A 106153-nucleotide genomic window follows, 5' to 3' on the forward strand; every position below is an offset into this window, starting at 1 on the left:
GTTCAGAGTTTGTGGTGTGAGTTCCTCAAAAGAACTCCAAACATTACCCAATAATTCATATATATTGGTGGCTAGTTTATCATCTTGTAGTGATTGTATGGCCCTGAAAAAGCCAAGGTCCAATACATTGGTGTCTGGGGAGTTGGCTGGTTGGCTAATTAGATGGAATTTAAATCCATCTGAACTTGCAAGATCATCAAATTGTGAGTCAAAGGATTTTAGGTGAGGTTTGGCATTGTCTTGTTGGATATATATCTCCTTGCTTGCATTGGCTGGCCACTTAGCCTTGATTGCTGGAATAATCTGTGCATTATTTATGAATAAATGAAAATATGGCTATGTGATGACATTACCAATGTCTTATAGGAATGTGAGGGGAAAATATCCATACCTGATTCAAGAGACATTCTCTCATTGCTTCCTTGTTAACTGATGGGATAGGCTTTGTCTCTAGTATCCCTCTTGGCCTATTCTTTGACATCCTTTTGGCTGGAACTTATTCTGTGAATGGGAATATGCCTATTTTACCATCAAAGATGGTCTGCCCATCTGTGCCAAACTGTGGCCTACTTACAGCACACATGAACATCACTTTTGTGATGAATCTTTTTGATCTGCACGACCTGTAAGGCTCATCCTCATCCGGCAACAGGTAGTATCTGTCTGAAGCCTTTGTCATGTAAAACCATTTCTCATCAATATGAACTGTGTTGTGCATAGCATGATAACGAAGCTTCCCTTCATCCATAGCTGGCTGAATATGAGTAAGACACCATCTCATTCTACTGATTTTGTTTGCTTCAGTGAGTGCTGGTTTTATGGCATTTGTATGTGGCCTTATCAGGTTATTCTTTGCCCATCTACCAACTGTTGTCTTGCTAACGCCCATTTTACAAGCAAGTTTTCTATAGCAAGATCTCTCAAGAAAAGACAATTGTCTGAACTTATCACCATCAAAATGTACTTTACCTATTTTCTTAGTATATCCTGATGCTCTGCCCCTCATGATAACAGGTTTCCCATCTTCAATTTGCTGCTTGGCTATCCCCCATACGCGGCTCACTGTCCTTCTATGCACTTTGAATCTCTTGGCTGCATCTTGAAATGAACCATGTGGCAGTGCTCCAGCTTGACATTGCTGTTGAAGGAACTACACAATATGGTTCTTCATTTGGCTGCTCAAACTCAGGGTTGCTCTCGGCCCTTGCTCCAATTCTGCCTCTTCAATATGCTCCTGCTCCATCTCTTGCTCCAGTTCTGCCTCTTGAATATGCTTCTGCTCCATCTCTTGCTCCATATCTTGATCCGTTTCCATTCCCCTATGATGAAATTGCTCTGAGGGTAATTTAGATATAAATACCTTTGGTTGGTTTGTAGGTAGGTGGAGTTCAAGTTTTGGGAGTAATTGTGGAGTAAATGTATTTATAGATGTAGTTTAGCTTTAATTTGATTTTGGATTTTTCCCTCCTTGGGATTGTAATGAATTTTTCCCTCCATATTTGGAGATTGAGTTAATGAAAATGGAATGAGGCTCCCTCTTTAAATTTGTGTTGATGTGATGGCCGAAAATCATGGGATTGCAAAGTGTGAAACATTTGTTTTAATTTTATTTTTGGCATAGCTTAAATCATGGAATAAACAAGTTGGAAAATTAAAAACCATAAGTTTAAATAATTTAAACAACCAAAGTTATTGTAAGTCAAAAATAAACAATTTTAAAATTTTAAAAGTCAACCTATCTCATTTCCAACAACTCACTTCATTTATTACACACTCCACCAATTTCTTAAAATCCGTGCCATAACTAAATGGCACCCCAAATGTGGGACGGAGGGAGTAGTTTTTTATAATATCTTTGAAATCGCATTCCCTATAATAATTTATAGATTAGATCAGAATTTTCTAGTAAATTTATGTAAGTTGATATGGTAGCGTCATATTCATAGAACAATTAAGCAGATCGAAAAGTACTTTTTTTTATTTCATTACACTAATTTTTAGTTCATTTAATGGTTTCATCCCGTGAAAGTTTCTCGCATAAAACAATTTAGTTGTATAAGTTCTTGTAACTGGATGTCAATTCTCTAGTAATTTATATAAGTTGATTTGGTAGTGTCTAGATGATAGAAAATGTAATTTGATCAAAATTTAAAGAATACAATTTTTTTTAATAATATTACACTATTTTTTTTATTTCATTACATGGTTTACTTCAAAAAAGTAAAAGTTGGTAGCACACAACAATTTAAATGTATAATATCTTTCAATTGAATGTGAATTTCTAGTAATTTCTATATAAGTTGGATTGGTAGTGTCAGATTAATAGAAAATGTAATTAGATTTAGCTAATACTATTCCCTCTCCCTATATCTATACACCCACTACATATGTAGAGTGCTGCACTACATTTCACATGGTAAATTTTGCTAAGGAATACACTAAAAAAGAGTTTGGAGGAATAGAGTCACTTTCCCAACTTATTTTTAACTTGCTTTCCAACGTACTAGATGGTGACAAAACTCCATCTTTATTGTACTTTCTTCAATTTTTACTGTCTATTTGGTTTTACTTGAGTCCTACTTTATGCATTGAAGTACATTTTTACAGTTGTAGTTGGAGTACTATTTTTCTTGAATTTATTGGTGAAATTTTCATACTGTAGGAGTAAGGATAATGCTTATGTCTATAAACATGTGGGTGTATGCTTTAGCTGCAAATTAAGATAAGTAATATGGTTCAATTGAGATTTTATAAGTTATTTTTTTATCTGAAAAAATAGTCTGATTTTGTAATGATCTTTGTTGGTGGTGTCTTTGGTGCTTGAATGTGGGGCCATGCTAACAGACCATCTTAGGTTTTATTTTTTCTATATTTTTCTAAATGGACTAATTTTTAATAACATTTGCTTGTCCTTCACATGCTACACAGTACACAGCACACACACACACATAGTTGATGGCATCTCAGGCTTCAAATCCTAATGTCGTTGCATCTGAATTCAACTATTCAACAATGGCTAAAACTCCTTTTAGGCGTCGTTTGTTTACGATGACTAATTATCATATGATTATCTATATAGGATTAAGTTATGAGATTATTTTAGTCGGAAAAGGGTGGCTATGACTAATTATCATATGATTATCCATCTAAGATTAAGTTGTGAGATTTAATCTCATGAACCAAAACACATTTAATCATAAGATATAATCTTGCAAACCGAACATGTCTTACTGAATTATAATAATCACATCAAGATTGCATAAATGTTTAAATGCCCTTGTTTGATGGCATAGACATTTCATATTCTCTTTTTTTATTACAGTTAACTATCTACATATGTAGGAGAATCTAAAGTTGATTATATTAATGGCTTTGATTTTCACATGTGTTTTCTAATGGCTAAAACAATGATGAAACTCCATTTTCTCTAGATGATTAAAAACATGTTTTGATAGAATGCTGAAGAAAGACTTATTTATAACTTATAAGGCATATAATGTGTGTGTTCCGAATTTCAGGGGCCTTGCGATATCTGTGGTGATATTGGTGTTGCCTGAGGCATTAAGAACTTGCACTTTATGTAAGAGATATACCGAGCAGATGTACGACCCCTCTCTCTCTCGGTGGCTCACTAAATTTGTGACTCCTCTTGTCTATAAACATTTGCGTTTTGTGTCATATTTTTCTGGAAGTGAAATGGAAGTAGAGGTTTAAGGGAAAAACTTAAATCTAACAAGTTCTCGGTTTTTAAATTTTTGTTTTGTGAGAATTCGAATTCTATAAATAGTTTTCCCTTAAGTGGACTGTTTTATCCCGATATCAGGTATTGCATGAAAGTTGTTCCTACGAAGGACATCGACAACTAGATATGTGAAGAATGCTCGGAGGCATCGCGCACAGAGTAGAAAGTCATCAAATAAATCAAGGAGGACTAAATACATCAGTCCCGAAGAAGTTATCGCGCTCTCAAAAACCTATGGCCGTAAAAGTGGGAAGGGTAAATAAGCAATCAACCATTAAATAATTATGCTAGATTTCTCATATCATATCCAAATACCATATATCTGATCCGAATCAAACCGAAATTTAAAAATTGGTTTAGTTTTTTCGATTTCGGTTCGGTTATATTTTTGTGGAAAATTTTGATTTTTCGGTACGGTTTAGTGTGGATGTATGAAAACCAAAAAGCCATATTTATTTTTAATATTTTATCTACTATACCTAAAAAATACTATTTGTGTTTATTTATATTAATAAATGTACTAATGTTTGGATTTTATGTAATTATTTGAATATGTTACTTATTAATTATAGAAAATAATTATTGGATGTTTTGTTTTTTTGATAGAGTAAAGGTCAAAATTGGTCCTAAACATATAGTTAGAATACGAATTTGGTCCAAAACATTCACTTTTTGAAAATCGGGTCCTAAACATTTGAAATTGTTATCGAAGTGGTCTTTTTTTAACAGAACCGTTGAAAACTAACGGCCAACACTCAATTAATGATATTTTAATTTAATTAATGAACTAATGCATATTTAATTAAACAAAATTAAAAATTTATTTTTAAAAATGCTAAGAAATTCCAAAATCGATTCTTTTGCTCTTTTCTTCCTTCTCTTCCATCTCTCATTCTTTCTTCCCAAATCGGACTCTCTCTCTTCTTCTCTCCGGCGCTCAACGTCCTCGTGTCTTTTTTTCTCTTTGCTCGCTCCTCCAGGACTCGTCGTCATCGCGTGTTTCTTCGCATTGCTGTCTCCATCAACCCCATTCCTTTTGGTCCTCCTTCTCATCTCTCTCCCAATTTTATATTCTCGGCGGTCCGGCGTTGTTATCTCTCCACCGACACTGTCGCTGTTGCCTGAAGATGGTTTGGCTTCCATCACCTCTGCCTGCTCATTGTCAGTCGAGCAGTATTGCTGCTCCACGACCTCATCGCCGCTGCTCTTGCCTCGGTCTAGCCCATTGTCATCCTCTCTCCGTCTCTCAGCTCCACCATCAATGCCCTCTCTTTTCTCTCTCCTTCTCAGTCAATCAAACTCAAATCCATATCTTACTATAATCAATTTCTGGAACCTTAACTGTCCGCTGCTGCTTAACAATTCAATCTCTCTCTCTCCCCTTTAAAATTCCGATGCGGTGTTGCCTTACCCTAAACCCATTCGAATTTCTGGCCTTGGAAGTAATCGGTGATCTCCTCGCCAAGTTACATAGTTATATTCATGTGTTTCTCCTTTTCGGGGCTTGCTCATCTTGAGGTGGTGGGTGTTGGGGCTGATTTGGGGGTCGAGATAGGTGACGACGACGTAGATTTCTGGAGCAGAGGCCACTATTTTGAATTATTTTAATTTTATTTTATTTTAGTAAATTATTATACATCATTATACTAATTAAGTCAAAAAAATTGTTAAGTGGGTGCTGACCGTCATAAATTAACGGTTCTATCAAATTAGGACCACTTCGTTAACGATTTCAAATGTTAAGGACCCGTTTTTCAAAAAGTGAATGTTTTGGACCATATATGTATTCTGACTATATGTTTATGACCAATTTTGACCTTTACTCTTTTTGATATACCGCAATTTCAGTTTTCGAGTTTGATTTTTTAGATTTTTTGGATATGTTTATCACTATAATTATTTTTTAAGGATGCAAAATTCGAGACGCAATCACTTGCGTTGGAAAATTTTAAAAATTAACAACTCATGACACAAAAGAAAGCATACCATAATTAAGGACAAATTAACTTACTCTTTTATATTTAGGACGCTTTCATTTACGTCCTCTAATTTTAGTTGTGACACCAACAATAAGGATGCTTTTTGATGCATTGGTTGTATATTTAGAAATATGAATTAGCGTTCTTAATTGCATTAAAAAATGTACTGAACGATTTGTGGTAGTGAATGCAATTTCTTCTGTTCAGATTTCATTTGATAGTTCGGTTTTCGAATAATTCGGTTTGATTTTCATTTCATTGAATTCTGGTTTTTCGACTCAGTTCAATTTGAGCAGTACAAATACTTCGGGTACCTTTCGGCCAGCCAGACCCTGACCTACCTTGTAAAGATCCTTAAAATACAATTACAACAATCAAACCTAGGGCTTAGTAGTCTATTCATAGAGTAACTAATTTTACATTGTTCTGAATTAAGATGTTCCTTAAAAAAAACAAGTTCTTATTTTTTTCCTGCTATTAAATTTCTAAATTTAGTCTTATTATGTGAAATAAAGAATACTACTATAATTTTACTTTCATGTATAAAATTCGTGGTTCTTGCTACAAGTTCTAATCTAGGATTGACGCCCCTAGTATCCGTAATCCACTTTGTACCTCATGGACAATAAATGTGTAACTCATTCTAGTGAAGTATGAATTGTGCTAAGGTGTTGTAGTTGAAATTTATATAAACCATAATTGTGAAAGCACATCCCTGGAATTCTCTTATCTCATTTGTTTATCTTTGTGTTTTTATCTGCAATCTTTAATTGTCTTTATTGCTTTTACAATTTTACTTTCAAAAATAAAAAACCCTTTGTTTTCTCTAAATAGTAGAAGAAGCTTAGCAGAAGGTAGACCATCTGTGATAGTTTTCCATGTGTTCGATATCTGGTACTGACCTTTAGATATACTATTTTTGTCTTGTAAACTTGCAAGTAGTTGTAGTGCTAATAAAAAGTGCATCAATTTCTTCGTTGGCTCTTCCGACAACATTGCGCAACATTCTCTCAGTGCGCTCCACCGTTCCCTCTGGTCGGGTGACATTGTACATGCGAGCGATGCGGCCCAAAAACCTGTCCCCAGTTTGGTTCGTGCCTACCTCCGAAACTTCGGAGATCACTGATGCACCTTTTATTAGCACTAAAAATACCTGCAAGTATACATGGTAGATCTAGTATAGCTAAAGGTCAGTACCGGGATATCGAACACGAGGAATATAATTGCAACTGGCTATCGTGTGCACTAAGTGTCATATACTATCTAGAGAAACAATAGATTTGGTTTTAAATAAATAAAACAAATAAAATAAAGCAAGTAAATTAGGCAAATAGGAGAATTCCAAGAATAGTGGTTTCACAATTATGGTTATACAAATTCCAACTACAGCACCCTAGCACAGTTCATACTTCGATAGAACGAATCACATAAGTTTTGCCCATGCGGCACAAGCGTAGATTACTAACACTTGGGGTGTCAATCCTAGATCCGTAACTACCAAAAGCTCCTAAGACCCTTATAAAGTCCTCACTCCTAATTAACAGTGCCGTTTTAAGGGAAGCTAATTGTAGTATCTACTAAGTGGATCTGACTCGCCAACCTCCTCTCACGATTATGTAGCAAGTTATATTAAATCATCACCGAATGTGTCACTCAAACGTGAAGTATTATAGAACAACTTAGGGAAGAAACGGAGTAATAACAAAACGGATATTAAATAGAAAAATGGAATTGTATAAACCAATAAAAGTTACTAACACATCCAAAGAAATCTTATAGTTTAGCTACTTATAGACAAATAGCAAAAACTAAAAATTAAAGTACAAAACATAAAGAAAAAGCAAACAAAACCCAAGGATGAATTGTTGTGCAATCTTTAGTCTTCTATTTCCTTGCTCCAATCTCCAAGAATGGTGATGGAATGATGGATGGAGGAATTAGGGTTGGAGAATGTAGGGGGGAGCGATGAAGGCTCCCTTTTGGGCTATGAACTGGTGAATATTATGAATTAGGTTATAGAGTATATATAGGCTTGAAAATGATTTAAATTTGGTAAAAAGTTTCCTCCAAGCAATAGTAAATATGGAATTTTCGTGCCCCATAGCTTAAGGAAAAGATTTGGCTTCACAAGGTAATGTCTTCTTTCTTTCTTTGAATTTCCGCCTAATATTCTGCACTTGATAGCTTTGCGCGACTTTGGTAGAACAACCATAACTTTCTCCACAGAACTCCGATTGAGATAATCAAGGTACCAACTCGAAACTCTTTCGAATACAAAGAGAATGACATGTAAAACACTCTGATCAGACTTCAGGATTGCCAGAAAATTAAGTTTGAACACAGGTTGTCGTGCACGATCGGGCCCAGCGGGCCGTTGGACAGCTCCAGAACCCTCTGGAATCGTTGCAGCGACCGCTGGCATGGGTCCAGCGGGCCACTGGGTTGCACTTCAGTTCCAGCTTCCAGATTTGACGTGTTTATGCCATTTTCAGTTCTATTTTGCACATTTCTCACAAAACACGTCAAAATATCAAAATGGATAAAATATGCAAATAATGGACATGTAATGCAACTTTGACACTCAAAACGGACCAAAAAAATGGCCTTAAAATAGTGAAAAATCCGAGCTATCATACCCCAAACTTGAATATTTGTTTGTCCTCAAACAAAATAAGAAAGAAAAATAAAATAGACTCACGGAATGCACAAGTACTAGACGTCATAATTGCCTCAAAGTATGGAATAGATAGATCAAGCATGTATTAACGCAGTCAAATCAAGAAAGGCTTATTAGTGCACTTTAATTATTAACTCGTGGAACACCTTGAATTCATGCACTCACATGTGGCAAACGTCCAAAGATAGGAAGTGATTTATTTCTCACTCTCAAAGTGTATAAAGGTAATGTGTATAATCACTCAAATCATGCATCATGCAAAGTTTACCATATGCTTGCTCAAAGTATAATCCATCATCTGCTTGATGTGATTAATAATCAAAAGTCCGAAAGGTCTTTATTTTTTGTTGTGATGTAGGCTCTTTGGTAGGTGAGGAATATTTAGCTAAAAAGTGACTCAAAATAAAAATATCCTAAGTAGAGTTAAAATGACTCCACTTTTCTAAACACCCAAAACACTTTTAACACTTACTTTTCTCCTTCAACTCACTTTCCAACCCTTCATTTTTTCTATTTTCTTTTCACAACCTTTCACAACTTTTCTTTTTCTTTCTTCTCTTTTTTTATAAGCATCCTTTCTAAGATCAAGCACACATTTTGAATTTTTTTCTATTTCACCTTCCACTACTTTTTATACTTTCATCCTTATCTCTACAATTCCTTTACAAAAGATATCAACAGTAGCCACCCGGAATTCGCGAGCCTTGGGTAAGAGTGGGGGCGAGAAATTCGTATTCGGCGAGGTGGATGACGAACCACCGAACCAATCGCGGTTCCATCCGCGGGAGCCTGAGGTGTGTTCACATGAGCCGGGGGTTATTCGCCGGACATGTTTGAGAGAGAGAGTGTGAGAATTGAGAGAAAATAAGATTGAGAGAGTTGTTTGGTGTAGTGTGATTTTTATCGTTGAAATGAGGTTATTTATAGATGAAAATGTGAATTTTGGGATAAAAATAATGAAAAATAAATAAAAAGTGGGGAAAATGGATATATTTTATTGGGAAGTGGTAAATATTTTTTTATTTAAATCTGAATTTTAAAATTTTTCTTTTTTTAAAAAAAATTTGCAACGGCATTACCGTTGGCCAATCAGGTCACGCCTCGTCGCCTGCTTGTTGGCACGGACAATGCTCTTCGTCAAGAGCACGTCCGTGCCGTCGGCAAGAGCATAGTTGTGAGCAGCGTGCTCCCCGCGCCGTCGGCACGGCGCCTGCTCTTCCCAACGAGCACCGATACGGATGCTCTAAGTTTAATTCTAAAGTTTTCTTTGTCTGTTATGTTTTGAAATACAAGAGTGTCAAATCATATAAAATTAGTAAAGTCATGAACTTTCAAAATTATAAGGGCAAATTGTCGGTAAAGTCATGAACTTTCAAAATAGTTTGGTTTTTCCCTTGCATGAAAAGTCATGAACTTTATCGAACTGTGTACATTTCCCATCCGACTTGACCCAACAAATTTCCGACACAAACTTATCCTTCGTTGCGCGCCGGAGGCGTGACTTGGAAAAACTCCACTAGTTCTAATTGTTTGTCTTCTATCTTTGCAATTTCTGACCATGGAAGGCTGGACTTATCACAAACATACAAGTAGCACAAATAAAAACATACAAATGGAATTCATCATACAAATCGATATAAACATACAAATCGAAATCCACAAATCAAATTCAACATTAGCATTAATTCCACAATTCGAATTGAACCCTAAATTTGTCTTTTGCCAAGTCACGCCTCCGGCGTGCCACATAAGATAAGTTTGTGTCGGAAATCTATCGAGTCGGGTCGGGTGGAAAATTTACACAATCTAATAAAGTGCATAACTTTTCATACAATATTTAAAGTTTAAGGAAAAAATTAAACTATTTTAATAGTTTATAATTTTACAAATAATTTACTCTAATTATAAATAGGACTATTGTATTTACCACTTAACAAATCACACTTCTGTTGGGCTTAGATTATGTGATTAAATGTGTAGAGTTTGTTCAGGTGCTAGAAATTTATTAACTTTTAAAATTGTATAAATATTTAATAAGGATTATAAGAGAAGTCAACGACGCCTTCACCAATTTTCAGCCACGAAATATGGCTTTCTATTTTTAAATGATGATGTTTCCCTATTATTTTTATTGGAATATTAATGTGGGAGCCACGTTTGGTTTTCTCACAGTTCGTTAGTTGGAAATAACTAAATATAGTATTTTTTTTGGTACTAGACTAAAGTCCCGAAATGGTCTTTAACATATTGCGTTTTTTTTTTATTTTTGTCTAAAACATTATCTTTTGAATTATTCGGTCCCTCACATTTGAAATCGGATCACATTTGGTCCATTTTGGACGGTTCCGTCAAATTTTTGACAGTTTTAATTACCGGGTCACTAATCCGTCACTAATACGTCACTAACTGGGAGAAACTGATCCGTCACTAATCCGTCGGTCGTTGCGAAGCTCTACGCCATTATGGACACAGTTGCAGATAGAATTGAAATGCACAAAAACATTGGAGATCAGAGAAACGAATGGAACTCTCTCCTTCTCAATTCGATCAACGCTCTCAGTCTCGCCGCCGCCACCATGGCCGGCATCGCCTCCATGAGCGAGGGAGACGCCACCGCAGTGGCGTTGTCATCGACAGCGATGTACGTGGCAGCGACCGGGATGCTTTCCATCGTCAACAAAATCCTACCGTCTCAGCTAGCCGAAGAGCAGCGCAACGCAACGAGACTGTTCAAATAGCTTCACAATCAAATCCAAACCATTCTCTCAATTGGAAATCCAAATCTAATTCATGTGAAGGAATTCATGGACAAAGTGTTGGCGCTCGACAGGGCCTTTCCGCTGCTTCTCCTCGGCGCCATGCTCGATAAATTCCTGCCAACCGTGGAGCCCGCGGTGTGGTGGCCTCACAACGGAAGAAAGCAGCCTAAAACAAGCAAAGGCTACAACGGTTGGAATGGGAAATTGGAAGAGGAAATGAGAGAAATAGTAAATGTGATAAAGAGAAAAGACGAAGAAGAGTACTTGAATTTGGGTGAAAAGGCACTCAAATTCAATAAGGTATTGGCGATGAGCGGTCCTGTTTTGACGGGTGTGGTTCGCCGTTGGTTAGCCACGAAACCTTACTGTGGAATTCCCTCAACCACAACGGCCGCACCGTGTTCTCGCGCGTATTAGTGATGGATTAGTGACGGATTTTGTGACGGATTAGTGACAGATCAGTTTCTCCCAGTTAGTGATGGATTAGTGATCCGGTAATTAAACCGTCAAAAATTTGACGGAACCGTCCAAAATGGACCAAATATGATCCAATTTCAAATGTGAGAGACCGAATAATTCAAAAGATAATGTTTTGGACCAAAAACAAAAAAACGCAATATGTTAAGGACCATTTTGAGACTTTAGTCTTTGTCCTACTATAATATTTGTGTTTTCTTCACTAATAGTTCAGCTCAACTTCTTGTACAACGAGGACGATATGTCACAGCTTAAAAATTATCTAGCAAATAGTGACGAAATATATTTTGTTTAACAAATTATGCAAGTCCGGTTGAGTTTATTCATTAAGCATAATTTATAGAATTCGAATTCAAGCTCATTTAATGCGTATAAGTCAAGGATATTATTGACTGTACGTATGTAAAAAAATGAAATACAGATACAACTCTTTAAAATCAATCTATAATAATTGAAATAAAAATTAAATAATTAAGATGTAACCAATTATGAATAAAATATGAAATGATACTATATAACTAAGGATAAGATGAACGTTGCTTGAGTTGTTGGTCGACATGTAGTTGATTGTGGTTTGTGGCTATTTATTTGGTGTTGGTATGTGATCTACTCTTTGGATTGAGTTGTCGAGGGAGATATGTTGTGTTTTATTGCTTTATTGGAATGTGGAATTTGTAACTTTGGGGTACTTTAATAATTTGTTTTTTTAAAATTTTTTGACGGACTTATCATGCTTGTCACTTTTATTGGCTTGAACATTTCTCTCGATTAATAAAAATCCATCACATTCATTATAAAAAGCGGGCTTTAGCAAACATGTTTCACCTAGTATATCCTGTTAATGCTTGCTAATTATCGAGCATTTTCCGAGCACCTATGTATTTAGCGAGCATTCCGATACTCGCTAAATTAACACCATAATTTTTTATGTTTTTGGATAAGTTTGTATTGATTTCGAATAAGTATAACTCGTTCGTTTTTTAGTGATTTGATTAATACAACTTTAGGAGTAATGATTACTACAGACGAATTTATTTTTACCAAATCTTTAACCGCCCATTTGAATGTTGGTCCATCTGTTTACTGTTGAATAAAAACGCCACCACATAATTATTCGAGAATTAACCCCAGTTTTGTGTGAATTTGATTGATGCTACCATCATAGTTTATACATATTCAATAATTAAATGATGCTGTCTAAGTTTAACCTATGTCTAAATTAATTTGATAAATTGACTTTGAATTGGTCGCTAGATCTGTTTCGAGTCTTTTGACTTTCAATTGGATGTAGTAAAATATTTCTTAGTTTCAGCAAATAAAAATGGAGTCCCACTTTAATTTGTTTCTTTCTAATTGGATTGCCATTAAATATGAAAGCTCAATTGAATCTTGAGAAATTTAATTCAACAAGAACTATCTAATATAATTTCACTATCATGATCATGATATTAAATTTCCACAAAACACACTAACATACTAAACGCACAAATCATAATTTTCGATCATACATGCATTATCCCTTAAATCTTACATGCATGTACATATCAATGTCGAGGAAATATTTTTTTATTTAGCAGTTGAACATTTTTTGAAATTATATTGCAAATTGTAAGAAAACTCGAGACGCTTACGAAATTATAGGCTTCATTTTTCCATATAGGGTCCTGTTAGGTTGAGAGATTTTTTAGCTTAATTAAAAATTGAGATGCCTTTTCAGCCATTCATTCACAACATTTTCGAAATGTTAACTGCAAGTAGATTATGTCAACTCGGGGGTATTATCGTCAATAGCCTGCACATCAAATGTCAACAACTTATAGTTGACATTATATGTGTATAGTTGACATGAATTGTATATGTAGTTGACATTATATGTGTAGTTGACATGAATTTTATATGTAGTTGACATTATATATATGTAGTTGACATGAATTGTATATATAGTTGACCAAAAAAAATAAAAAAAAATAAAAATATAAAAAAAATTAAAAAATTAAAATTAAAAAAAAAGTATTTATTGAATAAAATGTACCATGAAATTACCATTCTTCCCTTTCATAATTAATTAATCTAAAAATATTTTTCATGTGGCAAATTCTAGACCACCTATTTAATAAAAATGAGTGACTGATAATGTATCTCAATTCTCAATTAGACTAAAGAATCTCAATTGATCACAACCCTATGCATGTATGTACTACAAAATTCAACCAAATTTCTAAACGGCATGTGTTTTTTGAGCTGCCAATGTTAATTAGAATAAGGAAAAATTAATTTCGAAGAAATATCACGTGAGTGGTATACATTAAAATTGTGACCAAAGCTCGATTAATTTCCTAAGGATCATTCAAAATATTGCTGAAACATTTTGTCTGAAGAATACGTTTTCGACTTGGCATCATTGGTCGTAATTTATCACGTGCTTTTGCTTGATAATTAATAATTGATGTAAATTAATAGGCACTAACCTATTAGATTTTCTAATTATGTGGAGTAATAAATTACTACAATCGACAAGCAAGAAGGATAAATAAATAGAATACTATAATGACACTTCTCGGAAACGAGAATTGTCATAGGCAACTTTGGACGGCTGCATACCATATCACAAATCACAATTATTTTTTAATAATTTTATATTTTACTATATTTTTTATTTTATACTTGTGCGGTTGTGCCATACACTTGTTCATTTTATCGACAATATGTATGCTGCTCAATCTCTTTGTAATGCTATGATATGTTATCTATTATCACTTCATCAAATATTGCACATCATTACAATGTACATTTAAGTTTATAGATATAGATATAGATATAGATATAGATATAGATATAGATATACATCATACATGTCATTTTAATTAAAAAGTGTGTACATATATACGAAAACATAGTGGCTTTAATTACTCCCTCTATTCAAAGCAGTACATGATACATAAACTATTATTCTACCAATTCCACGCAAATAATTTTTTTTAAAATAGACTGCCACTAATTTGAACAGCTACAAGCACTTTACAAAAATCTGTGTGGAAATTTTGACGTCCTACCCCATTTGATAAACAAAATGCTAATTCCGACTCATTAAATTCGGATCATTTCTTTTTCGACACAGGGACTTACATCTAGGGGTGGGTCGATACGAGATATCATATCGAAAACGTTGTATCGTATATCGTATCGAAAATATCGATATGAAAAAATTTCATATCGTTATCGTGTCGAAACTTTCGATATGGATAATATCAATATCGATATCGTATCGAATACTTGTATATCGAAAATTATAATTTCAAATATGTTTCAATATATACGATATATTAGTATATTCGATATAAAACGATATATCGCGATATAAGGAAATTCATATCGTTATCGTATCGAAAACTTACGATACGGTATCGTTTCGTATCGAAAATTACGATATATCGAAAATCCGATAATTTTTCGATATTTTTCAATACGATACGAGCGATATATCATTTTTTTCGATATTTTCCCCCAGCCCTACTTACATCACATGCAATGTTGTTTTTGAGTGAGCCATCTCGAAAAAAATACTACTATGTAACTTTAAGTGCTATTGAGATAGTATTTGTATCATGATAAATTAATGCTTCATTAATATTATGTCTGCACAGGCGGTCACACACAGAAGCAACGAGAGAGTTAAGCTTACTACAAAAAACTTTCTATTTTAGGAATACAAAAGTTGAGCCGCAATCTCTTGCGTTGAAAAGTTTCAAAAAGTAACAATTTTTTACGACGCTTCCATCCGCATCTCTAATTTTAGTTGGGACATCAATAATAATGACCTTTTTTGAAGCATTGGTGGGATATTTAGAAATACAAATCAACGTCCTTAATTGTACTCCATCCGTTTTTTAAAAATAGCAATTATTTCCATATTTGGTTGTTTCTTAAAAATAGAAACTTTAAAATATTTCTATTTTAGGAGATGAACCACACAATCCACTAACTCTATTTTTACTATTTTTTCTCTTCTTCTCTCTTATTTTACTCATTTTTCTTTTCTTCTCTCTTACTTTACCAATTCTATTTTACTCATTTTTCTTTTCTGCTCTCTTACTTTACCAATTCTTTTCACTTAATTTATCAATTGTGCATTAAAACTCGTACCGTTTCAAATGTTTATATTTTTAATATGGAAGGGAGTATTAAAAAACATCCGTAACAGTTTTTTGTTGTAGTGACTCTTAATAAGATAATTTTTTATATTCAAACAATATTATCAAAATTTTAATATTTTATGTGAATTGTTGTCTAAAAGCTCCCATGATCACAATAAAATGATTATAAAATTATTATTGTTTCAGATTTACGAACTAGAAGTATAATTTATAAATTTGTCAAAACTAATTTATGTAGGTGCACTACTCTTTGATGCGTTGAAAATTTTGCACCAATCGAAACATTCAGATTGATACATACATATAGATTTAGGAATTAATGAGGAAGGATATCAAGAGATCTGTGATGAAGAAGTTAGATCTGTGGATGCGCAGAGGCGGAGGATCGAAGGCGGCGTCGGTGGCTCCGGCGGGGTGCTTTACGGTGTATGTGGGCCCGGAGAAGCAACGGTTTGTGATAAAGACGGAATATGCTAACCATCCGCTTTTCAAGATGCTGTTGGACGATGCTGAGCTGGAATACGGTTACAACTGCGACGGGCCTTTGCTGCTTCCCTGCGACGTCGATCTCTTCTCCGGAATAATAGCCGAGATCGACGGCGATGAGCGCGCTTCCGGCCTCCTCCACGCCTGCAGCTGCAGCCCCTTCGTCAATCCGGCGCAGCGCCTCGGAAAAGCTAGTGATATGGCCAAGAGCTGCGGCGCGTATGGACTCCTCACGCCGCCGCGATTGGTCGGGATTGATCGAGTTTGACGGAGAAGGGAATATTCCGGTGATGGTGGCGTTTTGTGTATATGTAGTAGAAGTGTAGCTAGGGTTTCGGCAAGGAATAATTAGTGTAGCAAATTAGCATTTTCTGAAATAATATTTGTGTTGTTGTTTGCACAAATTTTGAAGGTCATTCATTATTTGGTTGAATTCATCTCCACCAGATTTTAGTTGAAATTTTTGTTTCTATCAATAAATAGTAGTACTCCACAGCTAATAAAAAATGTACAAAGTGGAAAAAACATGCTCTGAGTGAAGTCAACTGAAAGAGCATATAGTTGGAAACAAAAAAAAGTATAAATAGGAAACCATCACAACATACATATTAATGGCACATATATAAAGTTATTGAATTTATAATGAAAATTTCATTATAAAAATTAAATTAAATGGAAATTTTGTTTTTTAATGGTATTTGAAATTTTGATTACTACTATTGCACTTATCCATTAAGTAAATCGATGAAATTGTTGTACTATTAAAACAATAAAACTTTCATCTCGTGCTTCATTTATATACAAATATATACATGCACAATATATATTTGTGACGAAAAACTGAAAATAATTCCTCATTCTCACAATTAATAATAAAGAGTTTTAATTTGAACTATTCACCGTATACTTGGGTGCACATGGATCCAATCCGATGTGCATCTAGTCCTTACCCACCTGACTTGATTTTTATAGAAAAATAATAACTTTAATTAATTAATTAATACAAGTATTTTTATTAAAACAATAGTCTCTTATGCAACTGTCATTTTGTATTATAAGAAGTGTTAGTATTTTATAATTAGAACACTTTTATTCTTGAAGCTCGTAGGGAGAGATTAAATTATGCAGTAATAGTGCACCTTGGAATGGACACATCAACCTACCATTATTAATTAATTAAGTGAGTATTATTCACTATAGACATGATTGGAAGAATTTATTTTATATATATTAATAGTATATCAAAAGGTGGCAATTTATATTTGACACTTGGCAGATATAAAGTCAAACTCAGCTCCTACATGCAGTGGCGGACCTATTAAGGATCTTGGGGGACCCATGGAACCTCCAACAATTTCAAATACGATTACATATATTCATCTCAATAAAGTATGTGCTCAGTTGGACAAGTGGGCAGTTGTTGCGTCGGTGAATTTTACAGCCTGTGTTCGATTGCTGTCAAGCTCATTTTTGTTATTTTACAATTTTTTGTCTTTATTTTTCTTTTTCTTCCAGCTATTATTCATAAAAGTATTTTAATTAATTTATTTTTAAATTTATTCATAATTGATAATTTCATTTTCTTTGCAATTTTTTGTGATGTCTTTCATTTTTCTACAACTATTATACACCAAAAATTTGATGTTATCACTTAACTTATTTCAAATTTTATTCAGAATTAATAATATTAAATTATAAATATCTCGAATTTTCATATCATTTAATTATTTCTATCTCATTACTCATCTTATGCGCATCTCTGTCGCAACTTTCGGCTACAACGACATAAAATATACTACAAGACTACAATTGTTACGAATATATTGGACCTCTAACCGCAAAATCATGCGTGTGCCACTGCCTACATATAATATGTGCAGTAACATAAATGTATTGGAGGAAGTGGTTCCAACTCAGACGTTTCATTATAATGTCAACATCCCATTAAATATTGTACATTTCAAGAACTTTTAAAATTTAATTCAATCAGTAGAACCTGCTCGGAGGATCTGGTTCTTAAAGGTATGTTATGTTTATTCGGGGGAAAATTTCCCAAAAACTATTAATTTTGACAAATTTTTGTTTGACTTATAACTTTAGAAATTGTTAGTAAATATTGAATTTTAACATTTTCTATGAGATTTGATTTAAGTGAAATTATATCTAAATTAATATCCAAAACATTTCTTATAAAAGAGATCCGTTAATAAATTTTACTATATCACTTCTTTATTACTCCCTCCGTCCCCGAATAAGAGTCGCTAATTTCCTTTTTGGGCCGTCCCCCATTAAGAGTCACTCTTCATTTTTACCATAAATGGTAGTAGGTCTCACATTCCACTAACTCACTCCACTCACATTTTATTATAAAATCAATATAAAAAAGTGGGTCCCATATTCCACTAACTTTTTCAACCAACTTTTCTTTACATTTCTTAAAACTCGTGCCCAGTCAAACAACGACTCCTATTAGGGGACGAAGGGAGTACTATATACTTACAGTCTGTTTGATAAGTGATGTGGGATATACCTAGGTTAGTTAGTGACCAAGATTTAGGACCAAGTTAGGGAAAGATATGATTTTAATAACACACGTTTGATATCCTAGTTAATCTTTTTTCTAATAAGCCCACTTTGTTTGATAGGAAAGTTATGAAATCAGAAATAAATATGCAATGACAAATTTGTCCTAATTAAATTCAATTATTTCCTAAATTGTCCTTATTGCGTTGACATGATTAAATCTTATTTCCAATATAATCTAGGTGGGAACAAAAAAAATATCATATTTAGCTCTCTCTTTTCCCTCCTTATTTCCCAAGGCGGCTCGCTCTATAACATTGTCACGTAAAACATCAATAATTCGCCTATATATTGGACAGTAATTCACTTACAAATGATTTAACTTCTCAAACATATAAGGCAGACAGACCTATACAAAATTACAAAAATTTACTATGATAAGTTTTTAAATGCCAATAATCATCATATTCATGAATTCCGCACAATAGATTGTAGGGTATATGAATACAAAAACAAAGATAAATCAAATTATTGAATAAGTAATGCTTTAATATTTGCACAAAGAAATAGAACGGTGCACAACTGTGGGAGGAAGATAATGAGTTCACCTCAATTGTGAGAAAGCCTCAAACAAATCCTAGAGAAGAAGTGTACGTAATCACACATGTAGGGTTTATAAGCCACAAACAGAACTCTTCAAAAACCTATGAGAAAAAAATTGTTCCAAAAATCAAACAAATTCGTCGGTTATATTGAATTGAAGGAAACAAATAAAAATAATATCATCACAAGAAGGCAACAAATTGAATAGCTCACAAAGAATTTCATTATTATAAAAAAAGAGATAAAATTTGGTGATGAATGAGCACTGAATGGAATTTTTAGCGATGGACTTTGGATTTGCTTGTTCATTTTAACACAGATTTACTTGGAGGAAGAATTGACGCAAAATTTCTTGGAGTATATGGTTGAAGATTGACGCAAGGGTACGAAGGAGAAATTTTTACTTTCTAGGTAAACAAATTGAGGGAGATATGCTATCCGATCAGATTTGTGAGATACATGTTATTGTATTTTGGGGGCAAATCTGCGGGCTCGGATGCGCTATGGAGATAAACAAGGGCCGAGATGGTAACTTAAATATGATATCAAACACTTGGAAATGACCATATAATTATCTATATGCTATCCAGTCAGCCCCAACGATATCCATCCTTTACTCCTTCAGGACTTCAACAACCGACTTGATCATTGATTCATATTGTTCTCTCTAGCGTTCCACCAATTTGTATTCCTACGAATTCAGAGTTCTTTTCAGTTTTCTTACTCTAGAATTTGAAAGTTAAGAAATAGATCAAAATTACTAAAATTCATGTTTTTCTAGCAACTTGGCCTTTATTATTAATGATACATATTTTCCAACAAAAAATTAAAATTATTGTTGAATTCGTACTGTATATATGTAGAAAGAATTTCAAACGAAAAAAATATTACGTAGATATATGTATCAAGCAATCTCGTAACAAAATAATCTCTTACTCTTACCGTCGATCCAAGTATTTAATTTCCCACTGTCACAAGTAAAAAAGCAATAACATAAAACAACTAAGGCTAGCAGTAAAAAACTGCACATTTATTACAGTCGTATGCTCCTATTACTAGAAAATTTATAAATTAATTTTACAAAATCAGGTATAAACATAAAAAAACAACCCTACAAATAGAACCCTAATGCCGCATTCAAAACAGAGCAAATTGCTAATGTTGTAACCCCATTTTGAACAGTCCTCCAAAAGATCAAACTATCAACTCAGATGTATATATATACTACACACCATTTGATCAAGCCTAGGCTTCATCATCTCCTCCATCTTTTCCCGATTCGTCGCCGGATTCAGAGGCTTCGTCATCCTCGTCCTCTTCATCATCAGACATATTCTTTATCACTTCCGTGATTATAGCTTTTACTTCGGACTTCCTATGCAAAAGATCTATGCTAAAATGATTTCCTGATTGTCAACCGGGCACAAAACAGTTAGTAAACCAGAAACTAAGCTTATCTAGCAGTGGGCGTGTTATAGAGGTCGTACCAAGTTGTCTGAGGATATCAGACAGTGTCGCCTGCATTTCACAAGCAAAAACGAAACGACTCATAAATAGCGAATGATGAATCCAAGATTAATCATAACAAGTAGTGTGTATGGCAAGTGGATAGCTTACAGTGTTAAAATCAACTTCCTTGAGTATGTTCACTACAACTTCATGCATTTCTTCCCGGGTAGGCTCTTCTTTAGCCTTTTTGATACTTTTGGCTTCACCTGCTCCAAAAAAAATGCTCAATATAGATGAGATTATACTCGAAGAAATCTGACAAAGGCTAATGGGAAGGGTGAAAAACATGGGAGCGTGTAGGACCAAAAAATGGATTTTGACTCAAGGTGGAGTAGTTAAAGTTCAGTCAATGAGGGACGCTTCATGAACTGTTGGCATGACAACTTTCATGCCAAAGATAACTCATTGCAGTTTTAACAAAGGATAGAAATAGACACCGTTTAACTATTGATACACAAGATGGGCATGAATTGCTTCCTCTCTATGCATTTTACATCATCCAGATGAGCGGCAAAGACTATTCAGCATAAGAGTTGAAGACCATACCTTGATTCTTCTTCACAACTTTGGTTGAAGACTTGCTTGCTGCTTTAGCCTTTGCAGGTGGACTTGTATCAACCTCAGTTTTCTTTTCAGCTTTTTGTTTCTTAGCTGAAGTCACTTTCTGTTTACTCTTTGACTCACTGTTAGCAGCACCTTTCTTTGATACAGAACTGGACGATTTTTTAGTCGATTTAGCAGGAGCATTTGAAGCATTTGTAGGGCTTTTCTTACCAGCAGACTTCTCAGCTGTCCTACCAGTATCTTTTTTAGTCCTCTTCTTTAAAGAACTCGACTGAGTATTGGGTGAACCATGCTCTTCACCTGTCTCTTCCCCTGAGTTGGTCTCTTTATCATCGCTGTCGACCCGAGCAACTTTGTCATCCTCATCCTGATCTTCTTTACTTTCTGAAGATTTGCTTTTGTCATCAATTTCTTCGTTTGTTGAAAGTTTTTTCTTTTTTCCAGAATCAGAATCCGTTTTTTGCTTCTACAGGAAATGAAATATGCAACTGTAAGGAAGCAGAGGATTTTGCACCTAGAGAATACCATCAGGGCAAGTCTACAATTCTCACTACTTTATAGACCTACAAATATCTTAACATGAATATTATATTAACGATGCGATATTGTAACTATTGAAGATATTAAGCAAAACTTATGTATTTAAATAGGGCTTCATTCTGACAGTTAGCAATTTCAATCTGCCCAGAGAGTTAGTAGGTTCCAACTTCTAAAATCTGCAACTGGAGACGACTATTACCAGCCTAACATTGAGATTTGGGTAGGAAAATAATACAGAACTAGCACCAATGTGCAACATGCAAACAAGCATACATGCATCACAGTAAGCCATAGTCAACAGTCAACACAGTATAACAGTAATGACACAGAAGAAAGGAGAAAGATAACCAACCAACTGTCCATTCAATTGACTTTCACCACTAACTTTATTTACACAACCCTTTCAACTGAATGAGAAAGAGTCTAACCTTGGTAGATTTCCCTCCAGCCAGGTTGGAAGAACCAGGGCTTTTGATTACTGGGTCATTACTCTTTCGCTTCTTACCCTTCAGATGTTATAATGGAAGGGAAATATTAAAGAAATAGAAAAAAATATTGTTATCACTTATCAGGTAAAACATAACATGCAGCAACAAAGGTAAATGAAAACATTGACTAACCTTTTCCTTGTCAGCAAGCAACATCTCTGATGTGACATGAGGAGATTCCAGGAATTCCAATAACTTCACTGAGAGTTCTTCCTGGATGATACAAAATAATATTAACAAGTGGAAGAGATTTCAAGAATTATAACATAGAACAAAATACAAAAGCTTACCTTCTTTACAGAAGCCTTATTGTCAATATTAAGAACATCACAAAAATCTATCAATTTTTCTTTGACACATTTATCAAGCTTCTCCTTAACTTTGGTCCTCTGTTTTCCCTGTTAATACATAGAGCATATGCTAGGCTCAGTGCAAAACTAGCTGTAGATATAAGAATTTAAAAATTCAAATATAAAAAAGAAAACAATAAAATAATACACATGCTCGTGCTGTAAAGAAGTTTCTCAAGCACATGAGAAACAACATAAATATCTCATCTTAGTAGGTGATCATATTTGAGAATCAAATCTTGTATATCCAAACACTATCACATAGGAAAGACTTGAAGAGCACACTATAAACAAATAAGGATCTGCTTAAACTGCAAATGACTCCTTTTTTTGTCTCAAGACACTGATATGGATATGCAGAAAAGATATTTTTTAGTTTGTTAGTTACTAGTACTATTATTAGTTGTTTATTGTTATCAAGAGTCTTGTTATTAGTGGAGTCTTAGAGATAGGTTTATCTGTAAGAGTTTTATTTAGGTTGGAGTCTTTTATAGAGGAGTCATTTATCTTTTATCTTTTTTTACTATCTAACCTTCCAATTCTATGTTGATATCATGCTGCATCTAATGTTTTGTATGATGCATAGCAATAGAAGGTTTAAAATGAAAGTCTTATTTGAAAGTAGAAAGTAAGAAACCTAGGGTTTCTTAGTAGAAATGTAAACTTAAAATAAAAACATACTCCGTCCCCCATTAATTGGAACAATTTCCTTTTTTGTCCGTCCCCAATTAATTGGCACCCTTACTTTTTACTACCTTTGGTAATGGACCCCACATTCCACTAACTCATTCCACTTACATTTTATTATAAAATTAATATACTATAAAAATAGAACCCGCATTGCACTAACTTTTTCACCCACTTTCCACTACATTTCTTAGTGTCAAGTCAAACGGTGCCAATTATTGGGGGACGGAGGGAGTTTAAAGCATCGGCCTACGTGCACAGAACCAGTCACACAGTTTAACACTGACAGGATTGGTTTTAAAGATGAATATTTTGAACTAGGCAATTCTCAGTAGAAAAGACTACACATTGATGCTAGTCACATCATCTGCTACCAAATCATAAAGTTCAAAAGTGAAGTGCAATCAATCAGAGTATATTAGCAACCCCTAATGGTGAGTGTATGATGGCACATAAGATCAGAATTCACTTGACTACCATATAGAATTATTCAAGCCTTTCTGATCAGAAAGCTAGAAGAACCATGCAAACTAACTATTTATTTAGAAATCAATCAAAGGAGTACAAAATTATTTTACCATATGAAGGTTTCCTGAAGATATAAAATCTCTCAACCAATCAAAGGATGTGAGCAATAAAACAATTACTACTATTTATCTAGTTGATACAGTAAGATTTAGCCATAAGACTCGAACAATGTAAACCTCAACAAGAAGAGAATAAAAAGAGAGAAACACCCCACCTCATTCTCAGTCCATACAAAACCTGAAAAGAGGCCGATATTTTTCTTAAGATTATGCACCTGAACAGAAGGGGTAATCATGAGACTCCAGATGATGACAGAAAATCAACAGGGCAATTCAAAATCACCATTGCAGCAAAGTTGCAGAATAAGCACAACAAGATATATTACAATATGAAACCTTTGCTTTTTTCCCATAAAGAATGATGTGGAGAAGGTGCAGGTTCTCGTCAGCTTTTCTCTTGGACAACTTGAAGGCCACTGAAACATGCATAAGATCATAGAAACAGCATGACTCATTTTAGCATAACAAATTAATCCGCTAAAAACATCAGTAGATAAAGCCAGATACCAGAAACACATCATGTGTAACTACAGCATTATGCCACCATATATGCTCATAAGGCATAAGCTATCGGCTAGGACTGTCCTGCCCTATCGTAGAAAACACATGTGATGCGCTCACTTCATCCTCAGGCTCCGGATGCGGCCATGTATAAACACAAACAAAGCTCATCACATGATAGTCATGTTTTGGCAACCTACTAATGACAGGACGACAAGACTTGTTCGTTGATGCAAACCATTTGGATCTTTATATGTAATACAAGTAGCAAAATAAATAAAATTTTCATAAAGAAACTTTTTAGTAGTAGCAAGCCAGTTTTATATGTACATGAATGGACAATTTACTAGTGCATGTTCCGCAACAGGTGTAATGCACATAAACTCATCTAGATGAGGGAATCAGTCATCTCACTCTAAGTCATATAAGAAAATCACATAAGGAAAGTTCTGCTTGCAGAACACACATCACATCATATATTTAAAGTTTCTTAAGAAATCAACAAAATTGCAGCAGCAATCATCACACAAAAATGAATTTTGAAATCACAACCCAGCTTATTGATTTCCATTATCTAATCTCTCCCTACTTCATTGACCAAAAAAGGTAAATCCAAGATGACTGAAATATACCATTGGGGATGTCTTTGAGCTGTGTGCCTTGACCCTGTCAGAATAGAGCGAAAGTAGCAATTAGAAATTCTAAAGACAACCCTTATAAAAAACAAAAACTAATGATATAACAGGGAAGAACATGGAACAAGATACATGAAAAATAGCAAAATTTCCTTCTATTGTAGTACCATTCATTCCGCATAAAACATACCAAGTGCATGCTATCAAGGTAAGAGCATTCTTTTCAGTAGAAATACATGTCCAATTTCAGGAAAGTAGTAACTTTCCGAAGGCAGGATATATAAAAACTATATTTCTAATGAGATTGCTGCTAGTTAAATAAAATACTTATTCTATCTCAGAAATTATTAGCTTGGAACGACAACAAGTATGTTATGAGATCATTCTCTCTCATTCATGTCCACTATTAATTCTGAAACTTTACAGTTACAGCAAAATGATACTACATCTATTCTTATGAACCTAATTGAATCAAAACTATGAAACAATTTCTGTATCAGTTTATCATCTTCCCTTTAAAAAAAAAAAGACATGATCGCAAAAGATAACAATTTATGTTAAACGGATCATGGTACCTTCTCAATTGCCAAAGGCTTGCGAGCAGAACTCTTTGCCGACTCATTCACCGTGAATCTCTCAACTGTCTTCCTCTCCCTGGTCGGCCTGTCACTCACAGGCGTCCTAGGTGACGACAGTTCGTCCGTCTCGGTCGCTCTCTTTTTTCTTGAATTCGTTGCTGCACTCTTCTTCTCTTCTCTATCTTCGCCATCTTCTTCTCCGCCACTTTTGGCCTCTTCTACTTCTTGGTTTTTCGCTCCCTCGTCTTCCCCCGCATTTCCACCTACTTCTGCCATCTCATCATCCTCCACCTCCTTCTCATTCTCCTGTTGCGTTTCCTCAATTACCTCCTTTTCCTCCAGTTTCGCGGCTTCCACGCAGCCGGCATCGTCCTTGAGTACCCCTTTTTCTTCAGCTTCTGTCGAGCCCTTCTCCTCCTCTTGCTTATTGCATGCTTCCGACGTTTCCTTCTCCGATTCCATCAAAATTATTCGGTAGCGATCAACCAAAACCCTAAATTCCTGCTCACGGTTGGTTGTATGTATGTGTATATAGAGTGTTTTGAGGATTTTCAAGTAGATTCTGTGCAGGAAGCAATAGATCAGGGAAGCTAAGCTCTTCGTTGTGAGTGATTTTGTGATCTTAAAATCTTAATCAGAAATACTATAATTAAAAATTAGGGCAAAAAGTTGGGGTCACAATTTGGGGATTTCGGGATTTTGTAAATACATCGTGATTAGATTATGATTTATTTATGACATTTACTAAAAATAAATTGTTATGGAGGAATGCAATTTATTGGGTGATTAACACTTACTAAAATAAATGTTATGGAGGACCGCAATTTATCGGGTAATTAACACTTACTGAAAATAATTGTTATGGATAATTGCAATTTATTGGGTATTTGGGTAGGTATATCATGAAAAGTCTATCCAAAGGGCATATATATTTAGTAGGACTATTCAAAAATTAAATAAGAAAAATAATCAGAATCTTATAACTAAAGACGGTGTAGTTTTTCATTATTTTTTTTCTAACTCTTCTTAATTAAATTTTAAAATACTTACAAATTTAAACATTTAAGGCTCCATAGCAATTATTTTTAAAAAATTAATAGTGGTAACTAGTACTCCTAATTTTTTTGAATCATTCTTAATATAACAATAAGATAAATAATAATCATTAAAATAGCTATTATTTTTATTATTATTACAATCAATTAATAATTTATGAAAAATAAATTAATGTAATTAAAATTTATGAATCATAATCATATAAATAATAATACCACAACTTATTATTTTTATTATTTCGCTCAAAAAATTTTAATATAATTTTAAAATTCTGCATTATCTTATTATTATTATTATTATTATTATTTAGTAATAATAAGCTTAATTAAAACCCTAATATTTAGCTAGAAAAAGCTTACTTTGGTTTTTATATTAGTTAATTAATTTAAATTAAATTATTTAATACTAAGTATAAATTTATAATTCTAACAAGGTTTTTTTTATGTTTCCAAACACATGATATAGCTTATCAGGAATCATATTTTGTATACTTATATTCTTATAATAGGACATCTATACAATATATAAAATGGGAGTTTTGGAGAAATTTACAAGACTGTCATTTAATTTAAAAAATTAAATTAAATTAAATTAAATATATATATAATTTAAAGGACATTAAATGTATGATTAAGTGGAGTGAGTGGGAGGTTTTACTTATGTGTGATTAAGTGGAGTGAGTGAGGTTTTACTCACCCAAATAGATCAGACAACGATGACATGACATCCAGCATTTTTTCCCCTCTGAAGATTTATTTCCATCTTTTGACATTGGAATCTGATTTTCTGGATCATCATAAGAATATCCCAATTGGAGGCCATACTTAGATCTTATCTTCAACATCAAATCATGATAAAATCCAGTAGCCTCAAAGAGGAAGGTCTTAAACTAAGTTCAGATCTTTGTAAGTCGATCAGGTACAGCACGGAGTGTGCCTTTACCATTTTAGGGTGTAGGTGATCCTGCTGAAGCCGCTGCATCAAAGAGGGCCCTTAGCCCCTCTATCCTTCTATAATGCAATTGCCATAGAGTATATTCTATATCATGTTGTTTAAAAAAAGCATGGTCTTCAAGGATAATTGCTTCATAATTTTCACGCATATTCTGCCATGTGTTAGATATTTTTTATCCTTTCATCGAATGCATGTGGTGTGAATTGTTCGATTGTGTACTTTCACGGGTCTCATCTTATGCTTTGCTCTACGGATGATCGTTTTAATACATATTGATTATTGATTATGTGCGTTGCAAATTGATTTTGTTCCTTATTTTATTGTAGTTTTAGGTGAGGCGGACGGCTTTAAAGATGACAAACGAGTTATTTTACCTATAGGTTCTGTTGAAGAGTGACGATTGTAAAGAATTGAAGGTTTTAGTTTATAATGATGATATTGATTTTAATTTTAAAGTTAATGTAGTGTATAGAAAAGTTTTAAAAATGATGAGTAATTATCCAAATTCTTTATTGTGATAGATTTTTATCTTCCTACTCCATGATTTAATGTTTAAACATTATATTATGTGATTTGTTTCAAATTTATTATGCTTCAATGTTGACTAGTATAGATTTTTGATTCTCATATAACTAAAATTGTTACTCATATTGTTCATTTTAAATATTGATTCTAATTTTATTTAATTAATTTAAAATTGAAAATTAATGTTTTAAAAATATATTAATATGTGCATAGCACATATGTGATACTAGTTATTTTTAAAAATAAACAATTTTTTAGAAGAATCTAATTGTGTTGTTGTATTAACTAAATTATGCTCGGATAAGTATCAAATTAAACTGTGCATAGAAAAAAAGTTAGAGATTGGATTTGCTTTCGAATACGGTTTAACTCTCAATCAATTCTGGCGAATTTGGCATACGGTTTAAAAAACAAAAATTTAATAATTTCTAACGTTAAAATAAAAGAAAATTAGCATAATTTATTCATTTTAAATACTTTAAATAAGCCATTATGATCTTTAATGAAGTATATACTGTTTTAAGGGCAAAATCGATATTTACTTCTGAACACATTTTAAACCCCCTAAAACGTGACCTATAACCCAAAATTCAATCTTGCTTCGCCATGGAAAGAATCATTCCAGAGTTGGAGCTCTACACCATTCCCAGCTACTCCAGTAAGTATCCATGAATCCACCATCCCCCATATCTCCATAATTATATCTCACACGACTGCAATTTCGCACTTCATTATGCCCTAATCTTGAAATCTGTGTTTTTTTTTTATTTCTTGATTTATCGGTAAAAACAGGTTGGTTCTCTTGGATTAACATTCACGAAGTCGAGAAGTTTTCTCTGCGAGAATTCTTCGACGGCAGCTCAATCACCAGAACGCCCAGAATCTACAAAGAGTACAGGGACTTCATCATCACCAAATACAGAGAGGACCCTTCCAGAAAGCTCACTTTCACCGAGGTCCGGAAGTCGCTAGTGGGCGACATCAGCGTCCTCCACAAAGTTTTTACGTTTTTGGAGAAATGGGGTCTCATTAATTTCAACGTTTCTGGTAGTGATGTGGGGGGAAATAGTCGTGAGGGGGGCTCTGGAACGGCGTCGTTCGGGGATGAGGAGGAGGAGAGGGAGGGGGATTGGAAGGGGCGGATGAAGGTTGAAGAAGGTGCCCCTCATGGGGTGAGAGTGGTGGCAGCGCCCAATTCCATGAAACCGCTAGTGGCGCCACCCCAACCGCCTCCTTCTGTGGGAGGGGATGGTGGCGGGGTCGTTGGGGAGGTGGGAGAAAGTGGGTTTAAGTGGCCGCCATTGGCCTCTTATTCGGATGTTTACGGGGAGTTGATGTTGCAGGAGGAGAGGAACAAGGGTGGTGTGGTGTGCGGGAATTGTAAAGAAAATTGTGATTCTAAACAGTATGAATATACGAAGGTACCGTAGTTATGCCTCCACCTTTCAAGTTGTGTTATCTTGTTACAAAATATCGAACTTACTATCTGAACTTGTCGATTCAGGATTGACTGTTTCCGTTTTCTCGTGTATGTACGTTATAATATCATTTTAAGAGAAACTTTGTATGCCTTACTGTTAATATGCCATCCATCACAAATGATTGTTGACTTGAACTCTTGCTCAAGTTGAATTACATACCTTTATTTGATGCCTAAGAAACAGATAAGCATCCTCTATGTAACTAATTGGTTTGTGATGATTGTGAGTACTTGCAAAATGAGTTATTCTAACTCCTTAACACTAAAGCCAAAGCATATACCTTGTCTCTTCAGCTGGCTGAATGAATTTATCATGTATCCCTCTTATCAATCACCAGTCTTTCTCCTATTTATTTGTTCTTTCCAATTTATAATAAGAAAAGGTATGATTATAGTAAAGCTTGGAACCCTCTAAATTTTATGGTGTGATTTGGAAATTCTGAGATTCAATCTGTTTGTTTTTAACAAAATTTATGGGTGTTAAGTAAAAAAAGATAGCTATGGCCTGAACTGCTCGGGTAGCTATGTCTGTCTCCTCTTTACTCCAATTGTTACTTCAAATGCTCCATAGGGTCATTTTCAAGAGGTTGACAATTCTTCTTGTTTTGTTAAATGAGATGTTTCTTCTTGCTTGCTTTCCTTTGCGGGCTGAATAGCATCTTTTTTTCTACAGCATCTTGCTTTGTCCGCGCGTACACAGATTTACATATTTCTTATGCATAGGTTTTAGAAAATATACCTGGAAAAAAGGGCATATTATGCAATGATTCTAGAAAATAACAATTGCTTAGTGTTAATATGTAGCTATCTGTTGAAGATAGGTTGTAGTGTTAGTTTGCATTTTAGATGCTGAAGTAAACCCAAAAAGACATACTGGTAATATGTGGTGACTTGCACTTCTTCAAAATCACCATTTCTTGACTTTTGTTTTGCCTGTACCAGGAGGCAAGTTTTATTCTTTGTGAAAAATGCTTCGAAAGTGGAAAATATGAGAAGGAAAAATCGGCAGATGACTTCAAGTTAAAAGATACTGTTAATCAGGCAGTTGGCTGGACAGAGGAGGAAACTCTACTTCTTTTAGAATCTATCTTAAAGCACGGAGATGACTGGGATCTTGTTTCTAAGAATGTTCAGACAAAAAGTAAACTGGAATGCATCTCAAAGCCTATGCAGCTGCCATTTGGCGATCTTATGTTGGGGGCTGGCCTTAGAAAGGGTGGATTATTGGATATAATTGGTGATGGCAAGCAAGCACCGGTACCTTCTAGTGAATCACTAGAATCTGTGAAGGCTGAGGAACCAAGCTCCGAGGTTCAGAATAAGGATCAGCAGAACGGAGATGCCAAGTGCGAAGGTCCTCTAAGGAAACGAGTGTGCACTGGACCAACTTCTGATGCTGGAAATTATATGATGAAACAGGTACTTAATCAACTTCTACAAAAAGCTGTATATCTTGTTTGGTGTTGCTCTATTGACTTCGAGTTTTTCATATCAACCATTCTGAAAATCATAACTTGTACTGCTCGACAATGATGATATTGCATTTAATCTTTTTGAAGAATTAAATAGCTGTGTAATGTTCTGGGGTAACTCGCATTTAGTTATACTGCTTGTTATGATCTGATTCGCTCTTCAGTAAGCTGTTGTCAAGTTTGTTGTTATTTTTGTCTGTGTTGGCTTTTGACATCTAGTCCACCAGGTAACTCGCATTTCTACGATGTTGGATCCACATATCACAGCTTCGGCAGCTGATGCTGCTATTACTTCTCTTTGCTACGAGAACCAGTGTTCAAGAGAGCTATTTGACGACAATGATGGCAAATTTTTCGACTCAATAGGCTCCCCTGAAGCCAGTAATCCTGAGAGGTACCTGTCTAATTTTCTGTTGGATCTTACATCTTCAGATAAAGTATTGAATATTAAAGTCAGCTGAAACTTGTTTCTACTCATCAGAGACGCTGATTGCGATGCTGATAATGCAGAAGAAGATAAAAACCCCAATCAATCAGGTATAAAGAGTTGTGCTTTATTTGATTCCAATCACGCTCTTCTTAATGTGTATTACCTCCATTCATATGAACTTCTGGGGCTGTTGTTGATACACCAAATATATGACAATTTTTTGCAGAAATTGGGGGGATATCATTTGCGAAGAATATAATACCGCTAAATTTGAAAACGCGGGCTGCAACTGCAACAGCACTTGGTGTAGCTGCTGCAAATGCAAAGATGTTGGCTGATAAGGAGGAGAAAGAGATTGGAAACTTGGTTGCTATTATGATTGAGAAACAGGTTTTATTCTTGAGATAAAATCACAAAGCATCCAACTTCAAAACTTGGATTCTGAAAAATGAAAGGAATTTATTCTGTTTGACATTTTTGTTTTATAAATTGTTGCAGCTCAAGAAACTGCAGGGCAAGGTGAAGCATTTTGAAGATCTTGAGCTAATTATGGAAAACGAAAACACCCAACTTGAAGAAGCCGAGCAATCTCTCATCATGGAGAGACTGGACGTGTTGCAAAGGGCGTTCGATGCTGGTATACCCAGATCAAAAGGAGCATAACTTGACCAAGTTTCAAACAGATTCTCTTTCACATTTACCTGTATTTGTTGTTATACGTTAGTTCTACTAATTGATTGATAAAAAGCTAAGTAAATGCACGATTTGTAAACCCTAGTGAGAAGTGGCATTCTAATATTTAACTCTAAATTGAATGAATATATTCACATTTACCCATTTTCCAGATTCTATATATAAGCTCTTTAATAACCCTCATTCTTTTTTTAATCACTATTAATTGCCCTTAAAATTTTAAAAAAATATGTCATTGTTGGTTTATCATGCATCGTTAAAAGTGTCAAAACAAATCACAAATTTCTGTCCAAATTTATTCTCTTCTATTTTATTTTTAGTTTCTTTAAGATAATAAATTAATTTATAAAAAAATGGTTGTCGGGCGTGGCCGGAATTTGCGGATGAAACCTATAATTTGTATCTCAAAATTTGGGGGGAAAGTGGAAAATGAATAGAAGGCGCCTCCTTGTAGTCTCCTCCGACGACGAAGACGACGATGATAACCCCTGCCCTCCGCTGCCTACTCCTCCTCCGCCTCAACAGCACTGGTTAGACGAAGACGACCTCATCGCCGAAGACATCGAGTCCGATTTCCAAACAGTTACACTGAACTCCGCAAATCCTACTCCCGGCAGCAACAATTCCTTCACCGCACCCCCCACCGCCACTCACACACAAGGAAACCACCGATTCGAGCCGATTCCACTTGATATCTCCGACGAAGACCGGGAAGATGTTTCTACCGGTGACAATGCCTTCCCTGAAGCCACGAACGGTAATCACGGTCATTTTCAAGTGTCGGAGTCGCCGGCGGTGGATGGGGTTTTGAAGAGGCTAGGGCTCAGTGTTAGGGGAGAGTGGCTGGATTCGTGTTTACAAGGTTTGCAGGCATCCACGCCGGGGTTTCAGAGAATGGACGATTCATCGAAGGCTAAGCTTTGCTTTAAGCAGTTGTTCTGGTCGGACATGAATTTCTGCGGCGCGGGGGTGCTTCCGCCGAATGTGCACACATTGCATTTGGTTGATCTCAAGGGGCCTTTTGTTCTTCAGGTGAAAATCGCTAAAATTTTTCATCAATATTTTTAATCAAGAGGTATTCTAAAAACTGTTTAAAACTGGAATTGAACGCGTGTGGGACTTACTGTAAAATCAGTGATGGTTGTATTATAGGCAAATGCGAAAAAGATTGATTCTGAGGTTTTAGACATTATTAGGGCTAATTGCATGTTTACGTAGGTGGATGAGGCAGTAAACATAAGCAACCCTGTTCGCGGGAGGTACCAAAACGCTGCTCCGGGAATCAAGAGATGCCTTAAACTGTCTATGACAGACGGAATCCAACGTGTGTTTGGCATGGAATATCGACCCATCAAAGATCTTCAAGTTTTGGGGCCGGCAGGACTGAAGGTCGTGCATATGCATATCCACGTTTCATGATTTTCAGTCCTGCATATGCTTATCCATGTTTCATGATTAGATATGTAGGAGGTTGTAGCAATTGATTAAATCATGAAAAAAATTGCAGGTAGTTGTTTGTAATGTACATGTTAGGCATGGGCTCTTGATGCTAGTCCCTGAAGTTATTGAGGTGTTGGGAGGAGCCGTAGATGAGTTGGAAGCTGCACGACAGAGGCTTGTTGAAGAAATAAATAAGCCACCTCGGGGAAGAAGGTACTGATGAACACTTGAAAATTGAGTATCTGTTGCATTTAACTCCATTGAATGGTATTACATTCATGAAACTGCCATTTAGTTTGACTTGGTAATCTTTCTTTTGTTCTTGCTAAAGTTCTCACTATTTTCTAGAGAATAGAAGGAGATGAATGTAGGCAACTATATATCTGTGGCTTATGCTTTTATTTGCATGCTGATTGTTCCTTCTGATGGGCATTTCTGCAACCGGAGTTTGGAAGAATTTAATTTCCCACATTTTTGGCTTCATCTGATTCATCTGTAGTCTATCCTTTTCCATGTTTCATTTGAGCTATTATTGACCTTCTGTGTTACATTCCTAAAGTAAGAAATACTAATAGAATTGCGTTGGCTGAATGAATTGAAGTTTTTTTCAGTGTATATAGGTACTGTTGATGACAGAGGAATTGTTTGCATCCCTTTAGGATTGTTCGAAAATGTATTACAAACTTGAGCAGCACTCTAAATTGCGAAGATGCTTGTAAAATTTAAACCTTAGAATTCAATGGTGGGATTGGTCAAATAAATTTACTACTCTTATCTGATAACCCACATAAACTCTGTAAATTCAGAACTTTTGTGCTGCTTTGGATAACTCTCCATGACTGGGAGATGACCTATATTTAATAAATGCAGAAATAGGCCAGGGGAGGTTGTTCCTCTGACAACTAGGGCAACACTTGCTGCATGGCCACCTAGTAATGATGCAGTTCCAGGGCATGTAGATAATAACCGCCCAACGAATGTAATTCCCCAGCAAACAAGCAGGCAAGGTATGACATATTGAGCAGACTTGCAAACTCAGACCTAGGTTCTGGTTCTCATATTTTTGTCCACGTACTTGTTGCTTACCAACTTGTAAAGGTTATGCAGCTAGTGTACCTGCCAATGATATGCACAGACAAGACTTTGCTACTCCAATTAATAGAAATGATGCTGTGGCCAACAACACTTCACATGCACCCTGGCCACCTGAACAAGATGAAATTCAAGGGCATACTGATCCTCCTATAACTACTCATTCACGACAAGGTTCATCTATAATCTATAATAAGGAAAAATATCTTTTTCCTGTAGCTATCTCCCAATGCTTGGAAGATTTTCCTATTTTTTTCCATGATACCATAGGCCCTGGCAGACGCGGACAAGACATTGAAGTTCCTGTGTATCGAAGTAATCCTCAGCCTAGTACCGTGCCTGCACTGCAGCGTGCACAATCTGTTGCCACTGCTCAGCATATTAATGAACCCTCATCAGAAGTTTTGACACCTTTAGGAGGGACTAGGCAAGGTATATTGAACTAATGTACATATTGATAGTTGTATGACTCATGAAATCCTCAGTTTCTTATGAAAGATCTTAACTTGCTCCATCATGTGAATCTCCCAGGCACCCCTGCCAGTTATATGCCTGAGGAGGATGTTCATGCACCTGTCGGCATGGATGATGACGAGGCTAACACATCTTCCATACACATGGATGTTGATGATATATCTACTGTGGATAATCTGGAACCGCATTTTATACTTTCTGGAGATAAAGAACCCCCTTTCATATATTTGGCTAGTTTATCAGCAAAGTATGCAGCTATTGATGATGAAACATCTGTTGTTCGAGGAAAAATAAAGGTATGATCATAGCTGGACTACAAATTTTATCCGCATTATTTAAGAGTTCCTCTTCTTCTCAAATTAACAACCATAGATAGACATCTCTTCTAAAAAAACAAAGAGTTATAGACATCTTGGAAGCTCTCATCTTGAGTTTGTGCTTATATGGATTTCATATGAATTATGCTTGAATATTCAGCATAAGTATATCACCTGCTTCCGTTGCAGTGTATAATAACTGGTGTCAAGGGATTTCAATTCAAAGGAAGGTCTACCTTTGAACTTCGTGTTTATATCGACGATGGCAGTCTTATCTCTGAGATCCTCATCGACCACAACGTGAGTAATTCATTCATGACTGTCCTCCTAAATGGTTACTTCTGTCTAATTGCTTTCTCCTTTAGGTTGTACGGAATGCAATTGGTTATTCTACTCAAGAGGTTTCAAAGGCCTATGAGTTTCCAGAAATCAAACGGATCAAGGAGGCAGCAAAAGAATTTCAAAAATTTCTAGCTAATTTTGAGGTCAAATTCTGAGTTTGTATCTATTCCCTTCCTCTTGACAATATATCTCTTTCTTGAATTTAAGATTTATTGTTTATCAGGGGACATTGCTTGTAGAGATGCGCAGAGAGTCTACCGTCCCAGTTGCCGTGGAGATGGACCAGGGCTGTCCTACCTCTGATGCTCGGTTGCTTCTTGAGAGGGTCAAGTCGCTGACTTCTACCCCTATCCCCCTAAACACTAAATCCTTATCCCCATAAGCTCTAGACATTAACAAGAGGTACATGCATATATATATATATAGATACATACAGTAATTACAGCTGGTGACATTACTTGCAACTGTCTGTTTCTATGCTGCAAATCTTAACTACCCTTAGGATTTTGATTCAAAGAGAAGTAAAGTAGTACTAACTGGATTATCCTCTTCTTGATCAGTACATCTTGATGGTGGGGGATCGAATGGAATCTGGCCACATGATGTCCTTTATTCCGGGCAAGTCTACAACTTTCTTGCTTATAGCTTGTGTGGGAGGAACTCCAGGGTCAGTGAGCAGGTACCAATGGTTGAACCAGTCGACAGCCTCAGGGCACAGCGCCTTGACGAAGAAGGTGGCTCCCATCCAGGGCGGCCATGTCAAGTAGCTGTCTCCACGGCACGCGCTCTTGACAACTGCCTCCGCACATCGTCCCACCGTCTCTACTGGAACAGCACTCATCACTACCTGGAGTTTAACAAATTCATTGATCATTGTAAGATAAATATTCGAAAACTGGCTAATGATAATAAGATATTCTTACATCCCTCATGTCTTGGTCTACCACCATTTTGCCTTCCTTGTTAAGGAATTTGCCTTTTGTGACCTCGGATTCTGTTAATCCTGGAGTGACGATTGTGATCCCAATATCGGGTGCAACCTCTACCCTCACAGTTTCTAAGAAACTCACCACTGCAGCTTTACTCGCCTGCCAACCATAGTTGGGCGTTGCTTAGATAAAGAAGATAGGCATGTGAAATAATGAATATATATATATAATGATACATTATATCATTTGATACTAGACATTGTAAAAGCTCAGCCTCGGCGCATTGAGCCAGCTCGTGGAAGAAGTGATCACCACCATCTTCCCCTTTGTCATCCTCAAGTAGGGAGCACCATAGTAAGTCGCATACACCACACCCCAAAAGTTTGTATCCTGTCAACATAAATATTATTCTCTCGGTCCCAACGAAGATCAAAGATAACTTACTTTTCTTTTTGATTTGTTCTAATGATGGTCACCCATCTTTAAAAAATGAAATCTTTTTACTAGATCTTTTCACATCATTTTATTTTATCTCCTTCTTTATTCTTTATCTAAGAGGTCGTCTTTGTTATGATCCTGCATAAATCGTTGTCCCAGTTGGGCACAAGGAGTATTATAGTTGGACTTTCAAATCAAGAACTGGGATTGACAGATTTACCATTGCCGGTGAGAAGTTGTCAACCTCAAACGTATCTTCAAACATGCTAACCGGAGTAACACCGGCACTCACCACAAGATGATCCACTAAACAAATTAATTTGAGAAAAATCATATTCATGCAAAATCAAAACATGAAAGCAGTTCATAGATAGTTAGTTACATACATCGGCCAAATTGGTTGATTGCCTCCTCGATCAATCTCCGACACTCTTGATCATCGGAGACATCGATCCTTAGAGGCACGACACCAGGGGACCCGAGCATGAAGGCTCTCTCGGCCACTTCACTCAGAGCATTCTCTCTCCTGGCGCCGATGACCAGAAACGCACCCCTCTTGGCATACTCATAGGCTATGTGCTGTTTACAAAAATGCATTAATATTACTGTTGGGGTTCCCATATCGGAGAATTAGAAAATGTGCAAACAGGCCTTCCCTTTTGGGGAGTGTTTCAAAAGCAAAACCCTCACAGCAACTAGAATCGTGAATGACAAACCTCTCCGATGCCGGAAGAAGCTCCAGCGATGACGACGACCTTTCCGGCGACGTTTTCGGGGAAGAGGGAGCGGCAGAGGTAGCTGAGGGATTTGAAAGCGAGGTAGGGCGGAAAGAAGAAGAGGAATGCGGCGGCGGTGATGATGTTGAGAGTTCCGGTGATCAAATCCATGGAGAAAGTGATTCAAACGGTGAAGCAGCATTGTGATCTGTTATGGTAGCATGAATCTTAATTGACACGTATGCACACTTTTCGACAGCTATTGTACTTTCAAATGCCAGTTTTGAGTTATTTAACAGCTTTTTAAGTCACTATCAGATGGCAACTCAAATGTAAATACACTTCTACCTACCTAGTGCAGAAAGAAAGTGGTTGTGAGAGTGTGATTACAAATACAATGCTCGCCAGACTAAAATGTGTCTTAATGTAACAGTAATAATTGATGACATGAGTGAACCTAACTAAACTTGAAAGAATTAAGTGCCTGCCATGGAATAAGCAACAAAGCTTTTTGACTTTTAGTAAAGGAGTTGATCAATTTTAACTCCATCTGAATTCATAATTGATTTCGGAACAATATAACTAACAGTTTTCGCTCACAATTGATGACTATTGAAAAAATTAAGTTAACCACCTATGATGGAATGAGCAACAAAGTTTTCTATTTTAACAAAGGAATTGATCAATCCTGACTAAAATAGCAGACATTTCGAAGCCACGGCCACTTCAATTGCACATGCAACAATAGGAATTTGAAGAGACCAATTAATTTTATGTGAAAATTATGGTGGATGCTTAATTTTAAAGAAAATATTTTATTTCATGGAAACCAATAAAACGTTGTTTTAGGATGCTTTCCAGTTATTAATTAATATTGCTTCACTCCTGTAATATATGATTACAGATCCAAAGTTTTGATTTAAGGAATCAAATAATTGAAAATGTTGTCACACAAAATATTACTACTACAATTACAACTTACACTTATCAATATTATGATATTATTATAGTATTATTCAATTTTCAATAACAAACACCTTCATCATTGGACCTATATAAGACGATTTCAATTAAACCTTATCTCTGGATTGATCTCGATAATATATATGATATGATCCCAAAATAGAAAAGTAAAGTAAACCATACTTAAATTACATTATTAATAAATAAAATAATTACAAGTGGTGGCTATAAATAGAAATCCGGATAGCCCAAGGCTTCAAAGTAGGAGTTGAATGGAAAGGATGAAACAACGACCCAATTCAGCCGTCTCCATCTTTGACCGCCACGTGTCACCACCGGTCAACCCCATCCTGACCAATGCTGAAACATCAGACCACGAAACCAGCGTGCACCGCGCCGCACCCGAACAAGAATCCTCCGCATACAAATAGTCCGATTTTATTATACAGCATGATTGGTTTTTGGGTGTGCGTCAACTTTCAAGAAAGTGATAACATTTCAACACCTAATTTTATTCCTGTTACTCTTTAGTGGCTAATATAAGTGATCAATCCTTCTTTAAGAGAGAGAGAGGAGAGATGGCGGTGGAAGAGGGTAAAACGCCGAGAAGCCCAGAAGCTAAGCTGGGGATGCAGGTGGAGGATTTGTGGGATGTGATGGAGCCTCAGCTGAGTCCCACTGAGAAGCTCAATGCTTGTTTTGAGAGCATCCCTGTCTCTTCTTTTCCTACTGCTCCTTCATCAGAATGTAATCATTTGATCTCTAATGTCCCAGAATTTCTTCTTGTTCTTGTTTTGTTTGGTGGGTTGTACTAAAGATTTGATTTTTATCCATGTATGTGCTGATCTGGACTATCAAGATGAATATCTGGATTACATACCTTAAAGGGTTGGATTTGTATGTGGTAATTTGTGGGTTGGTGTGTTGATGGGGATTCTTGCAAATATGATGCTACATGTTTTTTATGCTCTGTTGCTTTGTTTCTTGGATTACTTTAGGGTTCCTTTTATGGCAATAATGCTGTTTGTTTGATTTTTGTGGCCTTATTCTTTGCATCTTTTGTGTGATAGTTATTGAGATAAAGTCAGACACAACTGTGGCAGAAGCAGTCAAGTTGCTTGCTGGGCACAGAGTTCTCAGTGCTCCGGTGGTGGACTTTATGGCGCCCGACGACGCCAGTTGGATCGACAGATACCTCGGCATTGTGGAATTTGCAGGCATTGTTGTATGGATTTTGCATCAGGTTCGAATTCATTTTTCAGCATTTTGATGGGTGATGATGATCAGATGCAATGTGTACGATGAAGTAGCATTGAACTTGTATTGCAGTCTGAAAATGTGGAAGGCGGCACTCCTTTCGAGGCGGCTATGAATAGCCCGGACCGTGACATTGGCCCTGCTGTTGCAGCAGCGGCCGCCTCTGGGATGTCTTCTCCGAGATATAAGAGTCTCAACCCGGACTCTCCCACAGCAACGTGTGGGAAATTCTTTGAGACACTTACTGCTTCTGATCTGTACAAAAACACAAAGGTCTTTTACTATCCGACTTACTTTCTTAGCCTATGTCTGCAGATCGTTCTTCCTAAGTTACGTGTGTGTGTGCTCGTTTGGTAACCAGGTTGGGGATATATCAGGGTCTTTCCGTTGGGCTCCGTTTCTCGCCTTGCAGAAAAACAACTCGTTCTTGACAATGCTCTTGCTGCTATCCAAGTACAGAATGAAAAGCGTCCCTGTGGTTGATCTGGGGGAAGCAAAGATCGACAACATAATCACTCAGAGCGCGGTGATTCACATGCTACAAGAGTGTGCCGGCCTCCCCTGGTTCGAAAGCTGGGGCTCCAAGAAGCTCTCTGAATTGGGGCTTCCATTGATGAAGGCCAGTAGCATGATAAAGGTAATAGTGGGGCAATAATAACATCCAACGCGGCGTGAGTGCTTTCTAAGTGGTACGTATGTGCAGGTACACGAGGACGAGCCTGTACTGCAGGCGTTTAAACTCATGAGACAGAACGGAGTAGGAGGCGTACCTGTGGTTGGCGACGATGGAAACAAGCCCGTTGGTAATATAAGCATTAGAGACATACAGTTCCTCCTTACTGCACCAGGAATCTACAAGGAATACAGGTCTGTCTCTTGATGATAAGCAGAAGAATATGAGAGTTCAGTTAGTATTACTAGGGGTTTAGCAGTGAGAGGTGAGTGGTGTTTTTGGTGCAGATCGATTACTGCCAAGAACTTCCTGACAGCCGTGAGAAGCTACATGGAGGAGCAACAGAGGACGACGCCTCTGCTGAGTCGGATGGTTGCATGCCACAGAAACGACACGCTGAAGGATATCATCGCAAAGCTGGATGAAAAGAAGATCCATCGCATCTATGTGGTGGAGGACGAAGGTGGGGAGCTCGAAGGAGTCATCACTCTACGAGACATCATCTCCAAGCTGGTGCACGAGCCTCGTGGCTACTTTGGCGACTTCTTCGATGGCGTCTTGCCACTGCCTCCCAATAGCAGGGTCTAACAAACTCGGCATGATAATGTCTGGCTCAACATTGCTCTTGGTTTTGTGAAGAATAACTTAGTGGATTTGCTGATGATATCTGTTTGGATGGGAGACTAATAATAGGCTAAAAACCCACCCCATTGCTTTTCTTTCTTGTTTCTTTGTATAGGGGAAATGAAACCTTTTGTCATTGCTCTCTTGAGAAATTGCAATAACGATTTCTTGTCTTTTCATTTGTGCCAAAGAAAAGGGTCCCTCCACAAATGTCAAAAACCATATGATCAATGTAAAATGTGGTGGTTATTTTGATGAGTAATCACTTTGAATAGAAACCTACAAAGTGACTATAGAAAGATACTGACTCATAATGCACTACCTCTTAACACCACTGATTCAATAGTGGATGTGTCAAGATCAATGGCTTAAACATGATGGGGTACCACAGAACAAGATTGTTCTGAAATGACTGGGTGGTGTAATGAAATAATACCTTAAATAGGACTTTGATTCTACATTGTCTGGAAATCTCCACAACTATTATTAGGGGAATAGAAGTGGTTCCCCCACTACCATCACATCCATACTCATTCCTTTACCCCCACTAATCCTAAAGTTTAGACATAAATTAGGAGTGTGCAAGTAATATGCAGTCTTTGCAGAGATAGCTGGTAGCATATCTTAAAATCCAACCACAAAGACTAATTACAAATCAGGAACTAGAATCCTATAGTAGAAAATTCTAAAACAATAGCCCTTCCTATTATATATTAAGGAACAATGATCAAATCAGCTAATCAAGATCTAATTTCTGAGTTCATACTGCATACTTTAGTAGTAAAGGCAGATGATGCAAATCTAATTATCCAAGGAATTGAGCATATTGATGTCTTAAAATGTCATAGATACTTTTTCATCATAATTCAAGTTGACCTTTTCCTAAGACGGAGCAGTCAATATACTAGTTCCCATGCCCAGACCACCAGCAATTAGTAGACAGAAATAAGAAAATGAAGCAGAGAATTTGAAGAACACACGACACAGGTTGCTAAACAGTGTCTGGACTCTCTCTACATCTTAACATAGAAAGAAACACACAAATTAGTAATTCCAGGACAGTCCCATGATCCAGCATGAACAAACCTGAGAGTGGGACTGAGAGTTAAGTGAACATCAATATTCACACACTAAAAAGATGGCCGAAAATGAACAAGTCATACCCAAATATCATGTAGTCCAACTCTAAATGTGTTTTCACAAAATAAGTACAAGACATATTTAGTTCCACACAGAGGACAAGGTAAATGTACAAATTATTACACTACATTTAGAAGGAAGTGGATATTTCACAAAAAATTGTGTTCAGTACATCCAACCTATGGGAAGATTACAACCCCAAGCGGAAAGTCAAAGTTGCATTACTTCTTGAAGAAGCCAGAAACCATACCTATAACCACAGTCCTGTGTTTTATGTACTTTTTCTTCTCATATGGTGGATGATAAGGGGCGTTCCTTCAAATAAATCCAATAAATAATTCGCTAAATCCTCTGGATTATATTTGATGTATTTTCCCGTATGCCTTCCACTCTCCAGGTGACTCCCAAACCTTCCCATGAATGAGCGATAAGCCGGAATCACTTTTTCCGAAATGGATATCCTAAGTTCTTCACGAAGCTGAAGATCAGGGACTTTCCAAGATGTTTGAACCCTATAGATTTCTTCAAAACAAGCATTGAAATTCTTGAACCTCTCCTTCAAAGCAACCTTTGATGCATTACTCGAGCCCCCACCAATCCCTTCATCCTTCAAACAAGATAAGACCTTGGTCCATGATGCTCTGAGGTACTGTGTGGCATGCTGTCTGATCAATCCCCGCCGCTTCCTAATCCAATTATCACCCAAAAGATTTCTCAGCTCTGAGTCCTTCACCTTTTGCACAATGTAAAGTTTGTTGTTCATCAAGAATATGTATTGCATTGCAACATCCTCATACACCTTTGACTTCTCCTCAATATTCGATTCCAAAGACATCATCAAGGCAGACAACCGGCGGGCAAAAGGGGGCATGCTTTCCAACTCTGAATTATTAGAATTCCCCCTATCTGACTCACCCGTCTCAGCCTCCAAATTCTTCAATAATAAGTTCAGAGTATTACGATAATCCCCAAGCAACTTTGCATAGTTCATTACATATCGAGCAAGAGGATGAATCTCAGCATTCTGGATGGGCTTCCTTGAAGCTTCCCCCTGAACTGCATTCTCAAACTCCACAAAAGTCGCAATAGCAGCTTCTCCTAGTCCATCCAACACACCCTGAGCCTCCTTGCACACCATATCACCTGCATCTTCATCCATAAATAATGCCTGCAAATTGGGTAGAACCTGGGCCAATGCTTCATACATATCAAGAAACCTAAACAATTTCTCCACGGACCTCCTTCCAATCGCAACCGCCTCACCAAAATTCAATAGCTGCATCACACAACCTTTCGCAGTCTCTAGAAAACAAACTTCCTTAATCAAATCAGACCCATCAAAAATCTGCTCGCATAAATGCTTTTCACTCGATAAAAGACCTCGAACAACTATTTTCACTGCCAGAATCCATTTCTTCATCTTATCATCCAACGATTTCCAATCAATCTTCTGAACCTCCTCGATGCTCAATTTCTCTACTCCAAGAATAGACATACAATCCTCTAGAGCATCACGCCGAACACTACAATAGACCTGACAGCATTCCTTCTCATACCCAGATCGGATCATCCTATCAGCAATCACTTCCAGTTCAGTCAAAGCATCGGGGTGAATCAATTCAAGGGACATATCGTCTCCTCCAAAGCTCACACCCCTACCATGGCTATGATTGCTATAACGCCCGCTGCTGACATCTTCAAGGCTCTCACTCGCATCACCATTGAAAAACTCCGTCGCAGCAATCGCGATTGCAGCGGCGGATGAAGACAGCGTTGAGCGGTGGACGCGGTCGGTGTCAAGGGGGACGGTGTTCCGGATCAGCACGTGGCGGAACTCGTCCTCCAGCCGCGTCATCGCGAGCTGCAGCGCGTTCTCAGCACGTTCCATCACCTCCTCGCTGGCGTCGGAAGAGCCCAGGTTCAACTCCTCGGTTAACTGTATGATCTCATCGACCGCATCCAAGTAGTTGTCGGGAAACGAGGACGAATCGGCGTGGCTCAAAATGATCCGCTCAGCATCGTCGAATCGGGAAGGGGTGGCGGAGGACTCTTCGCCGGCGGCGGCGGAAGGATTCTCGACGAAGGAGGAGAGAGTAGAGAGGCGGTTGTCGAAGGCGGAGAAGATCAGAAGCATATCGTCGGTGTCGGAAGTGTTGCCGAGCGACTGCACGATCCGCTGCGCGGTGGCCAGTACCTTGTCCTCGCCTCCGATTGCCGCCGCCATCTGCTTCAGTGCTTCCGAATTGAGTGTGTGTCACTAGGTGAAATTGATCGAGGAAGGGCACAGAAATTGGGGGGAAATGGAGTCCCTTTTATTGGGAGTTATTAGGAAGGTGAGAAGGTGCCTTGTTTGGGGAATTGACTTAATTGAAATTGAAATTGAAATTGAAATTGAAATTGAAATTGAAATTTATTAAAGTTTCTTTTTGGAATTTAAAATTAATGGAATCAAATTCGTGTTGATTCTTTATTATTTTAGAACTAGGTTCTCGACTGATCTCATTAGGTTCCCTTGCCTAAAATAATTTGATTATGATCTTATTTCCTTTTCCTTTTCTTTTGTTCATATACTATTAGTACTATCTAAATTTACTAAAAATAGTAGAATGGAAAAGTAAATTAATTATTGTTAGGCATTAAAGAAAAAAAAATGAATTTTTAGTGAAGGAATAAATACTAATATTGGCGAGTCAATCGAATAAAAAAACAAATTTATTTTTATGCAAGATAAGTATTTTGGACTATGAAATGTTTGACGATCGAATGTATGAAAGTTAATTTTCTTTTCTAAAAACTGTAAAAAAAAACATTAATTAATTATTTAATTTGCATGAGCGGCGATGACTTTTCAACGAATTTAATTCAGTTTCACATTTATATATTTGGACATAAATCTTGACACAATCATATGCTACATTTCTATTATATACCTAAGTATTCAATCTATGTGTTTGTAAACTCGTGTTATGCATTATTATAATTTTTAGTTTTTGTAGCTGACTTTTCAGCAGAACTGACTACGATTTATTTTCAATCCATTTTGTTTCTGAAGATACCGATTTGAATGAATATTTTAATCTTACAATACACTACTTGGACTTATTTTCAAACCTCATGAGTTAAAATTAAAGGAATAATCACAGTTTCACACCATATAATTGGAACCTAATCATTAATTATCGCGTATGCAATGACGGAGCATAAATTTATACATAAAAAGAGTGATTAGAGCATTAATTGTGGAAGGGCAATCCCTTCTGTTTTTTTTTTATTTTCACATCATCATTTTATTCCACATTTTCCTAAGGTCTATCTCCTTGCAATGGAATGCCCTATCAAAGGCCTATCCTATTTTCCATTTCATTTCTATATCATTAATATTTGTATATTTAATTTCAATTGTTTCACTCAACTAAAATGCAATAAAATGGTGAACACGAATAAATTCATGACAAATAAATTATAGAAAACATATTTCATTAAAAAAACATCATTTCAAAAAAATACAGAAAATAACAAAAAAAAAACAGATTTAAAATCTAGAAAAAAAACAGATAAAAACTATGATAGAGAGAGGAAGTGTAGAATGAGACGAGGGATGAATGAAAGTAATGGGATATGGAGGTATATATAGAGAGTTAAAAATAGATTTTAAAAAATACTATGATCGGCCGTATCTCCATAATGGAGGGCTGATCAAAACCCTAAAAAAACATCATTTCAAAAAAATACAGAAAATAACAAAAAAAAAACAGATTTAAAGCCTAGAAAAAAACACAGATAAAAACTATGATAGAGAGAGGAAGTGTAGAATGAGAAGAGGGATGAATGAAAGTAATGGGATATGGAGGTATATATAGAGAGTTAAAAATAGATTTTAAAAAATACTATGATCGGCCGTATCTCCACAATGGAGGGCTGATCAAAGCCCCTATCGATCGGCTTTGGCCGATACAACGGCCATTGGGGGGGGGGGGGGGGGGGGATTTGTGTTGGCCAATCATCGGCCCCTCCGCCGCAATGGAGGGCTGATGGGGGAGCCAATCAACACCTCATTTGATCAGCCCCCATTGTAAATGCTCTTAGTGCATAATGAAGTCACCAATATTTTTAATTTTTACTAGTTTCTATTCTTGTGGGCATGTTAAATCATTTTATTAATATATTTTATTTTACTTTTCTGAAAATAACATGGTTTTATTTTCAAATACTCCCCTGCACGTATGTATACTAAATATATTTATGACAGTCAAAGAAGAAGAAACTGACGTACCACTAAATGGAATTTTGAGCAAGCATAAACATGACGATATGAAAATTATGTAGTGTTGATCCTATTATTTCATAATATTATCTGGTTGTTGTGTGGCATCATTTGATATTATTGTGATAGTTGACTATCAATTTATGATTATAAGGGAAGTTAGTTGGCAGAACTTTTAAACCTAATTATAATTAGGATTGTTTAACTTTGAATTGGAGATTGAGTATCATCCCTATTGATAAGAGTACAAATTTGCTCAAAACATGCCTTGAATAGAAAAAATTAAATAATGCCACGTGGATTATGATGTGTGTGATGTGGCTACTATTCTGTATGAATATGATAAACTCGGAAAAATAATTTTAGTTAGGTGAGGTGTGTGGTAGTATCACATCATTAATACATTATAGAAATAATAGGATCAACAAGTAGATGAAATGATATGATCAAGATGATTGAAATGATATGATCATGATGATTGAAATGATATAGTCTCGATGATCAAGCAGTAGAAACAAGTAGATGGACAAATAAACAGCTTTCTGAAGACCGATGTTCGGATTTTTCATTGTGTCAACGTAACTCAACGATGTAGTCAACGACCTAACAATACAAACTTATAAAAAAAAACAAAAGGGTATGCAGAAGAAGCCAATATGAAGGGAAGAGCCTGGATTGGCAATACTAGATATGCTGGAATCGGGATAATCTGAAACAGATAGAAGAACTAACTACATTTACCTTTCTAATGACTGCTATTAGAGCTGAACCACGTTAATCCTGGACTAAGTGTCATTCTGGTGTTTCGTCCTGACATGAGAAGCCAGGTTTGAGGGATGATAGTACATTGGACACGAATATAAACCGGAAAAAAAATGCAATTGCACTTACAGGTTCAGATAGCTCGTCTCGTATACTGTACATGGACTTCAACATCATTTCCATAGTGTCTTTCGCCAATAGGAATTTAACGTCTCGTTCACCCATACCTGGTTGAGCATCACTGTGAAGCTGGAAAAAGCATAGTAGGACTTCAGAATGATGTTGCAAGAATCAGCAGTTCATCTCATATGCAAGCAAAATCATACCTGCAAGTTCATAACTGCAGCAGGCCCTGTTTGTTCCCCACTTTGATTTGCCATGTTCCAGGTCATTGACTTTAGCCGGGGCAAGATGACCTAACCGAATGAAAGGAATGTTGGTCACATATGAGCATTTCGCTTATGTAATTTGCACTTCACTCTCTCTAGTTTTACTATGAATGCAAGAATTCTCACCTGGTCTTTTGAAATATCCTGTTGCCACTCCCTTTGGAATTTTTGCAGTAGAAGTGTCAATAGTCTTTGCAGTTCGGGCAGAACTTCAGCAGGGAACAATTTATGAATCTCGTCTTTATTAACATTGTCATAAACACACCTCCGGATCAATACTCGTAGACACACTAATAGCTGCAGTAACACAATATCCATCAACTTATTTTTATTTTAGTTTTTGGATAAGAGAAAATACAATTTACTATTTCACAATCAAAATGTCTACAATGAGTGGGCAAGATATCCAATCATAACTATACACAAGAAAGACACCCCACGCTTGATGCTTGACATCAATCCACAATTCACATATATGCCTGAAATCTTTATGCCTTTGCAGCCTTAAAGACACCCAAACTTAACTCTATCCTAGCAACATCTTTATCCTCAAATACTTTTCACTTTCCTTGAAGCCACACACTAGATGAAATGGGAAACATGCCATTTACAAACCATTACCTCTGCCTCCCAAGAACTTCCCTACATCAATCATTAAAAGGTCCAAGCTAAAACTGGGGGATACCATACAAGATCCATCTCAGTGAGCTCCAGAAGCAGAGAGACCTCACAGAAGGGAAGTTAAGAAAGTATACCTCCTGAGCCTCCAGACACTCCTACAGAACACACACACCAATTCGAGGCAAACAATTATTGGAATTCAGAATTCTCACCCATGAAACCAATGAAACACTAGAATTTCTGGGTATTAGAGGATTGATTTAAGTGATGTGGGAAGAAAGAATTAAAGCAAAATTTTAGATAATAATTTCCAAGGACTCAAAATTTGTTCAACTAGCCATCATATCTGTTATCTTGCAAGCCATAATTACTAGGAGTAACATTTACCCTTTTCCACAGAGAAACCCTTACACCAAAAAAAGGCACCACCTTTTCAAAGCCACCACACAATAGAAGTAATCAATCTGGAATAATCCAAAAGGAGGCCTAGTCTGCTAAGCTACCCACTAAAATTATATTTGAAACAGTTCTGATCGTGATGTCCAATGCCATTCAAATGCTATGTTGTCGAATAGCTCATCAGATGATGACACTTACACTAGAAGAAGTCTCAAATGGCTCAATCAAGCAGTATACAGAGTCTAAAGGCACTCCATTAAGCTAAGTTATAAAGAACTTAAAATGAACACATGAGTCCCAATAAAATCCAATGACAAAGCGACAGCATAGCATCTTCATGTTAACGAGAGGTATATGAGTCGTAGCAGCGAGTTTTTTCTTGCATACCTACAACAACACTATTTGCACAACCATTCTAGAAAACACATGTGTTTCTCATAATAAAGCATATTCAATATTTCTAATATTTCTCCTTCCCCCTCTACAACGTGCACCAGCGCCTAGCATTACTATAATTAAACTTACCGAATCAGGCTAGGACTGGTATTTTCCCTTTGAATTGGACCGTCATTCAATCTCAACAATGGTGTAGCAATGACGATAACACTAGCTATTCCCCCGCCCGAAACCAATCCCCTATTATTTCAATTCAGAAGCAACAACTATAAACCAGCTCTTCTACTGCCCTAGCATCAAATTCGTCTTATAAAAAACGAACAGCGTCACTTTGTAGTTGGTAGGCATATATATACACGTTTGGGATTGAGCATTCAAGGCATATAGTGGAAATTAATGAGGAAATTGGCAAGGCGAAAAATGTAGAATAGGGGATTACTGACGGGGTCGAGGTCCGAGTCGTTGGAGAGTTGAAGAATATCGCGGAAGATTCGGCGGTCGGTGGCGTCGAGACCGGTGAGTCGGGTGCGCCAGAGAGCTTGGAGTATGTATTCCACCGATTCCTTGGAGCTAGCTCTCACCAGCATCGGTAGATGACCCCACATACTGTGATTATTTCCATCTCCCATTCTCCTTCTCTTCCCTTCCCCCTCCCTCTCCTTTCTGTTCTACCTCAAAATATTACACTTTTTATTTTCCACTTAATCAAATTGTTGATAAACTCATAAACCCATTAAGCCTATTGAATTACTAGCAATTCCATTAGGCATACTGAAAACCTAAATACGAAAAAATTTGCAATAAAATGCGAAAGATAAAAATAAAAATAAAAATAAAAATAAAAATAAAAATAAAAATAAAAATAAAAATAAAAATAAAAATAAAAAGAAGAGATTAATAAAAAGTTTTTAAAATGTTATAATGGTCTGAAAAAGTTTCAAAAAAGCAAAATTTCTTTGAATTGTGTAAAGTATAAAGTTCATGGACCTTCGGTGATATTTTTTTCAGGGATTACGAATGTTTGACATGCAAGTCAAGTCATCTATGTAGTTCATTCTTACTTTAATTGTAAATTGTAATTGAGGGAGTACCTGATATATTTCATCTGTTACATGATGCATTTTTTTCGACTCTGAATTTAAGAAAATTGTATTAGTTGATTAAATGATTATATAATAAATAAGATAGAGAATAATAGGTGAGACTTAATATTTTATTTTCTGTATGTACCCAATTCACTAATATGAATTTCGTTTTCCACATGCATTGCGCGGATATTGATTTATAATATAGCATTTCTAAAATTCATTGTGACAATACATAATTATGACTCGTTTCTTTACTGTATTCATATGGACTAGTTTCTTTACTGTATTCATTTGATACATTACAGTAGTGTATTCCCCTATGAAATATACATATATGCATTAGGTGTTTATTATTTTATTACTTCGAGTATTATTCTTACAGTTAACTATAATTCATTTAATTTATCCTAATAAATATTTAATTCGTTAACTATATTTTACAGTCGACTACAACTCTCACATTGTGCAATCTTAAATAGAGAATGGTACAGATGAGTTTGTGAATTTCTTGCCAACATATTGGCCACTGTTCTCAGCAATCTCCTTCAGACTCGTCCACGTCCTCTTCCTTCTCTTACTCGAAGCTTGAGTGCTCGTCTCCGTATCTGCTGCAGCCAGGCTGATTTGAGGTTCATCGGCTTTCTTTGCACCAGGTCTATTTCTTTTCCTCCGCTTTGAATCCAATAAAGAAAGACCGCTTTTCGACAGTGGAGTGGCCAGAGAGCTTCCTACAAGATCCTGTCCATCTAAAGGCAACAAAGCACTGCACTCGACAGTAGTTGTAGCATTTCCCGAGCTAGGGTGGTTCTCCCACACTTTCTTTAAGCCCTGTGCTGGTTTAGGCTTTGGCGGACATATCTCTTTGACATAGCCATTTGGTGTTCCTCTCATCGTATTTTGATGAGAACAGAAGTGACATCTGTAAACAATATTGTTCTGTACCGTAGCCTTTGATCTTAATCGCCCATGCCTCCCTTTTGACGACTTGTTCTTCTCTATCCGAACACTACAATTGTTACCGGATTGGAGAATAGATTCACATCTGTTGAACAACAAAGCATTCGAAACCTCATCAGTTGATTTCAAATGTATACAGAAACAATCTAAGAGAAGAAGTAGGAGAAAGATGAACACCTCTGAAACTTAAAAAGAAATAGCATACTTGAATAGTCAACCAGTTATCCATATTATATTATCCAAAAAAACACAAGGATCTATCAAGTAGAAACACAGGAAAGTCACAAGTCGAATGAGCATAACCAAGTTAATAACTTACTATAGCAAATTATGGAACTCAAATTATAGAAAGTTGGAGCTGTTTTAACTAGATTTATTGCTGTCTTCAAATCTGCTCACCACTCTCAACTTATTAGGGGTATAATGGAATGGAATGTGATTCCTACTTCCATTCTATTCACTTGCTTAGTATGAAGGAATGAAGGATGGAATGGAATGAAAATGCAAAGGAAATGTAAAGAATTGTAATTTCATTCCATTCCATTCCATCACCCCAAGAAGTGCCATAGAGTATTTCATGCTCAATCTTTACAACCCCAGTTAGGCTCCCATTTGAAGCATTAAATAAGTCACTCAAGTTAGAAACACAAGTATCTCAACTAAATGCTTGATTTCTCTAATGCTAGCCTTTCAACGAGAAGATGTGAATAACCAGTGATTTTATCCAATTCTACCCTTTCAATGGCATATGAATAAGCAAAATTAGTTCAAATTAAAAAAGTTATTAAGCTAATCCTTAAAAGTTAAATGCCCCTAAATGCATATTAATCAACCAAACAGACATAATACCAACCATTAACAACATAAATTTTGCAAACAACGCTATAACATAGTAATAAACCACTAAAGGATTAACCTTTCACAGACAAATAAAGAAGGGTCGCCGCGAACACCCAGTGCTTCGTTGGTGGCAGAGAGGCGCTCCGCGAAGAAAGCGGCGAGGGAAGGAACAGAGGCCTCGGCCGCCCACAATGCTAGTTCTTTCAGATGGTCGATCTTGCACATAGTTTTGGCATTTATGTTGCCGTGTCTTTTACGAGCCGATTCTTCTCTCAGCGTCATAGAACCGCGTTGCCGTGTCTTTTATCCGGTGAGAAGAAAAAAAAAAGACTGGCTGAGTCATGAACTCTTGCACAATTTTACAATCATGAATATTTGGAGAAGTGACAGTTGGAACTCTTGCAGACAAGTTTGAGCATCACATAATCCAATCCCAATTCGAGCTCATAATATTTGGAGAGGTAGCAAATCACTATGAAATAGAAATACCCCCAATTCTAGTCATAAATTCAAAACAATTCTACCAGACAAATCTGAGCATTACATAAAGCCAATTACTATGAAGTACCCCCCCCCCCCCCCCCCCCCCAATTCAAGTCATAAACTATCGCCCCCCTTCGCTAGCTCAATTCAAGAAAAATTTTCACCTGCTTTAGTATTTCAATTCAATTCAATTCAATGTTAGCATACAAGAGGAATAAGGTACATAAAATATTCTTACCAATGTTTCGCAATGGGTGTGGAGCTTCAAGCTTTTAAATATTCTTCATGTAGGATGGAGAAGTAGTGATGGAGGGCGAATACAGGAAGAGGCAGAGGCGTCGCCGGCGAGAGTAATTTGTGAAGGAGAAGGAAACAGAGAGATGCGTAAAACGGTAAATGTGATGTAGAATTTAAAAGGGCTTTTTCTGTCTTGGGCTTCTCATTCAAAACTCATATTATTTCATTCAGGCCCAACGATAACGAATGTATATAGCCAATAACTTACTTATTTTTTCAAAATATTGTAATTAGAAATAATAATATTTATTTTTTCACACATAATAATTAAAATAAATTTCTAGCATATTCCGATCAGACCCATTTTCAGGCATTAGTGTAGCTTACATGCCGATACACTCTCTTCCTTTTCTATTTCTTTAAACTATGATTCATGATAGTTTACTAATATTAAAAAAGTGTCAAATATTTTTTAAAATACAATTAATTTATTTTAAATAGTGGTAATATTTCAATTAGTACAAGCATCGCTATTAATTTTTTAATATCTGATTAGCTACAATGAGAAATCTTGATTTTCAACAAAAAATAGTTTCCTCTCACATTTGAGTTTTTTTTTATTGAAAGTTAATATTTATATATTACTTTAAATAATTAATGTTGATCTCAAAATCTTTTAATGCAATGATATATATTCCGTACACGTATTTAATCTAGCTTACTTTTGCTAGTGTTAAATGGTTGGGCAATAGATGATTGTGTATGAAATGCGGCTACATGGAGTATATATTTTGAATTTTCAAATACTGGAGCAACAGCAAAGATCCCAAGAGATTTTCCATTCTAGTGATGTGGTCATAGTTTCTATACAGTCAAAAGATAAATGATTGTTTCAGCAGAAACAACAATTTCAATAGTGAAGCAAACAAAAAGATGATGGAACTATTTGAATAGATATAGATACACGACAATCTGCGTGTAAGCATCAAATATTATATATAATCACATATGTTGAAAATGGAATATTATACTACCAAAATTTCCATCAAACGTGGAGGGCACAACAATTAACAATCATTTATGTTCTAAACATTGCTAGTGCTACTATGTGATTATAATTCATAAGCCCTTCATTTCAATGGACAAAAATTTCTGGCTCTCTTGTCATCCTGATTGAAGTTAGAATCTCCAATCATACACCAAAAATGAGTTTTGATATAAAAAATTTCTTCAGTCATACATTAAATCTAAAACAATTTTTTGAGTTTTTCTATGGAACAATACTAAATATGACGCGAATGCAAAAATTTTGTGAGATGTATACTCAAAAATGGTGTGAAATTTGATTTTAATGTATATGTTTGGAGTAAAACTACTTTTTGTGAGATATACATATTTAAAAATGGGTTTGAGTTTGGTGCAAATAGAATGGTCTAAAGACAACATAATTGATAAAGACAACATAATTGAAATCCAAAAAATATTAAAATTTTAGTTTGCCGCGATTGTAAAAATCAACAAGAAAAATCATGCAGTTTTTGAATTTATTCATAATAATACTACGATGAAAAAATCAGGTCATTTGCATGTGAGATATTATTGTTATTTTCAACAAAAAGAAGTCATTTTTTATGAATAGCAATATTGTTTAACTAACCGTCGGTGACATTCACATATAATAGTGTTATATCAGATTTAATTTCACCAAAAGTTTCGCATTGGGAGAATTGTGAACATGCCGTTAATTGTTTAAAAAAATAATGGAAAAATTTATGCAGCAGGCCGGAATGTGATCCAACATTATGATTTTTTTGACAATTTGCACATGATATTAATATTGATTAATTGTACTATTAGACTTCAATAATTTTCTTTAATTACATTTATACAACTGATTAAACAGTTTGGTATATAAATCAATTTATCTAATTCTTGATCTTTTCTTTCTTGAGTGCTTGATCTCTTGTTGATTCTTTCCTCGATTCTTAACTCAATCTTTAATTATTTGATTCCAGAATGCTCTCTATATAAATATTATACTACTATTAAAACACTTGCAATCAATCATCAAAACTTTATGGGCATGTTTGGTTGTCAGGATTCTGTCTGGAAAAGTAATCTGATTCCTTAAATTTTAAATTCCTCTGTTTGTTTCCGTTTTTAATCAAATTGGGAAAGTAATCAAAATCTTGAAACAAGGAAAGTTAGTACAACTTTCCAGGATTCTGAATCCTAACTTTTCTTAGCTATTCTTTTTCTCAGTTTTAGGATTCTTACATATTTAATACAATATAGTATAGTTTTATTATTATTATTATTATTATCATCATCATCATCATCATCACCATCGTCGTCGTCGTCATCATCATCATCATCATCATTATTATTATTATTTATTACAATGTTTTAAAATTAATTTAAAAGTATAAAGCATACTTAATTTCAGGATAATAAATAACTATAATTCAAATTATCATAATTATATTATTAATATTTATATTTAATTTTTATTATCATAATAATAATAATTTATTAAATAATTAAATATAATTATAATTATATAATAATATAATAATTATTACTTTATAAATTAGAATTAACAATAAAATTGTAGTAAAATTTTAAATTATAAAATTTATTCAATAAAAAATTTAGTAAATATAATAATAATAATAATAATAATAATAATAATAATAATAATAATAATCTTATTTATTATTATATTATTATATATTGTGATGTATAATCCACATTTAAACTATCCATCGTAATAATAAATAAAATAATATAATTATTATCATTTATAATTAATAATTTATTAAATAATATGTATTATTATTTTTTATAAATAAAAAATGATAAGTATATTTTTAGTTTAGTGTTTAAATCAAATATAAACTTTAAAATCTTGAACTTTAAAATGATAAGTATATTTTTAGTTTAGTAAAGTTATTAGGAATCATATTCCCGGGATTCATTTTCCCAGGAATCATTTTCCTTACCAACTTTACTTTCCCGCCAACCAAATATGGCCTATGTTTTTTCTGAACTTTTTGGTTTCTAGTAATAAAGCATATCCAAATCACCTCTCTCATTACCTGTTCTAGCCATGGTGTTATCCTCATATTCATTTTGCTAGTGTGACTGAGTCCTAAAAAAAACGAAAACTTGCCCACCTTCAAAAAAAGTGATGATGTCATGTTCCTTTATAACAAATTTTCCAATATTATTCAAAATAGCTAACGGTTCCTTTATAAGGGCACCCGCAACGCGTGCCGCCGGCATTCCGCGTGCCGTTCCGCCGGAACGGTTTCGCTGCGGAACGCGTTGCGGCGCACCGTTCCGCTCCCATTCCGTTCCCATTCCGTTCCGCGTGCCGACGGCACGGAACGCGGCACGGCTTGTGCCGCCACGCGCTCGGGCGACGTGGCGCTCCCCACTTCGTGCGTGCTTCCCACTCGCCTGCCCGCGAGTGGGACACGTCAGCGATGACGCAATAATTAATTATTTTTAAAAAAAATATATTTTTATAAATTTTTTTTAAAACGGACATATTACCGTTTTTTTAACTTTTTTTTAATTTTTTTTATTTTTATTTTTATTTTCTTATTCTATAAATACACCTAATTTATTACATTTCACACACAACTACACATCTACTCTTCCTAAACCAACATCAATTCCTCTCCAATTTTCTATTTCAATCTCCTTCACAAAATGTCCGGCGACGGGAACTACGACGGTGGCGGCTCCGGTGGGTGGGATCTCAACGCGTTCGGCGATTGGGAGACCATGTACAACACACTAGGTGGTTCCAGGTCGTCGACGCCGGGCACCCAGGGGTCGGCGACGCCGGGTGGGTACCAACCACCCACTTTCGATGTGGATGCCTACGCTCGACCACCCGGCTCGCGGCTTTCTCAGGGTTTGTCCCAGATTCGGGAGGATATCCCCGTAGAACCCACCCAGGGAGGAAGCCGAGGCGGTGGAAGCTCTAAGGCTGCGTCTGAGGCACCCGAGGAGGAGGAGGAGGAGGAACTGGAGGATCTGGGCCGGCATCCGTACAACAACGAATAAACTAAGGCGGTGTACACCGCCTGGCTCACCGTCTCGTACGATCCCATCGTCGGGAACCAACAAGCCGCCAAGTGCTTCTGGGAAAAGGTCTGTGATGTCTACCACCAGACTAAGCCGAAAGGGGCCCGGAAGCGCAAATATACAATGCTCCGTGCTCACTTTGGCCGAGTCGACGCACAGGTCAAAAAATTTTGCGGCATCTACTCGGCCGAAGCGGCGAACTACCAAAGCGGAGCTTCGGGCGCCGACATTCTGAGGGCGGCTTTGCGCGTCTTCTACCAGGACACCGGTCTACAGTTCAAATATGTTGATATTTGGCAGCTCGTCAAGGACGAGGAAAGGTGGGCCGGTGGTGTCCGCTCGAGCTCGGGCTCAACCTCAAAGCGCACGAAGCACACGGCGAGTGGCCACTACTCGTCTGGTGACACCGGTGAGGCCAGCGAGGGTACACCGCAGGTGTTTGGGGGTACGGGGGATCCAACGCCCGACGAATACGGGGGATCCAGCCGTGGGCGCCGTCGGCCGCAAGGGATGAAGGCGGCGAAGACGGCTAGAGCGAGGAAGGGCCGAGGCGAATCAAGCCAGTCGGCCTCGGGATCGGGCTCGCGGGGAGGCTCGGACACACTTATGGTGGCGTACATGACCGCCACAATGGCGGACACTTCCCGCTTCTCGTACGCCCAATTCACGGCCTGGTGGAACGGAATTGTGTATATGGCATCACAACTTGGCCTTCCGACTCCCCCTCAACCTCGACCGCCTCCGGAGGATGATTCGCCGGCGGAGTAGTTTTTTTATTTTCCCACGTTTAATTGTGTGTTTTTTATTTTGTGTTTTTTATGTTTTTAGGATTTTAATTGTGTGCTTTTTTTATTTTTTTTAAGTTTAAGTTGAATTTTTTTTAATGTTGTGTGTTTTTTAATAAAGTGTGTTTGTTTTTTATTAAAGTGTGTTTATTTAAATTGAATTGGGTTGGAAATAAAAAAAAATGAAATTGAATGAATAGTAATTTAAGGAACGATTAAGGAACGGTTAAGGAACGAAGGGTTGCAGGTTCTGTTCCTTAGTTAAGGAATGGAGTAAAAAAGTACAGTGGGGCCCTCAAATAGTGGTTTAAGGAACGGTATAGGAACGGTATAGGAACAGCGTTGTGGATGGCCTAACAAATGGTTCCAATATTAATCAATCATTCCTGTTGGAAGGAAATCACGTATATCCCGAGGAAGATGTGCATAATTATCTCTTGCCAAATCACGGGAGATATGATATTTTGTAATTAATGTAATTTAGGTTTTCCTTATAGAATTAGTTCTTAGCCTTTATTATAATGCAATATGTATCATGAATATGAATCACTGAATAAGAATTCCTCTTTACCGACACTAATATCTGTTCAATGATATCAGAGCAGGAAGTTTTTTAGCTCAGAAAATTTTCATCATAGTCGGAGCATACCAATCTCAACCTTTCCAGCCTAAACCAAACCAGAAAATACCTAACCCTACAACAACAGAAATATGTCAGATACAGAAGACATCAAGAACGACCCAGAACAGCCGGTCAAACTGAAGAACAACAAGAATGTCATCGTGACATTCAAGCTTAATGGGAAGAACTACCCATTGTGGTCGAGACTTATGAAAGTCAAGATCGGAGGCCGAGGTGCCTATTCACATATAAGAAACGAACCCCCAGAACCCGAGAGCAGGGGTTATGACGATTGGGAAGAAGATGATTTGGTGGTGTTTTCGTGGATCGTCGATAACAGTGAGAATGAGATTATTGCCGACTTCGCCCACCACCTGACATCAAAAGCACTATGGGATAGCCTCGCTGTGACGTTTGAGAGCAAGGCGGACAAGTATCTCATCTACGACCTGTAAGAGAAAGCAATTACAATTAGATAGGGGGATCTGGGCTTAGAAACTTATTACCGAATAATCAACGGGCTGTGGATTAACATCGACCGTTGTCAAAAGCAGCCCGTTACTCGCTGCGATAAGGGAGTCAACCAGTACAGGACACATTCGAACGAGAAAAGGCTGTTCAAATTTCTGATCGGACTGAATCGGGAGTATGATTCAATCAAATGAGAGATCCTCAAGGAAGATCCCTACCCATCAGTCAAATCGGCCTACATATGGGTGAAGACGGAGGCGGCTCAACGTAATATCATGCCACCGGCGTCACCTCCTCCCACCGAAGCCGTCGGCAGTCATGCCAGAGATACATCATCTGGGGGAATTGGGAGCGAGTTTGCTGCCCAGAGCCAACGCCCATCACCACGAAACGGACCGCCGCGCCCCGTAGCTACCGGCCGACCGGGGAACCGGCAAGACACGTCCAAACTTTGGTCCTCACATTGTGACAAGCAGAAGCACACATATGAGACTTGCTTCAAGAGGTTGGGGTACCCGGAGTGGTGGGAAGAAAGGCAGAAGGCGAGAACGCCCCAATCTCAGGCGATATTGGCCGTCGAAGTGAACGAGAAAGGAATGCCGAGACAAATCGGTACCGAAAATCATGGGAGGAATGGTGGACAGGAGCCGACGGTGAACTCGGAGGCTCAGCCCGGCGGCGGCAACGTGCGGGGGGCTGACAATTTCACCGGACGCACAAAGACGGCGGGAGGATAAGTCGGAAGGGGGTGGCGGCGCGGATGGAGGTAACGGGTTTGGTTATATACCAAACCCTAGTTTTTAGCCTAAATCCCATTTTTTACCACACAATTTTTTGTTGGTGGGGGAGGTTTTCGATACTTTGTGATTTTTGTTGATGATTGCACTAGAATGACTTGGATTTATTTTATGAGGCATAAGTCTGAAGTTGTGGATAAATTTGTCTTGTTCTTTAGAATGGTCCAAACCCAATTCAATACCACCATCAAAACTCTTCGATCTGATAATGGGAGGGAATTTGTCAATAGCTATATGGCCCAATTTTGCCAAGAAAAAGGAATGATCCACCAGACATATTGTGCTTATACACTTGAACAAAATGGGGTAGCCAAAAGAAAAAATAGAACCATCCTAGAAATCACCCGGGTCTTAATGATCGAGTCCAAAGTCCCTAAACATTTTTGGCCAGAAGCCATAGCTACATCCGTCTACCTCATGAACCGACTCCCCACTAAAATTCTTAACCAGAAAACCCCTCTTGATATCCTATCTACACTGTCCAAAATTCCCCAATACCTAAACCTTCAACCCAAAATCTTTAGGCGCACCATCTATGTCCACATTCCCAAACACGAAAGAACCAAATTGTCTCCATATGTGATTAAATGTGTCTTCCTCGGGTATGGAGTGAACCAAAAGGGCTACCGATATTTTGACCCCAACACCAAGAAAATTACCACCACCATAAACTGTAACTTCTTGGAAACCGAGTTCTTTTACCACACCCACCTTAGTAGTCAGGGGGAGAGTGATCCAGGTAATTCTGCGGACTACCTAAGTTGAGTTGTGCCACTTCCAAATTTTTCGATTGAGTATCTAACAGAGCCAACAATGGTCACTACCGCCGAGCAGGTCTCGCCACCAGAGTCATCTCATCCGCCCCCTGATCCTTCTCCGACGATATCCGAGGTAATTCATGAACCAAGTTCCAATACAGTTTCCGCTGACTCTATTAGTACAGAGATACTAGAAGAGGAGAACACAGTTAACAGTGATACAGGGAGGTATGTTCTTCCTCCCCGGAGTACAAGGGGGATTCCGCCGAAGAGATATTCCTCCGAGAAGATTGGAAAGAAAAGCCGGTATGGAGTGGCGAACTTTGTACAGGCAAACTTGACAAAAATGGCGCGGGCTTTTGAAGCCGCACTATATGAAGAAGAGGAGATTCCGCAGTCAGCAGAGGAAGCTATGAAGCACAAACACTGGAGAGAAGCCATGCTCACTGAGATAAAAATACTAATGAGAAACAACACATGGGTGAAAGGGAAACTGCCCGAATGAGCGAGAGCTGTCGGATGTAGATGGGTGTTTACGATAAAACGGAGACCAGATGGCACGATAAAGAGGTATAAAGCCAGACTTGTGGCTAAAGGGTACACCCAGACTTATGGTGTAGATTATGCGGAAACTTTCTCCCTCGTGGCGAAAATTAGCACTGTGAGAGTGTTGTTCTCAATTGCTGCCAACAAGGACTGGCCAATTCATCAATTTGACGAGACGAATGCCTTCCTACATGGGGAATTACCGAAACCAGTCTTCATGGAACCACCACTTGGGTTCACAAACGGGTTTCAACATGGAGAAATGTGCAGGCTGCAGAAGACATTGTATGGGCTAAAACAATCTCCAAGAGCGTGGTTTGGAAGATTCACAGAAGTGATGAAGAAGTATGGATATAAGCAGAGCAATTCTGACCACACGCTGTTTATCAAGAAGAGAGATGGTAAGATCACGTGCTTGATCATATGTGTGGATGACATGATCATTACTGGGGATGATAAAGAAGAGATGACTGAGCTCAGAAAGAACTTGTTCAATGAGTTTGAAATGAAGGATTTGAGACTTCTTAAGTACTTCTTGGGAATAGATGTACTAAGATCAAGAAAGGGGATATTCATCAACCAAATGAAGTATGTACTGGACTTATTGGCCGAAGTCGGGATGCTAGATTGCAAACCGGCAAACACTCCGATGATTTAAAACCACGGACTACATATGAAAGAAGAAGCGAAGCCAGCTGACAGAGGAAAATACCAGAGGTTATTGGGAAAACTAATCTATCTTTCACATACGAGACCAGATATTGCCTATGCTGTGGGAGTTGTGAGTCAGTTTACACATGTGCCTCAAGAAGAGCACTGGGAGGCAGCTTTCCGAATTGTTCGATAATTGAAGGGGACGGCCGAACATGGCCTTTTGTTTGAGAAGCATGGGCACTTGCAGATACATGGATTTACCGATGCTGACTGGGCTGGGAACCCAAATGATAGGAAATCGACTACAGGATACTTCACATTCGTTGGAGGTAACCTTGTGACATGGAGAAGTAAGAAATAGAAGGTGGTAGCACTCTCTAGTGCAGAGGCTGAATTTCGAGGGATTAAGAGTGAATTGACCGAGCTACTATGGCTAAGGAGACTAAGGAAGGAGTTGGATCTTTACTCATCTCAAGCATGCAAGTTATTCTGCGACAACAAGGCTGCGATCAGTATCTCCGAGAATCCAGTTCAACATGATCGAACCAAACATGTGGAGGTTGATAGACACTTCATAAAAGATAATATTGAAGCAAAGATAGTTGAAATGCCATATGTCAAGTCCAAAGACCAGTTGACTGATATCCTAACAATGGCCGTGAACTCGAAGTCTTTTCAAAATGTATTGTGCAAGTTAAATATCGGCAATCCCGTTACTTAACTTGAGGGGAAATGTTGGAAGGAAATCACGTATATCCGGAGGAAGATGTGCATAATTATCTCTTGCCAAATCATAGGAGATATGATATCTTTGTAATTAATGTAATTTAGATTTTCCTTATAGAATTAGTTGTTAGCCTATATTATAGTGCAAAATGTATCATTGAATATGAATCAGTGAATAAGAATTCCTCTTTACCGACTCTAATCTCTGTTCTACAATTCCAAAATCAACCTCTTTAATTTTTCTTAATATTCTTATTCAAAATAACCCATTATTATGCTCAAAAATCAAAATTAATGGCATAGCAATGTATATGCATGTGATCCCCCCAACATGGAAATGTTTGTCGCATTTATTATACAATTTACTTGAACAATACCTCGAGTTTCAATAATGGAATTTATATATATATATGATGATACTCTATTATTAACTCAACAGTTATATCGATTAAAGCTATGGATATAAGTTGTTTGGATTATGTAAAACCCACTGTGTGTTACACATATCCTGACAATTTGATAGGACAAAATGCTAAGGATTTGTCATAATTACTGTGTTGATGATCCTACAAAGAGCCCTTGTCCTACATCTTTTCAAATTGAGTGTGAAGTGTGTTGCTTTCCATCTAAATTTTGGTTGCTATTGCAACTCTCTATCCTCACAGTCATGCATAAATCAAGGGACACCACGACTTCAATATTATATACAAAAATATGGATCAAGAAGTCGATCTCTTTTTACTTTCACATTTTCGACCTAATATCTTTGAAACATGTCAAATGGGATGCTGTTGATGTTACTAGAAATAATCTTATCCAGAAATGTTTATATATTTTGCGTTGGATCCCAGACATTGGTAGTGGGTATTTGGTTTCTTGGGATAATTTTTACTAAAGTTTAACAGTTAGAATACAAAATTTATACAGCTATCATGTATTATTTGTCTCCTTTTTGTTCTGATTCATTTGCCTTTTCCAATCTCTGCAGGGTTCTCACCTTGACCATCACCGTTTCTCTAATTGTCATTCATCACATTTTCATTATTCAATCTAACCATATTCAACTCTACTTGCTTATTGTTTAATGAATAAAATCTCGAATTTTATCGAAAATGTTACTTTTAGCCTATCGAGAACATCGTCTTAAGGTTGAAATAGTTTTTGGACTTATTTTTCCGCATTTATTTAAATTTTTTTTGTTTTCGTTTTATTTCTTTTTGAGTTACTAGGGTATCAAAAGCATAGTTAGATTCATTGTTTTACAATCAATTTTGATATTAATTAATTTTGAATTCTAGAAATCAGGGTTTATGTGTTTCTCTCCATCAGTTTCGGTCATTCGGCCTCGTATAGTTCAGGCAAGAATCTGGCGAGCTAATTTAAATTTCGTTGCCGGATTTTAACTTCAAGGGTTTTTTGAACTCATCCAAAATTAAGACAATGAACTATATTTTGCCTGTTGATGAATAAGATTATTTACAATCTCAAAAATTGTCCCACATGACTCATAGGTATACTTTTGAAACTTGGCTCACATTCTATGACTAACTTGTCTACTTGCATTACTATGATCATCGTGGGCAGACAAGGGCTGCCTCCATAATGCTGTGTCCAGGACAAGATTGAAAACTGATAATTTGATTTTGACCATAAATTCTTAATGTAGGAATGAGATTAATGATGAAACCAGAACTAGATTTTTTTACTTTAATTAGCTAGATTTTTACTTTAATTACGTTTGTACGTCTAATTCAAAGATATCAACATTCACCACTTGATCAGGTCCATTAATTCATCATGATTTGGTTTACTAATTATACATGTGTTAATTGTGTTTTAAGTTTGAAAAATATGGTAAAACCAAAAATTAAGCCAAACTCAGAAATGGAAACATCTGTATACTATCATTCAAGAAATTATTTAGGTCGTCACATAGTTATCTTAACTGAAGAAAAATGTGTAGGAACTTGTAATAAACTCCAAGATTATTTCATTCTATAGTAGTAGGAGTATAATACAGAGTTAATTGCATTAAAAAGAAAATGAAATTTTGATTTGTTCTCAATTATCACACAACGAACAAATCAGGTCGTTTATGTGCAACATATTATTGATGATTTTCAATGAAACGACATCATTTTTTCAAAGAATAGATAACATCGTTTAACTCACTGCCGGTGACATCCACTATGATTCCTCGACTTACATATCAAATAATTTCACCAAATATTTTTGGCTTTGGGATAATTGAAAACAAATCAATACTTCTTGATTTTTCTGACTTATTTTCAAAATTGCAAGACTAACAAAAAATTGGCAAACATTTGCTCATGAAAGCATAGAATTTACCATCTCAAAATGGGTAGATGAAGACATGAAGTGATCATGAACCACAAATATGTAGGAAGTATACAAAAAAATCTTGTACAACTTCAATCATGGAACTTTGACACCATACAACTATACAAGAGAAGCTCAACTCAATTATTTATATTTTTGCACATGAAAAACTGATAGTATCTCTTTCATCATGATACATGGCGCTGCAAAAATTTATGTCTAGCTAAAACATATTCAAAGATGAAACTAATAAATCAAACCTAATTTAGAGAACAAGAAAAAAAAGACAGTGGTCAGCAGAATTTTAAGGTCTAACGTTGTTGGCTCCCGCAGGAGTGACACGTGGCGGAGATGGAATCCAACCTCTCCTTGATCCTCTCGGCTCTCTGCACCTCCTCGCGCGCTCTCTCCCACATGGCGCGCGCGCGTGCGAACTCCGACTGCGCCATCTCCATCTCCCTCCGCGTCAGCTCCCTCACGCGCTCCGCGTACGCCTTCTCCGTCGTCGCCAGCCGAATCTGCTCCGCCGCCTGCCACCGGAGAGCCTCCACGCAGCTCGGTGGAGCCCTCATCTTCCTCATCGCCGCGCGCTCCGGCGTGCTCAGGCTTATGGACAGCTGGAGGTCCAGCGGCGGATCGTGATCGGCCGGCTTTGATAGCCTCTCCGCCGACAGAGGAGATGCGGCGGCGCAGGAGAAGAGCTGCATCTCTTGATGACTTCCTTCCATTAGTAGCTATATAGAGAGCCAATGAATGTGAGCTATATTTATATATTGTGGGGTTGGTTGGTTATTGGGAAATGAGGGCGATGTATGATGTATATATACATCCTATATATATATATATATAAGGGTGAATTAATTGAGTATAAATCACGAAGTCTGGTCAAATTCTAAATCGTTTTCATTTTTCAAAGTTTAATGACAAATTGTGAAGATCATAAATTCGTAATTGTTCCACGACGATTTAATTCTTCCCTAGAAAATGCGGTGTTAAGTTGGCGCACACATGTAAAGTAGTGATGAATAGTGACGCAAACACGTACTTATTGATTAATATTGAAACGTGAGAGTGACTAAACGATCTAAGAACCTAAAAAATAAAAATATATAGAGATGACTGTCATTTAAATCACATTTTTTTGTTGACGATCTATTTAATCTCATAACTTTTGAAACTCGAATATAAAGTTATAACTTTTCAATTTTTGCAATGGTTCCATAATGGTGAAAATCGAAACTAATTAATATGACGATATGATCAAGTATGATGTGAAAACAAAATAAAGTTTATTTTGGACAAAACAACGACATTTGGTTTTGATGTTTAATTAGAATAATGTCGATGTGGTTTTGTAGTCGTCGTTATTAATTTCGATTTTGACCATTAGATAGCAAAAAATTACAAAATTTATAATTTTATGTTACAGTTTAAGATTAGAATGAAAATCGATAAAAGATAATGGTTTAAATAATACTCCCTCCACATTTGTCATTTTTTATGTTCATATTTACTTTTTCCATTTTAGTAAGGGAGTACACTTTCCATTAGCTCATTACATTTACATTTTATTATAAAATAAATATATAAAGTATGATCCACATTCCACTTAACTTTTTCAACCAATTTTCATTCACATTTCTTTAAATCTGCACCAAGTTGAAGTGGAACTTTAATTGGTGGACAGAGGAAAATTATAATAAAATAAATATGGTTAAAATAAATCAATTGCATGAGAACTTTGAAGAGGTGAAATTTTGTAAAGTGTTTGCTAAAAAAAGGGCTAAATTTAGTTACAGTATTGAGTCCATTTTCCGATGCAGAGAAGAGGACTGGGGACCAGCAATCATGTAATTCTTGCATCTTCTATGAATAAAGGGATCTTGGACTGTATATTATACTTTATTGTAAGTTGTAAATGTCTGGGTTTAAGTGTGTGTTCGTTGCTTGAAATTCAACTACTAGTAGTAGTCATTAGTCAAGAATGTGTTCAACCGATCCATGGAGAAACGACGAGAGTATTGGATTTGGTGGTTTTTATCATGTGGTGCATATAAATAGAGGAATAAAAACAGTTTGAAATTTGAATTCATCTGTATATTGTAGCACAATGTGACACATCGCGTAAGCAACAGGCATAAGCAAGCAACTTGTATAGCAAATGTTGAGAGGTATTGTTCCTCTTGGCTAGAGAATTAGCTAGAGGTGTTCTAGAACCGAATCGAACTGGACCAGAACCGGTGTTTCATGGGTTCTGTAAAAATGGAATCAAAACCGGACCGTGCAGTAGGGTAGGCAAATTTCTACGAACAACGGATGGCGTGACTAATTGAACCACTTTACAAAGTTGATCGCACTCTATATATCATCGGCGCCATATGGATTCATAATTTGTAAGAGGGTTGGAGAAAATATGGAAGATAAAAAATTGAGAAGAAGATGAATGTTATGAAAAATACTGGTTCTACATATCAATATTTTTAATAACCACCAAAGATACTTTTGAAACAACATGTAATGAGATATTGCGGTATTTCAAAATTATAGACGTACAAATTGATAAACAAAATGCATTCATTGACAATTGACTCCTTCAAAGTTTATTAAATTGCTGATGAAACTGAGGAACCAGAATCTCTTCTTAGTTAGGTCTTTGATTCGAATTCTTGGTAATACATATATGTATGTATGTAAGTGATGGAATAATTATGTAATTTGTGTCTAAAACAAGTTGGGGTAAGTTTAATTTTTGTAAGGACAATTTGATTTTGTGTGGCGGGCCTAACCTGTTGCCCTTAAAATAAAGAGAGAGTAGAAATAATGAAAGGATATTAACTTTTATTGAACACAGAAAGGCCACATTTTGGCAAGTGGAAGACTTGGGCTTAAAAATAAAGTTGATATAACATCATCAAATCTTTGACATGCGCCGCTGCCGCCAGTTTGTCAATAAATTTCACCTGCATATTATCTTCGTTGGAATCCATTTTAAATGTTTTCCACTATAAATGATTATGTGAAAGTTAGCATTCAGTCTAACGGTGGATTTAGGGAACGAAATCCATAGTCAAAAGATAGATGTAATGCATTACTTATCATTGATAATGAATGACAACGAAGAACGAAAGTGAACCTCAATTCAGAAGATTTTGGTGGCGCTATTGTATCATAAATCGGTGGAGTAATAATTATTACTCCTATGAAACTCCACTACAATGATTTCTCCTTTCCCTTCGTCTCCTCCCGCTCTGCCACCTCCTACGATTCCACCGCCAATCATTTGTGCTCATCGTGCTCGTGCGCGCATGGTGCCTCATGCCAAAATATCAAAAACGTATGATGGTAAATGATCCATGCCGCTCTCAAGCTATTCAAAGGTTGATTATTAGGTGTATATGTTATTTAATTAGCTCGTCAACTAAACAAATCAAGCTTAAATACTCCACTACTAATACTAGAGGTGAGAAAAAAATCGAAAATTGAATATCCGAATCAAATCAAATCGAAATTTTGAAATTTGATTCGGTTTTTCAGTCCGATTTTAAAAATGCAAAATTTTCGATTTTTCGGCTTTGTTTGGTTCGGGCGAAAAAAACACCGAAAAACCGAATTATATTTAAACATAATATTATATATATATTCCATTAATTTAATATATTATATAATATAATATATATTATATTTCATATAATATGTATAATTCTATTAATATATATATATCCTATATTCTATTAGTATAATATATTAATTTAATACTATATATATTATATATATATTTCATATAATATGTAATATTACATATAGGGTCATGATCTATGACAAACACCTCTTAACCATATAACTAGAGAACAAATCATAGCCACAAGATCAAGAAAATCAAGGGCTAGTATTAATACATGTAATTTTCTAATTTAAGGAGAAATTAATTCCCTCAATCACAAATTTACTCCACAATAACAAGGCGGGGGTATAATTGTCATTGCAGCCAAAATAATGTCATTGGCAAATTCACAAATTCAATTCGTTTGAGAACGAATTCTTCGTTGAGCTCCGAGAATCTGAGCAAGCGGAAGCAGGCGGCGGAGAAGAAGCCATACCGCGGGATTCAGATGCGCAAGTGGGGGGAAATGGGTGGCGGAGATCAGGGAGCCCAACAAGCGCTCCAGAATCTGGCTGGGCTCCTACTCCTCCCACGTCGCCACCGCCCGCGCATACGACACCGCCGTCTCCTCCTCCGCGGCCCCACCGCCCGCCTCAACTTCCCCGACTGCGTCCCCGAGTACTGCCACCAGGACCTCTCCGCCGCCGCCATCAGGAAGAAGGCCACCGAGGATGTTGTACTGTACTGTAAATGCTTCAGAAAGAAGGGGATTATCTCATACGTGGCTAAGTTGTGTTGATGAATTGATAAAATGTGAAGTTTGGCAGTGCTTATATTGCTTGTATAATGTTTTGAGGCTCAAATCTTTGGTTGATCATCCTCTCTGTAAAAAGCAAGTAATTTGCAGAATGAATAAGGAAGGGTACTTGTGAATGTGATTTTACTTCACTCTTTTGTGAACAGTAAAATCAAAATAAGAGTGATGTCTTTTGTGAACAAGAGTGAAGTAAAATCAGAGTAAGAGTGATGCGTTTTGTGAACAAGAGTGAAGTAAAATCAGAATAAGAGTGATGTGTTTTGTGAACAAGAGTGAAGTAAAATCAGAATAAGAGTGAAGTAAAATCAGAATAAGAGTGATGTGTTTTGTGAACAAGAGTGAAGTAAAATCAGAATAAGAGTGAAGTAAAATCAGAATAAGAGTGATGTGTTTTGTGAACAAGAGTGAAGTGAAATCAGAATAAGAGTGATGTGTTTTGTGAACAAGAATGAAGTAAAATCAGAATAAGAGTGATGTGTTTTGTAAACAAGAGTGAAGTAAAATCACAGTAAAAGTGATGTGTTTTGTTAACAAGAGTGAAGTAAAATCATGCTAATAGTGATGTGTTTTGTTAACAACAGTGAAGTAAAATCATCAAAATTTTGTGTATTATTTCACATATTGATTTTTTAATTTTACAGCAGCCTAATACAACAATATCGTAATCTATTTTCAGTTATACCATCAAATCAATAACAATAGCCAAGAAGATAATGAAAATTTAATAGATAAACCTATAAGTATTTAGTTTAACACAGCCAAAGCCCGAAGCAAAAAAACACATAGGAGCGAGTTTGTAATTAGTTTTCTATTAGTATCAAATCAAATCTCTAGTTTATAATAAGTATCAAATCTCTGCCGCAGCATCGTCAATGTGACGCGATTGGTGGGACATCATGAACTAGTTCATCTTCTCCTCCATTGCATCGCAGCAAAATTTCTATCCATTTTCATTCCTTGCTCATTTAATTCCTCCCTTATTGGCTACAGAATAATGGCTCCAAAGCGTGATCACCGCCGTGAAACGCCTCCACTTCGGCGCCGCGGAGAAGATAAAAAAGAACGATCTCAGTAGCTCGTTTTTTCTGTTCTGGAGCAGAACATCAACAATCTCAATCTGGAAGAAAACGAATCGCGTATGAGCTAATGAATTTCATAATGTAATTTCCAAAAATACCCTTGGCCTATTTTATATTATTAAAATAAATAATATTTGTTCCATTAAGATGTGTGGCTGAGATTTGTTCTCTAGTTATACACTTAAAATTAGTTATATCTTGATCACTACCCATTACATATATATTCTATTAGTGTATATAAAATAAAATATACTACTATAGTACTCCCTCCGTCCCGGGCTACTCGCTCATTTCCTTTTCGGCTCGGAGATTAAGGAATGAGTGTATAGGAAAGTCAAAAATGACGGCTGTAGGTGAAATTTTTTACTAAAAATGGAAAGAGTGCAAGTAACTTGGGACGCCCAAAAAGGAAATAAGTGCGAGTAGTGCGGGACGGAGGGAGTATATAAGTTGGTGACTCAGGTCGATAGCACGACGGTGAAGACTGAAGACGGTGTGCAGTAACTGAAAATCGCATTTCATACAAACGACGAATAGCAATCAGTCGCATACGTAAAACCCCCCTCTTTCAAAAACCGCAGTTTGCTCGAGCACCATCACATTTCTCCAATGGCAACAGATCTGCACCCCCCACTGCCCAGATCCGCCACTGATTTGTTCGGCGATCCAATCGACGACGCCCACCCGCTATGGCTGAACCCCTCCAAGTTCTCCGACCCGGAATTCGATCCGGAGTCGTACATCTCCGATCTCCGCACCTTCGTCCCCTTCGACACTCTCCGCTCCGAGCTCCGATCTCACCTCGGCGCTCTCAAGCACGAGCTCGTCGAGCTCATCAACCGCGACTATGCCGATTTCGTTAGCCTCAGCACAAAGCTCGTCGACGTGGACGGCGTCGTGGTGCGTATGCGTGCCCCGCTCCTCGAGATCAAGGAGAAGATCTTGTCCTTCCGCGGATCCGTTGACAGCTCCTTGGCGGCTCTGCAGAGCCGGCTCAAGCAGCGCGCTCAGGCCAACGAGGCGCGGGAGGTCTTGGAGTTGCTGCTCGACACATTTCATGTCGTTTCTAAGGTACGGCTGGTTTCGATTGGATTCAGAATTGGCGATTCATATTTCTAGATCATGAAGTTGTTCCTTTGAATTTTGTAGTTTAGGAGTTCATATTGATTGGATAATGTTTGATGAAATGTGAATGTGTACTGCATGTCTTTAATTGGTGTGAAATGTAGCAATATCTCTGAGGACATTGATTTTGTTCCTTTATATTTTGTAATTTAGGAGTTCAAATTGATTTGATAGTGTTTGATGAAATGTGAATGTGCGTGTCTTTATTTGGTGTGGAATGTAGCAATATCTCTATGGACATTGATTTTGCCCTAGTGAATCATTTCAAATCATAGCTATCGTACACTGCTAGCCTTAACTCTGAGGAACAAACCACTTTGCTACTAGTATTTGTGGTGAGGGTCCGTACATGAATATGGAGGACGAACGGCGCTGGAGATTGCATTCGAAATATCTTGTTTGGAAAGTTTGTTTGAAATGGATGCGCTACTATCATGTCGGATCAAACACAAAGTGTTAAGAGTACTTCTTTTCTTCACCCCCCAATTACAAGAGTCAGCCTTTGACGACTGATCTGTATATCAATTTTGCGGGCTATATGGTTTGTATTTTCGTGTAAGGTTCAATGAATGGGGATATATGGTTTGTAAAGGAATTCCTATTTTGAAATTGGACGAATATGAGTTAGATTAATAAGCATCAGATAACTAAGGGAGCTCGACGCTGAAGATAGTTGCAACTCTAGTAAAGAAGTTTTTCTATTTACATGAGGCTCTTCCACTGTCTTACATATTGGTTCTTAATTTCTTACATTGTTTATGTGTGATGAAAGCTTATAATGTCTGTTGCCAGGTTGAAAAATTGATAAAGGAACTGCCAACTGTTCCAGCTGATTGGCCAGGCAGTAACATCAACTCTGCTGAGAAGGGTCAAATAAGCAATGGTATTTCTTTACAACATGCAGAAAACGGAACCAACCTCCGTGAAACACAAAGCATGCTCCTGGAGAGAATTGCTAGTGAAATGAACCGCCTAAAGTTTTATATTGCTCATGCACAGGTCTATCTTGCTCCATCTTGTACCGAGGCTTACATCCTTCTCTTCATTATAAAATTATGGCAAATGCACTGAAGACTTTTTTTCCATGTATTGATAAAACTATACTGGACTTTTATCATTGTGGATTTTTGTTCAACAACTTATAGTAATTTGACTCTCAACTGTTGAAAAATCGTATTTTACATATAGAGACCTGTAATACTGATTCTGATTCTGTCTGTGATGGCAGTACAGAACATGCCCTTCATAGAGAACATGGTGAAGAGGATTCAGAATGCTAGCTTGTTGCTAGATACAAGCTTGGGGCACTGTTTCATAGATGGGCTGGAGCACAAGGATGCAAGTGTTATCTACAATTGTTTACGTGCATATGCTGCTACTGATAATACCAATAGTGCTGAAGAAATTTTTCGCTCAACCATTGTAGCACCATTCATACAAAAAGTCATCCCTCATGGCTTATCTGTAACTGTTGGAGGGTCCACTGGAGATGATCTTGAGCAAGACTATGAAAGGATCAAGCAACATATTGAAGATGACTGTAAATTTCTGTTGGAGATATCTTCTACAGGTGTTCTTGTTTTTCAGTCAAAATAATACAATTCTCCAATTCTGTTCTCCTGAAATTATCATGTTACAATGCTACACTAGTTGTTGCTAGTATCAAATTGTAAAAATGAGGATTTCTGAGTTGATTTGTTTTGCTTTGTATTTGTATTTGTATTTTTATTTTTCATTTTTTGCATTTATTTCTGGACCCTGTGTAGTGTGTGCATGCGTTATGGACTTGCATCTCTTCATGACTTGATGTATCAACAGTATTATAAGTTTCTTAACACATGTACTGATTGTGTCAGTATCTCAATTTTTGCAGAAAATTCAGGTCTTCATGTTTTTAGCTTTCTGGCAAATTCTATACTCAAGGAGGTCTTATCAGCCATCCAAAAGGGGAAACCTGGGGCTTTCTCTCCCGGAAGGCCCACGGAGTTTTTGAAAAACTATAAGTCAAGCCTAAGTTTCTTGGAATATCTTGAAGGTGGTTGATGGGCTTTTAACATTCTATTGGCTCGTGACTTTTATCCTGTGTTACATTTTATGCTCATGCCCTTTGGTATTTTTCAAGGTCACTGTCCCTCTAGGTCTGCTTTTGCCAAACTCCGTGAAGAGCCAGTCTATATAGAGTTCATGAAGCAATGGAATACTGGAGTTTATTTCTCATTGAGGTATGTATGACAATTTATATAATTTCCTATACCTGATGCGAGGCCTTAAAAATCTTGGGAAGGTTGAAATTTGAACTGTTGCTTTGCAACCTCAGGTTCCAGGAAATAGCTGGTTCTTTGGATTCTGCACTCACGACTACTACACTTGTGCCGTCCCCGAACCTGGAAAACTCTCAAAGTTTGGTATTGAAGCAAAGTATCTCTCTTATGGATTGCTTGAGATCGTGTTGGAGAGATGATGTTCTCCTGCTTTCTTGTTCTGACAAGTTTCTGCGCTTATTTTTGCAACTTCTTTCAAGGTCAGCATGCTCTATAGTTTTGGTTAATAAACTTGAGCATTAGGATTTCAACCTGAACTAAAGTTTTTGTGTGAGATCTAATTGTTTATGGTGCAGATACTCCAATTGGTTGTCAGCTGGACTTAGTGCTCGAAAAGCTGGTAATGCAGCTGCCACTTCTGGATCTGAATGGGCAACATCTGCTTCCCCAGATGATTTCCTCTACGTATGTATCTCACCTAGTCAGATGATATCTCTGCAAATAGATTTTCTTGCTGCCTCCCCCCCCCCCCCCCGTATTTAGCCTTTGTTTACCTACCAAGTTGAGGATGCCATATGCTCTATGGCAGGTAGATTGCTATGTCCTGTAAGACCTGAAATGACTAACCAACCAACTGACTCCTAAAGAGGCTTTTATTCGATTTACCTTCCTGTCTAATAAAATAAGGATATTGTGCTACTTGTAATGAAGTTCTGTAGCTACTCTTTGCCTGACAAAATAGGTTTTATGTTGCAGATAATTCATGATTTAAATAATCTTGTGGAGGAAGTTCGCAGTGATTATCTTGACCATGTACTCGGGCTTCTCAAGTCTTGTTCCTCTGAAGTACTTGATCTTGTGAAGCAGAGTATTTTACAGGGTAGTGATTCCCTAAAAGTTCTTCAGACTCCTGTAATCAATTCAATTGTAGAAGCTCTTGTTGAGAAGTCTGTGGAGGTTAGTGATCTTTTTGCCAATTTCATTTCAATTCCTAACAAATAGTATTAGAATGTAATGCTGCTGCTAGCAATAGAACCTTTTCGCGGATTTTTCCGGCAGATCGGTTTTTCCTATCATTATTTGTGGATATTGCGTTGATGTGAGATGAAAAATTCTCTTCACCGGAACCACCCTGATGCATGTTTCAATAATTTGTGTAGGATTTGCGACAAATCAAAGGAATAACTGCAACATTTAGGATGACGAACAAACCTCTTCCTGTTAGGCATTCACCCTATGTGTCTGGGGTATTGCGCCCTTTAAAGGTAAGAATGCTTTAGCTCATGAAACTTTACATCTTAGCAAGAATGAATTTCAGTCTACTCTTCTTAATTACTGGGAGCAATTGACTTGTTAGAAGTATTGTTTTCAAATGTACATACTCCTATTGCCTGTTGACCCTGAAACCACTGATTTGAGAACCTAGTCTGTTCTACGTCATGCTTTTTGCAGCATTTTCTGGAAGGGAAGCAGGCTGCTAGATATTTGACCACAGAGCATAGGGAGGAACTCTTACAGGGCACTGCTTCTGAGATCACTCGTCGATATTATGAATTAGCTTCTGACCTTGTTAGTGTGGTAAGTGAAACCATCCGGAGAACTTTTTCTCCTGGATCTGATTGTCCATATTTTTTAGCTATTCTGAGAGTTAGTTTTCCTATTCCTAGCTCTTTCTTAGGTGTTCAATAATATCATATTATGCGAACCTCATGGAAAAAGCACTAACATAAAAGCTACATTTCTGTTGTCATAATAGGTTTGAATTTAACCAACTTGAACAATTATGAGGGATATTTAGATCTCTAAGAATTTTTCTTGCGCCCCCTCTTTTAAAACCTACAACAGAAGAATTAACACAAGGTCCCGTGTATAGGATTTATTGTATTATTAAGAAGGTAGTTGTAGCTGCACTCAAAAGTTTTAGGCATCAAGTAAATCTGCGATTTCTGTTTTATTTTCGGGGAGATCACCTACAACCTGATATTCAATTGACAGGCCAGGAAAACCGAGACATCACTTCAGAAAATACGTTTGGGCGCCCAAAGACGAGCTGGAGCAAGTTCAGATGTCTCAGACAATAACATATCTGATACAGACAAGATATGCATGCAGTTATTTCTTGATATTCAGGTGATATATAACTCTAATTAAATGCTGTGGAAACCGTAAGCCTGGCACTATTTGGCTCACTCTTAGGAGTTTTATTTGATATTCAGGAGTATGGGCGTAACCTTGCTTTGCTCGGGGTTGATGCTACTTCTATGCCGGCATATCGTTCCTTGTGGCAGTGTGTTGCCCCTTCGGAGAGGCAAAACACCATAAGCTTCTAGTGCAGAATTTCGACAAAAGTGGACTTATGCTAGAAGAAGAGGAAGAGTGAACCACAGCGGCCAAGATATACTGTTTTTGTTGTCCTTATATTGAGCCATTTTTCATGTGTAGGGTAAATTACTGGCTTATTTTATTTCATCTTCCGAGGTCATTCTGTCTGTTTTTAGCATTCTTATATGTATAAAACTGAATGACCGATGGAATCAGTCTTTTCTTGCAATGGTACTGTTGTCAAGTTTGTTTTCGATACAACAAATATACATATATATCTTATGTGATTACCATCTATGAGCATTACGCTAGTCAATTGCATGTTTATTGTTGTTTGTTTTATCTTATAATTTTAGTTTGTTCCTAGTGAGATATGTTCAGCTGGGCGACACTATGTGGTGGGCGTGAGGTGAGCGACTGCTGACGTGTTTAATGAACCATCATTTGTTTAATGAGTTTTCCTTAAATATTCTCTCTTTAATAGTATATTTTATTGTAGTGCGGCCTTCAATTTTCTCTCATACGCTCTTCTTCTTCAACCATACGAGTGATAATGCTCCACAAATAGTCAAATGAAGCAATACTAAAAAGTATATTTTGCTTGTTATTATAAGATTTTATAGGCAATTACTGACTTACAGTGAGTAGGACTAATGTAATTTTTGTCTTTTGATAGACTCCTGCAAAAGTCTGGTAGTCATCTTCACTATCCCCTTCCTACCCACTCGCTTATATGCAAATTCTACTTTTTTTTAATTTATTGAAAATAATATCCTCAATCTTAAGGGAAAGAAACGAGTTCAAATGAGATGACCATGGATGTCTCTTTACAAAGCGCAGTTTTTATAAAATAAAATTGCAAAAAAATCTGGTTTTCAAGAAATTTTATGATTACTTAAATAGAAACTTGTGAAAATTAACTGCATAAAAGTATTTGGTTTCCAATTGATTAGGAATATTTGACATTCATTAAATCCTGAAAGCAAAGCATTGATTCCATGGTGAAAAAACACTTACTAGTCACTCGTATGGAGAAGAAGAATGTGCGAGAGAGAGAATTGAAGGCCCACTACAATAAAATATACTATTAAAGAAAGAGAATATTTAAGGAAAATTCATCAATCAAAGAATTAGGATAAGAGATTAGCACCAACAAAATATGGCCAACTAAAAGGAGTTAAATTTACAATGTTATAAACATAGACAAACTTAAAACTTGTTTACTCAACTAACCTCAAACAACTAAGCCTCATCATCTCTTGTGAGATAACTCCTTCATCTCTGACCACAGCCCGCATCCAAAGCTCCATAATTCTTTGAAAGCAGATTCATATAAGTAGTAAAATTCCACCACCTACAAAAACAGTGTTAACACAATCTCTCTAAACCAGATTCAGAAACAAACAGGATCAGGTGATGACCTCGCCGTAGGCAATGTACGATTCACACTGTCGTCTAAGGCAATTCAATTCGAACCGATCAGCTGTTGCAAGAATCTTGAGCGCGAACGAATTCGAACTAGCAATAGCCTCTATATCTCGTTTGTGAACCACTTGATTATATATAAACCAGAGGACAGCCTGCAAAATATGAAATGCAGAGTATAATAAGTGTACACTCGTGGCTGTTGTAACTCAAATCAAAATGAAGTGAATACCTCAAACACATTAGTATTCACATCTGAAACGACAATGTACTCGGATTGGGATTGGGAAAACGAAAGAAGATTAGGGCACCGCGCTGTTATCACAGCCTCATCGGCATAGTATCTTCGATCTCCCACTTGGAAAACTAGGCAGCGCGCCAGTGGAGGGCCGGCCTTGGACGGTTGATCGACAAAAACACCTAAGGTTGCTCTGATTGTGATAGAATCATCTCTCACGTACTCACTAGATTCGATATGGAAGTCGATCTCCCCATACTGTTTCCCAGCCTCTATAGTGACAACACGCTTATAAACTTTTCTGTCATCAAAGCAAGAATATCCAGCATAACCACCAACACCCTCTCGATCCAAAACCTCGAGAGCAGCAACGAGCTGCACGCTCGTTGCACTCTCGTTCTTGATAAGTAACGACACTAGGCTACGGTAGTGCGAAGATATGTCCTTCCCTTCAGGATAGAAATGTAGTCTAAATCTGTGGCCTCCTACAACAAAAGGCCTACTCTGAATCCAGTTACCCATTCCAATTCCTTCATATGCTGAGTAATTCCTCACCACAAACATGTAAGATTTCTTTTCCATCAATTTCACTCTGGTTTGCCCCTTTTCCATGATAGAAAAGCTTTGCATACGGCGTCGTTTTTCCTCTTGAAGCACCAAGGAGAAAACCTTGCTTAGAGGTGGCAGAGGTTCCGATTCCTCGTAGATGAGTCGCGAACGTAGCTCGGAATAGGAGTCGTTGAGCCCCATCAGAAACTGGATAACACACTCTTGCTGCTGAAAATCGGACGCAATCGGCTGAAATTCCAGCAATTCATCCCAACATGCTCGGAATTTGTCGTGGTACGAATGTACATCCATGGATCCTTGCTTTAAATTCGCGAGCTGTCGCTTTAATCGGTAAATGCAAGCTGCCGCGTTACTGTGTGAGAAGCGTTTATGGAGATCCTTCCATATCTGAGCGGCGGATTCGAGGTGGAGCAAACTCGATCGTATCTCTGGATCGACCGAATTCCGGAGCCAGGAAACCGCTATGCTGTTGCACCGCATCCAATAGTTGTAACTAGGATCGAGCGTATCTGGTTTCGGGGTGGATCCGTCGATAAAACCTAGCTTGTTCTTGGCGGTGAGAGCCGTGAGCATACAGCGGCTCCAATCGTCGTAATTTGCACCGATCAGAAGATCGGTAACGAGTATTAAACCAGGTGAATCGCCGTCGTGGACGTAGAATGGACCGCTGACGTCTTCCAAAAAATTGACTCCTCTTGAATCCTCGTCTCTTTTCATTTCAATGCATGAAGAAATTTACAAAAATCGATTGCACGGACATTTTTTTGATCGATGAAGAAACAGGATTGAGCTTTGACGAAGAAAACAGAGAGGATTGAAGAGTTTAGAACGGAAAAGGGAGAAACTGTATTTCCTCATGATGAACAAACAGAATTTTGAACGATTTAAGGTCGGAGTAGATGACAATAATACTCCATCGATTCGTATTCTTTTTCGAGACAATGCAAGCTAAATAGTACTCCCTCCGTCCTGGCTAAGATGACACATTTTTTGGCCTACACGAGATTTTAAGAGTTATTGGTTAATGTTTTAATTAGGGAGAGAAAATGTGGACGTAAGTATTAAAATAGAGAGAGAAAGATGAATATTTTAACCATAGTGAAAAAAAGTGGTTGGATGTATTAATTGAAGAGAGAAAGTTTTCAAAAAAAGAAATATTTCATCTTATTTTAAACAAACTAAAAAGGAAAATATGTCATCTTAAATGAGACGGAGAATCAGTAAATCTTTTGGAGATGATTTGTTATTCTATTTAGCTATCTTCTTATTTTATCTTCTTTTAACTTGTCACCACTTTCAAACTCATGACAAAAAAATCATATAACTTTTACCACTTTCAAACTCGTGACAAAAAAAATGTCTCCCACATAGGTAGTATATATTGTGGGGGGAGAGGACAAACTAATAATGCTTATTCTTACTAAATTATCTTTATATTCATGCAACAACTTTAACTAAAAAATAAAAATTGCTAGGCTACAAAATTGGTTATTTTAACATATTCTTCCCGCCAAAACTTTCAAACGGGTAACACTATTCTTTAAACTTAAAATTCTAGATTTTACATGAATTCTTGAATAAATCTTGTTGATACCAATTTCCCACGAGCCAGGCAGAATCATTTGGAACTACCACTTGTTTCCAAACTTGATAAAATGTTGTCTAAATCTTGAAAATACGGCCAGCTCGATCGGTTTTGTTTATCGCTCTTGCTTTCCTGTTCAAAACGGATCAGATGTGAGAGTCGAAATTAGTCACAGAAACATAGGATACATGAGACATCTATCGAGGAAGTAAGAGATGTACGCATGCGTAAATTAGGAAACGAACCTCGTATTTTTGAACAAGGGATGTCCAGAGAGATTTACATTGTCCGGGGCTTCTACTGACTCCATCTGCCAACAAATTTGACGATATCTCTTCCCAGAGAGCCATCCGTCCTTTCTGAACTTGGAATCGATTATGAAGCTCCCCGCGCACTTTAATCAGCTTCTTGATCTCTTCGGGTCTCCACTTGTTCCTTTTCACAGTCTTAGATGATTTAGCACGCTGGTCTGGCAAGCCAGGGTCAACTTCACTACGTTCGTCTTCGCCTTTTTCTTTGACTTCTGCTGCTGGAAGCAATTCGCCATTAGGTTCAGCTTGAACTGGCTCTGATGAGGATACAAATGGCTTCCAAAAGTTGTCTGATTCATCGGTTTTTGGTGCTCTATCTGGCAATCGAGAATTTGAAGCAGCTATTTCACCTCGAACCTCATCAAAATCCTGATCTGCAAAATCAGCCATTAAATCTTAAGAAATGTACAGACAGGACTCCAAACAGATATAAATACTATGTGATGACAAACAACCAGCCAAATCGCAGAGAGTCGTCTTAGAAAACTAACCTTCTAATTCTTGTACTGATGTACTTTTTTCAAATGCAAAGTCATTGCCATCTTCCTCTCGCCTAGCAATTGGTTGTTTTCTCTTCTCGTGTCTATCGATTGCTTTTCGCGATGCTGAGAACTCAGGATTGATATGGGCCTTTCCAGATAGTTTTTCGTTGATTTCATCAGCAACCACTCCAACTGGATTCTCAATAGCAATTGCTATCACTTCCGGTCTTTTGCTACTGTACTTCCTCACCATTTTTCTCAAAACTTCCGACACTATTCTTTCCATATGAGCTAGAGGGCAACTCACTGGGCAGCTCGACAGAACAGCATGTGCAGCCTTATGAAGTGCATCCAAAAGCTTCCCTTTATCTAGCCATAAGCATCGCGTTGTAATTCTAATTTTTCCTTTTAATGTCTTCTCAACCGAACCATCTGGACGCATAATTTCCATGCTGCATTGATAGGCGAGGCTGTAATCATGAGTTCAAAAGGCAAAGACCAGTACAGGCAGGATTTCTGGATGACATACCTGACAACTATAATGCCATCCGATGCAATTCTCATTCTCTCATCGATACATAGTTCAGTTGCTGTGCCAAATGCTTTGTCACCATCGCTGTACATCAACTGGTGTTCAAATACAATAAGTAGGATATTTATTAGCTATCTACAGGTTGTGATATGCCCTCATCTAGATATATGTATGAAAGAGAGAACAGATGAGAAGTTCCCTTAACCTGCAGATTTTCTTTACCAAGGGCAATGAACCCATTTGATAGAACTCTTCTATTTCTCAGATGTGACACCCCTAGCATCTCCCCATTCTTTATAACCTGAAATCGAACGGGGAGTTACATAATTAACGCCATGTGAAGCAAGAATTCAGTGTTCCATTTTATCAAAACATCTGTGGAAGATGGACATGAAAACATGAGAGATGGACCTCCGTAACTAGTGTCTTAATCAAGATTAAGAATGAAACTTACAGGAAATATCAAATTAAATGGAAGCCAGATTAGAATTTAAACTGAAATTAATTACTTACAGTAGTATGACGAACCCCAGTTGATCTTCCTAGCAACTCATGCTCTTTCAAGAATAAGAGCTCTCCATGAATAGGCAGGAAGTGTTGAGGTTTAACAATTTTTAGCACTTCATCCTTACAAAAAGAATACGGTAAAACTTCATTTTATGAATCCAACCAGCTAATTATGGGGACATGAAAAGTGACAACAGCATCATTTACAAATTATGTCAAGGAAATAGCAGTATCTAAAAATGCCAGAGAGATTAGTAGGCTATTTAAGTGACGTCATTAATAATGTGTGCGGTAAAAGATCCACTTGGAAATGTGCAAAACATGATGGATGGGAATAAATAAACCCCCTTCAGCATTCACACCAAGGTAAAAGGCACACTTTTAAATATTTTAATCATTAGAACAATCTAAAGCTAAAACCGTCAGTGATGGTAACAAGAATTTGTATGCAGCGAACACAATAAGATCTATGAGCTGAATGATTGCTTCTGAACTTAGAAGGTTCGGCATATAGAACCCAACCTTACATCATCACTGTGTGAACTAGCACATTACAAGGATTTTCTAAAGCAGTCAAATGTCTTACCAGTTCTTCACGATGGGCGTGACCAGATGTATGCAGCAGTTCATTCTTCCCCATAACTATTTGTGGTCCAATTTCTGCAAGGCGATTCATCATTTTCATGACTCTTGTCTCATTGCCTGGGATTACCTATAATATAGAAGTTATAAGCAGTCCGTATGAAACTACTCAAAAAATGAGTCAGATATAGAATTAGGAATACAAATACTTAGAGAGCCCATAAATCCCCCTGAAATGAAAGATCTGGATGCATTTGTGAACAATGATGGGAAAAGTTTTAATTCAAAGAACATACAACAATTTAGTTTAGAGTCTTCACTGCAAGGATAAGGAGCATGTAAGATGGAATTCGGGGAGCACTTCAATAGGAAAATTAACCCACTGGCTAATTTTTACCACAAAACTAGGCTTCCAAGATCAAGAGGCTTGTTTCGGAAATGCTTAGTTTCAATATATGAGGTATCGGTTCACATACAGTAACAGAAACATTCCAATTGTCTTGAAGGACATGTAAAATATAATTTCAAAGAAATAATTTTGGATATTTAGGAACTTTTAAGATCAGAGGATGTGCTTTCGCTTCCATGAATTCAGTAAATAAAACCAACTAGAGCTCTAGCATCCTGCACAAGCATAGTTTTGCTTCCTTTCTTATCATATGATGAGGAATTGAGATTTTCTAGTGCAAATGTAGCCATATGCAGAGTTTTAACATCACAGTAATGAATAAAATCTCAATAGAAGACTTTCTTATACTAGTATGTTATTTATGACAACAGTGAATGGCAAGATCTCTAAAGACCAAGAATTTCACAATTAGTCTTAAATCTAACAGAATATCTTTTACCTTAGCAGAATATAAGATTAAATCTTCTTTGTTCAACTTGAGGGAATGGCTACTTCCATGAGAGGCAAGATTCAGTGCTGCACGTGGTTCTGCCTGACAGAGTTGGAGATTAATTCATAAACTAGACATTCTACAATCAAACATTAACAGAAAAGGCTGGAGTGGCCTACTTGAGAACCAGTGGTGACAATTAGCAAGTCTTTTGGGGCATAAGCATCAATATCTTCTACTTTCACCTGTTCACTAAAACTTTATCAGAAAGTTCACAAAAGTACAGTACTTATAACAAGTGCAATATAGGGGAATAATCAAAGGTATGATTGACATTCTGCTTTGATATTTGATAATTACACGTGAAAGCTACTAATCAAATTTCCATCAGTGTACAAATAAAGCAAGGATATGGCAGCTGTTTATTTTATTCAAGATATAATTTACAAAAGTTTTTAAAAGGCTAACATTCAACACAGGGTGAGGTGTTGGGAGGATCTCTGGAAGATGGAGTCCTATTTCTCCAAGTTGTTTCGATTGATGTATCACATTTTTTCATTCCATCATCAACTCATGGCTTCTATTTTCCAACTCTCCTATTCAAACTTGTTGGAGTCTGAGAGATTCTGATTGTACGTCCTACTATTTATAGCTAACAAGAGCGCTATGACAAACACATGGACATGGTTCCAATGCAACTAAAGATTGTCTGAAGAAAGACTAAATTGTAGCGAGTGCAGTTTGAAAACGCAAGACATTACCAGAGTTGAAGGATCAATGGGTGCCTTTCCATCTTTCCACGCAGCATCAAGGTAAGTCCTCAAGGACATACCAACAAATACCTAAATTATGAATGCCAAAAATTGCCAAAGCAATTTCTTTCTCAGATAATTTTGACAGTAAATTCTGAGTGAAAAAATAGGGAAAAATAGATGTAGCGTACCAGCTTCCGCCCAGTCAGATCAGCTGCAGCTTTTACACTGCCAAGCCGATGAATATTCGAGGCAAATTGAGTGGTGATAACCCTTCCTTTCGCAGCTGATATATGTCTCAATAATGAATCAGCCACGACTGTCTCACTTAGTGTCCTTCCTGGTGAAAGCACATTTGTCGAATCACTCATCATCTACAAAGCAAGAGACAGCAAAAAAAAGATAGCTATTTGAGCCTTTCTGAAGAATGATTCATGAATTTAGTGTATTTACTTTAATAATACAACATTGACAGCATTATTAATTACTATAAAAGGATGTATAAACTCGGAGGGTCTTCAAAGTTTTCCTACTTTATTGCATCGTCTTAGAATTCAAGAATATGTTATGGTCATGAATGAGCAGTGCAAGAATAGATCATACGAAAATTGGGCAATATCTGACACCCTTGAGCATTTTTTGGTTAATCATGATTATAAATCAGTAAACATGACTTTATACTCCGGATAAGATTTACTATTGAGCAGAGATTAACAAAGAAGTTGAACTGCTCACCAAAGTCACTCCTTCCTTTGAAAGTTCTTCCAGTGCTTCACGATCAAAAACATTCCCATCTAATGGCGCCTCATCTATCTGAAATTATTTGTTAATATCAATTATCAAAACACTGAAAAAGTAAAATAGTTATCCACAAAAGCAAATATCCTAAATGAAAGGAAAGATATAAATATGCAAAGTACCTTCCAGTCTCCTGTGTGAAGAATAGTACCATCAGCACATCGGAAAACCAACCCACAGCAATCTGGAATAGAATGTGTCACTCTTATTGGCTCAACTTCGAAAGGCCCAGCAACAAATCTTCTCCGTGTATTGAACACCTTAAGTCTAGATGGGAGAAACATCCCAAACTCCTTTAGACGCTTCTTAATAAGCTGTTTCAAAAAAAAGAAAGGACATGGAATTAATAAGTATCAACAGTTTGTGGTCCTTCCAATACCTCATGTGGATGCATATTGAGATATAGTAGAAATTAGAACTGCTAGATTGAACGAATGATAGGACGAATAAAGAACCGTTAGCATAATCACTACATTTAACAATGCTAGTATTGAATGGATTGAGTAAAAGTGAATCGCAAATGTAAATATCACAAACCTCCATCGTGAAGGATGAAGCAAATATTGGTGTATGAGAATCCAAAGCTGGAATAACCTGAAGGGGGCAAAACCAGTGAAACCATAATACCATGATTCAATAAAAAGCAACATTGTCACGAACTTATAACAAAACTACTAAGGATTTAGAAACTCTCCATAAGTCTCTTACTCTGTATGAATATGCCAGAGTATAAGATGAAGATACATTCATAGGTTGCACTATTGCAGAGTATTGAGTGTCCCCAATATTTAGCAGTTACATAAATTTCCACCAGCCTCAAAGAAGGTTCATATATCAGTTTTTCCCGTGATAAAAAAAATGCTGAAGTAATTTACTAGGACCAGACGTAATTGGTGAGCCCAAGATCAACAAAAATCTCATGGCAAAAATCAATTAACACTAACACCATCCCACTTTGAGAAATGAAGGGCAAAGTAGAGACTTAGTTAAAACAATTTGTTACATAGAAGGAAAGCTATAATTTCAGAGAACCCTGCATTTGAGGACTTCCTCGGGCAGGAAATGTATCATATAACCATCACCAATTCACTATGTCATTTCACTGCTTAGTCAGCAACATTGAAAGTTAACCAGCTTTAGATACCATATTTTAGTGGCAGGAGGAAAGAAAAAACACAAACATCTACACACATCTTAAAAAGAGCTTATCTAGGCTAGTTCAACTTGCATCAAAACTTCAGAGATGATTGCACTTTTAAGTTTTCATGCACTCTATAATTAGCAGGTCTACGCTGTCAATCATGGCATAATATATTGCAAGACGCAGAATTAGAAACTTTACCCAAGGCAACGCACCAATGTGATCTTCATGCCCGTGAGTAATAACTACAGCTTCAATTTTGTGGCTCCATTTTTTGATAAAAGTGGTATCAGGAATAATCTTCTGGATACCAAGTTCGTCATAGCTGAGATGCACATATAGAGCATTATCAAGATTTAAAAATGGACAAAACAGTAGTGATTAGAACAGGATTAAAGGACATTGATGTGTCTAGACTTATAGAGTTTCTGGCGGTTGGACTTAAAATAAAAAGAGTCTTCACAAGGTCATGCGATAAACTAAAATTTTACTAGTTTTTAATGAGATAAGACAGAACAAGATCAAGAATATTTCGAAAAAACCCAACGTATAGATTCTATACACAACAAATACTAACTATTCGCCAAGAAAAACTAGGTCTAAGGAAATAGACTATATGTACGTCCTTGCCAGCTTCCCTGTGGTGTAGCCGTGTAGAAAGTTAAAAAAAAATCTAGTTTCGTTAGAACTTACTCTGGGAACATAATACCAGCATCGATTAGAATATATCTGTCGTAATTCCCCACTAGCATGCAATTCATCCCTATTTCTCCTAAGCCACCAATAGGCAGTACACGTAGAGGCGGTCCATCAGAGCCTTCATAAAATTGCTCCATCTTGCGTTTAACCGAATCCTCCATACTCTTTCCAGCTCCTTCTCTTCTTCCATACCTTCTGTTAGGCACCATAGAACCCCTTGCACCTATAATTCACACACATGAGACACTTCTCGCATTGCTTGGGATCAACATACCTCATTAGTACAACTAAAAAGTAAAAATCTGAGGGAGCAAAGCATAAGTTAGTCGTAGCCATTCGTTCGCGCCAGAATCCCTAGTTCGAACACCGTAGGTAATGATCAATCAATCAATGGCACGTCCAAGAACACACAATACAGTGATAAAATTTTCAAGCCACAATAAACATTAATACATCCACCTTTTCATCCTCATTAAGTATTAACAAGCGTAATAAAAAAAATTAAACTTATAGTTTATCCCCAAATGAAATGGTTAAACAAAGTTCACATTTTTACCGAACTCGACACAGATAAGAGCTAAAACAAAAACACAAAACAGAATAGAATTGTAATGAAGCACACCTTTTACTGAAGGGACGGATACACAGCAGGTAATGAAGCGCCGTCTGGGCTTTGGCTGACACCAAAAGAGCTTGTTCGGACATAGCGAAATTGCGCTCAAAGCCGCCATAATTAACAGTGACACGAGTGTTGACGATAATCTATATGCTATACATAGATTCGGGAGAAGCGGAGATTGAAGCTTAAATTCAAAACCCTGAAGAAAATGTGTGGGCGCGCGAAATGAGTGTGTCGCAGGGTTTAAGGCGGATTGCTCACTTCACTTTGCTATGGTGGCCAAAAAATATCTTTTGCTTATCAACAATAAAGAGAACACCAAAGAGATTAGATTTTAGAAGCGGCACGACACTTTCCTATAACTAAAACGCGACTTTCGTATAACTAAAATGCGACTTCTGTCTAACTAAAATGTGGTACTTGTCTACCTTATAATATTTGATTATTTGAATATATTGTGATTATACAATGGTTATTTTCACTGAATAACTTCCATAACTCTTAGCATTTTTTTATAACTCTTTTTCTTTTTTAGGAACCAAACTCAGTTCGTCGTGTATAAGCAATAGCGTGCTAACCACACATGACATGAGTTGAGAAATGGGAGGGGAGATATAATAAATTGAGCTATTCATATCAAACCAAGTATAGTGGAGTAACAGCCAAACATGATTTACAGTTAACAAAGGTGTAAAAGCCATCTTGCTCTGATCAAAACTTAACAGATATTAACATCCACAAATGAATGCATATACTACCAATCAAGATAGAGAGGAGAATTTCAAGTTATGGAGACATCAGTGCTTTCACTGATGCGGGATCAACGTTTGGTGTCGCCTGAACTTGAGCCGCGTACTGCAAGTTCCAGAGAATGTCCTCAAAAGACGGGCGAGTTGATGACTCGGGAGAAATGCAGTTGCTCGTCAAGGTTATGGCAATGGAAAGTGACTCCTGCGAGCAAGATGCCAGCACGGTCGGATCAACTACTCGCCTCTGCCCGTCCGGGTTGCCAAGATAAGCCTATAAATTGCACAAAACATTTATTCAGATTGCCAAACTCAATAATCAGTAGATATGCTCCAATTCTAAGCCATTCAGGAATTCATTTACCATTTCATTGAGTAGAAACGACTCGTTTCTTGAACGAACAGACGGCCCAACAAGCGACTCAAGTAGTATGATGCCAAAGCTATAAATATCATCCTCCAGGCTCTTCGTCTGCCTGCAAACACAGTTTCGAGTCAAAACCAATGCAACCACAGAAGGGCGAAAAACAACAACGATTGATGGATTTTTATGATTGAGACGCGATATTACCATGATCTCACTGCTCCTTCTTTCTCCTAAAGAAAAATGATCAAGACATAAAACAGTGAGTGATTACAGTGGATTGCAATATCTTCAACCAACTAATACACAGAGTGAGTGTCAAACCTTGTCATTGTCAATATCTTGAGCTACAACAGACAATCCGTAATCACTCAATTTTCCAATCCTATGCTCATCTAGCAAGATGTTGTTGGCCTTCAACCGGTTGCTGTAGAAGCCGGGAATGACTCCAGTATGCAGAAAATGGACCGCCTTGGCAATGCCGATCAATACAGCCAGCCTATCCGACCATTTGAGCACCTTCTCCGGATTCGTTTCTGAGATCGCAATGCAAAGAGAGCGTAATATTAGTTCTGTTTCTGATAGAAGTTGCTAAAAAGATATTTGCGGGCGATCCTCACCAGATAGATGAGCTCGATAGTTGCCATTCGGTACATATTCATAGATGAGGTAGACATTGTTGGCACCAGACACTTCTTTTCCTTCACTCTCGATGCAGTGTCCCAAGAAGCAGACAAGATGAGGATGCCTGAGCTTAGCCAGCAAATCGAGCCTTAGTTTTAGATTCCGGATTGTGTACTTTTTCGACACTACCAGGCAACGTATAGCTGCCAGTGTGCCATTGTCCAGCCTTCCTTTGTACATCTTAGTAGAAAACAAGATATAAAAACTTTCAACATTAGGGACATTTCGTTTCAAATAGTGTTCGATCAATCATGTATTCACAAGAGGAAACTAAGCAAAACAAGTGGCCTATTTATATACAAGTAAAATGATCATCAATACAAGAGGCATTTGTACCTTTCCGGTCGACCCTTTGCCCATCAACGCAGAACTCTCAAAGTTGTTGGTAGAAGCCTTCAACTCGTCTAGAGAGAACGGACGATGAGCTGGTGAGTCTTGCAGGCTTAACTTGCCCGAGACGGAAATATACCCTGTGGAGTAAAATGCAATGCTTTAGAAAGTCTCATGAGGTTCAAACAGTTAAGTTGGGATGGGAGCATACTAGCACTGGTCGGAAACTGCACATTGTATCCAGTGACAGAGTTATCATGAACCGCATTCTGCAGCAAGTGCTGCTCGGACGTCCCATGAGCGCAATACTTCCGGCACAACACAAGAAAAACAACTGCTAGAAGCACCACAACTACACTAATAACACCTATAACCACCCCCACACTCTTTTTCCCTCGTGGTTTCGCCTTCTCTTGGAGAATAGCCGCGCAGTATGTTTCAGAATGCTGCTGATGCTTTGGATCAGTCGCTAAGCAATTCCAACTGACCCGTACGGTTCTATTTTTCTCAACAGAGCTCAAACAAGGCGGCAACGCGCCTCTCAGTCTATTATTGGACATATCAACCAGCTGAAGCTTGCTCCCACAGCTCAAACGCGGTGATAGAATTCCATCCAGCATGTTCGACTCCAAGTTCAGCGAAGCCATATCAGGCAACGAAACGAGCCCCTCTATACCAGCCACCTCAGTTAGAGCATTGAAAGAGAGGTCAAGCTGCTGAAGCTGACTCAATTTTCCATACTGCTTAGGAATTCCACCTGAGAAAGAGTTGTTGCTCAGCACAACCGCGGCAATGCCACTTGGCAGGCTAGGAAGGCCGGAATCCAGCTTGTTGTTGCTCAAATCCAACGAATGCAAGCTCGTTAAACCACTCAAATCCATCAGCTTCCCAGAGATCACATTGTTGGACAGATTGATATCAGTTAATAAAAATGGACTGATCCAATCAGGGAAAGTGGCATTCAAGAAGTTCCCTTCGAGTTTAAGCACTCGAAGAGTGGAAATTCTTGGGAAAGAGACAGGAACAGATCCATACAGAAAGTTCCAACTCAAGTCCAACGATTCGAGAGAATCCAGCCTATAAATCATGGCCGGGATGGGGCCCCAGAGGCCCAACGACACGAGGGTGAGAGCTCTCAAGCTGTTCAATCTCGACAAAGTGGCCACGAGTGAGTCCATGGAGAAGTTCCCAGACAGTGTCTGGGGAGGAGATGGGAATCCATCGAAGCTAGGCGGCCTTGTCTTCGTATCACCGTATATTTTGATCTCAACGACGATGCTGTTTTGGCACGAGATGTTCACTTGTGGAGTGGAGGTGAAGCAGAGATCAATGCCGGGAGTTAGCCAGTGATCTAACTGTTTTGGATACTCTAATTGCTTTCTCAGCTGTTGAAGAACTTGTGTTTGTGAGGATTGGAGCTGGTGTGTCTCCCAAATCAAGAAGCTCCATGATAAACACAGTGACAGAATGAATCTTGAGTATGAAAATGACAGTTTCATGACAAAAACACAGAGAATGCAGAGAAATAGAGCAGAAAGCAGCAAATGAAGTTGCAATCAAAAAGGTCATAAAAATCCAAGAATTCAACAAAATCCACCTAAATAAGTGAAGTGAAAAAAATGAAGGAATTTTGAATTGAGAGTGTTGTATTTGTTGAGGCACGTTTTTTTTTTCTTGTTCTTGAAAATTGGTGGAAGCCAATAATGGAGAGGAATTTTCAGTGATTAATTAAGAAGGTAGAGGTTGATGAAATTTATTGCAGTTACTGTGAAGTTAATGGTGACAGTAGGATATATAGTTGGTGTGTTTTTATTAGATTCTCTATCATATTGACTTATTTTTTTATTTTATTTTTTGTGGTAAAGGAAATCTGCATGTTTCTTCATATATTAATATTATTTTGACCTTGGTTTTTTTTCTTGTGATAATGTTGTGCTTTAGCCTTTTAGAAAGATCCCATGCAAAAAAAGGGATTCAAATTTGATTTCAGTAAAGTGACATGTAAGATTCAAAATAATTATTGCAATATTTTAGTAGTGAACTATGTGGATTTAATCATTTAAATATAAATTTGATAAAATATGAGAGAGATAAAGAGAAAAAATGATTCAGAGTATTTATTAGTGAAAATTGAAATTTACATTATTAAAAATAAAAATGCCTAATTTTATAAATTGTCCAAAATGAAAATGCAAGACCATTAATTATGGATGAACATTTTTTGTGGCAAGATAAATTTGAGCACTGGAAAGGTAACTATTATTGCAAAGTTGGGATAGTCTTTATTGTTGAAGATATATATGCGTCGAATGTTTGATGCATGCATAGCTAGCATACCTTGAAAAGGTATGAATGAAAGGATTAGAAGATTAGAATGTGACTAATTTCCCATACAATTAAATTGTGCATTTATTATGATGTTTGTTGCAACTTGCCACCAATGAGACAAGTTTCTAATCCATAGTAGTATTATTTTATTTTTTGTTTATTTAGCACAAAAATTGGTTGCCTATGTTAGAAAATGTAGGAGAGCAAATACTATCACTACTTTACAATACTTTCTAACTTTTCATGGTAGAGATAGGTAACCCTATTCATTGTTTGGTTGCAGATTAGGAATTCTTCCGCTGCATTTTCGTATGTTGGTTCAAATAGCAAAATAATATGATATGCATCCAAAAAGACCACTATATCCCTTGAATTAATTTGTAAACCCCATGTTACCCTTGAACCCAAATTTAGCGGTAAAAAGGGGGGCAAAAATTTGTAAACCCTGTAACACAAAAGTTAAAAAATAGTGATTTTCATAAACACCTACTAATCAAAAAATATCACTCATTCAACAAATTATTAACATCGAAGGCATATAACAGTAATTTTGTGAATGCACAACAAAATCATACTCCAATTTTGTGGATGGAGACAACCCATCATAAATCTCAGACTTTGTATTCATTCCTCGACCAAAATATACCTAGGTCGATAAGTAATTAGGATTGTGAAGAAATCGATACCTTCCGAATCAAGTCTGAATCAGACATGCTTGAAGCTTATGGCGTCGTCCTCGTCAAGGGAGCACAACGAGATGCGCGGTTTCTTTTTTCCTAATTTCTATTTACCCAATTTCTGTGCGCCCTAATTGGGCGTTAGGAATTCTTCCGCTCAATGAAGCAGATTGCAGCAATTTACCCAATTTCTTCCGCCCTATTTACCCAATTTCTGTGCGCCCTAATTGGGGGTTAGGAATGCTTCCGCTCAATGAAGCAGATTGCAGCAATTTTTGCTGAGGTAGATGAAGGATAAATTGGTAAAATCTAATTTAGCATTAATTGATGGAGCCATGGATACAACTATATCGCAGGGGTGGTGGGAGGTTAGAGATAGCTCAATAAAGTGGTTAACTATCCCAAAAACTAAGACGGGTCAGGATAGTTTTCCGGGTCAAAAAACTTTTTTCAAAAGTGAACCAAACAAAGGAAAATGCAGGAAAACATTCCACTAACCTATTGTTTCAAGGCAACCAATCGAACTATTTTCAAATGAGAGCTGGAGCCTGGATGTGTCACAATCATCATCTATGTGTTAGATTTGTCAGAATGTCGCATCTCTTTGTTTCAGTAGATTTAATATTGTCGGTGCCATTAGGAATTTCACATTATTATTAGTGAAAAATAATACTCCCCTTTTTCACGAAAAATAAGATACATTTGTCATTTTTTGTTGTCCACAAAAATAGAACATATTCAAAAAAGGAAATTTTTCAACAACTTCTTTCTGACTTTTTTCTCTTCTCTCTTACTAATAATATGGACCTCACATTCCACTAACACTACTTCTCTATTACTTTGTTCTCTTCTCTCTTACTTTTTCTCATTTTCTCTTATTTTACCAATTTTATATTAAAACTTATGTCATTCACAAAGTGCCCTATTTTTTATGGACGGATGGAGTAAGTATTCATAATTGAGAAAATGATTAGATTATTATTAATGAAAACTGATCATAGGTTATAGTATTATAGTATTGCGTAAATTGATAAAGTTATTGTCGTGCCATTAGGAATTTGACATTAGAATATAATATTAAGTAAATTGATAATGTTAGCGAAAGACAGAGCAAAAATATATGCTTGAAAAAAATAATGGAGTACATACTCATAAGACTATTTTATGTGGACAAACGAGCAATATAAGATGCCAAGTGAGGCTAATTGCTTTGTCTCATGCTAAGAGATATAGTTCTCTTATTTCATTCTAAATGACACATTTCTTAAGATATAATAATATTTTTTTCTCTCTCAATTGTTCGAGCATAACGGTTCGTTATGTTAGTCGTCGAATAGGTCAAATTGTTGGAATAATTGAATGAACAATTACATAAAGCTCTCTATGATGATTAACCAAGAACGACGGAGAAGGAGCATAAACTGTAGAGCGGAAGCGTACCTTGATCCATAACGAATTAAACGGTGGAATTGCTTTGCAGCGGCTATGGATCTTCCAAACGATCAGAGACGTCCTTCACAATAGTCTGCCGAGAGAATACAGAGATATTGAACGTTCTTCTGACGTCTGGGGACCATAACCTAATCTTATATTTATATAAATATAAGAACCTTTATTTTCTATTCGGTCCCTCATCAAATAGAAAATCACAAAATGGTATCTACACTTATTTCCATAACAAATAAATACACTTTAACCCAAACTTTAATCTTTAATAGATCACTTTAATTGGGCAACTGAAAGATAGCCATACACATTAAATTAGTCATGTGGAAGCCCAAAAATTCTAACAATCTCCCACTTGGGCAAACACATGACACCAAATAAATGTGTACAAACCGAATGAGCGCTCAAATATGCTATCACATAGTGTATTCCCGAACAATCTTATTATCAACCATATCAGCATAGGACTAAAGAGGCAGTCACCATAATTTTTTCATGATTAAACCCATCAGTAATCACATATGCAAATATAATCAACAACAGATCAATTATGGAGTGTAGCATGGAAATTTCATGCAAGGTGATCATACATGTCTATTTCCAACTGGTCCTCCCAAATCCTTAGTGAGATCAAACCAAAATCAAATAACACAAATAATGGACAAAAGAAACACAATACTTTATTTCTGCAGAAAATAACATGAGTTTTATGACATGTTTAAACACAATTAGAGCATTAACAAAATTAACTACTCCCACTAAACGGAAGTGTCGTCAAATGACAAAACACCCATATGGGCTACATGCCCATGAAAGACCTTAGGTGGTAGTCCCTTAGTGAGCGGATCTGCAATCATCAAACTCGTTCCTATATGCTCTATAGAAATTTGTCCATTCTGAACCCTTTCTTTTACAACTAGGAACTTTATCTCAATATGCTTTGATTTAGCAGAGCTCCTATTGTTGTTGGAATACTGTACTGCAGAGTTATTGTCACAATACAACTTAAGTGGTCTTTCAACTCCTTGAATAATACGCAGCCCAGTGACAAAATTTCGCAGCAATAACCCATGACAAGATGCCTCATAACAAGCTACGAATTCTGCTGCCATGGTGGAAGGTGCCAGAAGTGTCTGCTTAGCACTTCTCCATGAAATGGCTCCTCCGGCCAACAGAAATACATAACCCGAAGTGGATCTCCTACTATCTTGGCACCCAGCAAAATCAGAATCAGAATACCCAATGATCTCCAAATGATCTGATTTTCTATATGTGAGCATGTAATCTTTTGTTCTCTGTAAATATCTCATAACCCGCTTTGCTGCTTTCCAATGATCTATTCCGGGATTACTGAGATACCTTCCCAACATGTTAACAATAAAAGCCAAATCGGGTCTAGTACATACTTGGGCATACATGAGACTTCCAATAGCCGAAGCATATGGAATCTTTTGCATCTCGTTAATCTCAAGACCTGTTCTAGGGCATTGAGCAAGACTAAACTTGTCTCCTTTAGTCACAGGGGTGTCTAGAGGCTTGCAACCATGCATCTCAAACCTTTTTAGCACTTTTTCAATATATCCCTTTTGTGACAATCGTAGAATATCACGAGAGCGATCTCGATGAATCTCGATTCCTAATACAAAAGAGGCTTCCCCAAGATCTTTCATCTCAAATTTCTTAGAGAGAAAATTCTTGGTATCGTGCAACATTTCCTTATCATTTGTGGCAATCAATATGTCATCGACATATAGTACCAAGAAGATGCATCTGCTCCCACTGAACATGTGATACACACAATCATCAATCACATTCTTTTCAAAACCAAATGAGAGAACTGCTTCATGAAATTTGTGGTACCATTGACGAGAGGCCTGCTTGAGCCCATAGATGGATTTCTTAAGTCTGCAAACCATTTTCTTAGGGTCTCCGACCACAAAACCTTCTGGTTGCTCCATATAAATCGTTTCCTCAAGTTCACCATTGAGAAACGCTGTCTTAACATCCATCTGATGTAGCTCAAGATTAAAATGTGCTACTAATGCCATGATTATTCTGAATGAGTCTTTCGAAGAAACCGGAGAGAAAGTCTCTTTATAATCGATGCCTTCTTTCTGAGTGAAGCCTTTAGCTACAAGACGTGCCTTATATTTATCCACATTACCTTTTGAATCCCTTTTGGTCTTAAAAATCCATTTGCAACCAATGGGTTTCACACCTTCAGGTAATGGGTAAATGTCCCAAACGTCATTAAATAGCATAGACTTATATTCCTCATCTAAGGCTTTAGTCCACTTCTCAAACTGAGGATCCTTCATTGCTTAAGCAACAGTGACAGGGTCATTGTTTTTCAAACCAATATTATCCTCATTCTCAGTGAGAAAAACCACATAGTCATCCGGAATGGCATTTCTCCTTTCTCTAGTGGACCTCCTTATTGGCATTGGTTCTTGAGGTTGTTGAGGTTGAACTTGAATAATCTCATCAACATGATGTTGGTCCTCAATGAGATCATCAACTTGGAGTTGTGCATTTATGACATCATTTGCTTGAGATTCTTGATCTGCTTCTTCTTCAATGTCAGGAATAGAAATCTGAGCATTGTCAGAAGCAGTAGTAGGAATCATTATAGACTCCTCCTCAAAGCTGATGTCCCTAATTGCATTCTTCCCCCCAAAATCAACATCCTCAAAGAACACTGCATTTCCCGTCTCAAAAATTGTTCTTGTGGTGGGATCAAAAAATTTGAAGCCAAATGACTTTTCTGGATAACCAATAAAGTAGCTGCTCACTGTTTTGTTGTCCAACTTCTTTTCATTCGGCTTGTAAGGCCTGGCCTCAGCTGGACATCCCCAAATGTGAGTATGATTTAGACTAGGCTTTCGCCCAGTCCAAAGCTCATAAGGTGTTTTAGCAGCTGCTTTAGTTGGTACCCTATTGAGAATATATGCTGCAGTCTTTAATGCCTCTCCCCAAAGTGATTGTGGCAAGGAAGAATGAGAAATCATACTCCTCACCATATCTTTAAGAGTTCTATTTCGTCTTTCAGCAACACCGTTCATGCTAGGCGATCCTGGCATGGTGTACTGAGGGACGATCCCACACTCTTCCAAAAAGAGGGCAAAAGGTCCTTGACGTTGTTCACCTGAGCCGTCATTTCTGCCATAGTATTCGCCACCACGGTCAGATTTGACTTTTTTGATGCTTTTGTTGAGTTGGAGCTCAACTTCAGCCTTGAATATTTTGAACTTGTCTAGAGCCTCAGACTTTTCATGGATTAAATATAGGTACCCATAACGAGAATAATCGTCTATGAATGATATAAAATATTGTTGACCATTCCAAGAAGCCGAAGGGAATGGACCACAAATATCCGTATGTATCAATTCTAAGACGTCTGTAGCTCTATTGGCACCTAATTTCTTACGTTTGGTCTGTTTTCCTTTGATACATTGAACACACACATCAAGATCTGAAAAATTAAGTGCGTTCAATATACCATCTGACACAAGTCTCTCAATTCTTGATTTTGAGATATGACCTAAGCGCTTGTGCCATAAGTTTGCCGAATTTTCATTATTTAATTTTCGCTTAGTCCCCTTTGATTGAACATGTAAGACTTCTGAATATGAAGCAACACAATCAAGCATGTAAAGATTGTCATATGCACTTAAAGAACCAGTGCCGACAATACCAGAATTATTTGAAAGAGTAAACTTATTATTTCCAAATGAACAAGAAAAACCAAATTTGTCCAATGCAGAAATAGAAACCAAATTCCGTCTAAACGACAGTACAATAAAAGTATCTTTCAAATCCAGAAAAATTCCAGTCTTTAACAACAATCTAAAATGCCCAATAGCTTCTACTTCTACCGACTTGCCATCTCCCACATAGATGTATCTTTCACCATCAATTGGCTTTCGGCAGCTCAGACAGCCCTGCATTGATATACTTATGTGAGTAGTAGCACCAGAATCTACCCACCAAATATCACTAGGAACTGAAGCTAAATTAACTTCAGAACAAACCAAAGAAAGAATCATACCTTTCTTAGCACGCCAGGCGCTATACTTAGCACAATTCTTCTTCATATGATCAGGCTTACCACAGAAGTAGCAACCATTTTCCTTATGTTGCTTCTTTTGTGATGGTCCCTTGTCCACAGCAGCATTCTCAATAGGCTTTCGTTTAAAGCCCTTTCCCTTATTGCTTGAGCTAGTAGCCAGTTGAGCAACCTCAACTCTGTCTTGCTTCAATCTCTCCTCTTCTTGTACACAGTATGAAATGAGCTCATTAAGAGACCACTTCTCCTTCTGGCAGTTATAACTGACCTTAAATTGACTGAATTGTGTAGGAAGAGAGAGTAACACCAAATGCACAAGTAAGTCCTCAGGGACTTCAAGTTTGTGCGCTTTCAAGTTTGAAGCAATATGAGACATCTGCATGATGTACTCCCTTATGTTGCCCTTGCCCTTATACTTCATTGAGATCAAGTTTGCTAGAAGCGTACTTGTCTCAGCCTTTTCGTTTTTAGCAAAACGTTCCTCAATTTTGGCAAGGTACTCACTGGCATAATCAATATCCTCAGAGGCCGTTCCCCGAAAGGCCTCTGGGATGCTGCGCTTGATGATCATAAGACTAACGCGATTCGAGCGCTCCCACCTCTCAAAGTCCCGCTTAAGATCAGCGGTACTTGCATCCGTAAGAGGGGCGGGTTTCTCGGTTCTTAACGCGAGGTCAAGATCCATGCAGCCCAAAGTGATCAGAAGGGTTTCCTTCCAATCCTTGAAATTAGACCCATTCAACATAGGTATGTTTTGCACGTTGGTAGACACAGTAGCAGAAGACGTCATAACTACAGAGAAACAAAACCAAGTTGACTGTCATGCTCACATCATAAAATTCAAATAAGAAGGTAACATCTCGAGGTACCGATACAACATTCATATCAAGTCTTTTGACATTAATATGAACTTGTAAGTGGCAACCTCATCGTAGTGATCAAACACTGACAATAAGATCTTGTCAAGTATTGTCCACCTTTTGGCATCACACTACTCACATGAACACTGAATAATTGTCACGTATTTATCGCCACAGGTATATATGTATTTCGTGCCAAACATTAATCTTCCTTTTGGCCGACTAATATCCGCATTAAAATACACACACACATACCGTCCTAACATTCGCAATAAAGAAGTCTAGACAAGAGAGGTTACTTTTGCAACGTCTTATTTCGATTAATTTACTTTGAATATTAGTAAGCTACATAAAGCAACATGAGATGCACCAAAACAAATTTGAATAAAAATTTTTTTAATTAAATTCTTAAAAGAATTCTTAATCCCCAATTAATTAATCAATTAATTGAGAAACTGAATTGATTATTCAATTCCTAAACTTTCAATATTAAAAAAGTAACGTACACAGTAATACACATTCAATTGAATAATCAATTTGCATCAATGCATGAACCAAGTAATGAACGTATGTATTAATTCACCATAATCAACATGTAAACTTAATACTGCGCATATTATGTCTATTGATTTCATTCCATATATAATTGCCACAAATTGCAACTCAATTCATCCATCAAAATTCCTTTTGATAAAAACAGAAACGAGTACACACAACACAATTAATAAGTGAGAAAACAATTCATCATCAACACAATCTGGAGCAGTGCACAAGCAGTAACCAAATCTTGACCAGTAAAACCAACATGTGCGGCGGCCGTAAATGAATAACAAAACAGCAACTTGATTCAATTCATGTATACGCAAATTGATTCACCAAAATATAACACCAAAATCAGCAACCCAAATAAAACACGTATTCTGCAAAGCAATATTGACAATTCAATATGCCTTGATCCATAACCAATTCGACGCATACGAAAGAAAAATAAATAAATCACCAACACGTCCATAATCAATTCCAATATTCAATCAAATCACCATCAACGGCGGCCATATATGCAAATACTTTTCCAAAACTCAAATTTGGAAATTGATTACGAAACGGCAGTCATATATGCATAATTATAAAACGAATCGCAAAACCCTAATATCAAGAAATTTCATTTGCTGATCCGTAATATAAACGAGAACAATAAGCCATAATTCTCCTTTTCCAATTCTCAGAGAATCATCAATAAAGCGGCTCTGATACCACTTGTTGGAATAATTGAATGAACAATTACATAAAGCTCTCTATGATGATTAACCAAGAACGACGGAGAAGGAGCATAAACTGTAGTGCGGAAGCGTACCTTGATCCATAACGAATTAAACGGTGGAATTGCTTTGCAGCGGCTATGGATCTTCCAAACGATCAGAGACGTCCTTCACAATAGTCTGCCGAGAGAATACAGAGATATTGAACGTTCTTCTGACGTCTGGGGACCATAACCTAATCTTATATTTATATAAATATAAGAACCTTTATTTTCTATTCGGTCCCTCATCAAATAGAAAATCACAAAATGGTATCTACACTTATTTCCATAACAAATAAATACACTTTAACCCAAACTTTAATCTTTAATAGATCACTTTAATTGGGCAACTGAAAGATAGCCATACACATTAAATTAGTCATGTGGAAGCCCAAAAATTCTAACACAAATGACTATAAGATTCTTCCCACCTAATTTTAGAATCTGAATTATATTTAGTCTATGAATATCTTTCAACTCTCAAGAACAATCCAAGAAAATCATTTAAGAGCAAAATCTATAATTAGATCATTGTCTATGTCATTGCTACAATTGAAACTAAGTCCGTTAATTATTTTTTCACCCCATACGTTATGTCATCTATAAAGAATATAGTGGCATACACTACTAAAATATTCAAATAATAACTCCAAATTAAGGGGGTTCAGGATATCTACTACTCCAAAATTATTTAATGCATGAATTTATGCAGTAATGCAAAACGGACAATCACAATTCTAATCTACATGCCTGTCTCATACGACAAATTATGAGAACGAGAGTGACCCACACACGTCCTACTCAAATAATTGAATTTCATTTTATATCTTCACTTTACAGTAAGGAATTATTTGAATTAATTCCTCAATTTGACCTTTTATTGTTGTCTTTATTTTTTTTTATTGCGTCACTACACAATCAAGGCCTATCCGGCTATGAACTATCAACAGATTCAGTAAACAAAACTCGTAAAGTCTAACGGAGTAAAAAAAGATCGTCACCGGGATAGGCACTAGGAAGACAAAAGAAGTGAGGTTACAAATTAAAATTGGATCTACGACCTTAAAATTATCAAAATTGGATGGGCCCAACCCGACCCAACCCGAAAAATTATGCACCATAAATAGTGTGCAGGCTAGATGAGTTCAAAATTTTGGCCCGGTTTATTTTCAATTGGCCCAGTACCAAGTAATGTTTTAAGAATGTAAATGCACATTCAACAAACATTGGTGAGATATTTCAACTACTTGCAGTCTCGTGGCATAAAACAGCATATATATGTCACATACCAACAAAAAGTTTGTTACTTCTATTTTCTAACAATCCAACCTCAAATTTGTTTTTTCTCTTTTTAAGTGGTGAGCTTCATTATCCACTTATAATATTTCAATTACTTTTTTTATATCTCTTTTATTTTAGTAATTAATATTATCGTTTCTAAAATCTTTATTTTAGAGGACAATGGAATATTGTTTATCCATCTAGTAATATAATGGTCCCAAAATTGAGATGAAAAGCCCAAATCAGAAACGACAATAGCCAAAAGCCCACAAGAACAGCTTGTTTTACAAGCCCATATATATGGTGAAATCGAGAGCTTATATTATTCAAATTAAAATACTAGTACTAATAATTTTTTTTACAAGTTTCTAATACTATTAATTTATAACGTGACTAAGAAGCCTGTCTTAAAAGTTAAATCTACTATGGTCTAATTTATTTAGTAAACAAATGCATTGGAAAAAACTATGACAAAAAGTCAGAGTTGTCATCAATAAAGGTTGACCGAAACCATGTACATTTTCCAAGAGGTAAGGTTTAGGGTTAGGGGGGTAACAAATCGATTAAACTAAACAAATCATTTATTTATTAATTTTTTTATTGCTATCTGCATTTTGTAATTGCAACATAGGTTATGGTAAAAAAAACCTCCCTTACCCTCACAACGAACTATAATTCCATGAAAAAATGGGCTCACTAAAGATCTTTATTTTGACCTTTCAGTCACCTTTTGCTTTATCAGTAGAGCTTTCAAGCTAATTAATCATATAAAAATTAATGAATATATTTAAGAATTAATAGGACTTAATTATTCTCAAAGTTCATTAATTTGATATTTGTATGGTAAAGATTGTGATACGTGTAACGTATCTAACGCAAAATCATCATTTTTAAATATTATAGTGTATTACATAAGTCACTTTTAGTTCATTTTATAAGAGATTATCTAAAAAGAAAAATAATAATAATAATAATAATAATAATCCTTCCGTCTCAATTTAAGAGTCTTGTTTTGCCATTTCCGTGCGTCCCAGTTTAAGATTTCCATTTAGAATTCAAATGTCATTACTCTCATAAAAATAAAACAAAACAAAACAAAATCATAAACATACAAAAAGTCAAAAGGATCTTATTTTCCACTACTTTACTTCAATTATTACACACTCCAACAACCACTACCTCACCTCAATTATTATACACTCCAACTATTTCTTAAAAATCACGCTCTAACTAAATTGCACTCTTAAACTAATAATAATAATAATAATAATAAAAAAAAAGGCAGTGGGTCATTGCTATGCTTGAGTTTGAAGCATTGGAAGGTCCGAATTCTCCAAACTCCCAAATTGCAGCTCTCCCATTTCCTCATCCACCAACTACCTCAGTCGGTTGAATAGAGAGAGAGAGACAATCAACAATGGCGGCAGCGGCAGCGGCGGATCTTGAGGATGTGCCTTCCGTCGTTCTCATGACGGAGCTCCTCCGCCGAATGAAATGCGCCACCAAACCCGACAAACGCCTCATCCTCATCGGTGCCTTTTCTCATCCTCACAATTCTCGCTCTTTGCATTTCTGTTTTGCCTAATTACGCGTTTAGGGTTTTGGTGGGTGCGTTTTGGATAGATATAAATTGTCCTTTGACGAGCGCCTAACAGCATCTGCCGGAGAAAGGTCCAGAATTTTTATTATGTTCATAACCTTTGAAGTCTTACTGATATTGTTAGCTCACAAAACGAATAAGCATAGTTTCCTCTTGGCAATAGATCCCAATTGGCAATTGTTGTACACTTATATTATAATTTCTTCGTTCGCTTGGAAGTAAATCTGTGCCCATCAAGATAAAACATAGTACTATGAACTTTTGGACTTTTGGTCCATTTAATAGGATATTGAAATATCATAGTTGGGGGAAAAATTGAAAATGGGTAGTTATGATGTACTTGAATTTTGTTTGTTTTGGATTATGTGCACTCCAAGAGATGCTGGCAGATATTATGATTAGAAATTATGCATAGTCAGACTCCAGTAGGATTACATGGATGATAACAATAATTAGGTCATATTCAAACTTGAGTAAAATATTTGCAAAGATCAGTCAAGACAACTTCAAAGGATCTTATGGCGTATCTGCATTTATGGATCTCGGTTACCTGATTTCTTGACAGTGAATCAAAGTAAAAAAACATTTACTTTCCTCAAGGGCTCATTCAAGCAGTAGTCACACCACTATGTGCCGTTCTACAGATGTTATATTTAACGATTGTTCTGATGCTTTGTTCCGTCACGTTCATTTTCAGGTCCACCGGGATCGGGAAAAGGTACCCAGTCACCAATAATCAAGGACGAATATTGCTTGTGCCATCTGGCCACTGGTGATATGCTTAGAGCAGCTGTTGCTGCCAAGACACCCCTTGGGGTTAAGGCCAAAGAGGCCATGGAAAAGGTACTCTCTCTCTCCATGACATGTTATTCTGCCTCCTGAAAAAGACTTTAGAACTTTTAACTGAAAATGCCTTCTTGTGATTTTTCAGGGAGAACTTGTTTCTGATGATTTGGTTGTTGGGATAATAGATGATGCACTGAAGAAGCCATCTTGTCAAAAAGGTTTTATTCTTGATGGATTTCCTAGGACAGTTGTCCAAGCACAAAAGGTCAACAACTTGTAATGCCTCTTTTTCACTTTGTGTATAACAATCATGATCTAATGACGTGTTTTTCTTATATCCAGCTTGATGAGATGCTTGATAAACATGGAGTCAAGGTTGACAAAGTCATTAACTTTGCGATTGATGATGCTATCCTGGAGGAGAGAATTACTGGTCGCTGGATTCATCCTTCTAGTGGTCGTACTTACCACTCGAAGTTTGCACCTCCAAAAGTGCCTGGTGTTGATGATGTAATTAGTGACCTCATCTCTTTCTGACATTTAAAATGATACCATCAATGTTATTATGGAGTACTATTGATTTGCTTTTCTTGATGTGGGTAACATCATAACATGTCATAATTTCATTATGTGTTAAAGAAGTATTTCTGGTCTTAATCCATCGTATTTCTGCTTACTTTATGCTGTAAACTTTGCTTCTTAGGAGCTGATTCTGTTTCATCATGTTTTAAAGGTATCTGGGGAGCCTCTAGTTCAACGGAAAGATGATACAGCTGCTGTTCTCAAGTCAAGGCTGGAAGCTTTCCATAAGCAGACTGAGCCAGTATTTTTCCCTCCCTCATATTTCTATCGTTCTGCATCTGCTTTCAATCATGTTGCAACGCTGTGCAAATATTGTTAGATATGCTTCCTCTAACCTGTTACTATTTACTTGGAATACTGATTGAAGTTAATTTCATGGTCTTTTGCTTGTTCATGTTTTCTATGCTCCTCCCCAAATGCTGTATTTATTCTCTACTTGGGCCGCATGCTTCTAAGATGAGGGACTTGAATTTTGTGTGGTCGTTGGATTGTCTTCATATTGCTCTTACTGTCCCGTTTTGAGGAAATGATATACTTATAACTTATCCAACTTTGCTTAACAGATAAGCCCAAAACTTTCAAGTGACTATTAGTCTGAGAAAAATCGTAACATAATGAAATTAGGTTCTTGGTTTGGTCAGAATATGTCATATTCTGTAATGTATTACAGACAGGATATTGTGTCAAAATAGATGATTTTGTGATTACATTTACTAGGAGAAAAGAAAAATAAACTAAAAAAAGAAGACAAAAGTTTATAGTTGAGCATTGCCAATTGTTTAACTAACATCTGTTGTTTGGTAATCCTAGTCAGAGATCATCATATACTGCTTGTTACAGCATACAAGACATGTCCTAAGGCTAAGTTCATGACTGCTATTGCCACGGACTTTTCGCTTTCTGCGTATTACCCTGTTTCTTTTAGCTTGTAATGGTGCTGGCATTTCACTTTGGCTCCTTGGTCTCACTTTCCTCTGATCCACTGGTTTTCAACTGCATAGGTTATTGACTACTATAGCAAGAAGGGCGTTGTTGCTAACCTTCCGGCAGAGAAACCTCCACCAGAGGTAACAACAGAGGTGAAGAAGGTACTGTTGTCGTGATTGAAGACTCAAGTTTTAGTCCACCCTCAATAAACATTTGATGCCTGCAGATTCTGGTCATTTTTATTCGGATATGTCACCGCGCCTTATCGGCTCCTGTACTTTACTACATGTTCTGCTAAGTGAAAGCACTAGTCGGCATTAGGTTTAGATTTTCCTATACGAGTTACGAAATTGTTTCAGTACACTTTCTGTATAAGAGGCTAAAATACAGTTTTCTTGGTAATGACTCCTCTCTTATAAAAACTGCTGTTGTTGTTTGAAGTCTAATGGATTTTCGTTTATGACAACCAGCACGTATAATACTCCATCCGTCTCACAATAAGAGTTCATTTTTGCCATTTTGGCTAGTCCTACGATAAAAGTTTCCTTTCACCATTTTTCTTTGCATTTCTTAAAATTTGTCCCGAGTCAACTATGGGCTCCTATTCCGTGAATAGGAATGGAAATAGTACTAGCTTATTGTTTTGATATGGCTTTTATGAGAAGACAACATATCATCATAGCTAGGGATGCACGCATATAAATATGTTTTCGAGTTTGAAAAAAAATCTTTTTCTATAATAGTGTTTTTTCACTATGATGATGATAGAGGTTTTTTTATATGAGAATAGGAAAAGAAATTTAA

The 106153-nt window shown here is 36.9% G+C and overlaps 16 protein-coding genes and 1 pseudogene across 20 annotated transcripts; 7 read left to right on the forward strand and 10 right to left on the reverse strand.

Annotated features, from left to right (window-relative positions):
- Positions 1-496: 496 nt before the first annotated feature.
- On the reverse strand, positions 497-1315 carry LOC121760844. Its single transcript, XM_042156447.1, has 2 exons — positions 1186-1315; positions 497-1098 (listed from the first exon to the last, which is right to left on the reverse strand). The coding sequence occupies exons 1-2, from the start codon at positions 1313-1315 to the stop codon at positions 497-499; spliced, it is 732 nt and encodes a 243-aa protein (XP_042012381.1).
- A 9503-nt stretch (positions 1316-10818) lies between these two features.
- LOC121760845 lies at positions 10819-11574 on the forward strand (annotated as a pseudogene).
- A 4533-nt stretch (positions 11575-16107) lies between these two features.
- Positions 16108-16542, forward strand: LOC121760846 (auxin-responsive protein SAUR50-like). The gene has a single exon (XM_042156448.1). It carries the CDS (start codon positions 16108-16110, stop codon positions 16540-16542), a length of 435 nt encoding a protein of 144 aa, XP_042012382.1.
- A 3867-nt stretch (positions 16543-20409) lies between these two features.
- On the reverse strand, positions 20410-26538 carry LOC121762090 (protein DEK-like). The gene is made up of 11 exons (XM_042157862.1): positions 25837-26538; positions 25259-25292; positions 24462-24541; positions 24281-24340; positions 22792-22899; positions 22634-22714; positions 22442-22519; positions 21456-21939; positions 21018-21115; positions 20888-20918; positions 20410-20806 (listed from the first exon to the last, which is right to left on the reverse strand). Exons 1-11 carry the CDS (start codon positions 26299-26301, stop codon positions 20646-20648), a joined length of 1680 nt encoding a protein of 559 aa, XP_042013796.1. The 5' UTR covers positions 26302-26538; the 3' UTR covers positions 20410-20645.
- A 2425-nt stretch (positions 26539-28963) lies between these two features.
- Positions 28964-32593, forward strand: LOC121762689 (SWI/SNF complex subunit SWI3A-like). The gene is made up of 7 exons (XM_042158649.1): positions 28964-29032; positions 29167-29795; positions 30797-31273; positions 31554-31720; positions 31808-31863; positions 31983-32146; positions 32255-32593. Exons 1-7 carry the CDS (start codon positions 28981-28983, stop codon positions 32417-32419), a joined length of 1710 nt encoding a protein of 569 aa, XP_042014583.1. The 5' UTR covers positions 28964-28980; the 3' UTR covers positions 32420-32593.
- A 131-nt stretch (positions 32594-32724) lies between these two features.
- On the forward strand, positions 32725-36815 carry LOC121762687 (recQ-mediated genome instability protein 1-like). Of its 3 annotated transcripts, XM_042158648.1 has the most exons (11): positions 32729-33481; positions 33668-33838; positions 33957-34102; positions 34760-34896; positions 34988-35155; positions 35252-35413; positions 35513-35751; positions 35962-36072; positions 36138-36257; positions 36338-36516; positions 36675-36815. In XM_042158648.1, the coding sequence occupies exons 1-10, from the start codon at positions 32879-32881 to the stop codon at positions 36494-36496; spliced, it is 2016 nt and encodes a 671-aa protein (XP_042014582.1). In that variant the 5' UTR covers positions 32729-32878; the 3' UTR covers positions 36497-36516; positions 36675-36815. The 3 variants fall into 3 exon arrangements, with proteins under 3 accessions (XP_042014580.1, XP_042014581.1, XP_042014582.1); XM_042158646.1 differs by having other exon boundaries at positions 32725-33481; positions 34988-35413; XM_042158647.1 differs by having other exon boundaries at positions 32725-33481; positions 34997-35413.
- Positions 36671-38493, reverse strand: LOC121760847 (11-beta-hydroxysteroid dehydrogenase A-like). Its single transcript, XM_042156449.1, has 6 exons — positions 38198-38493; positions 37868-38060; positions 37702-37787; positions 37302-37433; positions 37038-37202; positions 36671-36961 (listed from the first exon to the last, which is right to left on the reverse strand). The coding sequence occupies exons 1-6, from the start codon at positions 38366-38368 to the stop codon at positions 36671-36673; spliced, it is 1038 nt and encodes a 345-aa protein (XP_042012383.1). The 5' UTR covers positions 38369-38493.
- A 1080-nt stretch (positions 38494-39573) lies between these two features.
- LOC121762749 (SNF1-related protein kinase regulatory subunit gamma-1-like) lies at positions 39574-41888 on the forward strand. Its single transcript, XM_042158731.1, has 6 exons — positions 39574-39907; positions 40231-40403; positions 40490-40690; positions 40779-41054; positions 41121-41284; positions 41378-41888. The coding sequence occupies exons 1-6, from the start codon at positions 39739-39741 to the stop codon at positions 41676-41678; spliced, it is 1284 nt and encodes a 427-aa protein (XP_042014665.1). The 5' UTR covers positions 39574-39738; the 3' UTR covers positions 41679-41888.
- Positions 41889-42853: 965 nt separating this feature from the next.
- On the reverse strand, positions 42854-45198 carry LOC121762061 (exocyst complex component EXO70B1-like). The gene has a single exon (XM_042157819.1). It carries the CDS (start codon positions 45076-45078, stop codon positions 43126-43128), a length of 1953 nt encoding a protein of 650 aa, XP_042013753.1. The 5' UTR covers positions 45079-45198; the 3' UTR covers positions 42854-43125.
- A 2459-nt stretch (positions 45199-47657) lies between these two features.
- LOC121760271 lies at positions 47658-50389 on the reverse strand. The gene is made up of 5 exons (XM_042155919.1): positions 50129-50389; positions 48396-48566; positions 48207-48296; positions 48010-48129; positions 47658-47928 (listed from the first exon to the last, which is right to left on the reverse strand). The coding sequence occupies exons 1-5, from the start codon at positions 50312-50314 to the stop codon at positions 47911-47913; spliced, it is 585 nt and encodes a 194-aa protein (XP_042011853.1). The 5' UTR covers positions 50315-50389; the 3' UTR covers positions 47658-47910.
- Positions 50390-51155: 766 nt separating this feature from the next.
- Positions 51156-53442, reverse strand: LOC121760127. The gene is made up of 3 exons (XM_042155741.1): positions 53292-53442; positions 52647-52870; positions 51156-51815 (listed from the first exon to the last, which is right to left on the reverse strand). Exons 2-3 carry the CDS (start codon positions 52850-52852, stop codon positions 51245-51247), a joined length of 777 nt encoding a protein of 258 aa, XP_042011675.1. The 5' UTR covers positions 52853-52870; positions 53292-53442; the 3' UTR covers positions 51156-51244.
- An 11956-nt stretch (positions 53443-65398) lies between these two features.
- On the reverse strand, positions 65399-65815 carry LOC121760848 (zinc finger protein SHOOT GRAVITROPISM 5-like). The gene has a single exon (XM_042156450.1). It carries the CDS (start codon positions 65813-65815, stop codon positions 65399-65401), a length of 417 nt encoding a protein of 138 aa, XP_042012384.1.
- Positions 65816-71076: 5261 nt separating this feature from the next.
- On the forward strand, positions 71077-76619 carry LOC121760268 (conserved oligomeric Golgi complex subunit 2-like). The gene is made up of 12 exons (XM_042155916.1): positions 71077-71655; positions 72502-72708; positions 72943-73279; positions 73583-73744; positions 73832-73931; positions 74027-74230; positions 74327-74435; positions 74727-74927; positions 75131-75235; positions 75423-75548; positions 75966-76100; positions 76187-76619. Exons 1-12 carry the CDS (start codon positions 71194-71196, stop codon positions 76298-76300), a joined length of 2262 nt encoding a protein of 753 aa, XP_042011850.1. The 5' UTR covers positions 71077-71193; the 3' UTR covers positions 76301-76619.
- Positions 76620-77460: 841 nt separating this feature from the next.
- Positions 77461-79374, reverse strand: LOC121761418 (BTB/POZ and MATH domain-containing protein 4-like). Its single transcript, XM_042157067.1, has 3 exons — positions 77950-79374; positions 77714-77872; positions 77461-77646 (listed from the first exon to the last, which is right to left on the reverse strand). Exons 1-3 carry the CDS (start codon positions 79240-79242, stop codon positions 77545-77547), a joined length of 1554 nt encoding a protein of 517 aa, XP_042013001.1. The 5' UTR covers positions 79243-79374; the 3' UTR covers positions 77461-77544.
- A 550-nt stretch (positions 79375-79924) lies between these two features.
- Positions 79925-87669, reverse strand: LOC121762708 (ribonuclease J-like). Of its 2 annotated transcripts, XM_042158668.1 has the most exons (17): positions 87376-87669; positions 86748-86976; positions 86256-86379; positions 85451-85507; positions 85036-85227; positions 84851-84928; positions 84307-84489; positions 84125-84205; positions 83543-83608; positions 83373-83465; positions 82529-82654; positions 81949-82062; positions 81641-81736; positions 81433-81530; positions 80913-81355; positions 80356-80795; positions 79925-80242 (listed from the first exon to the last, which is right to left on the reverse strand). In XM_042158668.1, the coding sequence occupies exons 1-17, from the start codon at positions 87482-87484 to the stop codon at positions 80144-80146; spliced, it is 2628 nt and encodes an 875-aa protein (XP_042014602.1). In that variant the 5' UTR covers positions 87485-87669; the 3' UTR covers positions 79925-80143. The 2 variants fall into 2 exon arrangements, with proteins under 2 accessions (XP_042014602.1, XP_042014603.1); XM_042158669.1 differs by lacking the exon at positions 87376-87669 and having other exon boundaries at positions 86270-86379; positions 86748-86888.
- Positions 87670-87987: 318 nt separating this feature from the next.
- LOC121760086 (probable inactive leucine-rich repeat receptor-like protein kinase At3g03770) lies at positions 87988-91201 on the reverse strand. Its single transcript, XM_042155691.1, has 7 exons — positions 89708-91201; positions 89503-89636; positions 89103-89346; positions 88807-89018; positions 88690-88715; positions 88483-88594; positions 87988-88392 (listed from the first exon to the last, which is right to left on the reverse strand). Exons 1-7 carry the CDS (start codon positions 90993-90995, stop codon positions 88159-88161), a joined length of 2250 nt encoding a protein of 749 aa, XP_042011625.1. The 5' UTR covers positions 90996-91201; the 3' UTR covers positions 87988-88158.
- Positions 91202-102742: 11541 nt separating this feature from the next.
- LOC121761202 (adenylate kinase 4-like) lies at positions 102743-105789 on the forward strand. Of its 2 annotated transcripts, none has more exons than XM_042156812.1 (6): positions 102743-102986; positions 103752-103897; positions 103986-104105; positions 104183-104350; positions 104574-104736; positions 105424-105789. In XM_042156812.1, the coding sequence occupies exons 1-6, from the start codon at positions 102872-102874 to the stop codon at positions 105429-105431; spliced, it is 720 nt and encodes a 239-aa protein (XP_042012746.1). In that variant the 5' UTR covers positions 102743-102871; the 3' UTR covers positions 105432-105789. The 2 variants fall into 2 exon arrangements, with proteins under 2 accessions (XP_042012746.1, XP_042012745.1); XM_042156811.1 differs by having other exon boundaries at positions 102746-102986; positions 104574-104663.
- The last annotated feature ends 364 nt before the right edge of the window (positions 105790-106153 follow it).

The sequence above is a fragment of the Salvia splendens genome, chromosome 13 (assembly GCF_004379255.2).
Source record: "Salvia splendens isolate huo1 chromosome 13, SspV2, whole genome shotgun sequence".
Taxonomy (NCBI): Eukaryota; Viridiplantae; Streptophyta; class Magnoliopsida; order Lamiales; family Lamiaceae; genus Salvia; species Salvia splendens.

Coding starts and splice junctions, on each gene's coding strand:
- LOC121762090 (XM_042157862.1), bottom strand. CDS start 26,301: ATGGAATCGGAGAAGGAAACGTCGGAAGCATGCAATAAGCAAGAGGAG. Junction 24,341..24,461: donor TTTATGGGAAAAAAGCAAAG/GTTTCATATTGT, acceptor CCTTCTGTTCAG/GTGCATAATCTTAAGAAAAA. Junction 21,940..22,441: donor CTGGAGGGAAATCTACCAAG/GTTAGACTCTTT, acceptor CATTTCCTGTAG/AAGCAAAAAACGGATTCTGA.
- LOC121762708 (XM_042158668.1), bottom strand. CDS start 87,484: ATGGCGGCTTTGAGCGCAATTTCGCTATGTCCGAACAAGCTCTTTTGG. Junction 81,737..81,948: donor CTGGGGTTCGTCATACTACT/GTAAGTAATTAA, acceptor GTTCGATTTCAG/GTTATAAAGAATGGGGAGAT. Junction 81,531..81,640: donor TTGGTAAAGAAAATCTGCAG/GTTAAGGGAACT, acceptor TTTGAACACCAG/TTGATGTACAGCGATGGTGA.
- LOC121760086 (XM_042155691.1), bottom strand. CDS start 90,995: ATGAAACTGTCATTTTCATACTCAAGATTCATTCTGTCACTGTGTTTA. Junction 89,347..89,502: donor GCAAAGGGTCGACCGGAAAG/GTACAAATGCCT, acceptor TTTTCTACTAAG/ATGTACAAAGGAAGGCTGGA. Junction 88,393..88,482: donor CGTTTCTACTCAATGAAATG/GTAAATGAATTC, acceptor TGCAATTTATAG/GCTTATCTTGGCAACCCGGA.
- LOC121760844 (XM_042156447.1), bottom strand. CDS start 1,315: ATGGAAACGGATCAAGATATGGAGCAAGAGATGGAGCAGAAGCATATT. Junction 1,099..1,185: donor AGGGCCGAGAGCAACCCTGA/GTTTGAGCAGCC, acceptor GTTCATTTCAAG/ATGCAGCCAAGAGATTCAAA.
- LOC121761202 (XM_042156811.1), top strand. CDS start 102,872: ATGGCGGCAGCGGCAGCGGCGGATCTTGAGGATGTGCCTTCCGTCGTT. Junction 102,987..103,751: donor CAAACGCCTCATCCTCATCG/GTGCCTTTTCTC, acceptor GTTCATTTTCAG/GTCCACCGGGATCGGGAAAA. Junction 104,106..104,182: donor CAGTTGTCCAAGCACAAAAG/GTCAACAACTTG, acceptor TCTTATATCCAG/CTTGATGAGATGCTTGATAA.
- LOC121761418 (XM_042157067.1), bottom strand. CDS start 79,242: ATGAAAAGAGACGAGGATTCAAGAGGAGTCAATTTTTTGGAAGACGTC. Junction 77,873..77,949: donor TGAATACTAATGTGTTTGAG/GTATTCACTTCA, acceptor CATATTTTGCAG/GCTGTCCTCTGGTTTATATA. Junction 77,647..77,713: donor CGTACATTGCCTACGGCGAG/GTCATCACCTGA, acceptor CTGTTTTTGTAG/GTGGTGGAATTTTACTACTT.
- LOC121760846 (XM_042156448.1), top strand. CDS start 16,108: ATGAGGAAGGATATCAAGAGATCTGTGATGAAGAAGTTAGATCTGTGG.
- LOC121760127 (XM_042155741.1), bottom strand. CDS start 52,852: ATGACGCTGAGAGAAGAATCGGCTCGTAAAAGACACGGCAACATAAAT. Junction 51,816..52,646: donor TCTTTATTTGTCTGTGAAAG/GTTAATCCTTTA, acceptor GTTGTTCAACAG/ATGTGAATCTATTCTCCAAT.
- LOC121760268 (XM_042155916.1), top strand. CDS start 71,194: ATGGCAACAGATCTGCACCCCCCACTGCCCAGATCCGCCACTGATTTG. Junction 71,656..72,501: donor CATTTCATGTCGTTTCTAAG/GTACGGCTGGTT, acceptor GTCTGTTGCCAG/GTTGAAAAATTGATAAAGGA. Junction 74,436..74,726: donor CCCCAGATGATTTCCTCTAC/GTATGTATCTCA, acceptor TTTATGTTGCAG/ATAATTCATGATTTAAATAA.
- LOC121762689 (XM_042158649.1), top strand. CDS start 28,981: ATGGAAAGAATCATTCCAGAGTTGGAGCTCTACACCATTCCCAGCTAC. Junction 31,721..31,807: donor GAAGCCAGTAATCCTGAGAG/GTACCTGTCTAA, acceptor TCTACTCATCAG/AGACGCTGATTGCGATGCTG. Junction 32,147..32,254: donor CTATTATGATTGAGAAACAG/GTTTTATTCTTG, acceptor AAATTGTTGCAG/CTCAAGAAACTGCAGGGCAA.
- LOC121762749 (XM_042158731.1), top strand. CDS start 39,739: ATGGCGGTGGAAGAGGGTAAAACGCCGAGAAGCCCAGAAGCTAAGCTG. Junction 40,404..40,489: donor TTGTATGGATTTTGCATCAG/GTTCGAATTCAT, acceptor CTTGTATTGCAG/TCTGAAAATGTGGAAGGCGG. Junction 40,691..40,778: donor ATCTGTACAAAAACACAAAG/GTCTTTTACTAT, acceptor TTTGGTAACCAG/GTTGGGGATATATCAGGGTC.
- LOC121760848 (XM_042156450.1), bottom strand. CDS start 65,815: ATGGAAGGAAGTCATCAAGAGATGCAGCTCTTCTCCTGCGCCGCCGCA.
- LOC121762687 (XM_042158646.1), top strand. CDS start 32,879: ATGAATAGAAGGCGCCTCCTTGTAGTCTCCTCCGACGACGAAGACGAC. Junction 33,482..33,667: donor AGGGGCCTTTTGTTCTTCAG/GTGAAAATCGCT, acceptor ATGTTTACGTAG/GTGGATGAGGCAGTAAACAT. Junction 35,752..35,961: donor TTGTTCGAGGAAAAATAAAG/GTATGATCATAG, acceptor CTTCCGTTGCAG/TGTATAATAACTGGTGTCAA.
- LOC121762061 (XM_042157819.1), bottom strand. CDS start 45,078: ATGGCGGCGGCAATCGGAGGCGAGGACAAGGTACTGGCCACCGCGCAG.
- LOC121760847 (XM_042156449.1), bottom strand. CDS start 38,368: ATGGATTTGATCACCGGAACTCTCAACATCATCACCGCCGCCGCATTC. Junction 38,061..38,197: donor CTTCTTCCGGCATCGGAGAG/GTTTGTCATTCA, acceptor TTTTGTAAACAG/CACATAGCCTATGAGTATGC. Junction 37,434..37,701: donor ACAACTTCTCACCGGCAATG/GTAAATCTGTCA, acceptor TTATGTTGACAG/GATACAAACTTTTGGGGTGT.
- LOC121760271 (XM_042155919.1), bottom strand. CDS start 50,314: ATGGGAGATGGAAATAATCACAGTATGTGGGGTCATCTACCGATGCTG. Junction 48,567..50,128: donor ACGACTCGGACCTCGACCCC/GTCAGTAATCCC, acceptor GTGTTACTGCAG/CTATTAGTGTGTCTACGAGT. Junction 48,130..48,206: donor CTGCAGTTATGAACTTGCAG/GTATGATTTTGC, acceptor TGCTTTTTCCAG/CTTCACAGTGATGCTCAACC.